This window comes from Podarcis muralis, chromosome 6, assembly GCF_964188315.1.
Source record: "Podarcis muralis chromosome 6, rPodMur119.hap1.1, whole genome shotgun sequence".
In the NCBI taxonomy this organism is placed as follows: Eukaryota; Metazoa; Chordata; class Lepidosauria; order Squamata; family Lacertidae; genus Podarcis; species Podarcis muralis.
This window is the reverse complement of record NC_135660.1, coordinates 90,940,645-91,084,823: the sequence shown is the minus strand read 5'-3', so window position 1 is coordinate 91,084,823 and position 144,179 is coordinate 90,940,645. Positions and strand designations below refer to the sequence as shown.

Genomic DNA, 144,179 nt, shown 5'->3' with positions numbered 1-144,179 from the left:
GGGATGAGCAGAGATCATGCTATCGGACAAGCAGAAATACTTAATCTGATGGAAGAATTGTATCAATGCGAACAGACAGTATAATCTTATTTGTTCTCTGAAACAGCAGAATATTTTCTCTCTCATTGCAGTAATTTCAAATGAAGGAAGGAAAACCAACCCATCCCATCCCCTGTCATAATTTATGGTTGTTTTTCCTGGATATTATTGGTTCACCTTAGCCATGTTTTCTACCAGTTTTCAGCCACTGAAATTCCTCGGGATATTTCTGCAAAAGCTGCTTCGCTAAAGGCTGCCCTATTCCAAAGCTAGGATCTTATTACAGCACCAGTAGTACAGCCAGAAACATTTACCACAGATATTCTAAACCTCAACGTGATTATGGTATCAATGGGAAAGTCACTGGGACTCAGATGGCTTTCAGACTTCCATACTTGGACAGCAAAGATAAATACTTCTCCAAAAATATCAAAAATATGTCCATGCTTATGAAATTGAATCTGCTTCTATCAAAGAAGGGTAATAATGACAATGTATGGAGTATAGTTAGCATGGCTCAAATGACATGTCTGGGAATAAGACAAACAATGAGCTACTCCTGCGTGTTTTTTTGTCCTGCCACTCCTGAGTTCTAGGTGGGGTGATCAGCATTCCTTTCTCTGATTGCTTTGTTGTTGTTTAGTCGTTTAGTCGTGTCCACCTCTTTGTGACCCCCTGGACCAGAACACACCAGGCACTCCTGTCTTCCACTTCCTCCCGCAGTTTAGTCAAACTCATGCTGGTATCTTTGAGAACACTGTCCAACCATCTCATCCTCTGTCGTCCCCTTCTCCTTGTGCCCTCCATCTTTCCCAACATCAGGGTCTTTTCCAGGGAGTCTTCTCTTCTCATGAGGTGGCCAAAGTCTTGGAGTCTCAGCTTCAGGATCTGTCCTTCCAGTGAGCACTCAGGGCTGATTTCCTTAAGAATGGACATGTTTGATCTTCTTGCAGTCCATGGGACTCTCAAGAGTCTCCTCCAGCACCATAATTCAAAAGCATCAATTCTTTGGCGATCAGACCATAAAGAAGACTCTGATTGCTTAGCAAAACTGATTAAGTGATTAAGTATCCTTAGGAACAGCAGCTTCTCGTTTCTGCCCTAAAACACACTGCCTACACATTTTGTTTTCTAACTTTCTTCATAGATGTCCAGTTGACTCGCCTTTTCAAAATAAAAGCTGAGAGTCCATTGCCCCCTGCTCGCTTGGGGACCAGTGTGTACCTCCATGAATGGCCTGACCATCAGAGGCATCAGATCTGAACTACATGTGGGCTCCTGGTCCAAATAAAGAATCTGTTTATGGAAGCACTTTGTGATGGCCTGGGAATCTGATTCAGAGGCTGAACCAGAGGAATCCCAGCCTGCACAGGAGTCCCCGCCTCCAGGGCTGGCTGAGCCAGGGCAGGGGCTTGAATCTGAAGGGCCTACACCTGTGCTGGATCCTCAGGAGCAGACACCAGCTGAATCCGCTCTGGCTCCAGAGATGATCGAGGACCCATTGCCTGCAGGTGCTCCTCTCCCAGCCCTGTCAGGGGAAGGTGAGGTTGCCTCTGGGTCCAGTAACCCTCCAGCCTCTCCTGAGCTGCAGAGGCTCAGGGCAGAGAGGCAGAGGGAATTAAGTTCTCTCAGGAGGAGTGCTCGCCTTAAGGCCAGGGGAGGCGAGTCACCTGTGGACCGGGGCCACCCTAGGCCTCAGAGGAGATAAAGGCCAGTCAGCCCAGTCCCAGGTTGTGGGAGCAACATCGTTGGTTACCTGTTCCTGCTGGCACCCTGTCCTGCTTTCTGCCAGAGTTCCTGACCACACCCGACTCCTTGCCTTGGACCCCACTTCAGCCTCGGAGTTCCCTCCACCTCTCTGCCCTGAGCCTCTGCAGCTCAGGAGAGGCTGGAGGGTTACTGGACCCAGAGGCAACCTCACCTTCCCCTGACAGGGCTGGGAGAGGAGCACCTGCAGGCAATGGGTCCTCGATCACCTCCGGAGCCAGAGCGGATTCAGCTGGTGTCTGCTCCTGAGGATCCAGCACAGGTGAGGGCCGCACGGTAACCCCCCCGGGACCAGCACACAGTTTCTACATGCAAACCTCCCTTGCTGAATCAGGGAGAATGTTGCTACAAAGGCAAAAACTGGTGGTTGAGATTCCTGCGTTGCAGATGGTTGGACTAGATGGCCCTCAATGAGCCAAAAAGGCCGTTTTGCAGCTGAAACTTGCTAGAACTCAGTTTTGGACCCTCTCAGTTGGGCACCATTGCCATTACAGTCATACCTCGGGTTGAAGTAGCTTTGGGATAAGTATTTTCAGGTTGCGCGCTGTGGCGACCTGGAAGTAACGGAGCGCGTTATTTCCGGGTTTCGCCGCTCGCACATGCGCAGATGGTCAAAATGACGTCACGCGCCTGCGCGGAAGCGGCGAATCGTGACCCGCGCACGCGCAGAAGTGGGGGCGCAGTTTGCATTCCCTCCTGGATGCGAATGAGGCTCCGGAACGGATCCCGTTCACATCCAGAGGTACCACTGTATAAGAGAACAACGGAGACGTTCATGATGAGTTCTGACTTCTTTTTCTAGAAATTTAACCCTGCTTCCAGCTCTACAATTCTATGATTCTATGAAATGTTTACCAAAACATTACATTTAAATTCCAGGCACATCTAAAGCCTAACATAAAGTTGACTGAAATTTAGACTTATGTCAACTGCCGCCTGTCAGAGAATTGCTTCCTTATCTCAGGGATTCATTATCTTAGGTAAAATTGCTTCCCTGTGCTCATTATGCAACACAAAATTCTTTTTGTGGTTAATAATGCTTTTGCTCTAGGAAAATAGACTTTGGCATTCTAGCAAGAAAAGAAAAGTCATCTTGATAATCAAGACTTCTCTCTAAGTAAGCGGCAGAGAATGAGCTAATTGCCTTGCCCATATGAAATGGCTAAGAAGATGCTTTCTTTAATCACTCCCAAGTTCTTTGTCTGTCCTGACTTAAGTTTAGGGAATGGATCACATTCTTCTAGATTTATCCATGAACGTCTGCAAGTCTGAAAATTATAAGAAGACAGGCAGAAAAGCTGGTGAAGGGTCAAAACAAACATTTGAAGATGTGTGTGTGTGTGTGTGTGTGTGTGTGTGTGTGTGTGTGTGTGTTTAGGACCTTTGAAGCCCTAAACGGCCTCAGCCCAGTATACCTGAAAGAGCACCTCCACCCCGTTCAGCTCCACCATCGTTCAGCTCTGAGGGCCTTCTGGCAGTTCCTTCACTGCGAGTAGCCAAGTTACAGGGAACCAGGCAGAGGGCCTTCTCGGTGGTGGCGCCTGCCCTGTGGAACACCCTCCCGTCAGGTGTCAAGGAAATAAACAACTATCTGACTTTTAGAAGACATCTGAAGGCAGCCCTGTCTAGGGAATTTTCTAATGTTTGGTGTTTTATTGTGTTTTTAATATTCTGTTGGGAGCCGCCGAGAGTGGCAAGGGAAACCCAGCCAGGTGGGCAGGGTTCAATTAATTACTGTATTTTTCGTCCCATAGGACGCTCCGTCCCATAGGACGCACCTAGTTTTTTGGGGGGGAAATAAAGGGGGGGAATTTTCCTTTATTCCCCCCCCCCCAAAAGCAGGTTGGGGAAACCGAACCAGGTCGAGGAACAGCGGGATGGCGGCGCTGCGCCTCCCTGCTGTCCCCCGAGCTTGTGGGGCTGGCCGATGTCTGCCCGGCGCGAGGGGCGCCCTGCTTCAGGGCACCCCGCCCGGGCGGCAGGCTGCTATCCGCAGCGTGGGAAGCCCTGCGGGGAACTCCTGCAGGGCTCCCCACGCTGCAGATGTCTGTCCGGCAGGCGGGGCGCGCTGCTTCAGGGCGCCCCGCCCGCCGGGCGACAGGCTGCTATCCGCAGCCTAGACAGCCCTGCGGGACCTCCCGCAGGGCTGCCTAGGCTGCGGATGTCTTCCTGAAGCCTGGAGAGCGAGAGGGGTCGGTGCGCACCGACCCCTCTCGCTCTCCAAGCTTCAGCGAAAGCCTGCATTCGCCCCATAGGACGCACCCAGATTTCCCCTTCATTTTTGGAGGGGAAAAAGTGCGTCCTATAGGGCGAAAAATACGGTAATTAATTAGTAGCAGTAGTAGTAAGAGCAGGCGTGGTGTGGCTGGTGTGCGTGCCGGGGGCGTAGTGCGCCGGCCATATGCAGGGGCATGGCGCCCAGCGCGGGGGGGGGGCAGCCGTGATGCCTCCTCACCAGGATCGTGGTCCCAGGGGCGGTGCGCTCTCCCCGCCCCCCTCTTCCTCCGCCATTAAGTATTGGGAGTGCTCCTTGCCCGCCTCTTACTAGTAAGATCTGACACCCGCACTCTCCTCTTTCGCTGTGATGTATCTGCTGCCATCATGTTTATTTTGGCCTTTAGTTTTCCTACTGTCTAAGATTCTCTTCCCACTGGGGTTGCAGAAAACGAACAGAATGTGCACTGTGGCAGAGAGGCGATGCACGGCACCGGCTGTTTTGATCCTTTTCCCCCCCCCAAATGCTTTTTATTGATTTTCACAAATGTAAATAAAACTTAAACTTTTACATTCAACATTTTGTGTCATCTTATTTACCCTGCGCAGTTTCGCACCCGGACTTCCTTCCTTCCCTGCTTTGGTTTTCCTCATTTACATCTTCTCTTACAGATTCTTGTTTACCCTCTATTCACATCACAGGATTTATGTTAGCCCTGCCACAGTTTTTAAACTTCTGCAGTTAATTGGTATGTACGCAACAAATTTACTCCACTCCTCTTCAAACTTTGTCACTTTTGGTCTTGAATTTTATAGGTCATTTTCGCCAATTCTATATACTCAAATAATTTTGTCTGCTACTCCGTTAAGGTTGGGATCTTCTGGGATTTCCACTTTTGGGCCACAAGAATCCTAGCAGCAGCCGTGGCATACAGAAATAGTTTACGATCTTCTTTTCTCACTTCATCTCCTATTATCCCTAATAAAAAAAGCCTCTGGTTTCTTTGGGGATGTGTATTTGGAAAGTTTTTTCAACTCGTTATATATCAAATCCCAAAGCTTTTTCATCTTTTCGCATGTCCACCACATGTGATAGAATTCGCCGCCCTTTAATTTGCACTTCCAGCAGGCTTTATTACTCAATCTGTACATTTCTGCCAATTTAACCAATTTTCCCTAAGTTTTCTTCCCTAAGTTTTGATTCTGATGCATTGAGAAGACTCCTGCTGTCCCCCAAATCTGAAGGCCAAAGGCCAGTGTCACTCCCCCCGCCCACCAACAGAAGATTTCAGCTGCCAATGTTCTTGGGGCCAAGAGACTGTGCACTTTGAGTAGGGCAAATGGCTTGAGTGGCAGCCTTTGCCTTATATTTAAGAGTATTTTTTTAAAAAAAAATTCAGTCCCTAAATAATGGCAAGTGAATCAAACGACTGTTTTAGGAAGAAGTATGTAGAACACCGCCACAAGGTACTGTTGAGGCTTGCAGCATTCAGAATACACAAGCCTTGTTTTGTGGGAAACAAGATATAAAAAATACAAGCCAAAACAAATCTGTCTGGGATGCCTACAGGTTATCTGCATTTTCCAGCAGGAATAAAACCTAATGAGTGCAATTATTTATTTCTTCTAATAATGAAGAATAATTTTGATGGTAGAGATACTTGTGTGTTAATCAAATCAAGGCAGCGGGATTTGGGAAGAAAGCCCTCCATTCCACAAGTTTCAGAATAATAGCGTGTGGTGCCAGTGCTGGAGCCATTCTTCTTCATTGTGGGCAAACTGAGCTGCAGGAAATCAAAACTGGCACATTTTGTTCTTATAAAGAGGCAGAAGTATAGCCTGGATTTGCTTGACTGTTTTTAAATGTATTTGAAAAATTTCCCTTCCAGGAATTGACTGTGTGTCAGTTTCTGAAGGCAGTTTCTGAAGAGCGAAGCTCTTTTCTTTCTCGACAATAAGCTACTTTCAATGCATGTTAAAAGGTTGTGAGACAAGCCAGGCCATGTGATGGAATTCAAAGTAAGGACTGATGTTTAAGAGCCTTGTATTCACCCAGGCCTGCAAGGCGTTATCGGGCTCCATTTTAAATAAGGCTGCTCCCACAAATACAGATCAAAAACCACATGTACGCACTGGTACAGAAGTTGCTTCAGTCTCAAAAAGAGCACAATATTGGGAAATATCAGTAGAAGGAAATACTATCAATGGGACATTCTGAAGAACTTGCGACAACTTTGTTTTGTTAGCTGAGGGGGTGCTACACAAAAAGAAATCGATATCTCAAACTGTTCTCTCTTGTTTGACCTTCTTCTCCCAACAAGTTTCCTTTTCTGTTCTTTATTAGCCAAGATCAAAACTGTGGGTGCTGAACAGAATCTATGTAGTTAGGGTTATTTTTTGTTGTGGTATCATTCCAAACCTGGAAGAATCTTTGGAAATCTTATAATGTGCTTGTCTGCCTGTCCGTTTTGTGTAAGCCGGTTCCTTCTCTGCTGTAATTTACTCTTTAATGCAGCGCTTCCCTATTCTCTGAGACAACAGTCCTGGAGTATTTAAATTCCAATTGAGTAGTCCTATAGTAGAGGGAGCCTGCGGTTAGAGCAACAAGGACAATAGGAGCCTTGGCTAGAGCACACCAGTTCAAGGCCCCCCAGGAAGAGAAGCAGCAAGCTTTTTTTCCTCTTTCTCATCTCCCTAGAAATGTAAATGAAGACGATGGAGGGAGGGAGCCAGGGAAAATGGATTGAGTTGTGCTAAACACCGAGACAAGGACTGGCTGCACAAAAGAACTCTTGAATAGCTGTGAAATTTGGATTTGAACCATCAGAAAGCTATTGGAATTCACACGGACGGGGCTGATTTGTCTTTTTTCAGAGGCTGACTGCTTATATATAAAATGGAATGGTTTTCCAGATCTTTATTGAAAAAGAAGGGAGACCGTGAGAGAAAGGCCTCAAAAGTTACAGACCCACCCTTCTCAGACAAGTGTTAGTTTGAGCATGAGAGGTGGGTTTATGCAAAAAGAACTGTAATTGGCCTCGCCCGCATTCCCCCACCAACACTGAAATTATATTGTTTACAGGTAGATGTTAGGACACCTCTATGTCCTTCCTTTGAATTAAAGGCAGTCAGCTGAAGGGTCTTTTGTCTTGTGACTTTCTGCAATGGAATGGTCTGCTTGGGAAACCCATTAGACACAAAAACCTCCCACCAGAGAATTATGACTTCTTATTTACAAGGAGTTTCCACTTGTCTACTCTTGCTGCTTTCGTAATGAATTTATTATTGTTCTGTTTTTGTTGTCGAACATCTTGAAATGTTGTTTTAATATCCCCTGCCAACTTAGACGTCATAATTAATTTCAGTGGATGTACGCTGCGTAAAAGTTAGCTGAAAGCAACTCATATATTTGAGATAGATTTTCTTGAGCAGTAGACATGAGACTTGTCAGTGTCTACTTCCAAATAGTATTTAGGTCACTTTAAAACGTTTGCTGAGCTGACATGTAACGGGCAGGATTAATCTGGCAGCTAGTGGGCATCTCAACTGCTCTCAACTGGAATGCTATTCTGCCAAACTGGGGGAGCCACACTGAAACCTTTGCTCCAAGTTTCTACAGAGAGGGCTTCTGCGATCTTTGCAGTTTGCAGGAGAAGCTCTCCCACATACCGCAGTGATTTACTGGAAATATAAGGGATAAGGCACAACCTGTGTCAGAAGGAAAATGAATTGATACTGGTTTATATTTATTAGTAACGTTATACTCATGTGACAATTTGGTTTGTATTTTTGTAATACTTGTCGTTTGAGTTGCCCGCAGTTGCGTGTTGAGACCCCGCAGCCACCCCCTCGTTGGAAACACAAGGACACGGATATTAGGTTTATGTTATTGGGCAAATTTTGGCCACAACTTTATTGAAATTACAGAATGTGAGCGGTATTGGCTTAAGCATTGATTGGACCTGACTATATCTGACTCCTGCCCATTGTGCAGGAAGTCCAGTAAGGGTAAGCCACCGGTAGGGGGAGCCCTGTCAATGCAAACCAACTCAAGCTCCCCCCCTGGTGTTCCCGTCGGGGTCGTGTCAAGGCCCTAGCCCCCCAGATGGGCTTCAGACTAGATCAACACCCCCGGATTCCTTTAACGGAATACCCTTAAGCAAGGAGGGGCAGGTGATGGCCACACCTCCCCTCCCCCACACAAGGTCAAACAATGCCTAACCGCAGCCCTAACAAAGTTGTGACAATTGCTACGAGGTAGGCGAAAACCAAGTGGCCAGTGCCAATTTGCCAAGTGGAAAAATTCCTACCAGACCAACCGAAGTCCATAGCAAGGCCATTGCCTAACCTGCAAAATAGGGAGGGAGGGAGGGTAATTGAGGAAGCGAGCCAAAGAGGAAGTCCTCCGGCTTGCTCCTCAGTTTAAACGGCCCCGGCCATGCCCCCCCCCCCCCCCGGCCAGTGGGTTGGCTGGCCGGACTCTGACGTGGCTGGGATCCCCCAGGCAATGGGGGACAGAGTCCCCCACCCCCGGTGGGGAGTGGGTGACCACGCGGTCCACCGCAACTCCTCCCCACTGGGAAGTGGAGCGGATTTGCTTTAGTTTTCCGTATGCTGCTTGGAGATGCTTTTCTATTTTAAGTGGAGTAGAAGTGTAAAGAAAGAAAATGACATAGGTGATCCGCCAACTGCAACGTTTTCACATTCAGCAATGCAAATTGCTTGGACTCTGCTGGTGTTTTTCTTCGTTTTCTTTTTGGTAGTACTAAAGCTTCACCCTCTCTTGGCTGCATCATGTGTCTGGTAGTTTGTTTTCAATTTCCAGAAAAAGATCTGCGGGGTGCCCGGTTTTCTCTTGCTTTTACATCATCCCTGTTTGTTTGAACTACATGAGCAAATAGTCTCACCAGAGTCTTACACTTCTGTTGATCTTAGTCTGGCTGATGACAAGGAGGTTAAAGACCCAGGTATATGTACTCTCTGCAGAGGAGGAGGAGGAGGAGGAAGAGGAGGAGGGATGTTGGCAGGAGTGCTCTCTGAAGCAAGCAAGCAAGTTCAAATAGAAAGGCACCTCAAAACGTTTGACGATGGCAAGCCTTACTTTTGCAAACATTCGTGCTTGCCTGAATTTTGCAGAAATGTCCTTCAAGATCCAACTCGTGCTTTCTAGTATCACCACCAAGGAGACAGAGGATCTTGCACAATTATTGAACAACTTTTGTATTTTTCTTTCCCCCCCCCCAATAATATTTATTATTTTTTCATACATAAAAATAATAAAAAAAAGAATTCACAATAGTGAAAGAAAAAGAAAAAAACGAAAAGAAAAAGAAAAAAAGAGTATAAAACATAAAATACATCAAATCACCACATAAAAACTAAAACTTAATTAATTAATTAAAATCGATCTTCATAAACATATTACTTGACTTCCTCTAGTCTCTCCCATCTGAATTTCTTAGTAATTATATATAGCAGTTTCCAATATCATTATTTCATAAAACCCTATCACAGTCATAATCATATTTCCTGACTTTTCTTATCGTGCATTTTCTTATTTATTTATTTAATCCCAGTTTAATCCCAGGCCTAATTGATTCTTTCAAGTGATTACATATCTTTAATATTACAATATTTATTCAAATAGTCTTTAAATTTCTTCCAGTCTTTTTGGTGTTCCTCTTCTTTCGGGTCACGGATTCTCCCGGTGAGATCAGCCAGCTCCATAAACTCCATCATCTTTATCTGCCATTCTTCTACCGTTGGTAGTTCTTGTGTTTTCCATAACTTTTGTATTTTTCCTAATAGGTAAAGGTAAAGGGACCCCTGACCATTAGGTCCAGTCGTGACCGACTCTGGGGATGCAGCGCTCATCTCACTTTATTGGCCGAGGGAGCCGGCGTACAGCTTCCGGGTCATGTGGCCAGCGTGACTAAGCCGCTTCTGGCGAACCAGAGCAGCACACGGAAACGCCGTTTACCTTCCCGCCAGAGTGGTACCTATTTATCTACTTGCACTTTGGCGTGCTTTCGAACTGCTAGGTTGGCAGGAGCAGGGACTAAGCAACAGGAGCTCACCCTGTCGCGGGGATTCGAACCGCCAACCTTCTGATTGGCAAGTCCTAGGCTCTGTGGTTTAACCCACAGCGCCACCCGCGTTGTATTTTTCTTAATACAATTTATTAAAAAGAAGAAAGAAAAAGTGAGGCAAAAGGCGAATGTGAATTATCTCTGGGGACAGGTGGGACGAATCATGTAGACCTGCTTTGGGCTGCGGTGAATCGCCTCTAATAATTTAGCCAGGGGAGCACCAATACTGTCATCAAGAACACTGTGTGTTGGGTAGAGTGCAAAACTGAGCCGCCTTCAAAACACTAAATATAGCTCCTTCCATAGGGTTTCCATAAATTGCATCTGTGGTCACGTAAGCAAAGCTTGACACAGTCTTCTGCTGACCACTGTGTTTACGGGGTGGGTTTTAGGTCATGGCTTTTGTACAGAATCCGAAGTCAAATCTTACCAACCACAGCTAAAATGCTGTAATTTGTGTAGAGACATAATGTGTTTCAGTCTCCTTAGCTGAACTAGAATCACAGATCCTTCTTTGTACTGGCAGTATTTGAAAATACACTGGAAAGTTCCTCAAACCCTCCCCTCCCCCTCTGTTCCTCCTTAATTTAACAGTGCTATTCTGCTACCTCTTCTACGCTGCATTACTTTCTTTTCTGGGGGTGGGGATTTACAGAGTCCATTAATAACTCATTAATCATAATAAACCTAAGATTATGTTTCTTGACTATTCGCCATTTTCTGCAGTCATTCCTCTAGGCCAGGGGTCTGCAACCCACGGCTCCGGAGCCACATGTGGCTCTTTTACACCTTTGCCGCAGCTCCGGGGCTGATACTAGCGAGGGGAGGAGGCGCATTGTGCGCCCCGACACTCCCCACTGTGGCAGGCGCTCTACTGGCTGTGACATCACATGGGGGCGGTGCGTGCGTTAGCCACGCACCGTCCCGACGTCACCTTCCCGCCCGCTGTCAGATCGCGGCTCCGGAGATATATTTGTTTTAAATGTCGCAATGGTTTTGCGGCTCCCAGTTGTTGTTTTTCCTTCGGAAACGGGTCCAAGTGGCTCTTTTTGTCTTAAAGGTTGCAGACCCCTGCACTAGGCTATGTATGACTCCCATTCCTAATGGTTCCCGGTCATCCTGGAAAAAAGTGACAAGTGAGGTTCTGTCCTAGACCTGTTGCATGTCGAGGTCCCCAAGACACCCCCAATAAAACACAGTTGACACAATATTTTAGCTTTAAGGTTTTGGGCATAATTTTGGCCACAACTTTATTGAAATTACAAGTGATGTGAGTGGTTGCTTAGGCATTGGTTGCGACTATCTGACCCCGCACGGGGACAGACTGACATTCACCCGCTTGTGAAGTCAGTAAAGGGAAAATATTTGGGGAGAGAGACGGGACTGGGAACCATGCCTCACCTCTCCCCAAATGCTCCCAGGGGCTCTTGCGTGGCCCTAGCCCCTTGAAAGGGGTTCAGACAAAAGCATGGCGAGACCCTGGGTTCCTTTAACGGAAAACCCTTGCAGCAGCAGCAGCACTTTTGGAGGGGCAGGCACAGCCAATCCATACCCCTCCACCAACCAATGCCTAACCGCAACCTTACAAGTTGTGACGATTTGCTACGCAGTAGGCAAAAACCAAAAAAGGGACACGGGTGGCTCTGTGGGTAAAAGCCTCAGCGCCTAGGGCTTGCCGATCGAAAGGTCGGCGGTTTGAATCCCTGCGGCGGGGTGCGCTCCCGCTGCTCGGTCCCAGCGCCTGCCAACCTAGCAGTTTGAAAGCACCCCCGGGTGCAAGTAGATAAATAGGGACCGCTTACCAGCGGGAAGGTAAACGGCGTTCCGTGTGCTGCGCTGGCTCGCCAGATGCAGCTTTGTCACGCTGGCCACGTGACCCGGAAGTGTCTCTGGACAGCGCTGGCCCCCGGCCTCTTAAGTGAGATGGGCGCACAACCCCAGAGTCTGTCAAGACTGGCCCATACGGGCAGGGGTACCTTTACCTACTTTACCTTTTAGGCAAAAACCAAATGGCACCAGGCAATCAGCCAAATGGACAAAATTCCTACCAGGCCCCTGCCCCAAAGCAGACGACCCCATGACAGGCATAGCAAGGTCAAGCGAGCAACCAGAAAATAGGGAGGGAGGGTGATCCAATGTGCACAGCAAAAAAAGGAAGCTCAACGCTGCGTGCAGGGTATTTAAAGGCTATGGCTGTCAATCACGAAATGGCAACATTTAAATCTCCCCAGCAACAGCAAATTCAATGAAATGGTGGCCAATTCTTTGCCTGCCCAGCAACAGTGAGTGTCTTGCTAGCCCCCACCACAACACGTGCTCTCCATGAAGGAGAACACGCTTTGTTGTCCAACGTCTTTATAAACGATATGGATGAAGGAATTGAGGGGATCCAACTGGCAGGTGACACCAAACTGGGAATGGTAGCAAATGCCACAGAAGACAGAATCAGGATTCAAGATGATCTTAGCAGATAGGAGAACTGGGCCCAAACTAGCAAAAATTCAATAGGGACAAATGTAAGGTTCTGCACTTAGGCAGGAAGAACCAGCGGCAGAAATATCAGATGGGGGGACACCTAGCTTACCAGCAGTACATGTGAAAAAGACCTAGGGATCTTAGTAGACCACAAGCTATTCTAGGCTGCATCAACAGAAGTCTAGTGTCCCGATCAAGAGAAGTCATAAAGGTAAAGGTAAAGGGACCTCTGACCATTAGGTCCAGTTGCAGACGACTCTGGGGTTGTGGCGCTCAACTCGCTTTACTGGCCGAGGGAGCCGGCGTACAGCTTCCGGGTCATGTGGCCAGCAAGACTAAGCCCCTTCTGGCAAACCAGAGCAGCACACAGAAATGCCGTTTACCTTCCCACCAAAGCGCTACCTATTTATCTACTTGCACTTTTGAGCATGCTTTTGAACTGCTAGGTTGGCAGGAGCAGGGACCGAGCAACGGGAGCTCACCCCGTCGCGGGGATTCGAACCACCAACCTTCCGATCGGCAAGCCCTAGGCTCTGTGGTTTAGACCACAGCGCCACCAGTGTCCCTTAAGGGAAGTCATAGTACTGCTCTATTCTGCCTTGGTCTGACCATGCCTGGAATACTGTGTTCCATTCTGGGCACCCCAACAGATTTCAGCCAACAATCCTGAAAAGCCATTGTATCCAAACATCCCAATGACACCAGTCTCTTGCAGAGGAGAGCAACCAAGATGATCAAGGGTCTGGAAAGCAAGCCGTATGAGGAATGGTTGAAGGAGCTGAATATGTTTAGCCTGGAAAAGAGGAGATATGATAGGTATCTCCAATTCCCTCGGCGGTTCAACGAACAGAGAGAGTGACTGCAAAGATATAAACCAAGGTCAGCACGCTGCTTTTCTGCTCTCTGTTGTTTTATTTGTTTGCTTAATGGCTTCAGGTTATCCCCCTGCAATGGAATGCTGACTTGCTCATTCCTCACTGTTTGCTTATGTAGCAGTTTCGCGGCTTCTGTTTTTGTTTCAAGGTTCAGTCTTTGCTCTACCAAGAAAACCGACTGACCTCACAGCTATGAAATGCAACTCTGGAATACTCCCTCTTTGCAGCCAGTAACAGGAGTCCTGGGCGGGGAGCAGTCAACAGCAGAGCTTCGTTTGCTGGCTACTCCCCACAAACTCACCTCTTCTAATCTCAACAGAACAAGAGCAGGCAGGCAAGGTGGAGACATTGACCGGAGAGGCGCAGCCAAACTGGTTTATCAAACAGCCGTCTACCTTTTGACATTGCTTCATTCTGTTTAGCTCCTGTCGAGGTGCAGCGATTCTGCCGTGGGACTGAGAAATCTCCAGGAGTGGAAACGGAATATTCTAGCTAACCGTTTTGTTCCCTGAACCATTTGTCTTTTATTTGCATTGGCTTTGATGCAAAGGAGGCGGTGGCGAACAGACTAGGCGGCTTCAAAATACAAGCTGATCGTTCGTGCAAAAGAAGCTTTTGCCAGAAAAAACAAATCAAAACATTAAACACACACAATTAATATATATATAATAGTGAGAGGGTTAGGCAAAGTCGCCCACACTTTGAAAGATAACGCTTAGGAAATAATGTACAGTGGTACCTTGGGTTAAGTACTTACCGTATTTTTCGCCCTATAGGACGCACCGTCCCATAAGGCGCACCTAGTTTTTTGGGGGGGAAATAAAGGAGGGAAATTTATTTTTCCCCCAGGCACGGGGCTGGGGTGGGGGAAGCCTGAGCTTCCCCCGACCCCAGCCCCCAGAACAGGCAACTCTCCGCAAGCCGTGGGAGTCCAGCACCGGGCTCCTGCGCCTTGTGGAGAGCTGCGCGAAGTCTGGGCGCGCTGAGCTCAGCGCGCCCAGGCTTCAGTGTGCAGGCAACTCTCCGCAAGCCGTGGGAGCCCGCGCGAAGCCTGGAGAGCGAGAGGGGTCGGTGCGCACCGACCCCTCTCACTCTCCAGGCTTCAGCGAAAGCCTGCATTCGCCCCATAGGACGCACACACATTTCCCCTTCATTTTTGGAGGGGGAAAAGTGCGTCCTATAGGGCGAAAAATACGGTAATTCATTCTGGAGGTCTGTTCTTAACCTGAAACTGTTCTTAACCTGAAGCACCACTTTAGCTAATGGGGCCTCCTGCTGCCGCTGTGCCGCCAGAGCACGATTTCTGTTCTCATCCTGAAACAAAGTTCTTAACCCAAGGTACTATTTCTGGGTTAGCAGAGGCTGTAACTTGAAGCATATGTAACCTGAAGCGTATGTAACCTGAGGTACCACTGTATTTTAAAAACATGAGCATCCAGAGCTGGAGCATGAGACTCTTAATTTCAGGGTGGTGGGTTTGAGTCCTACATCGGACAAAAAGAGGTTGGGATAGATGATCCTTGTGGTCCCTTTAAACTCTACAATTCTATCATTCTGTGGAAAGCTACTGAATTCTTTTTATCTTAAAGTACTGGGTAAATATTGTGCCCATTTATGGTATCCCCACTTTCTTTTGGCAAAATTATGCCCCAGGTTCGTGGTAGAGCAGCATAAATTCAAAGGGGACCTCAAGGTAGTAGTAATCTTGGAGGTCCCGGGCAACACAAAGAGGTACAGTGGTACCTCAGGTTAAGAACTTAATTCGTTCCGGAGGTCCGTTCTTAACCTGAAGCACCACTTTAGCTAATAGGGCCTCCCACTGCCGCCGCGTCGCTGCTGCACGATTTCTGTTCTCATACTGAAGCAAAGTTCTTAACCTGAGGTACTATTTCTGGGTCAGCGGAGTCTGTAACCTGAAGTGTCTGTAACCCGAGGTACCACTGTATATAAATTCTGCTGTCTCTTCTTCTACATTATGTTGCTCAGTGCTGTAGCCTCCTTCATGCAAAATAGACTTGTTTAGATCCAGTCAGCCATCTTGAATACTTCAGGACCCAAGAGGGAACAGTGTCCTGGAAACCATATTTATGCCCCATGTCGAGGCAATGCAAACTGAACTGGTGGTGACTGACCAGCAGTGAGACCTTGGGATTGTGTTGGAAAACTTGCTGAAGATGTTGGCCCAGTGTGCAGGAGCTGTGAAAACGGCAAATTCCATACTGGGGATTATTAGTAAAGGAATTGAAGACAGAGCTGCCAATATGCCAATGAGGTTATTCAATTCCATGGTGCAACAAAATAATAATAATAATTTGTTATTTATACCCTGCCCATCTGGCTGGGTTTCCCCAGCCACTCTGGGCAGCTTCCAATAAAGATTAAAAATACATTAAAACATCAGTCATTAAAAACTTCCCTAAACAAGGCTGCCTTCAGATGTTTTCTAATGTTTTAATTATGTTTTAATATATTTTAGAAGCCGCCCAGAATGGCTGGAGCAACCCAGTCAGATGGGTGGGTTGTTGTTGTTGTTGTTGAATAAAGGTAAAGGTAAAGGGACCCCTGACCATTAGGTCCAGTCGTGGCCGACTCTGGGGTTGCGGCGCTCATCTCGCTTTATTGGCCGAGGGAGCAGGCGTACAGCTTCCGGGTTATGCGGCCAGCATGACTAAGCCGCTTCTGGCAAACCAGAGCAGCGCACGGAAACGCTGTTTACCTTCCCGCTGGAGCGGTACCTATTTATCTACTTGCACTTTGACGTGATTTCGAACTGCTAGGTTGGCAGGAGCAGGGACCGAGCAACGGGAGCTCACTCCGTCGCGGGGAATCGAACCACCGACCTTCTGATCGGCAAGTCCTAGGCTCTGTGGTTGAACCCACAGCGCCATCCGCGTCCCTTATTGTTGTTGAATAGGATGTCCCTATTTTCATCAGAGAAATGTTGGAGGGTATCATAGAATCATAACCAACTGAGCTATCCAGGCTAGCAGGACAGTCGCTTTCTCCATGCCCTATATCATGGACACATTCCTATCATGTCACGTGTTACTTGAAACGAAAAAGTCCCTTACCTTATAGGGGTGATTATTCTGATGGCTGTTTCCTTAACTTTCCCCGGCTCTACAATATCCTTTTTAAGGTGGGGTGGCCATAACTGTAGACAGTATTTCAGTACCTTTCCGAGCACAGTTCAAAGTGTTGGTGCTGACCATTAAAGCCCTAAACGGCCTCGGTCCAGTATACCTGAAGGAGCGTCTCCACCCCCATCGTTCAGCACGGACACTGAGATCCAGCACCGAGGGCCTTCTGGCGGTTCCCTCATGGCGAGAAGTGAGGTTACAGGGAACCAGGCAGAGGGCCTTCTCGGTAGTGGCACCCGCCCTGTGGAACACCCTCCCTTCAGATGTGAAGGAAATAAGCAGCTATCTTCTCTTTAAAAGACATCTGAAGGCAGCCCTGTTTGGGGAAGTTTTTAATATTTAATGCTGTATTGTTTTTAACACTTGATTGGGAGCCGCCCAGAGTGGCTGGGGAAACTCAGCCAGATGGGTGGGGTATAAATAAATGATGATGATGATGATGATGAAACCCCGGTGTTTGTTCCCGCAGGGAGCAAGGATCACCACTAACTTTGGATAAATTCACTGAGGATAAGGCTTTCAGTGATTACAAGCTATGATCACTTTCCTCTGTCTCTACTGTTGGGGGCAGTATGTTTCTGAATACCATTTGCTGGAAACCTCACGAAGGGAGAGTGCTATTGCACTGACATAGGAGTGGAAATACTTGCTTTGTAGACCTTGAAATCTCATGCTGTAAATTTTTTTTTAAAAAAAACGTGGCAACCCTTTCCTATGAACTCTGAACCATGTGCTTCACCCTTCCCCTTCTTCGCAGCATTCATTATTTCATTATGGTTTTGGGTAGTTGTTGTTTTTGCAACTTTCCGTTAACGCTCATTGTTCTGCACACGTCAGATTTGTTCTGCCAAGGCCAGCCATTCAATCTGCAAAGTAAACTGGAGCAAAATTGACACCTGACACACACAGAAAAGGTAGTTATGCATACATGCGCATATGCTGAATTTATTGTACAAAGTGCATTTCTTTGTGAAGTTCTAATGCATTTATTTATATGAGGGGAATGTCTATCCAGCTATAGGGTAATAATCAGATTTTATCTCAGTCTGTACACAAACATATCTATCTGCCAACCTTTTAAACGTGTTAAAAACCATCATAAGTCTTTCATTTAGAAGAAACACCATTACAAGTCCCCCCCCCCCCAGTTTCCTGGTTCTTCTGTGATCCAAATCTTGCACCCATTTTCTCATATATGTATCCTTGATTCTGACCCAAATTTAACCAAAGGTCATGGAATCTTACTATTGCAGTTATGTCTTTATCTGTTCTGTTTCCTGACTTCTCCAGATTTTCATACCAGAGAGGAGGTCACAAAGGTAAAAGGTAAAGGACCTCTAGACGGTTAAGTCCGGTCAAAGGCGACTATGAGGTTGCACGCTCATCTCGCTTTCAGGCCAAAGGAGCCGGCGTTTGTCCACAGACAGTTTCCCGGGTCATGTGGCCAGCAGGACTAAACCGCTTCTGGCAGAACGGAACACCAGCAGGAGCTGGGACAGAGCAACGGGAGCTCACTCCATCGCAGGAATTTGAAGCGCCGACCTTCCGATCGGCAAGTACAAGAGGTTCAGTGATTTAGACCACAGCACCACCCGCATCCCTGTGGTGTTTGCCTCCTAGGTGGGTCATAAGGAAAGTGTTAAATGTGTGTGAAGATGATTGGCCAGTGGGGACTCAAGGGGAGGAGTTAGAATTAGAGTTGGAGTGTGTGGAAGTCAGTTGAGAGTTGGGAGTTGGAGAAGGAAGAGGAAGGATAGGTCTGTGGGTTGGTCGAGTTGTGTTGTGAGAGAGTGAGAGGAACTGTTAGGTGGAGTCAGATAGACAGTTGGGATAATCAGTTTGAAGTTGTTAGGAATGTTGGGTCAGTAAAGAAACTAAGATTAAGAAACCGCCAAGAAAAATTACCGTATTTTTTGCTCTATAAGACTCACTTTTTCCCTCCTAAAAAGTAAGGGGAAATGTGTGTGCGTCTTATGGAGCGAATGCAGGCTGCGCAGCTATCCCAGAAGCCAGAACAGAAAGAGGGATTGCTGTTTTCACTGCGCAGTGATCCCTCTTGCTGTTCTGGCTTCTGAGATTCAGAATATTTTTTTCCTTGTTTTCCTCCTCCAAAAACTAGGTGCGTCTTGTGGTCTGGTGCGTCTTATAGAGCAAAAACTACGGTAACTGAAACCATAAGCTTGTTCATGCCTATAAAATAAACTTGATTATTTGTTTATGTTAACAACTGTCTGGACTCCGTGTGTACGCGAGAGAAACGGGTTGGTTGCAGCGGGAAAGCAATCACAGTGGTGGCACAGGGATCAATAGACCGTCAAACGTCCGGGGACCCTGTGTGATCGCCACAGTCCCCAACTCTAATTTGAAAACATTGGAAGAAAGGAGTAGATATTCTCCCATTCCATGTTAGATAAGGAATTCGAAAGAGGGTGTTTTTTGGGTGTGGCATTGGCAGAACAAGAGAGGGGGTCCCTCACATGACCTGACTTAGGCAGAGCAGTGACCCGGCTGTTGAAGAGAGTTTGGATTTGGTGTGCTCTTACACCAGCTTGCTTTAAGCCAGTTTCTTGTGTATAGGACTGATCCTGTAATAATTATTAAATTCTCAAGAAGAAAATATGGCGGTCTTAAAAAGAGGTTTAAATAACACACATGCTAACGCATTGACATTCCTTAAGTTACACCAACATGGTGTCACGCAGTGAGAAATTTTGCATGTAAAATACATTTCGATTAGTATCTCACCCCATTTTCTTACTGCTAAGAACCTCAAAAGAAATGAATGGAGGTAAAAGAGCCCAAGTTTATGCGATTGGAGCAGCTTGGCAATTGCTTCTCCAAAATAGAATAAGGACGATTCTGTTTGAGATCCAGACCCTCCTCTGCAGCTGAGGAAGTCTGCACAGACAGAAATACACCTACTCCTGAATTCTCTGAATGCCCTCGTTTGCCTGAGCTCACATTGGTCAAAAATGAGGTACCGTATTTTTCGCTCTATAAGACGCACCAGACCACAAGACGCACCTAGTTTTTGAAGGAGGAAAACAAGAAAAAAAATATTCTGAATCTCAGAAGCCAGAACAGCAAGAGGGATCGCTGCACAGTGAAAGCAGCAATCCCTCTTGCTGTTCTGGCTTCTGGGATAGCTGCGCAGCCTGCATTCGCTCCATAAGACGCACACACATTTCCCCTTACTTTTTAGGAGGAAAAAAGTGAGTCTTACAGAGCAAAAAATACGGTATCTCATCCCAAAATTAAAACAAGCACACCATTTCAGTTCCTAGAAGAAACACTACCTGCAACACTATGCCCAGTGTGTTTAGGTGGGCACAATATGCTCAGTGGCGTAGCGTGGGGGGTGCAGGGGGGGCCGGGCGCAACATCTGGGGTTAGGGCAAATCCACAGGTTAGGGGGCGCAAATCCACGGGTTAGGGGGTGCAAATTACTTGCCTTGCCCCGGGTGCTGACAACCCACGCTACGCCACTGAATATGCTGGCACTATTTTTGTTACTGTTAATTTATACCCTGCCTTTTTCCCTGACAGATACTCAAAGGAGGGAACTAGTTTAAATTCTCCAGGGAGGGAGTTCTGAAGTTGTCTGGAAGCAGACACCACCAAAAAAGCCCTCTCTAACGTCCTCACCAAGGTGGCATGACCAAGAGAAGGGACTCACCCAAAGATCTCACCACCCAGGAAGGTTCATATGAAAGAAGGTGGCCTTTCAGATAGCTTGGACTTTAGCTGCATGGGGCTTTATCAGTCATAACCAGCGCTTTGAATTGCGCCTGGAAACAGACCGGTAGTGAATGACAACAATTTTGCTCTGAGACAGTGAGGTTTTAGAGCATGGATAGACAAACTAAGGCCCAGGGGCCAGATCCGGCCCAATCGCCTTCTCAATCCGGCCTGCAGACAGTCCGGGAATCAGCATGTTTTTACATGAGTAGTATGTGTCCTTTTAAGGGATGCGGGTGGTGCTGTGGGTTAAACCACAGAGCCTAGGACTTGCCGATCAGAAGGTCAGCGTTTCGAATCCCCGCGACGGGGTGATCTCCCGTTGCTCGGTCCCTGCTCCTGCTAACTTAGCAGTTCGAAAGACGTCAAGTGCAAGTAGATAAATAGGTACCGCTCCGGCGGGAAGGTAAACGGCGTTTCCGTGCGCTGCTCTGGTTCACCAGAAGCAGCTTATTCATGCTGGCCACATGACCCGGAAGCTGTAAGCCGGCTCCATCGGCCAATAAAGCGAGATGAGTGCCGCAACCCCAGAGTCGTCCATGACTGGACCTACTGGTCAGGGGTCCTTTTACCTTTACCTTATGTGTCCTTTTATTTAAAATGCATCTCTGGGTTATTTGTGGGGCATAGGAATTCGTTCTTTTCTTTTTTCCCAAAATATAGTCCGGCCCCCCACAAGGTCTGAAGGACAGTGGACCGGCCCCCTGCTGAAAAAGTGTGCTGACCCCTGTTTTAGAATCTGGGAGACTTCTTCCATTGCAGTGCTGGGCAGATTGTAGAGACAAGAGTTCCCTACTTTTTCCAAACCGTTAAAACCATCGCTCTTTAGCTCCTGTTGAACATTGTCGACTATTGTGGCTATTGCTCAACCCCTGAAGCACACGTGTGAGGATCTGTGCCTGCCTTTCCCTCTTCTGTTTATGAAACCTCGGGAGTAACACTGGCCATGGGCCATTTGGGAAGAAAAGAGCAGCCTGGCAAATCTATAGCTTCTTTAGGGAGCGCCAAGCAAATTTGGTGCAAACAATGAACCAATGACTGCATCCCGTTTGAAAAGTATAATCAAGGAGACAAACTCTGTGTCTGAGGGCAGGTTTTCAAACAAACCTAGTTTTGTCCGAGAGGAACATAACGTCAGTCTTCTGAATGGTCCTTCATCTGGGCAGGGCTGCCAGTTTCGCCTGCAGGTGCTAAGAGCCCACCCATACCGACTGTCCTAACCAGAAAATGATTTGATTTCCAGTGTTCCATATTTTGTTCCATGGGGTTTTTTCCTCTCTCCGAAGCATCGAGCTCTTGCAGATGTCAAAGCCTCCCTAAAAGGCTGAGTGTTTTTTTAGTTTGGTTTTTTTAATTTAAAAAAAAAACCCTGAGAAAATCCACAGGGGTGCCCAGCTAATTGATCGTGTTTTTGTAAAGCACCTAAGAGAATAATGACCGTGCTATTTGAAGAAGCTGCTTAAAAGCAAATTAAGACAGACAGAGCATCCCCTGTAAATGAACATTCAACTGTTTGCGGCATGGAGTGCCGGCGGGGGGGGGGGGGGGCGCGCGACGGCGGCGACAGGGGGAGTCCAACTTGTTCATCCATGCTTTCAGCCCACTTCAATCCAAAGAACAGAATGGGGAAAGTAAGCCTTGTTGAGTTTGTCCCAACATGTTGTTGTTGTTGTTTAGTCGTTTAGTCATGTCCGACTCTTTGTGACCCCCTGGACCAGAGCACGCCAGGCACTCCTGTCTTCCACTGCCTCCCGCAGTTTGGTCAAACTCATGCTGGTAGCTTCGAGAACACTGTCCAACCATCTCATCCTCTGTCGTCCCCTTCTCCTTGTGCCCAAGAAATTGCCCAAGAAAGATGTTAAATTATTTTTGTATGCCACAACTGCTGCTCGTATTTTGTTAGCTAAAAAGTGGAAAACCAACATCAGGGTCTTTTCCAGGGAGTCTTCTCTTCTCATGAGGTGGCCCAAGTACTGGAGTCTCAGCTTCACGATCTGTCCTTCCAGTGAGCACTCAGGGCTGATTTCCTTCAGAATGGATAGGTTATCTTCTTGCAGTCCATGGGACTCTCAATTGTCTCCTCCAGCACCATAATTCAAAAGCGTCAATTCTTCGGCAATCAGCCTTCTTTATGGTCCAGCTCTCACTTCCATATATCACTACTGGGAAAACCATAGCTTTAACTATACGGACCTTTGTTGGCAAGGTGATGTCTCTGCTTTTTAAGGTTTGTCATTGCTTTTCTCCCAAGAAGCAGGCGTCTTTTAATTTCGTGGCTGCTGTCACCATCTGCAGTAATCATATGAAGCTCAAAATTAGCCAATGAAAAAGGAAAAGAAATGGGGGGGCATTAAAAATTGCAGGCAGAGAAGAGAAGCGCCAAGGTTTTCCCAATCCCAACTGACCATTGTCGCCTTCCCTAAGGTTACAAAAACCGTTTTAACAAGCTTCAGAGGAGTAGCTATCCCCCCACCTCACCCCCCAAAACCCCGAAAGAGTCTTGTTGCACCTTAAGAACTAACACATTTTTTGGGTGGTAAAATCTCTAACAGGGTAATCCAGATGCTGAAATAATAATACTAATATTTTTTTATTTATACCCCGCCCTTCCAGGTTCAGAAAACCGGGGTCAGGGCGGTTTTAAAATTTTAAATTTAAAACACTTAATTGATGCAACAAAAACAGCATGAAATACAGTATAAAATGTGAATAACAATAAATTGAAAAATCAAAAATCAATTTAGGGGGGAAATCCATCCAATAAACATTAGATGATCACCAGGGCTAGTTGGCTAAATTAGTCCTATTTGGGCCAGCGAGGAGATCAGGGGAGAATTAGCTGTGGGATCAGGGGAGGGGGAGGGAAGGAAGGGGAATAAAAGATCAGGCTAAGTTCAAATTGAAAGCCAGGCGGAATAGCTCTGTCTTTCAGGCCCTGCGGAAGGAAGTTAAATCCTGCAGGGCCCTGGTCTCAAGAGACAGAGCGTTCCACCAGGTCGGAGCCACCACTGAGAAGGCCCTGGCTCTGGTGGAGGATAATCTGACTTCCTTAGGGCCCGACACTCTAAACTATGATTATTTATGGACCTTAAGGTCCTCTGCGGGGCAGACCAGGAGAGGCAGTAATATTGTATATTAAAAAATACAATTGGTTGCATCAATGCTGCAGATTCAGGGTACAGGCTCACGACACAAATTTGCATAAAATGTGCACATACTAATTTATATGGCAAATTAAGATGGTGGGTGGTTGGAGTCTCACCAGAACCCATACCCTCCAACATTTCTCTAATGAAAATTGGGACGTTTTGTTCCATAATATTAATAGTAGTAGTAGTAATAATAACAATAATTTTATTATTTTCACCCTGCCCATCTGACTGGGATGCCACAGACACTCTAGGTGGCTTCCAACATATACAAAAACATAATAAAATATGAAGCATAAAAAGCCTTCCCTACACAGGGCTACCTTCAGATGTCTTCTAAAAGTTGAATAGTTACTTATCTCCTTGACTTAGGGGTTGCATAACTCTATATTACTTTTTTAAAAAAATATATATATTGGTTTCACAGTATTATAAACAAACAAACACATAAGACAAACATAAATCATAGCCTTGTTGAAAATTACACTTATTAACTTTGTTAAGTGACTTCCTCGCTTCCCTTTGGTTGAATTTCATTGCATGTCCTTTTAACGGCTTTCCAAATCACATTTCTTATAAAATTTAACTTAGACATTAACATGCTTAAATCTTCACATTATGAAATTAAACATATTAATTCATCACTTAACATAAATAAAATCCTAAGCCAATTAAGTATCGGTAAGCTGTTTTCAGTTAATTTAACTTAACAAATTTAACTAGATCATCATTAAATTTAATCCGCTCTTCCTGATACTCCTCCTCCTTCTGGTCACGGACTCTTCCGGTTAGGTTGGCTAGCTCTGAAAAATCCATCATCTTCATCTGCCATTCTTCTCTCGTTGGTAATTCTTGGGTTTTCCACTTTTTAGCTAACAAAATACGAGCAGCAGTTGTGGCATACAAAAATAATTTAACATCTTTCTTGGGCAATTCCAAACCTGTTATTCCAAGAAGAAAGGCCTCTGGTTTCTTTATAAATGTATATTTCAACATTTTTTCCCAATTCATTATAAATCTTTTCCCAGAAGTCTTTCACCTTGGGACAGGTCCACCACATATGCATAACTCTATATTACAGGGCCTGTAAGACAGAGTTGTTCCACCTGGCCTTTGGCTTGGAATCAACTTGATCCCCTCCCTTTCTTTAGTTTTTCCTTTCTCCTTCTGTGATGGAACTCCTATTTGGGGACTTCCCTGGCTTTTTTCTGGCCCACGTAAGACCAGTCTGGATATTGGCCTTGGTGAAGATTTGACGTTTTCATCCCAAAAAAGTTTTTGATTTGAGTTTCTACTGAAATGAGACTGCATTTTAATCTTGTTTTTAAGTTGTATTTTAATCAATTGTTTTTATACCTGGTGTTAGTCGCCCTGAGCCTGCTCTTGGCTGGGAAGGGCGGGGTATAAATAATGTATTATTATTATACCTGCCAACATTTCTCCAATGAAAATAGGGACTTCTTAAGGAAAAGTGAGGGACGCGGGTGGCGCTGTGGGTTAAACCACAGAGCCTAGGACTTGCCGATCAGAAGGTCAGCAGTTCGAATCCCCGTGACGGGGTGAGCTCCCGTTGCTCAGTCCCTGCTCCTGCCAACCTAGCAATTTGAAAGCACATCAAAGTGCAAGTAGATAAATAGGTACCGCTCTGGCGGGAAGGTAAACGGCATTTCCGTGCGCTGCTCTGGTTCGCCAGAAGCGGCTTAGTCATGCTGGCCACATGACCCGGAAGCTGTACGCCAGCTCCATCGGCCTATAGAACGAGATGAGCACCGCAACCCCAGAGTCGGTCACGACTGGACCTAATGGTCCGGGGTCCCTTTACCTTTACCTTTAAGGGAAAGTGAGACATTTCAGGATCAAATCAGAAACTGGGATGGCTTCTGTAAATCTGGACCCGTTCCTGGAAAATAAGGACACTAAGAGGGTCTGCAGAACCTCACTTTGCAGTGCATCCAGCCGACCCACAAATAAAGAAGAAAAAATAAGTTTTTGAAAGGGGAAAGGAAGGGTAGGAAAGACCCAGGACTCGAACCTCCCCCCGCCCCCCGGTATTTGTCATTGAGAATGATGCTTGAACTATAAAACTGCTTTTGTTGAAGCTCTTGACTAGAGTATTTTCTGGGGCACTAGGCGTTCTTCAAGTGGGTGAGTAGGTCCTCTTGTTTGGAAAAGCATGCAGGAAGAGAGGCATGTCATGCAAAAGGATTCGCCCCTCACTTATTTATCATGCCGGTTTGGGAGGGTGCCTAGTCAGGCCCTCTCAGGGTTTAAGGAGATTTCACAACATCTGAAACGAAAATACAAGCCCAAGCAGGTACACAGAGCAACTGTTCCACTCTGAAAAGAAGCTACATGCAACTAATCTGCCTGCCAAGGCCATGGATTAGGATGATTCACTTTACCAGCAGGGTTCAGGGAGGGAGATATCCACCTCCACTAATAGAAGAAAAACCATATTTGCAATTCCAGAGATAATAAAAGCCGTGTGTGCAAAATGGGTGAAGGCATTAGTCTAGTCCTCAGTTTTAAAACAAAGACTAGGACCCCTCACTGGTCCATACCTGACTTGCATGGTTTGGGCTGCCTGAAATCACAGAATCATAGAATTGTGAAGTTGGAAAGGTCTCATGGAGTCGTCCAAGCCAACCTCCTGCAATGAAGGAATCACAGCTGAAGAATCCCTGACAGAAGGTCCGCCATCTTCTGAAAGAGTCCATTCCACCGTTGAGCTGTTTCTGTCAGAAAGTTTGTGATGGCCTGGGAATCTGATTCAGAGGCTGAACCGGAGGAATCCCAGCCTGCACAAGAGTCCCCGCCTCCAGAACCAGCTGAGCCAGGGCTGGGGCTTGAGCCTGAAGGGTCCTCACCTGTGCTGGATCCTCAGGTGCAGACACCAGCTGAGTCTGCTCTGGCCCTGAGGTGGTTGGGGACCCATTGCCTGCAGGTGCGCCTCTCCCAGCCCTGTCAGGGGAAGGTGAGGTTGACTCTGGGTCCAGTAGCCCTCCAGCCTCTCCTGAGCTGCAGAGGCTCAGGGCAGAGAGGTGGAGGGAACTGGGTTCTCTCAGGAGGAGTGCTCGCCTTAAGGCCAGGAGAGGCGGGTCACCTGTGGGCCGGGACCACCCCTGGCCTCAGAGAAGATAAAGGTCAGTCAGCCCAGTCCCAGGTTGCGGGAGCAACGTCGTTGGAAACCTGTTTCTGCCAGCACCCAGACCTGTTCTTCCGGAGTTCCTGACAACGCCCGGCTTCTTCCTTTGGACCCCGCTTCACCCTTGGTGGACAGTCTCCAGACCCTCGACCCAGGACCGGACTCTGACCACGCCTCTCGGTAACCCCCCCCCCGGGTCCAGCACAAAGTTCTTCCTAAGATTTAATAGGAATATCCTTGCTTATAATTTGAACCCATGGATTCAGGTCCATCCCTTTGGAGCAGCAGAAGCGAGCTTGCCACGTCTTCCATTTGACAGCCTTCAGATATTTGAAGATGGCTATCATATCCCATGGACTGCAAGAAGATCAAACCTATCCATTCTTAAGAAAATCAGCCCTGAGTGCTCACTGGAAGGACAGATCCTGAAGCTGAGGCTCCAATACTTTGGCCACCTTATGAGAAGAGAAGACTCCCTGGAAAAGACCCTGATGTTGGGAAAGATGGAGGGCACAAGGAGAAGGGGACGACAGAGGATGAGATGGTTGGATAATGTTCTCGAAGCTACCAGCATGAGTTTGACCAATCTGCGGGAGGCAGTGGAAGACAGGAGTGCCTGGCGTGCTCTGGTCCAGGGGGTCACGAAGAGTCAGACACAACTGAACAACTAAACAACAACAACAATCATATCACCTCTCAGTTTCCTCCTCTCCAGGCAGAACATACTCAGCTCCCTCGACTTCATAAGGTGGTTTCAAGACCTGTTTATCATCTTGGTTGCCCTCCTCTGCACATGTTCCAACTTGTCAACCTGCTTCCTAAACTTTGGTGTCCAGAACTGGACACAGGATTTCAAGTGTGGTCTGACCAAAACAGAACAGAGAGGGACTATTACTTCCCTTGATCTGTACATCTGGACACTATACTAAAATCAAGCATAAAGAACTGAAATATGCATAACTACGGAGGATAGTATTTCTGTCTTACCAGACATAACTCACTCTACGTGGGGCTGCCCTTGAGACTCACCCAGAAACTCCAGCGGGTGCAGAATGCCACGGCGAGACTCCTTACAGGGTCCTTGCCGTGGGATCACATTCACCCAGTGCTATACCAGCCTCACGGGCTCCCGGTAGAGTACAGGATCAGGTTTAAGGTGCTGGTTTTAACCTTTAAAGCCCTATATGGCCTAGGACCCTCGTACCTATGGGACCGCCTCTCCTGGTATGTCCCACAGAGGAAATTACGGTCTTCAAATAAAAACATCTTGGAGATCCCAGGCCACAGGGAGGTTAGGCTGGCCTCAACCAGAGCCAGGGCTTTTTCGGCTGTGGCCCCAATCTGGTGGAACACTCTGTCACAAGAGACTAGGGCCCTGCGGGACTTGACATCTTTCCGCAGGGCCTGCAAGACAGAGCTGTTCCTCCAGGCCTTGGGCACAGTCTAACCACCTCCTTCGGTAATCCTCACAGAACTCTAGCCCAATGGTTGCCATTGTGATTTTATGTAAACTGTGTTACTTTTATTGTTGTTAGCCGCTCTGAGACCGGCTTTGGCTGGGGAGGGCGGGATATAAATAAAAATTTATTATTATTATTATTATTATTATTATTATTATTATTATTATTAATTTGATTGTAAGAAATGGCTTAGGACAGTGGTTTTCAACCAGTGTGTCATGGCATCCTGGGGTGGCTTGAATTATCGTCAAGGGTGCTGCAGACAACACTGGCCTCTGTTCCTCTTTCTTTCTTTCTTTCTTTCTTTCCCTCCCTCCTCTGATGCCCTCTTGCGTCTCTGCCTCCCGAAGGCTTGCACAGCTGTTGGTTGCAGCAGCCCTGACCACAAGCTCCCCAGGCGAATGGTGCCTCTGGGGCTGGCCAGGGGGTGCTTCCCAGGCCCCTGGGGAGCAATGTGAGGAGACACCTCTCTTTGGGGCAGGGAGGGGCAGCTCAGAGACCAGGGGCGGCAGCAGCAACTGCCCAGAGGACTCCCAAGGAGAGGGGAGAGGAGAAGAGGCTGAGAGAACACTCCCCAAGGGAGGGTGTTTGAACAGGGGTGAGGGGCTGCCAGCTCTGCAGGCAAGGGGGGACCGAACTGGGCTCCTGAGCCCCACAGGGCTGCCGCAGAAAGAAGGGAGTTGATCAAGGGAGCTGTGGACTCAAAATCCTCTGGCTTAGGACGTCATCCCTTACAAGGAGGAGACAGGCAAGAAGAGTGCACTGCCCATTTTTTCTGCGCATGGATTAGGGAGATGTGCACATTCAGTTTAATAAAAGGGGAACTTTGCTCTGCTGCCACTGACATCGTGGATGATACTGACCAAAATCCAGGCATTTTACCCATGTACAGTGGTACCTCGGGTTAAGTACTTAATTCGTTCCGGAGGTCTGTACTTAACCTGAAACTGTTTTTAACCTGAAACACCACTTTAGCTAATGGGGCCACCTGCTGCCGCTGCGCTGCTGGAGCACGATTTCTGTTCTCATCCTGAAGCAAAGTTATTAACCTGAGGTAATATTTCTGGGTTGGTGGGACGCGGGTGGCGCTGTGGGTAAAAGCCTCAGCGCCTAGGACTTGCCGATTGAAAGGTCGGCGGTTCGGATCCCCGCGGCGGGGTGCGCTCCCGTCGTTCGGTCCCAGCACCTGCCAACCTAGCAGTTCGAAAGCACCCCCGGGTGCAAGTAGATAAATAGGGACCGCTTACTGGCGGGAAGGTAAACGGCGTTTCCGTGTGCTGCACTGGCTCGCCAGATGCAGCTTGTCACGCTGACCACGTGACCCGGAAGTGTCTCCGGACAGTGCTGGCCCCCGGCCTCTTGAGTGAGATGGGTGCACAACCCCAGAGTCTGTCAAGACTGGCCCATACGGGCAGGGGTACCTTTACCTTTACCTTTACCTTAATATTTCTGGGTCAGCAGAGTCTGTAACCTGAAGCATATGTAACCTGAAGCATATGTAACCCAAGGTACCACTGTAGTTCTTTTGTTCTTTTGCCTGCCTATGAAGCACACGTCTACATGCTTCTCAGTTTTTGAAAAAGCCAGTTGTCTAATTCCACTTCATTTATACTTGAAGAGGTGTGCATGATGTGTCCTTCTGCATTCTCAAGAACGGCAAGGTTTACCTCACCTGGGCCAGTTCACTCTGTAGCAGGAACCCCCCCACCCCAATCATTCTTTTTGTACAAACTTCACACACACACACACTCACACATTACATACGCCACATTTCTGTTATAAATTCATAGAAAATCAACCATACATCGGATTTGCACTGTTCCATTTTTATTTTACTCCATATGACAAGAACTATCAAAGGGGGGTGGCTTCGTCCTGGTCAGCCATAATTCCTTCACCGTCTCAGCACATCCACAGGAGCCCTGCCCAGATGATCCCAGACAGAAGACAATCAAGATCACAAAGAACTTGCATATGGGAGTGGATTCAGCATGTACTGAAACAAAGGACAATGATCAGATCTTCCCTCTGGGGGCAGGAAACTGCAAACTCCCCTTTGTCTCCTGGAAGTGACATGGGGAGGGGGGAAAGGAGGAACCAGCCAGGTGACAAGACACTCAGGTTACCACCACCAACTCCTCCCTCAACCCCTCCTTTCTGTAATGTATGCATGATGTTTCTGGGGGTGGGCTTGACCTAGAGGAGGGGAATTTCAAAAGTTTTTATAAGACCTTGCACACTATTTTTCTGGGTCTTTCCTCTCACCTGCAAGTGAGGGGAGCACCCTGTCGCGACAGTCTTTCTTCAATAAAGACCAAGCCTACAGGCTACTGATTTGCTTCAATTTACTCTGGTTGGTGTCTTTACTTTTTGTCCAAGGGAGCCCTCAGATTTTTCCGGTAACAACTCCAGCAGAGATCCCTTTGTAGGCTGGATTGCGCGTGCAAGCACCCGCAATTTCCAGCATCTACGTCCACGGAAGCGAGTCCCCGCGCTGTGCTGTGCCGGTTTAGCGCAATGCGCAAGTGGGCAACTCAGTTCTGGGGCGACTCGTGGGCCGCTTGTGGCCCATGGGCCTTAGGTTGCCGACCCCTGTTCAAGAACAACGAGTGAAGTGAGCACGGGTCCTCTTAGGCCTGGGTGCAAATGTGAAAAGGAAATCTCCTCAAATAATGCTCCAAATTGTTCATAAGTAGCTGTTTATGACTGCTATTACTTGTGAAGAGCATACTTGCGCTCAGTGCAGTCATTTGGAGCTACAGCTCCGTGAGCCTCCATGTTTCTGGCCTTAAGACAAGGTCAGCAATGGACTCTTTGTCTCCCAACTAATTACTGACTTGGCTTCCTTCTTGTTGACTAGGTGAGCCAGAGAAAGTGATGGAGGAGATGTGTGTTTGTCTTTATGCTGAAGCAACTAATTGATGTACTTACTCTGTTACTTAAGAAAGCTCTGCTTTAAGTGAGTTTATTAAGTGGAGTCAGTGTGTCTGACAGCAGACAGCCTCGGCAAAGAGGGTAAGGCAAGCCTCCAGTAAGGTAGGAAGGTAAAATCTCTGCTCAAACAAGGCTCCTCCAGTTAACAACGTACTGCTTGAAATATTAGATTCTGGAAACATTTGTGTCAAAGGCTGTGTACACATGACCAGCTTAAAACGCAGTTAGGTCGTTCCTTTTCTGACTTCATATTGAAGCTGGTTCTGGGGGAAGCACATCATTTTGGACTCACAGCTGTCCATGGAGGCGCAGGTCAATTCTGTATCCAGGGCAGCTGTCTACCAGCTCCACCTGGTACGCAGGCTGAGACCCTACCTGCCCACGGACTGTCTCGCCAGAGTGGTGCATGCTCTAGTTATCTCCCGCTTGGACTACTGCAATGCGCTCTACGTGGGGCTACCTTTGAAGGTGACTCGGAAACTACAACTAATCCAGAATGCGGCAGCTAGACTGGTGACTGGGGGCGGCCGCCAAGACCACATAACACCGGTCTTGAAAGACCTACATTGGCTCCCAGTACGTTTCCGAGCACAATTCAAAGTGTTGGTGCTGGCCATTAAAGCCCTAAACAGCCTCGGCCCAGTATACCTGAAGGAGCGTCTCCACTCCCATCGTTCTGCCTGGATGCTGAGGTCCAGCGCCGAGGGCCTTCTGGCAGTTCTCTCATTGCGAGAAGCAAAGCAAAGCTACAGAGAACCAGGCAGAGGGCCTTCTCGGTAGTGGTGCCTGCCCTGTGGAACACCCTCCCATCAGATCTCAAAGAGATAAACAACTACCTGACATTCAGAAGACATCTTAAGGCAGCCCTGTTCAGGGAAGTTTTTAATGTATGACATATTAGTGTATTTTTGGTCTTTGTGAAAGCCGCCCAGAGTGGCTGGGGAAACCCAGCCAGATGTGCGGGGTATAAATAACAAATAAATTATTATTATTATTATTATTATTATTATTATTATTATTATTATTATTATTATCATCATCATCATCATCATTATCAAAACACAGTCTTTCCTAAGAAATGACAGAATTGATACTGGATAGATATGGATTGCGGATTGTATCGTGTAGACAGCTTTGCAAACCAGCACTGGGAGCACACTGGGTGCAGAATAACTGGTAAAGGTAAAGGGACCCCTAACCGTTAAGTCCAGTCACGGACGACTCTGGGGTTGTGGCGCTGTATACGGTCTCAAACACATTTCAGAAAGGTTTGCCAAGAGAATTGCGTTCTTCTTTTGCCCCTTTGGCTGAGCTGTTATAATAATAATAATAATTTATTATTTATACCCCGCCCATCTGGCTGGGCTTCCCCAGCCACTCTGGGCAGCTTCCAACAAAATATTAAAATACTGTAATACATCAAACATTAAAAGCTTCCCTAAACAGGGCTGCCTTCAAATGTTTTCTAAAAGTCTGGCAGTTGTTGTTCTCTTTGACATCTGGTGGGAGGGCATTCCACAGGGAGGGCGCCACTACCGAAAAGGCCCTCTGCCTGGTTCCACATATTAGCTTGGCTAATAATAATAATAGTTTGTTGTACTAAATGTGTGCCTTTACACTTCAAATACCATCTAAGACACCCTTCGTTGTACTTTCTAAACTAAATATAGATTTTATAAGTTGGTGTTACCAGTCTGGTGCTGTTCAAGAGTGGTTGTATGATGACAGACTGAGAACTGTTTAAAAATAAACCAAGAAATCAAAATAAAAAACTAAAATAAAAAAGATCATCTTAGTCCTGCTTCTCCTCGTTGTTTCCATATTTTCCACATTTCGATTTTAATGCTTCATAATTCTTTATCCCTGGGTCCACGATTCTCATTCATGTCAAATATCATGTATTTTCTTTTTCTTTTTTAATAATATTTATTAAAGTTTCAAACAAAATTACAGTAATACAAAAAAAATAGAAAAAGAGAAAATAAAATACAAAAAACAGAAAAAATAGAATAACAATTAAAAGCAAATCAGTATTTCCATATCTTGTCTTTCATTCACTTATTTCCCAGACCTCCTCACACCTCCCTTTTTTGCATCCCAAATCATTTATTTAATTCAGCAAATCCTTTCCCTTTTTGTTCTTATCTTAATCCTTGATCTTAATATATTATTACTTGAAATTCCCATCTATTAACAATCCATTTTAACCTAAACCTTAATGACATTGCTGCTAAGACCACTTAACTTCATTCCAACATCATTCTAACATTCATTAATTTTGCAATATTTCTGTAGATAGTCTTTAAATTTCTTCCAATCTTCTTCCACCGACTCTTCTCCCTGGTCTCGGATTCTGCCGGTCATCTCCACCAATTCCATATAGTCCATCACCTTCATCTGCCATTCTTCCAGTGTGGGTAGATCTTGTGTCTTCCAATACTTTGCAATAAGTATTCTCGCTGCTGTTGTAGCATACATAAAGAAAGTTCTGTCCTTCTTTGGCACCAATTGGCCGACAATGCCCAGGAGAAAGGCCTCTGGTTTCTTCAGGAAGGTATATTTAAATACCTTTTTCATTTCATTATATATCATCTCCCAGAAAGCCTTAATCTTTGGGCACGTCTACCAAAGGTGAAAGAATGTCCCTTCAGTTTCTTTACATTTCCAACACTTATTGTCAGGCAGATGATAGATTTTTGCAAGCTTGACTGGTGTCATGTACCACCTGTATATCATTTTCATAATATTCTCTCTTAAGGCATTATATGCCGTGAACTTCATACCTGTGGTCCATAACTGTTCCCAGTCAGCCATCATAATGTTCAAATATCATGTATTTTCATCCATTGAATACAGCTTTGTTAATATATATTTTTTCCAACTGTCTTTTTATCACCTCAGCTTCCTCTTATCCCATTCCAATTCGGGATGTTGTCCAAATCTGTTATCTTTGATGGCAAAGCAGCTTTTATTTTAATCGAAGTATTATGATTGGATATATTAATTGGATGCTTTTTATTGGAAAATCAATAAAAAGGCTTAAAAAATAAATAAACCAAGAAATCAAATCGATTATTCTTTTATTTTACTGGCGCACAGAGGAGGCAAACTGGATACACCCATGTCCCTGGTTTCTGCACACCCAGTAAGCAACAGTGAATGGCTGGGAAATGGCTGCTTATGCGATTATGAAGGTGTTTGATGGTGATCAGGAGGACTGGGCCCAACATACAGAGAAACACTCCCAAGAAGTGCGCCATTTTCCTGGGTGTTTGTGGAAAAAAAGTCATATGGACTGATTAAAAGTTTGGTAGCGCCTGAAAAGCTGAGTGCCAAAGCCTTTGAGGACCTGATTGGTGTGGTTTTTTTGAAATGGTCACAACCTCTTGCCATCTAAGACTGCGCAGGGATTAAAGTCTAACAGTTTCTCACATTCTCCTAGGGTGCCTGTGGGCATTTTTGTGCATCCCCTGTCAGAGCATTGTGGAACTGGAGATACAAAGTCACACCGAGGTCTGCAGTATCAATGACAATGGTGCTTATTGGCAATTTTGCCGGGGACTATCGCAGAACATTTGCAGTTATTCTGTTGTTGTTTTTTTTATAATAATATTTATTAGTTTTCCAACAAATTGAACACAACACTACAAAAAAACCAAAAAAGAAAAAACATACAATAATACAATACAATAAAAAAACCACTAACATACAACTAACAAAACAAAACAAAAACCATTTAAAACACAGTCCAATTTCAATATTTTATCCTTCTTTCGCTAATTTCCACGACCTCCTCACACCTCCCTTTTTGTATTCCACTTCTATTTATTGTTTCAGCAATTCCTTTCCATCTTCCTCTATTTTCTATCCTATGATTGTCTTAACACATTTTAACCTTATTTTTCCCTTTAATGCTCTAGTAATCTATTTATACTTAATTCCTTATATAACATTTCTACTAAAGCCATATCACTTCATTCCAACATTTTTCTAACATTCATTAATTTTACAGTATTTCTGTAAATAGTCTTTAAACTTTTTCCAATCTTCCTCCACCGACTCTTCTCCCTGGTCTCCATTTGCAGTTATTCTGACCCCAAAACCTTACTCCTGTCAAAACCCCAGTCTTAGAACAATACGTTAAGAAGATCATGACACTTTCATTTGAGTGTTTATGTTATGTACTGAGTTGAATAGGATCCAAAATGCAGCAGTCTGATTGGTTCTAGAACAATGCAGCAGTATGATTGGTCCGCAGGAGCCACCCAATCCAGCTCCAGGTGGAAGTGAATCCACAACCTGATTGGCCTACAGGAGAATCCCGGAATTAGCCAATCACGAGCAGCCCATTGTGTAAATAAGGTATATAAAGCAGATATTGTGGGGGAACTTCCATTCCTCCTCACCACTATGAGCTGAGTAAAGAGCATGAACTCCGCTCTCGACTTCGAGTATATTTCAGTTTACTTACTAAAAGGGCTGGGAGGAGGGCATCTGTTTGTGGAGATGGGAAGATCCCTTTTGTTAAGATGGAGATATAGGGACAGGGCCGTCTTAAGCATAACCGGCACCGTGGTGCAAAGATCCCTCTGGCGCCCCCCCCCCTCCACAGAGTTGTCAACCTTCTTTTAGGGCTGGAGCAGGCGGGCAGCGGCTGGAGGGTGGCTCCTTCGGTGGGGAAGAGGTGGAGGCTGGACGTGGCGCCTCCCTGCTCAGCTAGCCGCTTCGTGCCAAGTGAGCGGGCCTACGCCAAGCGAGCAAGAGCACGTGCGCCACTCCCGCCGAGCGTCAGCTCGGTCCCCCCCCCCCGTATAATAATAATAATAATAATAATAATAATAATAATAATAATAATAATAATTTATTATTTATACCCCACCCATCTGGCTGGGCTTCCCCAACCACTCTGGGCGGCCTCCAAAAAAAATATTAAAATACTGCAATGCTTAAAACATTAAAAGCTTCCCTAAACAGGGCTGCCTTCAGATGTCTTCTAAAAGTCTGGTAGTTGTTGTTCTCTTTGACATCTGGTGGGAGGGCGTTCCACAGGAAGGGCGCCACTACCGAGAAGGCCCTCTGCCTGGTCCCCTGTAACTTCCCTTTTAATAATAATAATAATAAATTATTTATACCCCACCCTCCCCAGCCAAGACCGGGCTCAGGCCGGCTAACAACCAATAATAAAAACAAGTTGATTAAAATACAATTTAAAAGATTAAGATACAACATTAAAACATTAGGGTGCGATCTCTTCATAGGAGGAGAAAGGAAAAAGAAAGAGGGGGAGGGAATCAAACTGATTCTAAGCCAAAGGCCAGGTGGAACAACTGTGTCTTACAGGCCTTGCAGAAAGAGATCAGATCCCAACAGGGCCCTGGTCTCATGAGGCAGAGCTTTCCACCAGGCCGGGGCCAGTGTTAAGAAGGCCCTGGCTCTGGTTGAGGCTAATCTAACTTCCTTAGGGCCCGGGACCTCTAGGGTGTTGCTATATAAGGACCTTGAGGCTCTCCGTGGGGCATACCGGGAGAGGCGGTCCCGTAGGTACGAGGGTCCTAGGCCGTGAAGGGCTTTAAAGGACAAAACCAGCACCTTAAATCTGACCCTGTACTCCACCGGGAGCCAGTGCAGCTGGAAAAGCACTGGGTGAATATGCTCCCATGGCAGAGACCCCGTGAGGAGCCTCACTGCAGCATTCTGCATCCGCTAGAGTTTCTTTTTCTTTGCCGCCCCATAGAATTTGGTGCCTGCAGGCTAAAAGGGAAAAAACCAAGCCGACGCTCAGCGGACCTGGCGCACGCACCCTCGCTCTCTCAGCGCGCTCGTTCAGTGTTCCCGGACTCCCGCCTGGCGCCCTCCAGAACTTGACACCCTGGTGCCCCGCGTCACTAGCATCTATGGTTAAGACGGGCCTGTACAGTGGTACCTCGGGTTACATACGCTTCAGGTTACATACGCTTCAGGTTACAGACTCCGCTAACCCAGAAATAGTGCTTCAGGTTAAGAACTTTGCTTCAGGATGAGAACAGAAATCGTGCTCCGGTGGCGCAGCAGCAGTAGGAGGCCCCATTAGCTAAAGTGGTGCTTCAGGTTAAGAACAGTTTCAGGTTAAGTACAGACCTCCGGAACGAATTAAGTACTTAACCTGAGGTACCACTGTATAGGAATATAAGTAGAAGAGTAGAAATGCAAAGTTACTGCTACTGATCCATCCAGCCCAGTCCTCCCAAGTCTCGGCGGGAGGTCTTCCCCCATCACTTGCTATCATAGATCCTTCAATGAAGATGCCAGGATCTCATCAAGCAAAGCACCAGCTCCATTACTGAGCCACAGTCCCCTCCCACTGTCATGATCGGCATCTTGTTCCCTAGTAGAACCCTTGTTATACCTGCCATTTAATACTTAAAGCTACAGTTACAGATAGGGACGTGGGTGGTCTAAACCACAGAGCCTAGGGCTTGCCGATCAAACGGGGTGAGCTCCCGTTGCTCGGTCCCTGCTCCTGCCAACCTAGCAGTTCGAAAGCACGTCAAAGTGCAAGTAGATAAATAGGTACCGCTCTAGCGGGAAGGTAAACGGCGTTTCTGTGCGCTGCTCTGGTTCGCCAGAAGCGGCTTAGTCATGCTGGCCACATGACCAGCTATACGCTGGCTCCCTCGGCCAATAAAGCGAGATGAGCGCCGCAACCCCAGAGTCGGCCACGACTGGACCTAATGGTCAGGGGTCCCTTTACCTTTACCTTTTACAGTTACAGATATAGACATATTACTGAAGAGGGTCTACTGCTCTGTAATAGCTTCTTACCTAGTGCTTGTTGCCTCCTGCCAACCTAGCAGTTTGAAAGCACGTCAAAGTGCAAGTAGATAAATAGGTACCGCTCCGGTGGGAAGGTAAACAGTGTTTCCGTGCGCTGCTCTGGTTCCCTAGAAGCGGCTTAGTCATGGTGGCCACATGACCCGGAAGCTATACGCTGGCTCCCTCAGCCAATAAAGTGAGATGAGCGCCCAACCCCAGAGTCGGCCACGACTGGACCTAATGGTCAGGGGTCCCTTTACCTTTACCTTAGTGCTTGTTGCATTGTTGCTGTTAGAGAGTTCTACACGCCTGTGTGTTTGGTACCACTCCTACAGCTGGAAGCCTCGCCGTACCGTTATCAAGCAAAGCGTATTCATTAAATGTCTCTCAGAGGCTGAGAAACCCTCAGAGACTGAGAACTCCAACAAGAAAGAGTTGTCATTATGTTCTTTGGGTAGGGGGGTTAGAGAGTCCTGAACAAGACAACAAGTCATTCACATTTTCCTCTATCATAATAGCATCCTACAAATGTTTAGGTGGTGGCTGGAGGCATATAAGTTTTAATAAATGGCGGAATTGTACGCTCGCTTCTGCCGGTGCCAGAAAACTGCCTTCTGAGCATTAGGTGTGGTAAGTGAAATAAAAGGGTCTGTTGAAGGTGTATTGAAGGGCATGTAAGAAGCAGTGGCAAGGAGCTCAAAAGAAGCTTTGTGCATTTCTCGGCTGTGTCTCAGAACACTCTGAGCGCATGATTAGGAACACCATTTCCAAAGCGCAAGAGGCATTTTGGCTCAGCCTTAATATAGGCTTACTTCTCCAAAGCTCACGATTCAGATTATTTCCAGAAAGTGGCATGCTGCCTCCATAACAATGAGGGGAACATGTTTTAAACATGCATTTGTGGTAGGGAGCACCATGCGTGCAACAAAGCCCCATGGTCTGCAAATAAATATGCACATGAAAAGGCCTTTGCCATTAAAGTTGTTGTTGTTGTTTAGCCATTTAGTCATGTCCGACTCTTCGTGACCCCCTGGACCAGAGCACGCCAGGCACTCCTGTCTTCCACTGCCTCCCGCAGTTTGCTCAAACTCATGCTGGTAGCTTCGAGAACACTATCCAACCATCTCGTCCTCTGTTTTCCCCTTCTCCTTGTGCCCTCCATCTTTCCCAACATCAGGGTCTTTTCCAGAGAGTCTTCTCTTCTCATGAGGGGGCCAAAGTATTGGAGCCTCAGCTTCAGGATCTGTCCTCCCAGTGAGCACTCTGGGCTGATTTCCTTCAGAATGGGGAGGTCTGATCTTCTTGCAGTCCATGGGACTCTCAAGAGTCTCCTCCAGCACCATAATTCAAAAGCATCAATTCTTCGGCAATCAGCCTTCTTTATAGTCCAGCTTTCACTTCCATACATCACTACTGGGAAAACCATAGCTTTTACTATACGGACCTTTGTTGCCATTAATAACTACGAGTAATGCACTTTTATGCCCACAGTGCTTTAAATCTTATTTTCTGCTGCTTACTATTGAGCCACATAACATAGCTCAGTTTTTAGATGGGAGTCTTTATGAAAGAAGATACACAGAAGTGGTTAGGTGAATGAAATTAAAATGGTGATTGTGACACACGCATTTTCGACTAGCATTGAAAGGATTAATTGAAAGCTGGAAAGGGGGTATTAATCACTTTCCTCAACAGGGAGAGGTTGTTCAGCTCTCCTGGTGACCCAACAGAGCCTCATGGAACCCAGATATAAAGGTGCTGCTGTACTTGGCTCCTCAATCACAGAACCGATGCTCTGCATTCTGGAAGCAATTACATATGAAAGATGCTAGTCATTGCTTCTAGAGGAGATGGCGTTTCATTGAGAAAACAGGCGGAAGGCATTTTCTGTCCACGCTCCTTTGCAAATGTCAAAAATGTTTTCTTCTGTATCACCTAATTATCAGAGGGGTTGCAATAAACTAGGTGCATATTCTCATTTTATAGTGCACATGTCAGTTGGTGCAAGATTTTGGGGATTTAATTTCGACAGAAGTGATATTACTAGAGAAAATATGGTTTAGTGTCCCAAATTAATGTTACTGGGGTTTTTTACTGATACCAATGGAAGAAGAAGAAAAAGAAAAAGAAGAGGAGGAGGAGGAGTTTGGATCTGATATCCCGCTTTATCACTACCCGAAGGAGTCTCAAAGCAGCTAACATTCTCCTTTCCCTTCCTCCCCCACAACAAACACTCTGTGACGTGAGTGGGGCTGAGAGACTTCAGAGAAGTGTGACTGGCCCAAGGTCACCCAGCAGCTGCATGTGGAGGAGCGGAGACGCGAACCCGGTTCCCCAGATTACGAGACTACCGCTCTTAACCACTACACCACACTGGCTCTCTCTATGACATCACACAGAGCACTCTCTACCAATTGTATTTCTATGGTCTACGAATCTGCCTTTCAGCAACACCGCTCTGTGGACTTAACCCCTTGTCATGCTAACTAGCAAGACGATGCAATTGTTGGGTTTGGCTACTAATCTCCCACAGGAACAAGCCAAACTGGTAGTAATACAAAAAGAAATTATAAAGACTGCACTAAGGAAAAATCTTACAGCCTATTGCTTTATTAAACCAGGATCTCAAGATCTGGATGTCTGTATTGGCACAAAAGCTGATATTGGTAAATAGATTAACAACGGCCAGGCAGGAATTATTAAAAAAGAAACACCTGTAAACAGACATCAAATATATGGAAGTAATCAACATAATTCATTTAATTTACAGTTCAAAACAGGCATATGTTATAATGTTTATTGATGCTCAGAAAGCATTTGATAATTTCAAATAATAATAATAATAATAATAATAATAATAATAATAATAATAATAATAAATTTATTTATATCCCGCCCTCCCCAGCCAAGACCAGGCTCAGGGCGGCTAACACCAAATATAAAAACAATTGATTGAAATACAGCTTAAAAAACAAGATTAAAATACGTTAAAACATGAAAATGCAGCCTCATTTCAGTGGAAACGCAATCAAAAACTTTTTGGGAGATGAAAACGTCAAGAAAATGGGATTTCTCTCCCTCCCTCCCCCCTTAATTCTTGGTAGCCAATCTTACTTGCCTCCTATCCATCATCTGCTTCTCCGTGGCCCCTAGAGCTTCCTTTTTTATTCAGATTCGCACAAGGAGCACCAGGGCAGAGGTTGGGAGTGGTTGCGAGAGAAGCCTCTGAGAAAGGGCAGTGGGCAGTGGGCAGCCACCAGATGAGAAAAGGGAAGGAGGCAGACAGGTGGATGGGAACACCTATCACTGCTGCTCACCTGACAGAAGAAGAGACCCCTTGGGAAGGGGGAGGAGGGAGTCCAGCATGCACTGGAGAAACAAACCTGTGATACCACCCGCTTGGAGCTCTTAGCCAATGTGTGATGGCCTGGGAATCTGATTCAGAGGGTGAACCTGAGGAATCCCAGCCTGCACAGGAGCCGGGGCTGGGGCCTGAGCCTGAAGGGCCCTCACCTGTGCTGGATCCTCAGGTGCAGGCATCAGATGAGCCTGCTCTGGCTCTTGAGGTGATGGAGGACCCATTGCTTGCAGGTGCTCCTCTCCCAGCCCCGTCAGAGGAAGCTGAGGTTGCCTCTGGGTCCGGTAACCCTCCACCCTCTCCTGAGCTGCAGAGGCTCAGGGCAGAGAGGCGGAGGGGACTAAGTTCCCGCAGGAGGAGTGCTCGCCTCCAGGTCAAGAGAGGCGAGTCACCTGTGGACCAGGACCGCCCTATGCCTCAGGGCAGATAAAAGCCAGCCAGCCCCAGTCCCAGATTGCAGGAGCAACATTGTTGGTAGCCTGTTCCTGCCTGCACCCTGTCCTGCTCTTCTGCCAGAGTTCCTGACCACACCTGACTCCCTGCCTTGGACCCCACTTCAGCCTCGGACCGGACACTGACCATGCCACATGGTAACACCCCCTCCCCCGGACCAGCACACAATGAGCAAAAAAACAACTAGGCTTGGCAAGTGCAGACCCTGCAAATGATAAACAAAGAGGAACATGCACATAGCCTGCACAAGGGATGTCCTGGTTCATATCCACATGGGCTCTTTAAAAGGACTCACCCTGTACGTGTGGAGCTATCCCATATGGAGATAATCCCAGTGTCCTCTGTTGACTGAAAGCATTTCTAGCTAAAAGCTGCTCCAACGATTGAGGAAGTCAAAAAGAGAGAGTGTGGCAGCATGCCTTGTCATTTTGTTACCTGGACAGGTAATGTCACGCCCACCTCTAATCCAGGCCTCGGTCCAGTATATCTGAAGGAGCGTCTCCACCCCCATCATTCTACCCGGACACTGAGGTCCAGCGCTGAGGGCCTTCTGGCGGTTCCCTCACTGCGAGAAGCCAAGTTACAGGGAACCAGGCAGAGGGCCTTCTCGGTTGTGGCGCCCTCCCTGTGGAACGCCCTCCCATCAGATGTCAAAGAGATCAACTACTACCAGACTTTTAGAAGACATCTGAAGGCAGCCCTGTTTAGGGAAGCTTTTAATTTTTGATGTATTACAGTATTTTAATATTTTTCTGGAAGCCGCTCAGAGTGGCTGGGGAATCCCAGCCAGATGGGCGGGGTATAAATAATAAATTATGTTGTTGTTGTTGTTGTTGTTGTTGTTGTTTAGTTGTTTAGTCGTATCCGACTCTTCGTGACCCCATGGACCAGAGCACGCCAGGCACTTCTGTCTTTCACTGCCTCCCACAGTTTGGTCAAACTCATGCTGGTAGCTTCGAGAACACTGTCCAACCATCTTGTCCTCTGTCGTCCCCTTCTCCTTGTGCCCTCCATCTTTCCCAAAATCAGGGTCTTTTCCAGGGAGTCTTCTCTTCTCATGAGGTGGCCAAAGTATTGGAGCCTCAGCTTCACGATCTGTCCTTCCAGTGAGCCCTCAGGGCTGATTTCCTTCAGAATGGAGAGGTTTGGTCTTCTTGCATTCCATGGGACTCTCAAGAGTCTCCTCCAGCACCATAATTCAACAGGCATTATTATTATAGTCACATGCAAAGGAAGTATGCCCCAGCCCAGGAGGAACAAAGAAGTTTCGACTGGCTGGACCAAACATCTCCTTGCATGTCCACTCTAGGAAAACAAGGAATGTTGTACTTGACTGCTACTTATGTATCCCATCCCACATCCTACCTGCCCTATCTACTGAACCCCCTCCTACCCAACCCCAAGAACTGGCAGCAGTAGCAACACGTGCTAGGAATGAGGACACTGGGAGGAAAGGCAGTGGGACTGCAAGCGGCTGCTAGACAGTTTTCGGGGTTACATGTATGGAGAAGTTACGTAAGTCGACAAAGGCGCCTTGCTCTCTTTGATCACAAAATTCCAAATTAGGATATATGCTAGAGGTTACAAACTATGCGAGAGATTACGGCAATTATACACATTTGCTCCTTTGTATTTAAGCACTTCAGGCTAGAATACAAGTTTGGCTATTAAATTTCCACAACAGAAAGTTGACTCTGCCATCGGCACATTTACAGTGTTTACAGTTCATGGCTCTCCCATAAAATTCCAAAAGTGAATAGCCACTCTATAGACACTCTATAGAGATCTTGATAGCTTATTGACTGAGATCCAGTCTCTGTTGAAACCATGGTTGGCTTTTCTTGTATATGGGAAAGACTGGTGTGCCTCCAGATTCTCTCTAGACTGTGTCCTTGTATAAAGTTCCATTGTGTGGTGAGGCCCCGGGCCCCACGGTTCCCTTAGATCAGGGGTCTGCAACCTTTAAGACAAAAAGAGCCACTTGGACCCGTTTCCGAAGAAAAAACAACAACTGGGAGCCACAAAACCATTGCGACATTTAAAACAAATATATCTCCGGAGCCGCGATCTGACAGCGGGCTGGAAGGTGACGTCGGGACGGTGCGTGACTAATGCACGCACCGCCCCCATGCGACGTCACAGCCAGTACAGCGCCCGCCACAGTGAGGAGTGTCAGGGTGCACAATGCGCCTCCTCCCCTCGCTAGTATCCACCCCGGAGCCACGGCAAAGATGTAAAAGAGCCACATGCGGCTCCGGAGCCGCAGGTTGCAGACCCCTGCCTTAGATAATAAACACACTGACACAAATGAGAGCCAGTGTGGTGTAGTGGTTAAGAGCGGTAGTCTCGTAATCTGGGGAACCGGGTTCGCGTCTCCGCTCCTCCACATGCAGCTGCTGGGTGACCTTGGGCCAGTCACACTTCTCTGAAGTCTCTCAGCCCCACTCACCTCACAGAGTGTTTGTTGTGGGGGAGGAAGGGAAAGGAGAATGTTAGCCGCTTTGAGACTCCTTCGGGTAGTGATAAAGCGGGATATCAAATCCAAACTCTTCTTCTTCTCTTCTTTAGGTTAATGGGATAAAATAGGTCACAACTTTATTGGTTACAGATGTGAGCGGTCTGGCTTAGGCATTGGGTGAAACCGAACTATATCCTGACTCCTGACCGTCTGAGGGAGTCTCATAAGGGTAAACCACAGATAAGGGGAGTCCTGTGATATACAACAAATCGGGGCACCCCCAGGGTCCCTGATGGGGTCGTGCCATGGCCTTAGCCCATGCCCAGGCTTTGGACAGGAACCACGTCCCTCCCCAATGCCTTTAATGGGATACCCTTAATGAGGAGCGGCAGGTGGAGGAAACCATTTCCCTTCCCATAAACAAGGCTTAAAGGTAAAGGTAAAGGACCCCTGACAGTTAAGTCCAGTCGTGAACGACTCTGGGGTTGTGGTGCTCATCTCGCTTTATTGGCCAAGGGAGCCGGCATACAGCTTCTGGGTCATGTGGCCAGCATGACTAGGCCGCTTCTGGCGAACCAGAGCAGCCCACGGAAACGCCGTTTACCTTCCCACCAGAGCGGTACCTATTTATCTACTTGCACTTTGACGTGCTTTCGAACTGCTAGGTTGGCTTACCCAATGCCTAACCTTACAAAGTTGTGACGATTGCTACAAACCAAATGGCTGCTGCCGACGAGGAGGTGAAAGGAGGTCGCCCTCCCCTTTCCGCCATGCCACCATTTAAACCAGGGGTCAGTAACCTTTTTCAGCCATGGGCCGGTCGGTCCACTGCCCCTCAGACCTTGTGGGTGGCCAGACTATATTTTGAAAAAGAATCTGAACAAATTCCTAAGCCCCACAAATAACCCAGAGATGCATTTTAAATAAAAGCACACATTCTACTCATGTAAAAACATGCTGATTCCTGGACCATCCGCGGGCCGGATTGAGAAGGCAATTGGGCCGCATCCGACCCCCGGGCCTTAGGTTGCCTACCCCTGGTTTAAACGGCAGGTGGTCACGCCCCCCAGCCATCCTGATTGGTCAGCCGGGGTATGTGACACAGCGGGGAGTCCCAATGATGCAGGCGACAACCCTCTGCCCAGATGCCCTCCCGCAATGACACCCCCCAGGGAAAGGGAGAGGACTTATCAGAATGCTTTTACAGAACTAAGATTTAATGTCATGCCCTCTGCTTTTCTGGTGGACATTATAAGAAATTACCCTTAGAACAGCACCTTTGTGTTCCTTGGGAAACTCTTACAGAGAACATTGTCTGCTGTATTGCTCAGTATCCACTTTATATAAAGATCCCCATGGAAAATATTTGTTGCCATTTAGCTGCAGGAAGAAATTTGTCACACCTAATGGAGTTGCATGCTTTTTGCTGTCTGATAATAAAAACCGTTTTGTGCCCATGTGTTTATTTGCGCCGGCAGCCAGGAAATGAAGAACTAAATGCGTGTGGGTCAACTCTGAATGTTGTTTTGCTTTTTGCTTCTTTTGCTTCCTGTTTTGTTTTTGCTTATAGCTAAACAAACAAAATGATTGCCGGCCTACTCAGTTTCTCAAATCAACATTGGCTCCAAAGTGACTTTTAATTAAAATGCACACAAAGCACAATTCTGGAGCAGATCTACTGGGGAAAATGTGTGGCGGCGTCTGCTGGTAACTGGCGATCGATGGGCAAGCTACTTATTTTGCATAGTTAACGCCCATGAGAGACTCTGTTGAACACCATCTGATAAGATATAGATTGTCTGTTGAACCTTAGATCAGCTGCCTAAGATTATTCCATGATTCAAGCATTCTTCCTTCCGTGGGGAAAGGATTGCTAGTTTTATAGCAAGTAAGGCTTTTGGGGGGGCAAGGGGAAGGAATGAATAAAAGAGAGCACTTAAAATGGAGATGTTGAGAGCCACTTACACGTACCACAAAAAGAGCTTTCTCCTCCCCAGCTCTTTTGGCAGATTAAAAGAACACACATTTTCTAGCAGTTGCTTGGATATATTTTGTTCTAAGTATAGTTAAAGCATTAAGAATGTGAGATACAGTGGTACCTCAGGTTAAGAACTTAATTCGTTCTGGAGGTCCGTTCTTAACCTGAAACTGTTCTTAACCTGAGGTACCACTTTAGCTAATGGGGACTCCTGCTGCCACCGCACAATTTCTGTTCTCATCCTGAAGCAAAGTTCTTAACCTGAGGTACTATTTCAGGGTTAGCGGAGTCTGTAACCTGAAGCATATGTAACCTGAAGCGTATGTAACCTGAAGCGTATGTAACACGAGGTACGACTGTAATGGCTTTCTGGCTTCAGTTTTTTCCCCCCAGTGATTGAAGACTGTGCATTACTTTTTCTCCTGAACTAAAACAAACATTTGTTTATTTAAAATAGTTATGAGAATCTGTGAATATAGGGGTACCTCAGGTTAAGTACTTAATTTGTTCCGGAGGTCCGTACTTAACCTGAAACTGTTCTTAACCTGAAGCACCACTTTAGCTAATGGGGCCTCCTGCTGCTGCCGCGCTGCCAGAGCACGATTTCTGTTCTCATCCTGAAGCAAAGTTCTTAGCACTATTTCTGGGTTAGCGGAGTCTGTAACCTGAAGCGTATTTAACCCGAGGTACCACTGTAATCTATAATCACACAGATCACAGCCAGGTCAAAAATTTCATTCCTAAAATATTGCTAAAATAATGTCTTCATTAAACCCCAAAATATATACAGTTTAAGTGTCTGCTTCATCTCCACAAGGAGGTGTGTTCAACGATGCAGGAGCAACAGCACTGAATTCTCTCTCCTGAGGATGGAGATTTTATTTCTGTGGCAAGAGGCACTTCCGGGGGGGTCCAGGGGGGTGTACATGTGCCAGGCACCATACCAGCAGGGACCAAAGATCCTTAGGTTTCATTTTTTAAAAAATTAAGTCAACCTCTTAGTTATACACTAAGCAAAACATGCAGGCAAGGCTTAATGTTTTAAGAGATTTCGTGGGATAAACCAGATTGGCTGCTCCTGCCTTTTAGTGCTTTTAGCCAATAAGGAAAGTCAGATTTTATAATGACGAGTTTTGCGGCTCCCAGTTTTTTTTCCTTCGGAAACGGGTCCAAGTGGCTCTTTTTGTCTTAAAGGTTGCAGACCCCTGCCTTAACAGTACCAACACGTACTCAGGAGCCCTGCCCAGTTGGCATGGCAGCCTTGATGGTCCCAGACAGAAGGCCATCAAGGACACAACGGACTTTCATATGGGAGTGGATTCAACACGGACTGGAACAAAGGACAATGATCAGATCTTCCCTCTGGGGGCAGGAAACTGCCAACTTCCCTTTGTCCTCTGGAAATGACTCATGGGGAAGGGGAAAGGAGGAACCAGCCAGGTGACAAGATACTCAGGTTACTTCCACAACCCCTCCCTTTTGTGATGTGTCAATGATGTAGTCGCGATGTAGTTGTGATGTAGTTCTAGGGGTGTAGCTTGGGGGATTAGTAGCTAATAAAAGTTGGGGTCTTCTTTTGTTCAGGGCTTCCATTTTGCTTCTTGTGGGTGGGAGTCCTGTCACGGCAGTTTCCGATAAAGGCCAAGCCTACAGGCTGCTGTTTTCCTCCAAATTGTCCTGGTTGGTATCTTTGGTTTTTGCCCAAGGGAGCCCTCGAATTCCTCCATTAATAATAAATAATAAATAAATAATAAATTTTATTTATATCCCGCCCTCCCCAGCCGAAGCCGGGCTCAGGGGGGCTAACAACAATAAAATAATACAACATTCTAAAATCATTTCATTATAAAATTATTCAAATCAAATTGATGGCAACCATTGGGCTAGAGTTCTGTGAGGATTGCCAAAGGAGGGGGTCAGGCTGTGCCCTGGCCAAAGGCCTGGTGGAACAGCTCTGTCTTGCAGGCCCTGCGGAAAGATGTCAAGTCCCGCAGGGCCCTAGTCTCTTGTGACAAAGCGTTCTACCAGATCGGGGCCACAGCCGAAAAAGCCCTGGCTCTGGTTGAGGCCAGCCTAACCTCCCTGTGGCCTGGGACCTTCAAGATGTTTTTGTTTGAAGACCGTAAGTTCCTCTGTGGGACATACCAGGAGAGGCGGTCCCGTAGGTATGAGTGTCCTAGGCCATATAGGGCTTTAAAGGTTAAAACCAGCACCTTAAACCTGATCCTGTACTCCACCGGGAGCCAGTGGAGCTGGTATAGTACCAGGTGAATGTGATCCTGCAGCGAGGACCCCATAAGGAGTCTCGCCACGGCATTCTGCACCTGCTGGAGTTTCTGGGTCAGTCTCAAGGGCAGCCCCACGTAGAGCGAGTTACAATAATCCAGTCTGGAGGTGACCGTTGCGTGGATCACAGTGGCTAGGTCAGGGCGAGAGAGGTAAGGAGCCAACTGCTTAGCTTGGCGGAGATGAAAAACAGTGCCAACTATTATACATTTCTGTTTGGGTTTTTTAAAGAGGTATTCAGTTATGCCTCTGAGCATGTTGGGCCGGAGAGTTATCACCTGGCAAAATGTGCGTTCTGTTCTGCTTGAAGTTCTCTAGCTGTGTTTTTCAATGCTAAGAGACTGCCTGCTGCAATCTGCCATTCAGCATTCTTCATGGGCAAAACTGCCTTGGGAGCTGTCCCTCCTACTGTTGACAGACATTGGGCATTTCACCTCTGCAATCCAAAGAGCGCACATTCCTGTAATAAGAAAAGGGCCGTCCCCACCCACTCCCCACCCCCAAGTGATGTTTCAATTTGCAGTCAAGTTGGGAGATTAAATGGACTTTCGAGACAGGCAGCCACGTACAGCTTGTGCGGAGAGCCACTGTCAAGACATGCTCTTTCTTAAATCAATTTGTCATCGCTTGGAATGTTCAAAAATAATTTTTTTAATTCTTCTGACCTTAACTCTTGGAGGCACCAGTCTTTGAGCTGTTACACTGAGCCTAGGAGGCAAAAGAAGGGGGGAACTTTATGAGCTGGGTTTCAGGCACTCTTCTGAACTGACCCCTGCCCCACATTGAACTACACTTTACAAAGGAACATTTTCTGGTTAGGTTGTGTGAAACTTAATCTTAATCTTGCTTTCATAGTTGTCCTTTCTGCTGTTTTTGCAAATATCCACGATATACACTTTATGCGTCTTCTGTGTGCTTTTGTTTTGTTTTCTTTTGAAGAAAAGGCACGGGGGTTTTTTTTGAGCAGGAACTCAGGGGAACTGAGTTTCCTTACCTTTTGAAAATTTAATAATTTTGTTGCTGTTGGAAAAAATATACAAACAATGCCTGAGCCAAAAACCTACCTGTATCTGTAATCAATAAAGTTGTGCTCATTTCTTTTTTAATTTTTTTTAAATTCAAAATTATAACAAGACATATTGTCCAAAAACATATCATCCTTGTCCCCCCCCCCCCATTTTTCCTCCCTCCCTTCCCCAGCCACTCTGGGCGGCTTCCAAAAAAAATATTAAAATACTCTAATACATCAAACATTAAAAGCTTCCCTAAACAGGGCTGCTTTCAGATGTCTTCTAAAAGTCTGGTAGTTGTTGTTCTCTTTGTTTTTTTGGGGGGGGTTTTCAAATGCTATTTATTCAAAGTTTCATCAATACATAAAAAAAATCCCCAACCCTAACCCAAAAAGGAAAAAAAAAAGAAAAAATACAAATCTCCAATTACAATTTTTCATTTGCTTAATTCTTGAACCTCCTCACACCTCCCTTTTTGTATTCTAGTTTAGTTCGTTATTTCAGCAAATTCTTCCCATATTTCTCAATTTTAATTTAAATAATTAATCTTCACACTCTATCTTATTTATTAATCAACATAACCTTTCCCTCTTTTAATATAATCTGTTATTCAATTTACCTTACTCTCTTTAACCTTATCTTATCTTAAAAATCTTAAAGTTTCAAAATCACATCACATTCATGCATTTCTCCTTAAAATCATTTCTACTAAAGCCAATTTAGTTAGTTGTTGTTCTCTTTGACATCTGGTGGGAGGGAGTTCCACAGGGAGGGCGCCACTACCAAGAAGGCCCTCTGCCTGGTTCCCTGCAACTTGGCTTCTCGCAGTGAGGAAACTGCCAGAAGGCCCTCGGTGCTGGACCTCAGTGTCCAGGTAGAACGATGGGGGTAGAGATAGCCACTGTTTCATGATAACAGCCGTCCAGTGCAATTTGCACATCCCTAATTATATCAGAAAAATAAGCAGCCTATATAGGAAACGGTTTGTGTCTGCCGCTGATTTCAACAGCAATTTCATCATGGAAGTAGTATGCAAATATTGTAGCTCATTGTTCAGACAGATCTGTAACACAGGCCTCTCATACTAAGAGTGTTATTCTTCCTGCCACAGAATTCAGGTTGGTTTGTTGAAATAAAAACTAAACAGAATGACAGAAAGAGGTCTCTGTGACATTGCCTCACTTTGGCCACCCAGCAAGCAGCTCTGTGCTAAATAGTGATGAGACTGAGACACCACAACACATAAAGTCAGGGCCGTAGTCTGAAATATTATGTAAATGCTCTGAGCACACATCAGAAATGAAACTCTGCAACAATGTTCAACCTGTGCGTAGCCCGACTGGGAAACCCTGAACATACGAATATTTTAGTCAGAATAAAATATGAAATGATAACATCAGCAGGACATACCACAGGGGAAAAAAACATTGTTTAAAGTTTAACTAGTGTATGTCATAACGGGTTATTCAAGTCAAACAAGATCACTTTGAATCTTTCACGCTGGGCGAATTTTAAAGGGATAGGAGTCACAAGAAGAAGGCAACGAGAGAACAAAACACAAGGAAAAGGAAATGGTCAAGTTTTAACTCTTCCCTTCATTACATCTCAGAAAGCCAGGATTGAGTTAAGGTAAAGGTAGAGGGACCCCTGACCATTAGGTCCAGTCGTGGCTGACTCTGGGGTTGCGGCGCTCATCTCGCTTTATTGGCCGAGGAAGCCGGCTTACAGCTTCTGGGTCATGTAGCCAGCATGACTAAGCCGCTTCTGGCGAACCAGAGCAGCGCACGGAAACGCCGTTTACCTTCCCACCGGAGTGGTACCTATTTATCTACTTGCACTTTGACATGCTTTCGAACTGCTAGGTTGGCAGGAGCAGGGACCGAGCAACGGGAGCTCACCCCGTCACGGGGATTCGAACCGCCAACCTTCTGATCGGCAAGTCCTAGGCTCTGTGGTTTAACCCACAGCGCCACCCGCATCCCTTCCAGGATTGAGTTAGGAGCAGAATAAAAGGGCATGTTATCACTGCTGTTTCTCTGCTCCTCCACAACCACTGCTGAAAATCAAGGGGTGTTTCCACACTAGGTGTTGACTCTGGAATTGCCTGTCTGTCTGTCTGTCTGTCTGTCTGTCTGTCTGTCTGTCTGTTTTTCAATGAGACATCAGCATGTTAGGGTCCTCCCCTACTTACTTTTAAATTGTTGGGTTTTGATTGATTTATTTGGAATAGCTCATTTGGTAAGAGCGTGAGTCTCTCAATTTCAGGGTTGTGAGCCCACTTTGGATGAAAGATTCTTACCTTGAAGGGGGTTGGAGTAGATTATCTTCAGGGTCCCTTCCTAGGGGACATGGCTGGCTCAGTGGTTTCGACCACAGACCTCTTGGGCTTGCCGATCAGAAGGTTGGCGGTTCAAATCCCCGTGACGGGGTGAGCTCCCGTTGCTCTGTCCCAGCTCCTGCCAACCTAGCAGTTCGAAAGCATGCCAAAAAGTGCAAGTAGATAAATAGGCAGGAAGGTAAATGGCGTTTCCGTGCGCTCTGATTTCTGTCATGATGTTCCGTTGCTCCAGAAGCGGTTTAGTCATGCTGGCCACATGACTCGGAAAGCTTTCTGTGGACAAATGCCAGCTCCATCGGCCTGAAAGCGAGATGAGGGCCGCAACCCCATAGTCGCCTTTGACTGGACTTTACTGGTCCAGGGGTCTTTTACTGTGGTCCCTTCCAACTCTAGAATTCTGGGGTTCTGTGATATCTGTACTATGCTTTGGTTAATTGACACTGGTTATTTATAATTGATCCCTGTTGTGGCTTTTGAATGTTTAGATTTATTGCTGTTTACGTGATCTGTTAGGGACGCGGGTGGTGCTGTGGGTTAAACCACAGAGCCTAGGTCTTGCCGATCAGAAGGTCGGCAGTTCGAATCCCTGTGACAGGGTGAGCTCCCATTGCTCGGTCCCTGCTCCTGCCAACCTAGCAGTTCGAAAGCATGTCAAAGGGCAAGTAGATAAATAGGTACCGCTCCAGCGGGAAGGTAAACGGCGTTTCCGTGCACTGCTCTGGTTCACCAGAAGCAGCTTAGTCATGCTGGCCAGATGACCCGGAAGCTGTACGCCGGCTCCCTCAGACAGTAAAACGAGATGAGCGCCGCAACCCCAGAGTCGGCCACGACTGGACCTAATGGTCCGGGGTCCCTTTACCTTTTTACGTGATCTGTTGGGAACCACTTTGGGCCAAATCTTGTGAGGAAGAAACTTATGGTGGGTGTTCCTAAGGGAAAATGTGCCTGGTTTGCTCTGCCACTGACTGTTAAAAATGCTTCAAGCAGCCCATGCGGCTCTGGTCCAGCCCAGGCCCACAATCTCACGGCACTATTTTAGTGCGTCTCCAGTCCATCCATGACTGGAATATGTCCTTGAGCTATGATATGCCTTTTCCCTGCCTAGGTGGAGAGATGTGCATAGAAGCCTCTGACTTCTATATGACTGGCTTGTAGCCGACGTTGAGTCAAATCCATTTTGAAAGGTTCCCCAATCCTACAACGAGGAAAAACTTATTTGATCGCTGGCCGGTTCCTAGGAACGGGCCTGCCATGTCCCCTGTCCTTCAAATAAAAAGTGCATTGTCAAAGATTAAATGGCATCAGGAGGAAGTACTTAGCGCTAAGAAAATCGTGAGGTGCTTAATTGATAGCTCAGAAGGACATCCCCACCCCCCATGGAATGGTTTTAATAATTACATCTGCCTATTCTGGACTCTTCACCCAGGCAGAGATAATAGCACTTGTCCCTGAGAGGCCAGGCCCCAGCTGAGAAGGCGGGACACCCAGTAAAGGAGTTGTAATTTGTATTTTGTCAACAAAAGCTGTTTAATCCCCCAGAAAGGCATCCTTCACAGAGCAATCCTTTGTCCTCAAGCTAGCAGTGGGGGAAAGAGAAATTGGGGGGGGGGGGTTACTCACACAAAATTTATGGTTGAAAGAAAGGGTCATTTATAGCAAACACAAGATGCCTTTCGCATCTCATTTTCTCATCAAGTTTGCCTTTTGTAGTTAAACGAATGGTAACGATCTGAGGAGAGGTTGGCCGTGGCTGTTAAATCATCTGATGCCATCGAATTCCGGCCCCAAACTGATATTCATGTCTGAATAATATTTCGCTGCCATGAAATTTAGAGGCACAGGGATACTGAATACATCATTGGGATGTTCTGGGAGTACTTTGATTCTGCCCCTATAATCCTTGACAGAATGCAGAAGAAATAATGCAGAGGGGAAAATATTGTTGGAACAATTCTACTTTCTGTTTATTTGGAATTTAAAATGATGATTAGGCATCTTGGAAGTATTTGAACCGCACTTTCACAGTTGAAGCAATCTGCTCTAGAAGTCAGATAAAACTGGATAAAATTCAAAGACTTAAGCTTTGATTTTAAAACAGCAAATTATGTGTGAATACACACACACACACACAGAGAGAGAGAGAGAGAGAGAGAGAGAGAGAGGAGAGAGAGTGGTACCTTGGGTTAGACGCTTCAGGTTACAGACTCCACTAACTCAGAAATAGTACCTCGAGGTAAGAACTTCATACAGTACTTTTTAAATTAGTTTGCATCCAAACCATCTTTTGGCCAATATGCTCATGGGTCTTTTGACCTTTCTTATATCATGTGTATAAACCATGTGTCCATGTGGATTAAACTCTTGAGTACAGAAAGTCAGATTATCTGGCTACAGATATATAGGTAAAGGTAAAAGGTAAAAGACCAGTAAAGTCCAGTCAAAGGTGACTATGGGGTTATGGTACACATCTCACTTTCAGGCCAAGGGAGCCAGCGTTTGTCCACAGACAGCTTTCCAGGTCATGTGGCCAGCGTGACTAAACCGCTTCTGGCGCAACCATGACAGAAACCAGAGCACACGGAAACGCCATTTACCTTCCCGCCACAGTGGTACCTATCTATCTACTTGCACTAGTGTGCTTTCAAACTGCTAGGTTGGCAGGAGCTGGGACAGAGCAATGGGAGCTCACCCCATCGCGGGGATTTGAACCGCCGACCTTCCGATCGGCAAGCCCAAGAAGCTCAGTGGTTCAGACCACAAATATATAGCAAGGATGTTCTAGAATGCATTCTAAGTGAAAATTTACAGCTTTGTGCAACCAGTCTAGGCGCTTCCTGCAAGCCAACTCTGTTCTCCTACAACTGTGTATCTCTAGGTCCACGGCCACAGGGAGCAAGGACTCATGCTAAGCTTTTCATATATGATCATCTTTCCACACCACAACTGTTTGGAAGAATTTAGCAATGTGAATCAGATGCACAGGGCTTGCAATATTTGACAGGGGGTGGCACTTAAAGGCTCCTCCATTGTTTAACCAGTAGCTGTTCTGTTCCTCAGTATTAAACATACAGAGCAACTGCAATGTTCTTGACTATAAACATAGTTGGAGGTATACCTGAAAAACCAGAATACCAAGATAAAAACATTATCTCGAGGGAAGTGCTGTAACGTAACACCGCCTATGATGACTCAGTAAAAATGGCGCTGAACGTGTATAATTTGAATCTCCTTTCACTTTCATCAGCTTTGCTCCACACATTTCCTGTTGTGGGATTAAAGTTCTACACACATGCAGGATTGGTGCAGCTGTGAGATTAAGTTAAATCAGCATCAGATTCTTCAGTACGTATAACCATTTTAATTTAAAAGAGAGACAGAACACCCATTTCCCCCGCTTAATTCTTGAACACGCCAGAGGGTTTAACAGACTCATGAAAAGTTTCACTGGACTAAAAGCAATACTCCAAGATCAAATAAAGGTTGACCATATAACATCACAGAAATGTTTCGCTTTTACCACAACACGCCTATTCTAGAATCCCTGTCAAAGACCTATTTTTCATCTGTGTTGCATCACTGAAGTGACATCCAGGATTGCATGAGAATATCTCCTAATCAACCAATACAAGAGAAACAAACTCGTTTGTTATATTTACATCCTGACCTATTATATGGGCTCCGGGTGGCAAATTCAAATTCATTTTGAGACTTTAACTTTGGCTAACATCATGCTTGGTACAGCTGTAAGTCACCATTCCCCAGTGCGGGCCCATGCTGTGATGCTTGCAGGACTCTCCCTGCCATCTCTGTCTGTTGTTGTTTAGTCGTTTAGTCGTGTCCGACTCTTCGTGACCCCATGGACCAGAGCACGCCAGGCACTTCTGTCTTCCACTGCCTCCCGCAGTTTGGTCAAACTCATGTTCGTAGCTTCGAGAACACTGTCCAGCCATCTCATCCTCTGTCATCCCCTTCTCCTTGTGCCCTCCATCTTTCCCAACATCAGGGTCTTTTCCAGGGAGTCTTCTCTTCTCATGAGGTGACCAAAGTATTGGAGCCTCAGCTTCACGATCTGTCCTTACAGTGAGCACTCAGGGCTGATTTCCTTCAGAATGGAGAGGTTTGATCTTCTTGCAGTCCATGGGACTCTCAAGAGTCTCCTCCAGCACCACAATTCAAAAGCATCCATTCTTCGGTGATCAGCCTTCTTGATGGTCCAGCTCTCACTTCCATATATCACTACTGGGAAAACCATAGCTTTAACTGTATGGACCTTTGTTGGCAAGGTGATGTCTCTGCTTTCTATGCTCACCTAAGTAAAGGATTTTGGAGATGGAGGGAGGAGGAGAGTGAGGCTGAGAGGAGGAAGGAAGATGGAGCCAGGGAGCCTATTGACACAGGAATGGAGCAAAGGAAATGAAGAGAAAGGGGTCAAGACACAAGGCGGTGGAGAATCAGAGTAGAAGAGCTCAAGAGGGAGTGGCTGGGAGGAATAGCAGGAGAGGACCTGCTCCTCAGCAGTAGTGCAAAGGTGGAAGAGAAGAGGCAGAGAAACTCTCCTGCTAGCTTGCTCTGGTTGTTTTCTCTCTCAGGAAACTTGAGTCTTTCCACAAAGCTGACCTGCTCTGAGTGTCTACTCTGATTCTCCCCACAAAGCTCAGGTGGTTAAACCTCAGGCAAGAGCAGAAGAAAGAAATAAAAAGCAGTAAAAAGGAGGGGATGCCCAAATGTAATAGCAGGCCAAGACACATTTAATTTTGTTAACTCAGAGCTTCTCAACCTTTTTGAATCCACGGCTCCCTTGACCAACGACCTTCTTTCTGCGGCACCCCTGTGGGGCTCAGGAGCCCAGTTACGTCAACCCCTTGGCTGCAGAGCTGGCAGCCCCTCATCCCTTTTCAAATACCCTCCCTTGGGGAGTGTTTCCTCAGCCTCCTCTCCCTTCCCCTCTCCTTGGGGGTCCTCTGGGCAGCTGCTGCCGCCATCCCTGGTCTCTCACACTGCCCCACAGGGGCCGGGGAAGAGGATGCCCCCAGCCTTAGTGGCCCAACAGAGACTGGCCCAAATGTGAGGCCACCATCTTACTCTCCTTGGGAGGCAGCAGTGGGCATTGCCGGGCCTGCATGGCAGCGTCGGGCACTCAACTCCCAGACAGGCCTTGCGCACAGCAAGCACAAAGAAGGCCAGCATGGTGCCCACCTGCCTGGTCTCCCATCTGTCTGTCCATTCCCAACAGCAAGGGCTGGAGGACCGGCTGGCTGGGTTCCCTTGCCCGCTTGCTTGCACCAAGGCCACCTCAGCTTCTGACAACCAGCACCCCTGGCCAGCCCCAGAGGCACCATTCACCTGGGGAGCTTGTAGCCAGGGCTGCTGCAACAAACAGTCATGCAACAAACAAGTCATGGAAGCAGAGATGCAAGAGGGCATCAGAGGAGGGAGAGAAGGAAAGAGGGACAGAGGCCAGTGTTGCCCGCAGCACCCCGGCCGCTATTCAAGGCACCCCTGGGTGCCATGGCACACTGGTAGAAAACCACTGAGTTAGCTAACAAGGGGTGGGTTGATGACATGGTTTTTCCATTCCACCCATCTGACTCCAAAGGATATAATGCTGGGTGTTTTTAACACTTGGTTAAGGTGAACTTGAGGGATGTGGGTGGCGCTGTGGGTTAAAGCACAGAGCCTAGGACTTGCTGATCAGAAGGTCAGCGGTTCGAATCCCTGCAACGGGGTGAGCTCCCGTTGCTCAGTCCCTGCTCCTGCCAACCTAGCAGTTTGAAAGCACATCAAAGTGCAAGTAGATAAATAGGTACCGCTCTGGCGGGAAGGTAAACAGCGTTTCCGTGCGCTGCTCTGGTTCACCAGAAGCGGCTTCGTCATGCTGGCCACATGACCCGGAAGCTGTACGCCGGCTCCCTCAGCCAGTAAAGCAAGATGAGCGCCGCAACCCCAGAGTCGATCACGACTGGACCTAATGGTCAGGGGTCCCTTTACCTTTTTTTAAGGTGAACATATATTTCTGAATTCCAGTCTAGACATTGGCATCTCTTTTTCTTTTGATATGCTATCATAAATAGAAAGTATAATATAGTTTTACTACAGAAGACTTGGGATACGGTGTGTATGATATTTTTCAAGAGCAGGATGTTCTGGGTCCCATGTCGGGGAGATGTCTTCTTCTTCTTCTTCTTCTTCTTTGGCAATCACTTGTAGCCGAGTAAGATTGTCTTCCATAAACACGGTTTTTAAAGTGAGTCCATAAGTGACTGTGGAGGCCAATTCTGGATCCACATGTCCTTCCACAGTGGAGGACATAGGTTTCTGGGCGGGAGTTGATCACGGTGTGGATTTGCCAAGCGTGCCTTCCTCTTAGCACATTTCTCCCTTGCGTCCTGAGTTCGAGTGTCTTCAAAGCCCATGACACCTTTGGTAAAGGCTGTTCTCCAATTGGAGCGCTCGCAGGCCAGTGTTTCCCAATTGTTGCTGTTTATACTACATTTCTGGGATGCATGCTTTGCTTCACCCCATTGCTCCCTAGCTGGGCTTAGGATTACTCTGCCCATCTGGATCCAACCCAATATCACTAACTTTAAAGGGTCATTTTGATAATTACTTTGTTTTTCATCAAAAAGATTTTTCTTTCCCACCCACTCGCTCTTCACAAGGCAGAAGGAGCAGACACACTGTCTTAAAAACACAACAAAAGGGAAAACCCTCTTTCTATAGACTGCGGTGCAGAAATAGTTAACAAGGAATGTTCAAATGGATTCTGGCATCAAAGGCTGGGTTTGGTTTATCAGCTGAAGTCTACCGTAGGATCTAAAGTCTGTGATATATCAATGCTATGCAAACACGGAGCACTTTAGAGCTAGGGTAGAGAGGCACGTTTTCTAAAACAACTTAAAGTTCTTTTGTACAAATCCCCTTTGATGACATCTATGCATTTTGAAAATGCACCAAGACCACTTAAATAGACAACCATGTGAATTTCTTTTTTTTCCAACTTTCACTCTTTCAAAACAGACTTGTGTTTGTTCATAGTAAAATGGGCATTTGGAAGATTTCGTTTCGTTTTTAATCCTAGAAGAAATAATTTGCTTTGGGGAGTGCATCAACCTCCAGCGAAGACAATGAAGATGTCGGGCTGCCCTTGAGAAAAGGCTTGGTGCGTCTTGTCATGCTAGGACATGAAGCGCAAAATATCTCTATTACACCCCATAGAAACCCCAGAGGACACAGGGGTCGCCTTCCCATTAGGCAACAGAACCCGCCTTCGGTCCCTGGTGAGCTACAATAAGTTGATTATAAAATGCTTTTTTTGTTCTGCTAAGTAGCGCACAGCACAATGGCGCATGTCCATCTGGGCCTCTCGGCTAGGACCTTTGTGACAGATCTGCCGGCTCATTCTGCAAAGCTGCTGCGCTGGAGGGGCGGGCGAGGGCAGGCGGGTGTTGGAGCAGCCTACGTTAGGATCGTCTCTCTCCAGCCATTGTACTGTGGGTTATAAAGCTGTCACTGACTGCTGCCATGTTCCCCATCTTTCATAATAATAACAACAATAATAATAATAATAATAATAATAATAATAATAATAATAATAATAATAATAATAATAATTTATTATTTATACCCCGCCCATCTGGCTGAGTTTCCCCAGCCACTCTGGGCGGCTCCCAATCGAGTGTTAAAAACAGTACAGCATTAAATATTAAAAACTTCCCTAAACAGGGCTGCCTTCAGATGTCTTTTAAAGGTAAGGTAGCTGCTTATTTCCTTCACATCTGATGAGAGGGCGTTCTACAGGGTGGGTGCCACCACCAAGAAGGCCCTCTGACTGGTTCCCTGTAACCTCACTTCTGAGGAGTAGCTGGTATCTCGTGCTCATGATGACACAAAACATTTCTGAGCTGGGGCGGAATACTGATTCACAGGTGCCAGAGCTATTAAACAGGCCATCACGGGTATGAACACAAGATTACCTTTCTAAGGGCTTGCCCACACTTGTCCCATGCCTAGAAAGCACAGGTCTGAGAGGTTTCCCACCTGTCCCAACTGAATCAGAACAAGCATCTATCAATCCACAGAAAAACTGACTGACATTTGTTCTGATTCAGTGGTAAACAATGGGTTTTCTTGGCGGGTCAAGCAGTAGACTGGACAAGCCCTTTGATATAATATATCCAGCCTAACGGAACATTCCTCATATACAAACCTCTGGGATGAGTGGTCTTTATGAAGTGCCCAACTTTTGATTATTTTTAATAATAATAATAATAATAATTTTTGTTTATACCCCGCCCTTCCCGGTTTAAAAACCGGGCTCAGGGCGGCTAACAGCAAATATAAAACATTAATTAAAATGCAACTTAAAAACAGCATAAAACAGCATAGAATACAACATAAAATGCAGCATCAATATCAATAAAATTCTAAAATTCAGAGGTCATTTTTTGGGGGGGGAACCCAGTCAGTGGACATCGAATGATCACCAGGGCTAACTGGCCAAGTTGGTCCCACTAGGGCCAGCAAGGAGACCAGGGAAGAATTTAAATGTGGGGTCCCAGAAAAGGTTTCTTAATAGGAGAGGAAAGGGAAAAGGGAATAGAGGATCATGCTAATTCAAATTGAAGGTCAGACAGAATAGCTCTGGGTATGAACACACTTTCATTGTACACACTTTCCAGTTGCTTGGAATGGAGCATACAATATTCTGGCTCTCAAAATCAAATCACAATTTTTTTTCTGGTACAAAAGCCTATTTAAAAGAAAGGTAGAACTCCCATCTTTTTCGCCACTGGCGCTAATAAGAAGATAATACTTCCAGCACTTTGTAAGCCAGCATACGCAATTAATTACCCACTTACTTAAAAATATTGGGGCACCTGTGTGTGTGTGTTTAGTTATTTTCCTATGAATAAGTGCTAGCTCCTTCATGCTGAGAGTCACACTGGGCAGCAGCCGGCCGCCTTTCCTCGGATGGAAACAAACTGGTTTGCTTCAATAGGTTATTGTGGAGTAAATGCAAATATCTGCACTCACTGGAGCAAACAGGAGGCGGGGGATCAGCAGTGAGGAGTTGCTGGAGTGGTTGAGACCATCTGTCGCAATCCTGAGAAAAGAGAACTCCCATTTGCCGCGCATGCTAATGAGGACTGTGATTGGCTCTGCTGTCACCTCTGTAAAGTGGGATCACCCCAGCACAATTGAATTCAGGCCCCTGGATGCTTATCAAAGCACATGTTGTAGCCTCTGCTGTTGGAGTTGTAATTTCAGATGCTCCAAAATGAGTCTTGACCATACCTTCCCACCCACCCCCAACCCCCAGCCTTAATTAAGATGTGATTTGAGCTGTTTGCCAAAGCGCCTTGCTCTTTAATACACTCGAAATTACTCATTTGCAATCGAGGAGCTGCATTTATTTCTGTTCCCTCGGTGTTTATGCAGGAGGTGCCGGGTTTGAAAATATCCTTTTGGTCTGTTTTGGCTCTCACGGTGTCTTCATTCAGAGAGAAGTCTTGCCCTTAGAAGAACACATTTTGTTAAAATAAAATTATCTCATGGAAAGCTTGTTTCTTCTTCTGTTGTTTCAGCTACCGTATTTTTCGCTCCATAGGGCGCACCAGACCATAGGGTACACCTAGTTTTTAGGGGGGGAAATAAAGAAAAATGACCAATGACCAGACAAGTTGCCTGTAGTGTTTTCTTGTCTCGTTCCTTCAATTTGCATCGTCAGTTTTTCTAGTAAAGCAACATGCCCAACCATAAATGCCCATTCTTGTATTGATCCTCCCTCATTTGATTTCCAGTTATGTCTTATCGTTTGCTTGGTCGCCGCCAAGAGAAGTGGCAGAATGCCTTAGGAAGCGAGATCTGTGTTTTGCCCATAGCTAAAAGTGCCAGCGAGGGTCTTATCTAAATATGGTGACCTATCATTTTGCTACATACAGTGGTTGTTGTTGATTCTTCGGCGATCAGCCTTCTTTATGGTCCAGCTCTCACTTCCATACATCACTACTGGGAAAATCATAACTTTAACTATACGGAGCTTTGTTGGCAAGGTGATGTGTCTGCTTTTTAAGATGCTGTCTACGTTTGTCATTGCTTTTCTCCCAAGAAGCAGGTGTCTTTGGTTAAGAACTTAATTCGTTCCGGAGGTCCGTTCTTAACCTGAAACCGCTCTTAACCTGAGGTACCACTTTAGCTAATGGGGCCTCCCACTGCCGCCGCACGATTTCTGTTCTCATCCTGAGGTAAAGTTCTTAACCCGAGGTACTACTTCCGGGTTAGCGGAGTCTGTAACTTGAAGCGTTTGTAACCTGAAGTGTTTGTAACCCGAGGTACCATTGTACTAGAAACAATGCTAAATGCACGAGAGCAGCTGCCAGTAAAACCTGTGGCAGCAGCTCTAGAGGGTCACTTAACTCCAGTTGTACTCTGAGTTGTGGGTCTCCTGTAGGCAAATGAGCCAATAAACTCACAACGGCATGGTTTGTATGCTAAAGGAAAACTTGTTTACTGGCTTCAATGGAAGTAACGCTGGGGCGAGTTGTTTACAACTTTACTCTTCCCTAATAGCCTCATAATGCAACTCACTGTTGAAAGTTTGCTTGAAAGCTTGCTTGCATAAACACGCTCCAGTGAGTTATTATTTGCTTTTTAAACTTTTGTTCCCAATATAACATATTATTAAACGCCCCCTTTCATTCGAAAATGTTGTCTGGAACACAGGCATGTCTCCAAAAGGATAAGTACGATTCCCCACCACCCTCCTTCATTTGTTCAAGCCTTCAACTTTTGACCTGTACTGTACTTTGAAAGAGTAGTTACGACTGGGTGAATTTGTCTCCACTGAAGAAGAAGAAGAAAAGAGATCACCTGTTAATAGATCTGCTCTCTGTACGTGAAAGGTTTGTTGCATTTAATACCACCACCCAATTCTACACCAGCTGATGGCAGATTCAGGTAGGTAGCCGTGTTGGTCTGATGCAGTCGAAATAAATTTTTTAAAAAATTGTGCAGCAGCACTCCTGTTGCTCAGTCCCAGCTCCTGCCAACCTAGCAGTTCGAAAGCACGTCAAACTGCAAGTAGATCAATAGGTACCGCTCCGGCGGGAAGGTAAACGGCGTTTCCATGCACTGCTCTGGTTCGCCAGAAGTCATGCTGGCCACATGACCCGGAAGCTGTACGCCAGCTCCCTTGGCCAATAAAGCGAGATGAGCGCCGCAACCCCAGAGATGTCTGCGACTGGACCTAATGGTCAGGGGTCCCTTTACCTAAGATATCAATAGAAAATAATGTCTGTCATTGGCAGCTGACTATGCCAAACTCTAAGGGACGCGGGTGGCGCTATGGGTTAAACCACAGAGCCTAGGACTTACCAATCAGAAGTTCGGCGGTTCGAATCCCCGTGAAGGGGTGAGCTCCCGTTGCTCGGGCCTAGCTCCTGCCAACCTAGCAGTTCGAAAGCACGTCAAAGTGCAAGTAGATCAATAGGTACCACTCCAGCAGGAAGGTAAACGGTGTTTCCATGCGCTGCTCTGATTCCCCAGAAGCAGCTATGTCATGCTGGCCACATGACCCGGAAGCTGTATACCAGCTCCCTTGGCCAATAAAGCGAGATGAGCGCCGCAACCCCAGAGTCGGTCACGACTGGACCTAATGGTCAGGGGTCCCTTTACCTTTTAAGAAACAAGGCGCAGAGGTAGGAACAAAGGGGGGATGCTACGACTGCATGAAAAGCGATATAGTCATGTGTCCCCAAATGGAACCCTGAAACTTTTGGCCGCTAATCTATTCTGTGCAATGTGAATTTGTAGGGTTTCATCCAGCTCCCGCAACTAGTGAGGTTCCCATCATGTTGCTGTGTTACATCTGAGGTGAGGGGGGGAAACGGCAAGGTTTCTGCTGATGGAACTCGCAAGGCAACTCCAGAGCCTCTAGCAGGAAGCAGCGCAGTGCTCAAATTATGGGGGAAATGTAGGAGAGCCCTTAATGAAATCTACAAGTCCCCTTCCGTCTCCTTGTGGTGTCTGGTGTCACTGAGGCCATGTTGGTTTCTTGCATGCTACAGTTTCATGTGACAGCCTTACTGGGAAACTATGGATTAAGGTTTCCCTCCAATCCGGGATTGGAGCTAAAGGAGAGAGGCCATAAACTATGTTTTATAGGACTGAGATAATAACATCTGAACCAGACCAAATGTTTAAAGTACAGTTGACTCATTGCCTCTTTCTCTTCCCCGCCCGCACACACACTGCAAAGTTGTTAAAAGATAAGGGAAGGATGATGCAGTGAAATGTATTCTTAATACTGTGTATATTTCACTCTGGCACACTGTAAGAATAATTAGCATGTAAGTTAACCCCTTGGATACTAAGTAAGCACCAAAAACACTTTGAAGAATCGATGGAATGTTGGCTGGCATGGCACAGAAACATTCAGTCACAGTCAGTTTGCAATTACCTCAGGGAAAATTCAGAGCTGCACCTTTGAAAGCTTCTGCAGAGACTGTTTTAATCCACAATCACTTTGGACTGGCATGCTTTATCTTCTGAAAACACCTACAAGGCCCAATTCACCTCTGCCTAGCACTTAAAAAAAAATATTTGTCTTGCATCAGTGTAGGATGTTACCTCTGTAAATAAAGAATTCAGACTCGGTTTGTATTTAACCTCTCCCCCCCCCCCCAATATCCTATAAATAATTAGAGAAGGTCTCAAAGCATTTATTGCTAAAATGCTTCTTTCATTTGACAAAGGAACCTTTGAGTTTCCATGCTCCTATTCAGAGGCACTATTTAGATTTCCTTAACTGAGACCTATTCACCCACCCACCCCACTTCCAACCTAGAACTTGTTATTTCTGGATTCATTAAAGATAGTTATCATCAGATAATTTGAGAACAAAGAGTTTTTTGTGGTTATGGAGCTAGGTAGGAATTTAAGTGAGTCACACAGTTTTACAGCATGTGCCAATTAACTTTATATTATCTCTCTTTAGATAATGATTTATCCTCTTGGGATGTACTTTTTAACCCACAAATGGCTTCGAGAACAACATCTATACATGGCAGCCATAATCTGCACACAAGCTTAAGTAGGTTTCAGACAGGACGAACTACCAGAATGTTCCCTGAAGAAACCGGTGGGGGGGGGGAATAGTAAATTTGTGAGGGGAGTAAAAATAGAAAATGATTAATAAACTTGCAAAAAGCTCACATGTTTTTAAGAGTTGAGCAGTGTATGCTGAATGGACACTGGCAAAACACATGCCTTTGCAATCAGCTATCCCCTGGCTGCACGCTACTTCCTGGACAGAATTATTATTATTATTATTATTATTATTATTATTATTATTATTATTATTATTATTATTATATTTATTAAATATTTTTAATACTATTTTATTAATTTTTACAATAACAAAAAAATTAAAAATAAATAAATCACATAACAGCTCCCATACATGGCATTTCCAAAAATCCCTTGACTTCCCTCCACTCCCCTTCTTGGTTCTTTTGTTTTACATTTGTTCATTCACGTCCATAATAACTTCAATTCACAATTAATTTCCAGTTTTGTACATTATTCATCATATTGCAAGCGTTTTCCTATTTTTATTCAATATTTTCTTGTGTAACAAGCAAGCAAGCAAGCAAACAAAGGAAAGTACATATAGCGTCTCCACTTTCCGCTCCTAGTCTTTTCCACAATTTGTTTACAGTGTTTATGAGTCCCTGTTGCCATTTGCATTATGAGGTTGGGGGGAAAGGAAAGAGGGGGCGGGTATGTCAGCATCGCCCTTGAGCCAGTGCCACCAACTGGACTCATCCACTTCAGCCCCGACTGGGCCAGGCGAGCTGGGTAGCACTTCCAGAGACCACCTTCTGCACAGGAACAGGTCAAAGTGCTGTGGACTCACAGCTTAGAGTTGTGAGCACCGGATTCACTCCAACAAGAAGACAGTCGTCGCACAGCAAAGTATAGCAGAGAATAGCAGAGCATAAATGACTCGGAGAGCAGCTCTGTAGAATATCTTCTTTTATTCTATCTACAACTATTATACACAACTATGTACAGAGCTAAATGAGGTCTAAACGAAAATGCTGAACTGCACTGAGTGTCTGCAGCTGCTCTTAGCAGCAACCTTATCTATACACACGTTCTCTCTCTAACACTCAATCTCTCTCTCCGACACTTTGATGTGAGGCTGGAGCGGAATAAGTAGAGAGCAGAAACCACCCCTCCTCTCTGGAGAATCAGCAGAGAACATCAGCAGATTCTTGGATATGGGAGGGGTGAAATCACCTCAGGGTATTGATCTTTCTACTGCATAGTGTTTGTGCAGGGTTTTTGTCTCAGCATCACATGTGGGTTGGTAATTAGTTCATTTTTGTTGGCATTGCAAGAGCTTGGAAGGTCTAGAGCTTGCTTGGTTGTAGTGTGGTTTGTTTGTTTGTTTGTTTGTTTGTTTGTACGTGTGTGTGTGTGTGTGTGTGTGTGTGTGTGTGTGGAGCGGAGCTTGCTGAGTCAGATTAGTCAGATTAATTTGTATGCTGTGTGTTGATGGAGTGATACGTCATTTTCTTCTTGTGCTGTGTATGTGATAAAGGAGAACCACACCTGGGTAAAGGTGTCCTCCTTTGCTAGTTTAAGTTGTTGGTTAACTTTTCTAATGGGGCTGTTTCCCATATAGTCTGGTACCAAGTGCTCTATATTCACTCCTGACCAGTCTCCTTTGAAAGGAGTCCCCAAAGTCTCCTTTGAAAGGAGAATGTCAGCCGCTTTGAGACTCCTTCGGGTAGTGATAAAGCAGGATATCAAATCCAAACTCTTCTTCTTCTTCCTTACGATGTTTCTGGCTGCTGAGAGCAGGGGCGAAGGAACACATCGTAACCCTCGGGGCGGGCGTCGCTGCGTAGGGCGCATGTGCGGCATCGCTACGTACAACGCATGACCCGGAAAAAGTGTCTGCGGACAAACGCCGGCTCCCTCAGCCAGTAAAGCGAGATGTGCACCACAACCCCAGAGTCGTTCACAACTGGACTTAACTGTCAGGGGTCCTTTACCTTTTTTTAAAAAAATCCTGATCTTACCTAGTGATTTTTGCTTGCTTGGTTCTGGGAAACCAAGCAGAAAGTATTTTTCTGATGCTCCAAATTTTTCTAAGTCTGGGGAAGGGGGAGAGACAACTTGCACACTTGCCACAAGGAAGTTGACAGTGATGATTTGGGGAAAGAATTGAGTACAGGTAGCACCATCAGAGAAGGGACAAGGGTGGCACTGTGGGTTAAACCACAGAGCCTAGGACTTGCCAATCAGAAGGTAGGTGGTTCGAATTCCCGCGACGGGGTGAGCTCCCGTTGCTCGGTCCCTGCTCCTGCCAACCTAGCAGTTCGAAAGCACGTCAAAGTGCAAGTAGATAAATAGGTACCACTCCGGCGGGAAGGTAAACGGTGTTTCCGTGCGCTGCTCTGCTTCGCCAGAAGCGGCTTAGTCATGCTGGCCACATGACCCGGAAGCTGTACACCAGCTCCCTCAGCCAATAAAGCAAGATGAGCGCCGCAACCCCAGAATCAGTCACGACTGGACCTAATGGTCAGGGGTCCCTTTACCTTTACCTTTAACACCATCAGAAAGGTGTGAGGTAGCAGCTGGGCTGCAGTGGGGCTGGGCTGCCAAAAGGAATGCATTGCCCATGAGGTGTTGACACTGTAACCTAGGAATTTGGAACAATTTCCCAATCGCAGTGAGGCTCATTCTTCTAGTTGTCATCCTTCATTGATTTAGTCTGGACAATGGAACCTTAAATAATGGAATTTACTTTTGAGGGAAGACACACAGAATTACACTGTCCTTGAATTGTGAGTCACTCATCATTGGGGCAGAATCAGTGCCAGATTTACGTATAAGCTAAACAATCTATAGCTTAGGGCCCCACTCCCTTGGGTCCCCCCAAAAAAATTGAAAGAAAAAAACTGGGTGTACGTTTCCAAAATATAAGATAAAAAACAAATAAAATAAAACCTACATACAGCAACAGTGTTTTGTGTTGTGTAGGCTCCTATGATGTAAGTAATGGGCCCCGCCTGCTAGCCTGCTCCCTAAAATATCACTGGTTTGCTCATTTCTATATATAGGGTACCGTATAGCATATATTCAACACAAAAAACAGCAACAATTTTTTGTTGACAAAGGACAGCTGGACATATAAAGGGCCCCATTACCTTCAGTAGCTTAGGGCCTCACCATACCTTAATCCAGCCCTGGGCAGAATATAATTTTGTTGTGAATAATAATTGTATTTGCTTTTTAAATGATGCGTAAGTCTAATATAGCATAAAGGTAAGGTAAAGATAAAGGGACCCCTGACCATTAGGTCCAGTCGTGACCGACTCTGGGGTTGCGCCGCTCATCTCGCTTATTGACCGAGGGAGCCAGCGTTTGTCCGCAGACAGCTTCCGGGTCATGTGGCCAGCATGACTAAGCCGCTTCTGGCGAACGAGAGCAGACACGGAAACGTCGTTTACCTTCCCGCCGGAGCGATCCCTATTTATCTATTTGCACTTTGACGTGCTTTCGAACTGCTAGGTTGGCAGGAGCAGGGACTGAGCAACGGGAGCTCACCCTGTCACGGGGATTCGAACCACCGACCTTCTGATCAGCAAGTCCTAGGCTCTGTGGTTTAACCCACAGCGCCACCCGCGTCCCAGCATAAAGGTAAGCATGCCACAAATAACAGCTTCTCCATCTCAGCTTCTTTGTAACATTTCAGATCACATATAACGAAGTTGAAAGAAAGCATTTGCTGAAAAAGTTGTCATCATTCAGTAGCAAAGTTTCTACAAAGAGGTATAACCCACTGATTTCATGCAGCACGTTCAGCAATTCACAGCATTACAGACGGGCTCGAGTCTCTGCACAAAAACACTGTTAACTTGTGCAATTCTGCATTCAAGGTGCCGTTCTGAATCATTCACTTTTTGAGGCTTTTTGCCCCTGTGGGATAATCTGAGTCATCTACAACTCATTTTTTTCCCCCCTAATTAATTTCATTCCCAAATAAAATAAAGGTTGCCCCAGTTATATAATCATTCCTGAGAGAAATTGGCTTTTGCATAGCTAGCTTGTCACTGAAGTGGGATTCTCTGACAACACACCCCTGTTTCCAAAGAGCAGACATTTATTTTTAGCAGACCTCCTGCTGAAGCCTGAAAAGTGCGGTTCTGATGTTTTCCTTATTCTAAATTTAAAAAGTGTTGTGAGTTGTGGTGCGTGTGTCAGTCTGTATCATGCCCAAATCCATTCTAATTCTGGGGGTCCAGCAAGGGTTAAAAATCTAACGGCGGATTCCATTGCTGACAGGCAAGGCAAGGTCCTGGTCAGGCCCGTCTTACCCATAGAGGCTAGTGGTGTGGGGTGCCGGGGCGCCAAGTTCTGGAGGGCGCCAGGCAAGAGTCCGGGGAACACCGAACGAGTGCGCTGAGTGAGCAAAGGTGCTCCTGCCGAATTCCCCCCTTTTAGTCTGCAGGCGCCGAATTCTGCTCTCTCGGCGCATGCCCTCTCGCTGCCTGCCGTGGCCACCGTGGCACGAACCACCCAGCTGAGCCGAGAGGCGCCACATCCAGCCTCCGCTTCTTTCCCGGCGGAGGAGCCGTCCTCCAACCGCTGCCCGCCTCCTCCAGCCCTAAAAAAAGGGCGACAACTCTGGGAGGGGGGGCACCGGAGGGATCTTTGCACCACAGCGCCAGATATGCTTACGACCTGGCCACAGTGATCCATGCGACGGTCACCTCCAGGCTTGACTACAGAGTTTGGGTGTAATCTTCGATACCTCCCTCTCTATGGAGGCGCAGATTGCAGCTATAACAAAGGCGACATTTTTTCATCTCCGCCAAGCTAAGCAGTTGGCTCCTTATCTCTCTCGCCCTGACCTAGCCACTGTGATCCATGCGACAGTCACCTCCAGACTGGATTATTGTAACTTGCTCTACGTGGGGCTGCCCTTGAGACTGACCCAGAAACTCCAGCGGGTGCAGAATGCCACGGCGAAACTCCTTATGGGGTCTTCGCTGCGAGATCACATTCATCCGGTACTATACCAGCTGCACTGGCTCCCAGTGGAGTACAGGATCAGGTTTAAGGTGCTGGTTTTAACCTTTAAAGCCCTATACGGCCTAGGACCCTCGTACCTACGGGACCGCCTCTCCTGGTATGTCCCACAGAAGAACTTACGGTCTGCAAATAAAAACATCCTAAAGATCCCAGGCCACAGAGAGGTTAGGCTGGCCTCAACCAGAGCCAGGGCTTTCTCGGCCGCGGCTCCAATCTGGTGGAACGCTCTGTCACAAGAGACTAGGGCCCTGTGGGACCTGACATCTTTCCGCAGGGCCTGCAAGACAGAGCTGTTCCACCAGGCCTTTGGTCAGGGCGCAGCCTGACCCCCTCCTCTGGCAATCTGCACAGAATTTTGCTTAATGGTTGCCATTAATTTGATTTTAATTAATTTTTATAATGAAAGGTTTTTAGAATGTTGGATTATTTTGATTGTTGTTAGCCGCCCTGAGCCCCGCTTCGGCTGGGGAGGGCAGGGTATAAATAAAATTTATTATTATTATTATTATTATTATTATTATTATTATTATTATTAATTCGCTCTATTATTATTAATAATAATAATACGAGGGTCCTAGGCCGTGAAGGGCTTTAAAGGTCAAAAGCAGCACCTTAAATCTGACCCTGTACTCCACCGGGAGCCAGTGCAGCTTGAAAAGCACTGGGTGAATATGCTCCCATGGCAGAGACCTCGTGAGGAGCCTCGCTGCAGGATTCTGCACCCGCTGGAGTTTCTGGGACAGCTTCAAGGGCAGCACCGCGTAGAGCGAATTATAGTAGTCAAGCCTGGAGATGACCGTCGCATGGATCACTGTGGCCAGGTTGGGGCGGGAAAGGTAAGGGACCAACTGCTTGATGCGGCGAAGGTGGAAAAATGTCGCCTTGGCTGTTGGAAAGGGAGGCGTCAAGGATTACACCCAAACTCTTAACGGAAGGCAATGGCACTAATTGGGCCCCCGCAAGAGAAGGGAGTTGGTCCCTCATCCCCATGCCATCCCAACCCAGCCATAGGACCTCTGTCTTCGAAGGATTTAGTTTCAATCGGCTCCCACGAAACCATCCAGCCACAGCTTCCAAGCATCTGGTCAGTGTTGTAAGGGGCCGAGTCGGTGTGGCCATCCATCAGCAGATAGAGCTGAGTGTCATCAGCATATTGGTGACAGCCCAGCCCAAAGCTCAGGATAATCTGGGCAAGGGGGCGCATAAAGATGTTAAAAAGCATCGGGGAGAGAATTGCGCCCTGCGGCACTCCACACACCAAGGAGTGGCGCGACGACATTTCCCTCCCTAGTGCCACCCTCTGTCCCCGACCAGAGATAAAAGAGCACAGCCAGTTACGGACTATGCCCTGTATCCCCACGTCTGCGAGGCGGTGGTCCAGAAGATCATGATCGACCATGTCAAAGGCTGCTGACAAATCTAAAAGGATCAGCAGTCCTGACCCGCCTCGATCCAGCTGTCTACCGTCTCCATCCCAAAAGCAGTTCCAAAGCATGTCAAAGTGCAAGTAGATAAATAGGTACCGATCCAGCGGGAAGGTAAACGGCGTATCCATGCGCTGCTCTGGTTCGCCAGAAGCGGCTTAGTCATGCTGGCCATATGACCCGGAAGCTGTACGCCGGCTCCCTCGGCCAGTAAAGCGAGATGAGCACCGCAACCCCAGAGTCGGCCACGACTGGACCTAATAGTCAGGGGTCCCTTTACCTTTACCTGTGGCCACCACGGAAGGGAAAGCGTTTAGTCTCAGTGGGAAAGCTCAGGGGGCAGCTGCCCTGGTTCGTCGCCCAGCAGCGCCAAAAACCCGCACACGCCGTCTCTTGAGGCAAACGGGCGCCCACACCCACGGCCACCAAAGAAGGGAAAGCCCGAGGGGGGGGGCGGCTTCCCGCTGGCTGCCTTTCCCGCCCTGCTCTTCAGGTAGGCTGCCGCGGGCTCCTCCTCGCCGTCCAGCAGAAGGGCCGCCCCTCGAGGGCTTCGTGCGCCCTGGGCGCAAAAACGCGCCGCCCCCTCTCTGCCGCTGGGGGCCGCCGGCCAGCCCAGCCCAGCCGCCCAGCCCAGCCCTCTCAGTGAGGCGGGGCAGGCAGGCAGGCGGACTGGCTGTCTGGCAAGGCTGGCGAGCGAGCGAGGGAGCGAGCGGAGCGGAGCAGAGCCGCCCGCGCCTCTGCCCAGAAGCGCTCCAGCGGCGCCAAGGAGCAGGTAAGCGGCCGGCTCCTCCGCGCCATCCCCGGCGGGTACCACCAGCTTAACCGGAGGGCGGCGCCCCTCGCGGGACCCTAGAAGCGGCGTCGGGTTGCGGGGAGGGAAGCCCCAGGGGAGGCGGAGCGGCTGCTCCGGGCTGCTGTCGGGGCAAACCCGGCCGGGAAGGGGGAAACGGTGCGCAAAAATGGTTCTTCCGAGGCGCGCTCGACGCGCCTTCCGAGGTGGCGGGCGGTGCTGGGGCAGGGCTGGCTTTTCCCGAGAGGAAAAGGAGCTGCCCTCTCCGCTGAGGAGCCTCCGCGAGTGTCCCTCTCCTCCCGACTCCTTGCAGGGCACGGGGCCGCCACTTCGGGGACCCAGAGCAGGAGACCCCCGGCCAGCCCACGGAGCAGCATGCATCTGGAGGATGGCTGAGGCGGGCCGAGGAAGCGCTGCCACCACGACCCACGGCGGGCTGCCCCGAAGCGAGAGGAGAGGAATGATTGCTGCGTGGGGAGCCTGGTCTTGCTTTTTCCTGGTCGCCACTGTGCACAGCCTCCCTGCAGCCAGGATTCCTATTCCAGACCCCGAAGAAACGCCGACAAGAGCACCATTAGGTAAGGAAGCAGGAGGGCTTCTTCCCCCGGTTATGCTTTATTGCATTTCTAAGCATTTCACGGATGCATTCCAAAACGTAAGAATGTTTTTCTTTTCTTTCATCCACTTCCCATCCCGTTTTCTGTAGTTTCTTATTTCTGCGCCCCTATCTCCTCTCTCTTATAACATAACCCTAATTACAATGATCTCTCATTCCCTCTGTTGCTCATAGTTCAAATCCTGATCACGAGTCCATCATGCTATAATAGTCCGGAAAAAGGCTTCCATTCTTCAACAAAACAATCATCATTAGGTTCTCTCGTTTTTGCTGTTAGTTTTGCTGATTCCTCAGAGTCCATCATTTTACTTATCCATTCCTCTTCGGTGGGAATTCCTCCTTCCTCTCCTTTTTGCGCATAATGCTGCTGTCATTACATACATAAACAGCTTAATCGTCTTTTTTGGAACCACAGGACGGCATGAATATAGTTGACAAGGTTGGGGGTTTTTTATTGGTTGGTTTTTTGTATTCCATGGTATATAGGCTAAAAAGGTTATAAGCCTTTTTAAAATGGGAACACGCTTTGGATGTCTACCTGGCTGAAAGGGTCCCAGTGTCTGATCCCAGAAGACTTGGCTTCAGCTTGGCAACTTTTCCTTTCCAATGCCACCCCCCTGTGCGCAGTTTTACAGTGCCATAGGACTTTGTAGTTTTTGTTGCAAAAGAGAAACACAGCTACGCCTCTTAAGTTTGCTCTCTTGAGAAGTACGCAAGGATAGAATTGTTTCTGTTGCCTCCAGAACGGTCTGCTCTGCACGTTTGCAATACTTTCCCTGCATACTTGCAAACTGCTGCTGGATCCACCAGAAGTACTCCAACACCAAACTGTTACAGGTCAAGGGCAAAGTCTCCAATAAACAGAAGCACCTCAAATGGTTATTGTAGCATTAACCAAATGCTAGGGTGTATGCACTTAGATGCCTGTGGCTTCACAGAAAAGCGTAACTTGATTTCCATGCTGAAAATAGTGGGTGTTCGGCCCACACAAAATATCTTTGTGCTTTTGAAATTTGAAAATCTGGACTGGAAAGAAACAAGTCCTTCTTTCAAATCCTTTTTCCCAGTCTCACGTGCAATGAAATGTTCTGTGCCTTGTGGTGTTATATCTCCCAGCCAAATTCTGCGTTTAAGGGAATGGAGAAACAGGGTTGTTTGGGGGTCTTTGGGAAACTAGAAATTGAAACAAGAGAGACATGAACATTTGTGCTGAACATTTTAAATATCCAAATGACTCAATTTTAAATATCTAACTGACTCCGTTTATTTTAAGCGGGAAACTCATTGTACAATATCGCTTAAACTAAACATTTGGAGAGTTAATTGTTTCCCCCTTTGTTGGCAGACAGTAAAAGTCAGGGTATACATCTGTATACACCATGCACAAAAAGTTCTATCTGTGTCAGGTTTCCATTGTTTGGGAAAGAGATGAAACATGCTTAGCAAACAAATGAGGGTGGAATAAATGTGCTTCATGGCAGCTATTCACACCGGGACATTATTTCCCTTCTGTTTTCCTGGTACAGCTATAGATCACCCAGGGCAGTGCTATTTTTCAAAGAAGAGAGGTGCCGGAACTCACCATGAACACCTCCCTCTTTCTCTTAGAATGCCAATGGTGCCCACCTGAGAGGTGCCGAAATTGAGTTCCGGCTGGGGGGGGGGTGAGCCCTGACCCAGGGTCATGGTTTTATTTTCAAAAAAATTGACTAAAATGCTGGGTTCTCCATGTAGATTGCCTGGCTCATTTCCCCACAACTAAATTGGTTGAATAATGGAGCAGCCAATTTGACCCAAGTGGATAAGTTTTGTACTGTATATGGAACAAGCTGCATGCCTTGTAGAACAGTCCAGAAACTCACTAGGTATACAGTCAATTTGTTGATCCAGTGTTTGCTCCTTCTTTCCTAGTGGACTGCCCTTGTTCTGAGCTTTTAAACCAATTCCTTTGGAGTATGTAACCACGTTTTGTAAGGTTCAGAATGGGACCTCTGAACAAACAAGTTTAGGACTGAGCTCCTTCACTGTACAGTATTGTGCTGTACTGCTATTATGACTGCTGATGATGTAGCTACACTACCATTCTGAAGGAATAAGTACTTGAATGGTGTACATATTTTTAGAATGTTAAGATGGAAGGGCCCGGCAGAGATGTCTTAGAATGATGAAATCCCTAGATTGGGTCTACAAAATTGCTTTCTGGCAATAGTGGTAGAACTGCCCAGCTGTATAGACTCCGATGGCAGTCTTAGTCTTTAGGCAGTCTTAAGGGCCTTTTCATACATTACGCTGTGTGTGTGTGTGAGAGAGAGAGAGAGAGAGATTTTCATTCTAAAAGCATGCACTTAAAAATATAAATGCAACGAACATGTTATTGTACAAAAATAGCAGGATTGGCTTGGGCTTGTTGTCAGATATGCGCTCCCAAGAATGGCCCTACCTGAGTGTGACTGTCTTTTATTTCCCAGAACTGTATCTCGGACTAGGGGTCTAAGAGTGCAGTTTGCTGAGCGCAGAAGGTGGTATAATCCCAGTGGAATAAACGGCAACAAGTGGTTTCAGATTGTTAAGTAAAATGCACGTTGGTCCCAATGGTTCCCGATGCTTAGCAGCACGAGCAAAGTTGCACTAAGCTTTGTAGTGTGTCTGTTTGGGCAAGGAAGGATGGTTAGCATAGATAGATAGATAGGTAGGTAGGTAGGTAGGTAGGTAGGTAGGTAGATAGATAGATAGATAGATAGATAGATAGATAGATAGATGATAGATAGATGATAGATAGATAATAGAAAGATATAGATAGATAGATAGATAGATAGATAGATGATAGATAGATAGATAGATAGATAGATAGATAGATAGATAGATGATAGATAGATATAGTGATGTTTGATTGATCATTCCCTGTTTTTGAACAAACTATCAATATAAAATAGTCCGTAAGAAAAGGTTCTGTTGAATCACTTGTATATAGAAGACAGAAATTCAGAGCCAAGCAAAACACAGGTGTTTACTTTTGAATCTGTAAATTGCACAGTCACAAGCAAACACTTTCTCCTGGTCAAATGGGCCATGGGGGGGGTTACTGATTCATTACTGAGGCTTGTTGTTCAGCCGCTTTTTGCCTTTAACACAGCTCAAGACCTTATTTTCCATAAAGGGGCTTGGAAGCATTTTTCCCCAGTGATCTAATTCTCCACACGGGGCTGTGAAAGTTGTAACAGCTACTGCCTTGTGCTTCTGCTCAGCTACATAAAACACACATTGAAAGGAGGCATTCTGGAGGTATGTGTATGTTTGCTAATATGAATACTAGCTATTAGTGGAGGTGGTGCAAATTCTGACATCTCTACAGGGAGGTGTTCTGCTGTTAGCAGGAAGAAGGCAGATGGTAAGGTTGCTGCTGAATAGAAAAATACTGGGGGCCTCATTTGGGCTGCATTTCTCTTGTCTCCTTTTTCTCAGGACTGCTGCAAGAACAATGTCATTTTTTTTATGAATGAAAGTGGAGAGGCGAGGCAGAATTGACCATGTATGTCATTCACTCGCAATGGCAGAGATGATTAGGGAGGTCAGCGAACTTGTTTGCAGCCTTGAACATGTGGTCACTCTATTCAGCCGCCACAGAATAGGCGTTGGAATAGTAAAAAAAAAAAAGCGCTCCTGCAATTTGCATTCTTATTCAGATAAAGATATTACTTGGTACGATCGGTGAATGTCAAGTAGCGCTTACTGTGTTGTTAGACAGCAGACAGATAAAAATAGCAGCGGCACATTTTAAGGAGTTTGTGAGGTGCTCTGTCCCAATTGTCCTGTGGTTTCCACAACACCCATTTTAATTCTTTTCCACAGAAAAAAAATCCCATTGCCCCGTTACGAACAAAACTCCCCCTCCCCTTATCTTACCCATTAAGTGTTCTGGATCTAATGATATTCTTGAGACAGAATGTTTATTAGCTGGCAGATAAAAGTATCTGTAATATTCAAAGAGCAACAAATACATATTATTTTATTGCTATTAAACATTTATACCACCCTTCATCTGAGGCTCAGAGGGTGGTTCGGAGTATAAAATACATAACAAACTAACAAACAGAACAACAATCCCATACTTTTGGGGAGAAAACTATTTGAACCATACTGTTATTTTATTGAAATAGCTATACGCTGGTTTTCAGCCCATGGATTCTCTGAGCGGCTTACAGTAGTTTGAAAAAGCAACCCATTGACAGTTACAACGTCTTTATTTAAAAAACCAGAAGAGCACCCCAGAAAAGCTTCTTTTTAAAACGAAACAAAACACCAGGGTCATACCAGCATTAAAAGTGCAAACTTAAAAGCAAAATAACCCCTCTGTTAGGAATTAACTGGAGCAGATTTTGACATTAAAACAAGTGGGGGAAATAAGAATAAGAATAAGAATAATTTATTATTTATTCCCCAGCCACTCTGGGCAGCTTCCAACAAAACACTAAAATACAATAACCTATTAAACATTAAAAGCTTTTCTGAACAGGGCTGCCTTTAGATGTCTTCTAAAAGTTTGGTAGTTATTTTTCTCTTTGACATCTGGTGGGAAGGCATTCCACAGGGCGGGCGCCACTACCAAGAAGGCCCTTTGCCTGGTTCCCTGTAACTTGGCTTCTTGAAGTGAGGGAACCGCCAGAAGGCCCTCAGAGCTGGACCTCAGTGTCCGGGCAGAACGATGGAGGTGGAGACGCTCCTTCAGGTATACTGGACCGAGGCCATTTAGCAGAGTGCAGGTATCTTGTGTTTGGTCTTGATACATGCAAAGTGAAGAAGCGTAATTTGTGGGTAGGAAGACCTAGGAACCCGTTGGGTCACCTTTGAGCACATCAGAATTCCTGCTCAGTGCAGAGAGATTGCTCATTTTCCTTATAGGAATGGCTGAATTGGTCAAGGAGAAATTGATGCCTCTTCGTCAACAAGTTGGGACGGTACAGTATTCCCAACATAGTCACTGAGCTAGTCTGGACAATAAGCCAGGAGATCAGAAGCATTCATTTCCACTTTAGATTCAACACAGCTCGCTGTTTTGTCCGAACCCAACACAGTATGGTTATTATGAGCAGTAGCTTGCTTAATTAAAACAAGCCGGCATGAAACCATTGATTGTAAAATTGTCCTGTTTCAACAAACCGTAGTTACAATGAACCACAGTTATGGGTTCAGACAGAACGCTAATGGAAACTGAAGCTTGTGGAGGGAGAAGCTCCAAAGACCGAGGTTAGCTGAAGCTTGTTCCCATTGTGGTAAACCATGGTTTATTGTGATGTCTGAACTCGCCCACTGATTCCTCCGAGAAAGAAAGACTCCTATACCTTTTCTGCTGGGAAAGAAAAGTGCAGCAGCTCAAGCAACTAAGATGTTTCTTTCTTAGGAGAATTGCCTTTTTTTCTTTCGCTCTGTTCCTGTAGGAAATATACTTTGATTAAGTTGTACAGCTGGAAACAGAAGCATATCAGGCTGCCAAGTGCAGATGCAGTCATCCAAAAAGGGCTGCTGGGTACCTTTTATTCCTTTCAAATGGATATTGTGCAAGTGGGATGGGCCGGCCAACCTGTGATGCGTGGCCGTCATGCAGCAGAGTTTGAGCAGGGGCTGAATCCTGAGCTCCTGTTTGGTCTTACTGTGTTTTGTGGCCAAGTTTACATTGTCTGTTGCTGTTTTGATGTGGGTTTTCTGTAAAGAAAGAGGTTAAAACATGGATTTCTGTAGCGGAGTTGGGTTTTCGCAGGTTCTAATAAGAAGGGCTTGCTTTAAGTTGCTATAAATCACAAGCAAAATCACGTCGTTGACATCGTAATTGGAACCTGACACTTTCGTAACAAGCTGCTGTATGGCGTGAACAAGATTTGTAATCTTGCCGCGTTTAATTATTATTATTATTTTTGGAGCCGTTTTTGTTTTCTTAAAAAAACAACAATCATATCTAATTATATTTTTATCTGCTGACAGTCTATATCAGGCTTCCTCAAACTCAGCCCTCCAGATGTTTTTGGCCTATAACTCCCATGATCCCTAGCTAGCAGCACCCGTGGTCAGGGATGATGGGAATTGTAGTCCCAAAACATCTGCAGGGCCGAGTCTGAGGAAGACTGGTCTACATTGTATTCTGCTTGTAGCAGCATAGTTTCTTGACACTGATTGGCTGAGCTGCTATGATGGCATGGAACATTCCTGCTTGAGGAACAAGGTTATAGCAACAAAGGTTTCACAGCCTGGCTTCTGTTAAAAAGGATAGGCCTCAGCCTTTGGGGGATTGGCATCCCTTATATGGTGTGGTGTAAAGGCGTACAGGGGATGCAGGTGGCACTGTAGTCTAAACCACTGAGCCTAGGGCTTGCCGATCAGAAGGTCGGCGGTTCGAATCCCCGCGACGGGGTGAGCTCCCATTGCTCAGTCCCTGCTCCTGCCAACCTAGCAGTTCAAAAGCACGTCAAAGTGCAAGTAGATAAATAGGTACCACTCCGGCAGGAAGGTAAACGGCATTTCCGTGCGCTGCTCTGGTTTGCCAGAAGCGGCTTAGTCATGCTGGCCACATGACCCGGAAAAACTGTCTGCGGACAAACGCCAGCTCCCTCGGCCAGTAAAGCGAGATGAGTGTCGCAACCCCAGAGTTGTTTGCGACTGGACTTAACTGTCAAAGGCATACAAGGCAACAGCATTGCTGAACCTAAGGAGGTCTTGGCCTGGATGGGTGCTCACCTGGGAAGCCTTGGGAAATGCACCGTATTTTTTGCTCTACAAGACGCACCAGACCACAAGACGCACCTAGTTTTTGGAGGAGGAAAACAAGACAAAAAATATTCTGAATCTCAGAAGCCAGAACAGCAAGAGGGATCACTGCACAGTGAAAGCAGCAATCCCTCTTGCTGTTCTGGCTTCTGGGATAGCTGCACAGGCTGCATTGGCTCCATAAGACGCACACACATTTCCCCTTACTTTTTAGGAGGGAAAAAGTGAGTCTTATAGAGCAAAAAACACGGTAGCTTAATGAAATAGGACCCTTCCAATTCTACAATTCTATGATTTTATGGTTCTATTAAATGATACAGGCCTGTAGGCAGAAGATCTGGCCAGGGCAGGTGAGGGACTGGAAAGGTGGGGAGAAAGAGGATGCAGCAGGTATCAGAGAGCCCAGAGGCTAGGTGGAAAGGTTCACAGCAAGTAGCAGAGTGAGATCAAGGTGTGTAACCCAAGTGCAGATGGAAGCATCAGAAGTTTGAGGGGAAGACTTGGGGAGTGAGGGCCAGGGCACATAAAGGCTGTGCAGGGTTGCCAAGTCTAGACCCTGAGAGGGTTGCACAGAAGGCTGACTCTGGCATCATTATTTCATCAGCACATCTGTGGTGAAGATTATGCTAGGCACTGGATTTCACATACACATTTGAACAAACCAGCTCTTTGATTGTAAGCTTCCTGTATTATCGGATTGAAACTTAACTCGGTGTTGATAAAATTGTGTTGTTGTTTTTAAGATAGAGGGTGGGCAGAGCCTTAATTATTACTTTAATTTTTAGCTTCTTCTGTGTGAATGTATTGGCCTCATCCTTATTTTGGCGGACTCCCCCACCCTCCAGTTGCCTCCGCCATCAAAACAAGGGGAAACTTGTAAGATACATTACACTGAAGGTATTATGACTACAAGTGATTCTAACTTTTAGAATTGGTGCCTGAGTTTGCTTATTTTCCTCTTTCTTCCTCATCCCCATTTTTCTTTTCTGTGTTGTGTCTTTTAGATTCTAACCCACCCACAGGCAGATACCATCTTGTTTTTATTGATCTTGGGAAAACTACTCTTGGAACTTTTTGTGTGTTCAGACCCAAAGACCTCCCCCCTAAATAAATACACACTTGACTCAAATTTTAGTTTTGGTTTTTGGCAGAATTTAGACCACAACTTTATTGATTACAGAAAAAGTGAGAGGTTGCATAGGCTCTGGTTCAACTAGCTCTCTACACACTTGCAGGTAGCGCTGACCCAGAGCTCTATCATAGGTCAGATAAGGGTGAACACCTGAGGTAGGTGAAAAGCCCAGGACCAGACTCTGTTTGCTCCCCCAGATGCTCCCCTGGACTCAGGCATGGGCACAACCCTCTCTCAAGGGTTGAGAGGCCCTGGTTTCCTTTAACGGAATACCCTTCACATAGGGATACCGAGAGTGTTCCCCCATCCCTATCACCTGAACCAGAGCCTATCCGCAACCTTACAAGTTGTGACGATTTGCTATGCGGCAGGCGAAACCCAAATGGCAACAGCCAATCAGCCAAGCGGGGAAAATTCCTGCCTTGCCCCTGTCCCAAGGACAGATGACACACAACAGCATAGCAAGGTCAATCGCAAAATATCCTAAATGTAGGGAGAGATGGGCGGGTGTTCCGTTTGCACGAGCCAAAAGAGAATCTCTTGGTCACATGTAAGGGATTAAATAGGTTCCTCGAACCGTTTAGACTGCACCCCATTGACCAGATTACACCCAGCAGTGAGGAACCTACCAATCGGGCGTTGTGGCTATCCAAATAGACCCAACCCACAACCAGGAGGTCAGTCTCCAGGTCTCACCGCAACACGTGCCCTCTTTTAAGGAGGACACGATTCCGTGAAAAACAACAACAACCATGCCTTAAATAAATATAAATAAATAAATAAATTTAGTCTTGGAGCGTGGAAGGTGCTACATTTTTTAGTCTGCCTGCGTTGGCAAAGCCATCCAAAACAAGAGGTGTTTTCTGAATGTTATGAACAAGGCAAGGAGGTTCTTGGTTGCTATTGTAAGCTACCGAAGGCCCCTCTCGTTTTAGATGATATTCCAGAGATCCGCTTCCTTCTTCCCTTTGCCACACGCAAAGAGGGGAGCAGGATTGCAAGTGCTTCCAGGTTCGGCAAAAGTGATCAGGAGAATTCCTGCATGGCTAGGGTTCCTGATTGTTTGGAGGAATCCTAAGTTTATTTCTGGTTGAATGCATGGCTGCCACCTCCCCTCTGCACATTCAGTCTCTGTGTGGTAAGAATGAATTTAAAAAGGGCCCATCTCGTTTTGCTTCTGCTCTCTTGCCTTCAGTTCATGGCGGGAAGGTAAACGACGTTTCTGTGCGTTGCTCTGGTTCACCAGAAGCGGCTTAGTCATGACCTGTACGCCAGCTCCCTCCACCAATAAAGCGAGATGAGCGCCGCAACCCCAGAGTCGGCCACGACTGGACCTAATAGTCAGGGGTCCCTTTACCTTTACCTTTAAAGAATACCAGCGTCATCTGCTTGTGAGATTTCTCCTTGAGGAAGAGTAGTAGGCCAAGACCTTTGACATGTTGCGTCACTTTTAACAGCCGTACTGCTATTGTAAAGGTAAAGGTACCCCTGCCCGTACGGGCCAGTCTGTAGGGTTGTGCGCCCATCTCACTCAAGAGGCCGGGGGCCAGCACTGTCCGCAGACACTTCCGGGTCACGTGGCCAGCGTGACAAGCTGCATCTGGCGAGCCAGCGCAGCACACGGAAACGCCGTTTACCTTCCCGCTAGTGAGCGGTACCTATTTATCTACTTGCACTTCGTGCTTTCGAACTGCTAGGTTGGCAGGCGCTGGGACCGAGCGACAGGAGCGCACCCCGCCGCGGGGATTCGAACCGCCGACCTTTCGATCGGCAAGTCCTAGGCGCTGAGGCTTTAACCCACAGCGCTACCCGCGTCCCCCACTGCTATTGTACCCATCTGTGAATGAATACACCTAGCGCTTTTAAAAATATAATGTTGTTTGAGTTGTGCTTTATTTCCCCCCTTTGTGTATGACACACCCTCCTGTTTGTGATGCTATGGAGACTGTCGGGTGGGTGAGACAAGGGAACCTTTATACAGCGAATTTGATATTCATTACCCTCATAACCTTTGTCTTTAGTTAGCAGGAAGGCTTTGCGATATCAAAAGCAAACAAGGAGCCTGAGATACGAGAAGAGCAAAGCCTTAGGTAAACTTGGTAGTTAAATGTGAAAAGTAATCCGATTAAACTTACCCTGTCGTTCTTCTTTGGGGCGGGTAGAGAACACACCACGTCTTGCTGTGTTGTGTAATGCGCCCCCTCCAGAATCAAGAGGAAAAGCCTGTTTAGTTCTTCCTTCTTGTCTTGAAACTGTGCTGGTACTTGGAAGAACATCATTTGCATCGATATGAAAAATGAGGGCGTGCATATTTTACTGAGATATATTCCTAGGAGGTCTGATGCCATTCTCATCCAATTCCAAATGAAGTTCCTAGTGGTCCACTTCTGGGTTTGGGGTGGGGAATGGAGGAATGTTTCCACACTGTTTGAGCTGACATCTCAGGAACAGTGGATCTGCTGGGTCAGCGCTCAGGAGTCGGCTGATGTGGAGCTGCAGATTGGCTAGCTGAGGAGGGCTCTCATATTAAGATTGCCCATGAGTAGGTCCACAGGTAGGAATATCTCCACTCCATCTCTGTGATGCCGTTTGGTGGCCAGCAAAAAAGTGGGTGCTTGAGAACGCTACTCCTGTTCTTCATGGCACCCTTCTGGCTTCTTCAAAGTTCTTCTCAGTTTCTCTAGTCTTTCGCTCCCCGCCCCTTCAGTTCCACCAGTTTTACGTTCACAGTACAGTGGTACCTCAGGTTACAGACGCTTCAGGTTACAGACTCCGCTAACCCAGAAATAGTGCTTCAGGTTAAGAACTTTGCTTCAGGATGAGAACAGAAATATTTCTCCGGCAGCGCAGCAGCAGCAGGAGGCCCCATTAGCTAAAGTGGTGCTTCAGGTTAAGAACAGTTTCAGGTTAAGTACGGACCTCCGGAACAAATTAAGTACTTAACCCAAGGTACCACTGTACAGTCATACCTTGGAAGTTGAACAGAATCCATTCCAGAAGTCCGTTCAGCTTCCAAAACATTCGGAAACCAAAGCGTGGTCTCTGTTGGCTGCAGGAAGCTCCTGAAGCCATGGAAGCCCCCCAAAATAGTTCACAAACCGGAACGGTCATTTCCGGGATTGCGGCGTTTGGGAGCCAAAACGTTCGAGAACTAAGAAAACCAAGGTACGACTGTACTTTAGAAATCTTTCTTTAAAATCACCAATGCTTTGCTGAGGTGTATAAACTACTTGGGAAAGGTTCTAGGCCAGCAGTGGGCAGCCTCTGGCCAGCAGGTCCCATTAGACCTGGCAGGATTCCAGATTTGACCCGCAAGGCTTTCTCCCCCAAACTCCACCCTGTTACCTTTTCACTTCCTGCATTCCAAGTGTGGGGCGGGTGAAGACTCGGCTACAAAACGAGTGACTCGCTGTCACTCAACCTCCTTACATAGATCTTATACATAAGTACTCAGAACCAGGTCTCACGAGTAGATCTGAAAACCAGTAGCTCACACTTGTGATTTGAAACTGAGCCCTTCCGAGTCAGCCAGTCTGCAACCAACTGAAGGTTTGTAATACAGTGGTACCTCGGGTTACATACACTTCAGGTTACATACGCTTCAGGTTACACACTCTGCTAACCCAGAAATAGTGCTTCAGGTTAAGAACTTTGCTTCAGGATAAGAACAGAAATCGGGCTCCCATTAGCTAAAGTGGTGCTTCAGGTTAAGAACAGTTTCAGGTTAAGAACAGACCTCCGGAACGAATTAAGTACTTAACCCGAGGTACCACTGTGCAGTACATGAGTGGGAGCAGTGAATATTCTCCTCTTTGCGAACATATCTTTGGAGAGCAGCAGCAGCAGAACATTCCAGGAGGATATGTGATAATCCTCTAGGTAAAGAAAGATCCCCATTGTATGAACTCCCACATTATTGGATCTTCAATAAGATGCCTTCCTCTAGAGAGAGAGGACTGGCTTTCCTCCCTGCCTTTAAAAGATGAACTGGTGGTTGTCTCCAGTGGGTGACAAGGTTGGGCATTTATCTGGGCCCCAAGGTCTTCAAGAAGAACACCACCAGTCGTGCTCCACACAGCACCTGAGAACATCAGAGGCAGTGTGTGATAAGGGTTTAATTTCCATTCCCCATCCCCTCTGGGTGAAGGGAGACCAGAGAACTCACAGGATTTGGATACTGGATTAAGTTGTGACTGGGGCTGATGGGAGTTGTGGTCTGAAACATCTGGACAGCATCTGGTTGGAGATGTTTGCTGGTTGGAGAGGACTGTTATTATTATGATTATTTTACTATCAGGCTGCCTGTCACTATGCTTTTTACTATGTTTTTATCATTGATTTTTTGGAATGTGTTTCTAATGTACATCGCCCTGAGATCTTTTGGTAAAGGGCAGTATATAAATTTGAAACAACAACAGCATGATTTTAGGGTTTTTTACTAGAAATGGGCAGCTGTATGAATGATGCACACCAGCACCCTTCCTTAGCCATATCACTGCACATCTAAACATTCTGCAAAACAGAGAAACAAAACTAGAAAAAAGATAGCCAATTAAAAATAATAATCCCATTTTGACACTGATGAAAAGCTTCCAGTCTCGTTATATTGAAAGCAACTGTATTCTGCCTCCAGCTTCAGTGAATGCCTGAAATAAATGTTCTAAAAAGTTGGGGGGCGGGGGCTGTTGCAGCACAAGATCAGCGAATGTATAGAAAGTACAAATAGTGATCTGATCCTATACTTCTTTCCTGGAGATTCAGGTAATGGGTGGTAGTGTGGGACTGTTTTAGCTTGCAGAAAGCGCTGGGGGAGAGAATTACAAAGCAGGGAAAACAGGGTTGGTTTTTTCCATAGAAGGAGAGGTCTGCCCCCTCCCCCTCATCCAGATATTTGGGCTTATATTCATGCAATCCAGGTGGTCTCAGTTTAACTTCCAGGGCAAGACATTCTAAGCTTGGTGGTTAGTTATTTTCTGAAGTAAGGAAGGGGGCAACTGACAAATGTTAGTATAAGCCCCCGACAGAGTGCCTGGAGTTCCGCTTTGAGCCATGTTCTCTGAACCGTTTAGACCACTGGAGGAAACCTGGAGGAATGAGTACAATGCCCCTGGGTTCCCTTCCTAAGATCAACAAGTTCCTAGGAAGCGTGCCACGGGCTGGCTCTCCATAAACAGATTTCTGTTCGATCTCCTTTTGAATACCAAGTAGTGTTGAAAATGTGAAGCCTCTCAAACATACCATTTGCCTCCTTTTCAAAGCTTTACTCCTAGTCCTGCTGCGTTCAGAACGCAATTTCCAGTTGGCATCAGAAACCATGGATTTCATTTGAGGCGGCAACAGCTGGCAGTAGCTAGTACTGTAACTGGTTACCCTTTGGAAAAATCCACAGCCCCAAGTGTGTTAAACAACTAAGACAAACTTTGTCCTTGCATTTTAAATTTTCATAGTATATTTCCTCACAAAATATTGGGGGGGGGGGAGAAGTTTGGTCGTTTGCTCTTCTCTCGCTCTTAACTTAAATGTAGATGACACATGATAGAGTTGCCGTACGTCTGGAATTTCCCGGATATATCCGGAATACTGCAGCCGCAAGCAGTGTCCGGGTGGAGACTGGCAAAATGCCTGGGGAAATCGCCGGCAGTGTTGTTTTTGCCGGTTTCCCTCAGAAATAGCTTTGAAATGTCAAATTTCTTTACAATTTTGTACCCAAAAAAAAGCTCAAAAACTTTGGGCCAAAATAAGAAAAACGCAACAACTTTGCCCCCTCCAAAAAAACCAAAAAACCAGCTCCACAAATTTTCTGTCCAGATTTTCACCTTTTTGAAATATGACAGCGCTACACCAACCATCTATTTTTCTGCTTTTGGACTACTAGAGTGATGGGAAATTGTTGTGATTTACATGGTTTATGGAGCCTCATTTTTCTTCTGGGGAGAAAGGGGTTCTACAGTGTGTTGTCCACTGTCTTATTAGCCATTCCTTCACGTTAGGCATTTTGTTCTGCCAATGTTACACAGGATTAGTATTTAGTACTGCAGCTTGCAGACGGAACAATACAATGGTGATAGTGTTGCCATTCCACTTCAGGAGGTCTAGGCTGAGTCTCTTCGTTGGCAATCTCCATGCTTGAAGGAAATAAGACAGTACTGCCATAACTTGGAGTTTGAAAATACTGTCTCAATTTGCATAGTAATAAAAGGTTGTGACAATCTGATGAATGTAGTTAGCACTCTGTGCCTCAGCTAACATACAAAGCAGAAGTCTTGGTACACGCTGTACTTTCAGACAAGAAAACTTCTGCGGGAAACAAGCAAAGCTATTAGGATGGAGGTAAAAGTTGTTGTGAGTCCTTCCCCTCCCCCTCCCCCCCTTTTGTCTTTGCCTCAAGCAAAGTTTGTTTTTAAGCAGACTGTCCAACTGTGAGTTTTATTTCTGAGCCTCATATGTCTTGAAAAAACACCAATTTAAATGTTTTCAATATTTCTGGCAAATGATTACTAGCGTGGCATTGTTGCCGTTGGCAGATTTGCACTTTAATCTTGCAAAGTGCAAGGGAGTTGAGAGGGAAACAAAAAATTGGGAAGACCCTGTAGCTAGTTTGCGTACTTGGATCTCAAGAGAATTAGAATGGAGCTTTGCTGTTCTCCCACAGTCCCTGTAATAGTTAGTGCGCTCCTAGATCACAGCCTTGTACATCTTGATGGATGGACGGGGTTTAGTTTCATTGAAGGGGAAAGCAGTGAGGGAAAGGGAAAGGAGGACTGGAGAATTGTGTCCCTTCCAGTACAGTGAACAAATAGCACAATTCATCATCATCAATCTTTATTACTGTCCAGAGACCCAACAAATCATTACAAAGCAATACACAATTCATACAGCCTACCTCCAGGTTAAACAAGCATATTGTTCAGAATATAGGGATCATTTGTTCTTGCAACCACCAATAAAAACTTTGCCACTGCTAATGTTCTAGCATTTGTCCGGTCTTCCAATAGGAACCTGACATAGTGAGCCTCTGATTCTCCTGGGAAAGGTACCAGCAAGGGTAGTATCAGTTCAGCCCTGGCTTGCTCATATTTTGCACAGTGCAACAAAATATGTCTAATGGAATCAATGTCTTGAGCACATGAGCAAAGTCTGTCCTGGTAGGGAACTCCTCTCAACCTGCCATCCAACACTGCAGAAGGAAAGACGTTTAGTCTGGCTTTGGTGAAAAGCCTTTGATAGTTCGGTACTGTCAGGTTTTTAATGTAAGATGTTAACTTAAAGACATGCCCATATTGTACTCCTACTGCCAGCGGACTACAGACTGCGTGTGATCGAGATCGCAAGTCACTGCGTGCATTATCCCATAATCTTTGCTTTAACATCTTTTGGGTGCCTTCATAACCCAGGTAATACAGTGGGGGGGGGGGGTGACAGACCAATAGAGGTGGCTTGATAGCACAATTAAAATGAAGCGTTTGAATGGTGGGGAGGAGGCTGCAGAGTTGTCTTTGCTAATTTGTCCTGAGCCAGCCCGGTAGAAATAGCCATTTTGCACAGAGATGCCCTACGAATGCCCAAGTGGGAAAATCTCAATAAAAAGGCTTTTGGTATTAGTCCTTTTCTGGTGATACAGCAGAGTGTGGGTTGAGATAAAGGTGGGTCGGCATATGGTGGCTTTTGTTGTTGTTGTTTAGTCGTTTAGTCGTGTCCGACTCTTCATGACCCCATGGACCAGAGCACGCCAGGCACCTCTGTCCTCCACTACCTCCCGCAGTTTGGTCAAACTCATGCTGGTAACCTCGAAAACACTATCCAACCATCTCGTCCTCTGTCGCCCCCTTCTCCTTGTGCCCTCCATCTTTCCCAGCATCAGTGTCTTCTCCAGGGAGTCTTCTCTTCTCATGAGGTGGCCAAAGTACCGGAGCCTCAGCTTCACGATCTGTCCTTCCAGTGAGCACTCAGGGCTGATTTCCTTAAGAATGGATGTGTTTGATCTTCTTGCAGTCCATGGGACTCTCAAGAGTCTCCTCCAGCAATATGGTGGCTACAGCCACCATATTGGTTGCATTTGCGGAGGGAGCAGCCAAGGCAGTATCTTAGCATTGTTAGAAAAAGCAATGTTGCTAAAGTTAAATATGTGTACCTGTCTTTATGGAGAGCATTGGCAGAAACAGGGACCATAGTGTTGGACTCTTCCATTGAACAATTTATTTTTTTTAGGTTTTAGCTTGTTTTGCTGTTAAACCTTACATCTTGTTACAGAGATGTTATTTCACAAGTGAACTATATTTCAGTGGCATGGGAAATGGTCAAACTTTATTGAATAATACGATTTGTGAAGTATTGTCTGCCAATCCAAAAGGACAGGGTTTTTGAGGATGAGAGGAAGTGATGTGTGAAAAAAGTCGTGATTAAAGGTGTGTTGGATTAGGGGTAGCAGGCTATTACCCTGAATTAGTAATGATTGGTAGTTAACAAGAGTTGGATTCTGCCGTCTCTTGGCTATGGGGCCGGCCCACCCATGAGGTGATGGGAGGTGACTGCCTCAGGTGGCAGAATCCACGGAATCAGCAGATACCGATGCAGATCTTCATTCAGGGCTGGCCCACCCAAGAGACAAGATGAGGCAGCCGATGAGGATCCACAGAAGGAGCAAATCCTGTTTCAGATCTTTATTTCCTACTTCTTCATGATTTAGATCTTCACTCACCCTTCCTTCCCTGGCAGAAGAAGGTGGCACCATTTTGTGGTTTGTCTCAGGGGCCAAGATGTTTTGAGCCGGCCCTCTTGGCCACACACATTGGCTCAGTTCGGTTATTCTGGTTTCACAGTGAATTCAGTGAGGAAGGCTGCAGCACTCAGTAACCGAACAGGGTTAAAAACAGACAAGAAAGGTGAACATTATATTAACATGTTATAATATTTGCTGATGAATTTCAGCCATCATGGGAAAGTGCTCAGTATTGAAAAGTAATAAATCGGTTGAAAACAGAATTGTATTATTATTATTATTATTATTATTATTATTATTATTATTATATTTTTAAAAATCCCAACATAATAAACCATGAATAGCTACAGCATTTCCCAGTCCTAAAATCTAGTACATTGCAAGTTTTTCTGAGATTAGGCAGCAGAAAGGCAACTGTGATCCAGACATGAACTGAAGTCAACTTGATGGGAATAGTATCAGGAAGTCTAAAGGAAGAAGACAAGACATTATATTTATCCGCAACAATAGCCGCAAGGCTATTGATTGTGAAAAATTGGAAAAGTGGTATTATACTGACAAAAAATAGAGTGGCTTGCCAAATTATTGGAGTACTACAATATATCCAAAACAATGGGAGAAACTGGAAGGATCTCAAAAGAGAAGATAGACAGGGACTGGAAGGTGTTTAAAGGATACTTGCAAAACCATATTGAAAAATCAGAACTCCTATTAGAATAAACAAGTTCCGTTTTAAATACTGAAATACTAAATAAGATGGATAACAATGTGTAATAGAAAAAGAAGCATGAAATTAGGTTAAAGGTGTGTGAAAGAAAGTAATAGAAGTGGAAAGAAATTGCAATTGAGTAGATTGGAAGTCTAACACAAAGGTGGGGTGAGGGGTGGTGGATGGTGATGGGTAAAGGAATTATCTGTGGGATTGAGTGTAGGTATGTTTGAACATTTTTAAGGATTGTATGAAATGTATGTTTGTATGCTTGTATATTCGCAATATGTGTGTATTAATGCTGAACTATTTTAACAATAAAAACTTTTTTAAAAAGAAGTCAACTTGATGCTATCTGTTTACAAAACAAAAATTGTCATATGCAGATGGATTTCTTCTGCACCACTCTCTCTTTTAGGTTGTGAATAGACTTTACGTTGATAATTCAAGGGTTATGTTCTGGGTCTTTGTGTTCCAATAACTTCCAGCACACTCTTATAACGCATGCTCGTCTTCACCAAAAGATTAGAACGTGGAACTCTGATTGCTTTGTTAAGAATAAAGTTTTCTCTCTTTGTTTATACAAAAATAACCAGTGCCTCGCTTGACATTGGAAAGCAAATGTCTTCACTCAGTATTACAAATGTTGGCCAACAGCACAACTATCCTCTAGATCAGGCATCCCCAAACTCGGCCCTCCAGATGTTTTGGGACTGCAACTCCCATCACCCCTGACCACTGGTCCTGTTAGCTAGGAATGGTGGGAGCTGTAGTCCCAAAACATCTGGAGTGCCGAGTTTGGTGCCTGCTCTAGATGTACTAAGTCCTTTTGTGACGATACAGCGATGTACGGCAACTGCGCAGCTAACCAAATTGTTCGCATTAACACTGCATATGAACTCTTGCAGGGCATTTGTCGTATGGGCATCTCACTGTGCAGTTTCTCGGGTGAAAAGCCAATGCTGGGTAGAAAAGAGAGATGTGGTGGTGGGGAGATGGGTATACTACAACAAATCCAGAATGCGGCAGCTAGACTAGTGACTGGGAGCGGCCACTGAGACCACATAACACCGCTCTTCAAAGACCTACATTGGCTCCCAGTACGTTTCTGAGCACAATTCAAACCGTTGGTGCTGACCTTTAAAGTTCTGAACGGCCTCGGCCAAGTATACCTGAAGGAGCATCTCCACTCCCATCATTCAGCCTGAGGTCCAGCTTCAAGGTCCTTCTGGCAGTTCCCTCACTGCGAGAAGTGAAGGAACCAGTCAGAGGGCCTTCTCGGTAGTGTCGCCCGCCCTGTGGAACTCCCTCCCACCAGATGTCAAAGACATAAGCAATTATCTGACGTGTAGAAGACATCTGAAGGCAGCCCTGTTTAGAGAAGTTTTGAATGACTGATGTTTTAATGTATTTTTAATCTTTTGTTGGAAGCCGCCCAGAGTGGCTGGGGAAACCCAGCCAGATGGGCAGGGTATAAATAAATTATTATTATTATTATTATTATTATTATTATTATTATTATTATTATTATAGTGGTAACTTGGTTTAAGAACAGTCTGCTTTAAGAATGATTTGGTTTACAAACTCCGCAAAACCAGAAATAGTGTCTCGGTTTGAGAACTTTACCTTGGTCTAAGAATGGAATCCGAACGGTGGAAGGCCACCAGCGGCAGGAGGCCTCATTAGGGAAAGCGTGCCTCAGTTTAAGAACGGTTTTGGTTTAAGAACGGTCTTCTGGAACGGATTAGGTTCCTAAACCGAGGCACCACTGTATACTAATCCGCATCCTAGCCACTGTTCCAGGTTTGGAAAAGGTTGGCTTCAGCAAAGGAATAGAGGGACACGGGTGGCGCTGTGGGTTAAACCACAGAGCCTAGGACTTGCCGATCAGAAGGTCGGCGGTTCGAATCCCCGCAACGGGGTGAGCTCCTGTTGCTTGGTCCCAGCTCCTGCCAACCTAGCAGTTTGAAAGCACGTCAAAGTGCAAGTAGATAAATAGGTGCCACTCCGGCGGGAAGGTAAACGGCGTTTCTGTGCCCTGCTCTGGTTCACCAGAAGCGGCTTAGTCATGCTGGCCACATGACCCGGAAGCTGTACGCCGGCTCCCTCGGCCAGTAAAGCGAGATGAGCGCCACTACCCCAGAGTCGGCCACGACTGGACCTAATGGTCAGAGGTCCCTTTACCTTTACTAAAGGAATACGCATCAGTTAGTCTTCTAACAAGTGAGGAGCGAAGCATGCAAGCAGAGCATCTCAGGTTCTTCACTCCAGATAACTCACACAATCAAGCCAAGCCTTATATCGAATTCTAAATCTTTACTTTTCAAATAAGGACCAAGGTTTTTATTCTTTGCACAAGATTGCGCCACCTGTTGCTCTCCATTAGTTAAGAACTCTCTGGGCCTAGTATTGTTTGCATGGTTTGGGGGAAATAGTGGTGGCTTTACAAGGCATTGTGAGCCTTCAGCCTTCATCTTATTAGGAGGTGTCACATTTTTGCTGTTCTTAAAGCACCAGAGAAACATGCGAAATGTTTTCCTTTTAGTTTGTTTGAAGGAATACCCAAAAATTTGCATTTGTTTACTACATTGAAAGCTATTTGGGAGTGATTGTGGTAAGCCCGGAAAGTTGTAAGTGGAAAGCTGCTGCAGAAGTAGCAACGTATACATTATAACCAATCTCTGTAATTAAATCAATAAAATCAGTTCTGTTGCATGGTTAGCTGAGTAGAACCTCTATGTTCAACATACGTCTGAATAACGAATTCTGAAGATATAACGCTTACCTGCATTTTGAGTTTCCAAGTTGATGACCGTTATTACTCTGATTCATTGAGGAAATTGTTTGTGCTATAATTTCTGTTTGTGCTATATTTTCCAGGAAACATTTTTATAATTTGCTAATGTAGTCTGCCATGTTCTGAAGTACAGTGGTACCTTGGGTTAAGTACTTAATTCGTTCCGGAGGTCCGTTCTTAACCTGAAACTGTTCTTAACCTGAAGCACCACTTTAGCTAATGGGGCCTCCTGCTGCCGCTGCACCGCCGGAGCACGATTTCTGTTCTCATCCTGAAGCAAAGTTCTTAACCCAAGGTACGATTTCTGGATTAGCGGGGTCTGTAACCTGAAGCATATGTAACCCGAGGTACCACTGTACAAATTTTGACATTCCAAATATATCCAATAAACCTTTTTTCCTTCATACATAAATTCCTCCTTTTATCCACCACTTTGCATATAATTGTGTTTGCACATCACTTTAAATCATGGGTAGGCAAACTAAGGCCCAGGGGCTGGATCCGGCCCAGTCGCCTTCTAAATCCGGCCCACGGACGGTCCGGGAATCAGCATGTTTTTACATGAGTAGAATGTCTCCATTTATTTAAAATGCATCTCTGGGTTATTTGTGGGGCATAGGAATTTGTTCATTATTTTATTTTTTTTCAAAATATAGACCCCACAAGGTCTGAGGGACAGTGGACTCGCCCCCTGCTGAAAAAGTTTGCTGACCCCTGCCCTAAATTATGGCTTAGTTAATGTTATGCACAATAGCAGCTGGCGCAGAGGCGGCGGTAGTTATCTGACCTCCCGCCACTGGTGTTTCTGCAACTTACTGGGTGATGTGACTGGGATTTTGGTACAGTGCAAACACACCAGCAGGGTGAGCTGGATTTGTGCTGCTGGTATATTTGCACTACACTGACTTCCCCATCACATTCCCCCTCCCCACCTCTGTAAGGTGCAGCAGTTACCTGTGAGCCAGTGTGGTGTAGTGGTTAAGAGCGGTAGATTCGTAATCTGGGGAACCGGGTTCGCGTCTCCGCTCCTCCAAGGGTGACCTTGGGCTAGTCACACTTCTCTGAAGTCTCTCAGCCCCACTCACCTCACAGAGTGTTTGTTGTGGGGGAGGAAGGGAAAGGAGATTGTTAGCCGCTTTGAGACTCCTTCGGGTTGTGATAAAGCGGGATATCAAATATCCAAACTCTTCTCTCTTCTTCTTCCAATGAGAGAGGGTCAGGTCAGAGCCTCTACCTCTCCATGCTGCAAGGATGAATCACAGAAAGCTTTGGGCTCATACATTGCCCTTTCCTCATTTGGCATGGCTGCAGGGAGGAGTTCAGAAACATTCTCGTCCATATTTAGACCGGCTGCAGCTTGTCATGTCATCTAGACCTGTTTAGTCTTAACTATGGTTTGGGGAAACCAGCCAACTTCAAACCATAATGTATGGAATTGAGTCACTTTCACTAACCATAGTTAAAATTAGCCACAGTTTAGGGTTCAGATGTCATACTAATCTCTAGTTAATTTAAAACAGGTGGAGCTTCTGATCTCTGCCTTACAACTATGCCAGCGACGGAAAGGGAGAAAGTGCACTTTCCCTTGGAACGAAATGACTGCATGCAAAACAGGCCTGTAATTCTCTTTAGCAGAATGCGCCTTTGCTAATCTCATGGACACAAGTTAGCATGAAGCTCTGCACCTTTCTAAGTAAGGAAGAAATTGGTCCTGGATTTCAAGATTTTTGACATTAAAAAAGAAGTTTTAGTGGTTGGGGGAAATCAGCCAATACATGCATTGGAACTGATGGTTTTAACTAGCTGTGTTGGAAAGCGAATTTCGCTCTGAAAGTAGGACGGTTGTAGCTGGAATGACAATTAATGCCGTGTGGGCAAAATCCCTGCTGGAAGCCGGTATCTGAATAGAACAAGAACTCTGGCTCTTTCTACCGGTCCTTCCCTCCTCTTTCGTGATTTGGCCCTATGTTGGCTGTTGAGTGTGGTGGCTTCCATTTTTAATTAGCCAGCTGGGCAAAATTTAGTTCATTGTGCCCCTTCAGTTAATTATCGTGAAGCTGTTCTCTCCCCCTCCCCCCGTTATAGAGCAGCCTGGGATTTGGCAATGCGGGGTCCAGCATTTTGCTTTTGAGGTATTATTGGGTGCCAGCTGTCTGCCTTAACTGAAGATTTGATCTAAGAGAAATTTTATCTAAAAAGGGGCAGGGAAGTCCGGAGGAACAGAGAACGTATACCTTGCTTCTAGGAAATTGTGAATGCTTGTTATAACATGATCCTATGAATGTTTAATCTGATTTGGGTCCCGCGTTGTTCAATAGGATTTTTTGGAAGTAGCTGTGTATTGGATTGGAGCCCTACCCTTCAAATAAATTATCTTTTATGGAAATTATCTTGTTCAGGAAACACATGGATTACAGAATGGGAAACTTGATTGAAATCAGTCAATCCCAACTAGAGCTCACTTAGTGCAGACACAGACAGCGAATTGTCCTCTACCCTGACCATATCTACTCATGGGAAGGAGGGGTAGAAGAGGACAACTGTAGCTATTCTGACTGAGACCATGGTTTCATCTAGCCTAAGATGGTCTCCTCTGGCTGGTAACAGTTCTCCAGGTTTCAGGCCTTTCCCAGCCCTGCAACCTGAGAGCTTTTCAGCTGGAGATGCCACGAGTGCATATGCTCTACCATTGAGACATGGACTCTAATTTAATGGAACAAATGAAAAACCAAAGCTAGTTCCCAAGCCAGTGAACATCACCTCTGTTATGTACTGAAGTTCTCACCCTGGGCCAGCAGAGGGATACTGTAGATAGTTATGCAAATGAAGGATTGAAAGTGACGTTCAGTGATTCGATAGTTTGTATGCAAATGAAGGATTGAAAGTGACGTTCAGTGATTGGCTAGTTACAGAAAATGGTTACTGTTGCATTCTAGTGGAGCTCTATATAAGCAGGCTGACTGAGCTCCTCAGTTCAGTTCAGTTCCAGCTTACAAATAAAGAGCTGCTTTGGAAGAATCGCTGTGTTGTCTGATATGTTAGCCCACAACTTAACAACCTCTTACATGAAAGCTTCATTCTGGCATTGTGATTCTATCTTGTAGAAAGCATGTCCAAGGCGGTGCCTGTTTCTTGCAATCTATAAGTTTCCTCAAAGGTTTCCTCGAGCTATTCCAGAACACCAACCCTATATTAGAAGCTTTCCTGGCCACCAGAAAAGAAAGGGGAGTGAGGGGTTTTTGCCTGCAACCAAATGCTTGTCACAGCAGCGGTAGACTGAGACAGAAAGTGGGTCAGGCACAGATTGTGTGACTACCAGAGCCAGCAGTTATAATTTACACAATTGTTGTGTGTGTGTGTGTGTTGAGTGGGAGTTGAACTTTCCAGGAAACTTTCTTTTCTTTAGCTGCTTCCTTCCCTAAATTCCCAACAGGAGGGAGTTGGAGCAGGTCTCATCAGAAGCAAGTTTTGAAGAAAGTTGTTGTTGTTGTTTAGTCGTGTCCCAGTCTTCGTGACCCCCTGGACCAGAGCACGCCAGGCACGCCTGTCTTCCACTGCCTCCCGCATCTTGGTCAAACTCATGTTCGTAGCTTTGAGAACACTGTCCAACCAACTCGTCCTCTGTCGTCCCCTTCTCCTCGTGCCCTCAATCTTTCCCAGAGTCAGGGTCTTTTCTAGGGAGTCTTCTCTTCCCATGAAGAACGTAGAGTTGCCATATTCCCAAAGGTGAAAATCTGGACAAAGTTGTTGAGCCTTTCTTTCTTTCTTTCTTTCTTTCTTTCTTTCTTTCTTTCTTTCTTTCTTGTCAAAGTTATTGAGCTACAACAATTTTAAAAGAATTTTTAAATTAAAAAAAAAATACCCCACTTGCCATACGACCGGTTTTCACCGATTCAGAGAAAATCTGTCTGGATGCCATTTGAGAGCTTGTTTCCCATCTGTGTCCTGGATAATCCGGACGCATGGCAGCCCTGAAGAAAGCTCATTTCACAGCCACGCAGCAAGGGAACAGTCTTTCATTGCCTTTGGTTCAGCGATTGTCTGTGTATAAACAGAGTGGTACTGGGTCTCAAGCTTGCTTGGGAGCTAGGCAACCTATCACAAAGTGCTCTTCAGTTCTACAGTTTCCTAAAAATGAGAAGAAAAGCAGTCTCTGCGTGCCTAGAGGCATCAACATATTTAATTGACATATTCCACAAATCAGCTCCGGAATGGAAAAGATTCTTGGCAGAGAAGGCAAGAAATATATGCAGGAAAACGAGAGGGTGCGAGATGCAGATGAAATAGGAAATCTTCTTGGCGGAAGGAAGCACATAGAAGAAACACTGGTGCCTGTGAAAGGGTGGAGAAGCAGGAGATAAAGGAGAGGTGGCTGGTGGTGGCAGGAGCCAGAGGGCAGATGAGTTAGTAGATGAAGGTATGGGAAGGAGAGGAGAGATGGGTGACTCAGGACCAGAGGAGAGGAAGCTTGTGACTCGTGAAAAGCAAGGGCGAACAAACAAGAGAGAGAGACTCTCCTACAGGTCTAAACCACTGAACCTCTTGGGCTTGCTGATCAGAAGGTCGGTGGTTCGAATCCCTGCAAAGGGGTAAGCTCGCGTTGCTCTGTCCCAGCTCCTGCCAATCTAGCAGTTCAAAAACACACCAGTGCAAGTAGATAAATAGGTACCACTGCAGCAGGAAGGTAAATGGTGTTTCCATGCTCTCTGGTTTCCATCACGGTGTTCCGTTGCGCCAGAAGTGATTTAATCCTGCTGGCCACATGACCCAGAAAGTGGTCTGTGGCCTGAAAGCAAGATGAGCGCCACAAACCCATAGTTGCCTTTGACTGGACTTAACCGTCCAGGTGTTCTTTACCTTTAGCTTTTTACCTAGAATATGGTTATGATCATGTTTAGATATTCTGAGTAAACTAGAATTGTATGGCATCTTTTCCATTTTCTTTCCTTGCAGATTATTTAAGGACCGATACAACATTCCTTGAAGAACTGGTGGTTGGCAGCGGCGAGAACATCGAACTCCTGTGTAACTCTCCAGTCTCTTCTATGTCTGTCTTCTGGTATAAAGATGGCATTGGGATTTCACCTACTAACCGAACTCATCTTGTCCAGAAGTTGTTAAGGATTATCAATGTATCTTACGATGACTCTGGCCTGTACAGCTGTAAGCCAAGGCACTCCACTGAAATGCTCAGGAACTTCACAGTACGAGTGACAGGTGAGTTCAGTGAAGTCCCTCCCCCCCGCCCCCCGTTTTCTCTCTGCTTTTCTGCAGATCACCTGGATCCATGCTTACATCCCCAAATCAAAAGTGCATTTTAAAGAGTTTTGCATCTGGTTCTAATCTGATCTGAAAATCAAATTGCTTTGACCAATATTGTTTGACCAATGTTGTTTCCTTCGCATTATCCAACGAAGTTTGTGATACTGTTCAGTCTGCCTAGGTTGCAGCTTCCTGACTTGAAAAGTGTTAGGTTAACAAAGAAGCTAAAGACTGCTAACTCAGGTTCTGGAATGCTCTCTGTGGAATAACAGGAGGACCCCAGGTGTTTGGACATGGATGTGAATGATTTTTCCACTATTGTAGTTTGTCTACCTTTGGTCTCACCTGTGGCCCCTAAAAGCTGTGCATGCAACAGCAGCCACTTCTTGGGAACAGCTTTGAATGGCCAGCTAAACTGGGCAAGGGTAGCCCGTGGGTCTCAAACCCTTGGACTTCTGCATGTGAAGACAGGTTCTGGCGGATTGAGCAGACAAGGCCAGTTTCTACACCTGCTGTAGAGGGGCAGACTGGGCTTGTCAACCAGAGAAGGTAGCCCATCTAGGAGAAGGAAAGCTCTGGTCCAAACCGCCACTGCCTTGTGGGATATTTTTGGGAGAAGAAGAAGGATAAGGAGTCAACCCTACACCAATAAGGAGTGGGGTCCCTAAGACTGTTGGATGGTGCCTTGTACGCCTCCTTCCAGCAACAGTAAGGCCAAGAGGGGTGTCTTGTTGTCGGGGCAGCCCAGGACCTCCATAAAAATTTGAGCTCCTGGGAGGTTCCTTGGGTGCTGCTAACACAGCAGCTTGACCTCATCCCTGGAGACGCACTCCATTGTCTTTTGGCTGTCTCTCTCTTGGTTGTGGGCAGACTGGTCCAGGGGAGGGGGGAGAATAATGATGGGCTGGAACCCATGGCACTTGCTCAAGAATCCAGAGTGGTGGGCAACCCCCAGAGGAGATGTGAGAAGGGAACGTCGTTGCTGAGTATTCTTGCCTTATAGAGGGTGCATCTCTTTACCAACTTCCATTTTCGTTTTGATCTTTTCGTGATACGCGTTCAAGTTCACAGGCCCAATGTATAACGACCAGGAAAGGGAAGAAATTTGATTCAGTTTGCATTTAAAGCTATCAAATCTATACTTTCTGAAGAGAACACTGCCCAACCATCAGCGTCAGTCTTCAAGGGAGCGAATGGAAAGGCCGTTCAGTTGACACGACTTGCAACATCACCAGTTAAATTGGGATGTTGCCCTGTGCAATTGCCTCTGCTTCTGAGCTAGCTGTGGATAATTCTTCTTCTTCTTCTTCTTCTTCTTCTTCTTCTTCTTCTTCTTCTTCTTCTTCTTACTTATTATTATTTATACCCCGCCCATCTGGCTGAGTTTCCCCAGCCACTCTGGGCGGCTCCCAATCAAGTGTTAAAAACAATACAGCATTAAATATTAAAAACTTCCCTGAACAGGGCTGCCTTCAGATGTCTTTTAAAGATAGGATAGCTGCTTATTTCCTTCACATCTGAAGGGAGGGTGTTCCACAGGGTGGGCACCACTACTGAGAAGGCCCTCTGTCTCCTTACTTCACGCAATGAGGGAACCACCAGAAAGCCCTCAGTGCTGGATCTCAGTGCTAAACGATGGGGGTGGAGATGCTCCTTCAGGTATATAGAGCCGAGGCCATTTAGAGCTTTAAAGGTCAGCACCAACACTTTGAATTGTGCTCGGAAACATACTGGGAGCCAATGCAGGTCTTTCAGGACTGGTGGTATGTGGTCCCGGCGGCCGCTCCCAGTCACCAGTCTAGCTGCCGCATTCTGGATTAATTGCAGTTTCCGGGTCACCTTCAAAGGTAGCCCCACATAGAGCGCATTGCAGTAGTCCAAGCAGGAGATAACTAGGGCATGCACCACTCTGGCGAGATAGTCCGCGGGCAGGTAGGGTCTCAGCCCTCTGCATCAGATGTGGTGTTGTATTCTTGTGCGAAAGCGCCTAGGCAGGGCCAGCCAAAGGGTGGGAGTCAACATGCCATCCGACAGGTCTTGTGGCTTCTCGTGGCAACACATCCCCATCGCCCTAAAACATGATCGCAGCAGAGTGAGTGCTTCTCAGATAATGAATGACCCAAGGATGAAAGTGAAAAATACAGCATGAAACTGGTCCAACCGAAAAAATGATAGTTGCCTTTGATAAACAGCAGCAAAGAATGGGCATGCCATGCATAGCTCGAATGTAGGGTGTTGCTTTAGTTGCACCAGTGCAAAAACTGGGGGCTTCGACTGTGACTCGGTAAGCACAGTTTTTGAAAGGGAAGTTCCTTTGACTTCCAAATGGGTATGTTTCAGATTGAAATGGTAAGTAAGTAAGTAAGTAAGTAAGTAAGTAAATTTTTATTTATACCCCACCCTCCCCGGCCAAGACTGGGCTCAGGGCGGCTAACATCAAATATCTAATACATTAAAACACAATCAAACAATTGATTAAAATACAGCTTAAAAATTAGAATCAGGATAAAATTAAATGATTGCCCACGAATTACAACCATAGGGGTCGGGAACCTCAAGTATTCATCCATGTTGGTCCCACAGGAGCCGATAAAAGGGCCAAAGAGTTAACTTACAGCGTCCCATAGAGGGGGGTCAAACTGGGCCCGGACCAAAAGCCAGGCAGAAGAACTCCGTCTTGCACGCCCTGCAGAAGGATGTCAAGTCCCGCAGGGCCCTGGTTTCCTGCGATAACCTGTTAACGCTTAATTAAAACCAGCTCAGTGGAAGCATATTCTCTTGGTACAGGGGCAGTTTTACACTCCTGGCAAATAGAAGGGGAAGAAATGGAGGCAGTGAGAGATTTTACTTTCTTGGGCTCCATGATCACTGCAGATGGTGACAGCAGCCACAAAATTAAAAGACGCCTGCTTCTTGGGAGAAAAGCAATGACAAACCTAGACAGCATCTTAAAAAGCAGAGACATCACCTTGCCGACAAAGGTCCGTATAGTTAAAGCTATGGTTTTCCCAGTAGTGATGTATGGAAGTGAGAGCTGGACCATAAAGAAGGCTGATCGCTGAAGAATTGATGCTTTTGAATTATGGTGCTGGAGGAGACTCTTGAGAGTCCCATGGACTGCAAGAAGATCAAACCTATCCATTCTTAAGGAAATCAGCCCTGAGTGCTCACTGGAACGACAGATCCTGAAGCTGAGACTCCAATACTTTGGCCACCTCATGAGAACAGAAGACTCCTTGGAAATGACCCTGATGTTGGGAAAGATTGAGGGCACAAGGAGAAAGGGACGACAGAGGGCGAGATGGTTGGACAGTGTTCTCGAAGCTACAAACATAAGTTTGACTAAACTGGGGGAGGCTGTGGAAGACAGAAGTGCCTGGCGTGCTCTGGTCCATGGGGTCATGAAGAGTCGGACAGGACTAAACGACTAAACAACAACAGTGGAAGCATATTCTCTTGGTACAGGGGCAGTTTTACATTATGCAGTGTAAATGAAAGAGTACTGGGGGAAAAACAATATATTGCTGCATGTTATATATCTTTATTGCCACACCCTCACCTGGAATGTTGCATTCAGGTTGTGGTTTCCAAAGAAATTTTGAATTTCAAGAACTTCCAAAGAACAGAAGAGAACATTCACAGCAACGTGGAAGAGCAAAAAGGACCTAGAGATATTTTCATGTTACGACAACAGACTGTAAATATAGAGTCCGCGTAGCTGCACAGGGGCAATAAACATGATCTTGCTTGGTTTTTTTTCCATTAGCAGTGCCTGGCTCTTGGCAGTGGGGAATTCTAATACGAACATGATTTTGCCAAGCTGATTTCCTCAGCAAAACCACTTTTATACTGGGCATCGACAAACCGCCGACTTAAAACGAGCTTGTGAGCCTTTCAAAACTGTGAAAACGGAAATGATTAGAATGTGCCAATTGGTTTACAAAACCTCAAATTGGTTTACAAAATATAGATGGTAAAATCAAGAAAAATTCACAACCCCACTTTAAGGCATACAAAAGTTAAAATACTAAAACAGATTAAAATTACCTCAACTTTCTAAGCAGCTGGGTAGGCTTGTCTATACAAGTACAGTGGTGCCCCGCAAGATGAATGCCTCGCAAGACGAAAAACCCGCTAGACGAAAGGGTTTTCCGTTTTTCGATGCGCTTCGCAAGACGATTTTCCCTATGGGCTTGCTTCGCAAGACGTTTCCGTCTTGTGAGTCTTGCGATTTTGTTAACTTTTCCCCCTCTTTTTCTAAGCCGCTAAGCCGCTAATAGCCTTTTAGCCGCTAAGCCGCTAATCCTTTAATAGCCCCTAAGCCGCTAAACCACTAATAGCGCTAATCCGCTAATAGGGTTGCTTCGCAAGACGAAAAAACCGCTAGACGAAGAGACTCGCGGAACGGATTATTTTCGTCTTGTGAGGCACCACTGTATGTCTTAAACAGGTACTGAAAAGAGTACAGTGAAGGCACATGCTTGATCTCAATAGGCAGGCAGTTCCAAAGTTGTAGGTGCTGCCACACTAAATGAGAGAGTTCTTATGAAAGGGTACCTGTGTGTTGCCCCTGTTTATTTTGGATGAGAGTTGACGTGAAAGAGATTTTTTTATAAATATCAAAGACGATACGTTTTCATTCTTTTTATTTGAGTTTTTAAAAGCAGACTACAAAAACCTCAGTCAATAGGTTCCCTTGTAGTTATGTTACGTGTAGCAGCCACCCAAGCGATCTGCGTAAAACGCCATCCTTTCAGTTGTTCCATTTTTCTCCTCATGTGGGAGCTTGTCATTTCACCAGATTTCTTCAGGGACAATTTCTTTGGGCACATCTTTGCTCAAACTGTTATATTGGTTTTCTGACCATCCTCATTTTGTAGAAAAGTGCAAACAAACGGGGACATTGGTTTTTTTGTGTGATGGAATTGAGATTTTGGTTGGTTCTCATTAGCGCCTTTTAACAGAAGTGGCTAAGTAGAGTGGAACAACCATCCCAACTTTCCAGCAATTGCATCACTATTACTTACTAGGGAGGTGAAGAGGTCTGTTTTAGCTGATCGCAGACTAAATGTAAGCAGCGGTTGATTTGACTCCTGAAAAAGCAATTGCAGTCTTAGGCTGCATAAACAGAAGCTGTGTCCAGAAAGCAAGAAATAATAATTCCACTGTCCTTTACTGGTCTTGCTGTCTTTTAAGTACAGTGGTACCTTGGTTTATTAACTTAGTCCGTTCTGGAAGTCCGTTCTTAAACCAAAGCTGTTCTTAAACCAAGGAGCGCTTTCCCTTATGAGGCCTCCTGCCGCCAGTGCCCTTCCACCGTTCGGATTCCATTCTTAGACTGAGGTAAAGTTCACAAACCGGGACACTACTTCTGGTTTTGCGGAGTTTGTAAACCGAATAGTTCGTAAACAGGGCTGTTCTTAAACCGAGGTACCACTGTACTGCCTCTAGTTCAGAACGCCCTACTTTAAGAAGGACATTGATAGAACTGAACCACCTGTGGTTTTTAATCCCCTTTGTTCTGAAGATCATTATTGATATTCTGGACTTAGCCGGACTGTATCCCTGTGTTTGTGGATGAGTGGATTTTTGTGTTAGTAAGTTCAGAAGTAAAAGTTGAGTTCAGATGATCACAGCTTTATTGGGATAACGTTGGGATGTGCCAATTAATACGTTTTGATAATGGAAAACCGTTGCAGGAATGAATTGAGAATTTTGCCTCCACAAAATGTAATTTCCACCCCCCCACTTGCTTCTCTTTCAAGATTCTCCATCGTCAGGTGATGATGAAGAGGAAGATGAAGATGAAGATGACTCTGAAGACGGAGGTAAATATCTGGGGTTTGGGACACATGCAAAGTAATTCTCAAGAATGCTTATACTAGCTAAACTATTGGCATCAATGGGGCTTGGAGCTGTTGGAATCATTTGTGCAAATGGGGGGGAAGATTGGCACGTAGGCCCCAGTGATTTCAACCTTTGTTTTACAATATCTAGTACTGAGTCAAAACCTTTCAGCGTTTCAATGTTTTTACTGTTACCTTTTTGAGTGGTTATGCTACTGCACCAAAGACCTCAATTTCTCAGTTGTTTTCTAAGGGCAGCAATCCATTCTTCACTAGAGATATTTTTTAAAAAGAGTTTCAGAATTAATCAGGAAGCCCTTTCTTAAAAGAATGGGTGTGTAAACTCTTCTTCTGTTTCTGTGTCTCATAGTGCCTTCCCCATTGCTGTCCTTGAATAGCAACTGAATTGCGGGGGGGGGGGGGATATCCATACAGCATATTGTGTTCGCTTCCACCACTGCCTTAATTTGGAGTCAATATGCGATATTTGTAACAGTGCCAAGGAAGAGTGCTGCTTACTTAAAGAAAATCATGGAAAATACCTGGGAAGGACAGTGGTATTTCAAAACCACTGCCTTCAAAGGTAGCAGAACCCTTTAAAATTGAAATCCCTAATGATTTTTAAAAGTCTCTTTGTTTTTTCCTATGTATGGACTAGGGTTATTTGGGACAATGGGATGAAGTGCTTTGCAAGTGTCACACATATCTATGCACTGAATTGGTGCACTGATTATTAACGTGACTTTGCTGACCTCTGTGCCGACTGCTAGGGATGCGGGTGGCGCTGTGGGTTAAACCACGGGGTGAGCTCCCGATGCTTGATCCCTGCTCCTGCCAACCTAGCAGTTCGAAAGCACATCAAAGTGCAAGTAGATAAATAGGTACCACTCCAGCGGGAAGGTAAATGGTGTTTCCAGGTGCTGCTCTGGTTTGCCAGAAGCGGCTTAGTCATGCTGGCCACATGACCCGGAAGGTGTACGCCGGCTCCCTTGGCCAATAAAGCGAGATGAGCGCCACAACCCCAGAGTCGGCCACGACTGGACCTAATGGTCAGGGGTCCCTTTACCTTTACCCATGCTGACTGCTGCCAATCAGTCCATGTGCACTGGCCTCCCGTACACCTTCTTGCAAACAGACGAGGCACTTCTTTTGAGGTGCTTCCTGTGACGGCGTTCTGATCACTGGAGGTCCTCTTCTGAAGCACCTTGGGAAGAAATTTCTTTAGCGCTTCTTGTCTCTTTTTTCTGAGATCTTTCTGTTGCGTGTTGAGACCCCGACGCCACCCCCTCGTTGATGAATAAGACGCAAGGACACGGATATTAGGTTAATGGTTATTGGGCAAATTTAGGCCACAACTTTATTGGTTACAGAATGTGAGCGGTATTGGCTTAGGCATTGGAGTTGACCTGACTATAGCTGACTCCTGCCCGTCACGCAGGGAGTCCAGTAAGGGTCAACCACCGGTACGGGGAGCCCCGTCGATGCAAACCAACTCAAACTCCCCCTGGGTTCCTGACAGGGTCGTGTCATGGCCCTAGCCCCGCCCCAGGCTTCGGACAAGATCCACACCCCCGGATTCCTTTAACGGAATACACTTCAGCTTGGAGAGGCTGGTGATGGCCACACCTTCCCTCCCCCATCATAAGGTCAACCAATGCCTAACCGCCACACCTTACAAAGTTGTAGCGATTGCTACGAGGTAGGCAAAAACCAAATGGCCCATGCCAGGTTGCCAAGTGGAAAAATTCCTACCAAAACTAATCCAGAATGCAGCAGCTAGACTGGTGACAGGGGGCGGCCGCCGAGACCACATAACACTGGTCTTGAAAGACCTACATTGGCTCCCAGTATGTTTCCGAGCACAATTCAAAGTGTTGGTGTTGACCTTTAAATCCCTAAACGGCCTCGGCCCAGTATACCTGAAGGAGCGTCTCCACTCCCATCGTTCTGCCCGGACGCTGAGGTCCAGCGCTGAGGGCCTTCTGGCGGTTCCCTCATTGTGAGAAGCAAAGCTACAGGGAACCAGGCAGAGGGCCTTCTCAGTAGTGGCGCCCGCCCTGTGGAACACCCTCCCATCAGATGTCAAAGAGTTAAACAACTACCTGACATTCAGAAGACATCTTAAGGCTGCCCTGTTCAGGGAAGTTTTTAATGTATGACATATTAGTGTATTTTTAGTCTTGTGGAAGCCGCCCAGAGTGGCTGGGGAAACCCAGCCAGATGGGCGGGGTACAAATAATAAATTATTATTATTATTATTATTATTATTATTACTACTACTACTACTACTACTACTACTACTACCAGGCCCCTCAACAGCGACCAACCGAGGTCCATAGCAAGGCCAATGTTGAAACCTGAAAATAAGGGAGGGCAGGTGGGAGATCGAGGAGGCGAGCCAAGAGGAAGCTCTCCAGCTCATGTTCCGTTTAAATGGGGCCCAGCCATGCCCCCCAGCCAGCGGATTGGCTGGCTGGAAATGACGTGGCCGGGAACGCCCCCGGAGGGGAGTGGGTAGCCACGTGGTCCACCGCAACTCCTCCCCACTGGGAAGTGGAGTGGATTTGCCCACCTTTCTTGACTTGCTGAGCTCAGAATTTTACTGAGGAGAGAGCTTTCTCATTCGTATAGCCTGAGGACCTTAATCTGATGCTAACTTGGCATGGCATTTGTGCTTCATTTCACTGAGGTTACTTTGGAGCCGCTTCAGTTCTTTCAAGAATTGGGTCTCATCAGCAAGCTTATCCAAGGCTCAAATGACAACTACAGTGGTGCCTCACAATACGAAATTAATTTGTTCTGCGAGTTTTTTCGTCTTGCAAATTTTTCGTCTTGCGAAGCACCTCTTCAAGCAATGCACCCTGGGTATTAACGGTTTTCAGAAAAAGGAAACAAACTTGCAAGACGTTTTCGTCTTGCGAAGCAAGCCCATAGGGAAATTCATCTTGCGAAGCAACTCAAAAAACGAAAAACTCTTTCGTCTTGCAAGTTTTTCGTCTTGCGAGGTACCACTGTACCTTGCTCTTTCCAAACCTATGAAAACAACAATGATTTTAAATTTACGGATTATTTGAAAAGTATCTGCAATGACCAGACGACGTTTGTAGGTTTGCAAGAGGCTCTGTGAGGACTAATATTAGAAATATTGCAAAAATGAAGAAGGAGATGAGTTGTGTTAAAAATGTAAAGGCAATATTAAGTTAGGAAATGCGTAAGAAGTGATTAAGACGGATGATTGTCAAAGGTGCTGATGGAAGTCTAATAAGAGGGTATTTGTGATGAATTGTGTGGTATGTTTTATAATTTTATATTTTAAAACTAATATATATATATATATATATATATATATATGCAGGTTTTGGTGTCCTCGGGTGTCTTCCCGTGTAAAAGTTGGGGTGTCTAGGCGACGTTTCGACGAGGTCTCACTCGTCATCTTCAGGCTGGTGCTTTCGGCTTCTTGTTACTGGAACAGAGCAGGATCTCAGTGTTTGAGTTCCTATAAATACTGTTGAGGGGTGTGGTGTATAGCCTCCAATGTTCTGGGCCGAGAGGAAGTTCCCAGGCTAGTGTGCCTTTTCTTCTTTTGTTCCTTAGTTGCTTGAGGGATATCTTGAGTGATTTCTTGAGTGATATCCTGAGTACCACTTAGGTGGGTCATTAGGTGTGGATTAGTTGCTAAAGCCTTTGTGTCTTGACCTCTTGAACTTTGTGAAGAGTTTTTCTGAGAAGATGGCTGTAGTTGTGCTCTGGCTTGGCTTCGTGTATAGGGGCGAGCTGTGGTTTTGTGGCCTGTGCCAGCCAGATCTGTGTAGGGATTGCAGGGGGGTGCAGCATCCGGAGGTGCCATCATGGTTTGGCTACTGGATGGTGTCTGTAATTTATCTGTGGAGAGGGTCTGGGTTTGGGTCTGGTGTGGTTGATTGGTGATGGCGTTCTGTGTGCCTCTGGATCTGGTGTCAGTTTTTGTGGGGAGGGCTAATTTCCAGATGTCTGGCAAGCGGGATGTGTCGTCACGCTTGTTCATGTTGTGAGGGTGTTTCTCTATCTCGATGGCTTCCATGATTATTCTCTTGTGGTGATGTTCCATGTTAGAGAGCAATTTGGAATCTGCAAAATTAATTTCGTGTCCTGTTTCTTTCATGTGTTGGAAAAGAGAGGAAGTTTTTTCTTCTTTTTTGACGGCATTCTTGTGTTCTGCGATACGTGCATTTATTCGTCTATTTGTTTGTCCAATGTACGTGGCTGGGCAGACTTTGCAGGGTATTTCATAGACCCCTTGAAATAGACACATGAAAGAAACAGGACACGAAATTAATTTTGCGGATTCCAAATTGCTCTCTAACATGGAACATCACCACAAGAGAATAATCATGGAAGCCATCGAGATAGAGAAACACCCTCACAACATGAACAAGCGTGACGACACATCCCGCTTGCCAGACATCTGGAAATTAGCCCTCCCCACAAAAACTGACACCAGATCCAGAGGCACACAGAACGCCATCACCAATCAACCACACCAGACCCAAACCCAGACCCTCTCCACAGATAAATTACAGACACCATCCAGTAGCCAAACCATGATGGCACCTCCGGATGCTGCACCCCCCTGCAATCCCTACACAGATCTGGCTGGCACAGGCCACAAAACCACAGCTCGCCCCTATACACGAAGCCAAGCCAGAGCACAACTACAGCCATCTTCTCAGAAAAACTCTTCACAAAGTTCAAGAGGTCAAGACACAAAGGCTTTAGCAACTAATCCACACCTAATGACCCACCTAAGTGGTACTCAGGATATCACTCAAGAAATCACTCAAGATATCCCTCAAGCAACTAAGGAACAAAAGAAGAAAAGGCACACTAGCCTGGGAACTTCCTCTCGGCCCAGAACATTGGAGGCTATACACCACACCCCTCAACAGTATTTATAGGAACTCAAACACTGAGATCCTGCTCTGTTCCAGTAACAAGAAGCCGAAAGCACCAGCCTGAAGATGACGAGTGAGACCTCGTCGAAACGTCGCCTAGACACCCCAACTTTTACACGGGAAGACACCCGAGGACACCAAAACCTGCATACCTATACCCGTGAAAATCTACGAAAGCATATATATATATATATATATATATATATATATATATATATATATGAAAACAACAATGATTTTGCTGAAACTAAATCTAGCTGTAGCCATTTGGCTGCTGTTCCACATAATAGATCGCATCACAGGCTCGCCAACGGACATGGTGTGTCTCTTCAGTCGCTCTGCTTTCTGTCTACAGTTGCTCCTTACTGGACCCGTCTCGAGATAATGGATCGGAAGCTTCTGGCTGTTCCTGCTGCAAACACTGTTCGCTTTCGCTGCCCGGCTGCTGGGAATCCCTCTCCTTCTATACACTGGCTGAAAAATGGCAAAGAATTCAAAGGAGAGCACCGTATTGGGGGCATCAAAGTAAGACGTCAGTGGTCTAAATATCGATTTGGTCCATTTGTTAACCTCCAGCTTTGAAAACCTCTTGGAATTGTCGCACCTGAAGTTTTGCTCACTGAACAATTTTGAAAGGGCACTTGGATATGGGATCCACCACTTTCACATCATAGATCATTTCCTTTCCAGTCTGTACTTCTTTATAGCCAAACTGATTTGCAGATTCTCTCCTTGGGTATAATTTTTAGAATGCAAAATGTGACGTGGATACTGTCATAAACTGAATATATTGGTGAGACAGTTGAAGCATATGAACAACATTGTAGGTATTCAACGTTGTATTTGGATGAATTATTAGATTCAGGTTGTTCTTGAATCATTCAGCCTGGACACTGAGATCCAGCTCCAAGGGTCTTCTGGCAGTTCCCTCACTGCGAGAAGTGAGGTTACAGGGAACCAGGCAGAGGGCCTTCTCGGTAGTGGCACCCGCCCTGTGGAACGCCCTCCCATCAGATGTCGAGGAAATAAACAACTATCCAACTTTTAGAAGACATCTGAAGGCAGCCCTGTTTAGGGGAGTTTTTAATGTTTGATGTTTTATTGTACTTTTAATATTCTGTTGGAGCTGCTCAAAGTGGCTGGAGAAACCCAGTCAGATGGGTGGGGTATAAATAAATATTATTATTATTATTATTATTATTATTATTATTATTATTATTATTATTATGTTCCCCAACCCCTAGCTGCAGCCCGTTTACAAATTTCGCGAGAATTTTCCTATGTTGCTGAATCTAGTGTATGCACAAAAAATACCAGGAAGCACGTCTGCCACTTCGAGAAAACAAAGTAATACTGTTAGCTTTAAACTAGCACATTTGCCGTGATTAACATCCTGAGGAATTAAATGAATACTCATTCCTCAAAAGTTTTTTTTGGTTCATGTGAATAATTCCCAATCTCATTTATCAGGCCCTATAAAAGGGACGCGGGTGGCGCTGTGGGTAAAACCTCAGCGCCTAGGACTTGCCAATCGCATGGGCGGCGGTTCGAATCCCCGCGGCGGGGTGAGCTCCCGTCTTTCGGTCCCAGTTCCTGCCCACCTAGCAGTTCGAAAGCACCCTTAAGTGCAAGTAGATAAATAGGTACCGCTTTATAGCGGGAAGGTAAACGGCGTTTCCGTGAGCTGCTCTGGTGCCGGTTCGCTGGAGCAGCTTCGTCATGCTGGCCACGTGACCTGGAAGTGTCTGCGGACAGCGCTGGCTCCCGGCCTCTAGAGTGAGATGAGCACACAACCCTAGAGTCTGTCAAGACTGGCCCGTACGGGCAGGGGTACCTTTACCTTTACCTATAAAAGGAGAGTGGGGTTTTTTTTGGGGGGGGGGGTTCAAGAGTTGTTTTGGCTATGATCAAATACTTCTTCCTGGCCATTCTGATATAGGAAATTGCTGAAGTTTTGTTTGAGATTAATTCTCACATTAACCGGCTGCAGACTACATATTTAACACCATAGGAATGGGTTTCCATCAGGATATTAAACTTTTGATAGAAAGTGGGATCAGAGCTGAGATTGACTCGGATTCCTTGTTGCTTTAGTACTTTTAGCAACCAGGTTCCAAATCTGATTTCCTTTTGCCATACAGTGGTACCTCAGGTTACATACCCTTCAGGTTACACACTCCGCTAACCCAGAAATAGTGCTTCAGGTTAAGAACTTTGCTTCAGGATAAGAACAGAAATCGGGCTCCAGCGGCACGGCAGCAGCAGGAGGCCCCATTAGCTAAAGTGGTGCTTCAGGTTAAGAACAGTTTCAGGTTAAGAACAGACCTCCGGAACGAATTAAGTACTTAACCTGAGGTACCACTGTATTTCACTTCACTCTCTTCCGAGATAGATCCTGCAAAGGAGGCTGATTTGTGGTTATTCTTCGTTTCCCCCTCTGCAGTTGCGACATCAGCAGTGGAGCCTTGTCATGGAAAGTGTGGTTCCATCAGATCGAGGCAACTACACCTGTGTAGTGCGGAATAAATATGGCATCATTTGGCATACCTACCAGCTTGATGTCCTTGGTAAGTTTTCTTTCTGCCTGTTTGCACCAGATGGACAGAGTTACTCAGGTGGCTTGGGGCTGGGGGTGGACGTGATGTAGTTCCTTCCCCCTGGGCTTTCCACTTACTGGCCTAGTAGTCACGAGTCTGCACAACTGCAGCCTCCGGAATTCAAGGGCAGCCTCACATACAGTGAATTGTTGTTGTTTAGTCGTGTCCGACTCTTCTTGACCACATGGACCAGAGCACGCCAGGCACTCCTGTCCTCCACTGCCTCCCACAGTTTGGTCAAACTCATGCTGGTAGCTTCGAGAACACTGTCCAACCATCTCGTCCTCTGTCGTCCCCTTCTCCTTGTGCCCTCCATCTTTCCCAACATCAGGGTCTTTTCCAGGGAGTCTTCTCTTCTCATGAGGTGGCCAAAGTATTGGAGCCTCAGCTTCAGGATCTGTCCTTCCAGTGAGCACTCAGGGCTGATTTCCTTCAGAATGGATAGGTTTGATCTTCTTGCAGTCCATGGGACTCTCAAGAGTCTCCTCCAGCACCATAATTCAAAAGCATCAATTATTCGGTGATCAGCCTTCTTTATGGTCCAGCTCTCACTTCCATACTGGGAAAGCCATAGCTTTAACTATACGGACCTTTGTTGACAAGGTGATGTCTCTGCCTTTTAAGATGCTATCTAGGTTTGTCATTGCTTTTTTCCCAAGAAACAGGCGTCTTTTAATTTCGTGGCTGCTGTCACCATCTGCAGTGATCATGGAGCCCAAGAAAGTAAAATCTCTCACTGCCTCCATTTCTTCCCCTTCTATTTGCCAGGAGGTGATGGGCCCAGTGGCCCTGATCTTCATTTTTTTGATGTTGAGCTTCAGACCATATTTTGCGCTCTCCTCTTTCACCCTCATTAACAGGTTCTTTAATTCCTTAAGAGGTTCTTTAATTCCATACAGTGCATTACAGACGTCCAAATGGACTGGTGCTTGCATACGGCTTATGTTTGCAACATACTCTGACTGCAGAATTTGGATTCCCTTGGGACTGACTTTGTTGATGCTGCCTCCGCAGAGCCCTGTCTTTTGTTGTTTCTCTCTTTCTGGCTGTTAGGTTATAGCTATATGTGGCCAAGAGAACTGGGCCTGGAGTCAACATGCAGCAAATGTCAGGGCCCGTGGTGCTCAGAGGAACCATTGGGGGTTAAGCCACCACCCCCTTCTTAACTTTTTTCTTTTAGCCCGGGATTCATCAGAGAAGTGTAAAACGAAGTGACTACAATCCCTTCTCTCAGTGCTTCTCTATCAAATGTTGGGCTCAGTGCCATCACCTGTCTCTGGCTCCCAAGGATGCTGGCCCTGAAGATAATTATTTTGCCTTGAGAAAAGCCTCCAACTGCCCAGTATTATTTTAATTTACCTTCCTTGTGTGATTCCGCTGAGCATATACCTGTCTTTCTTATGGTCTGAGCTTAGACCAAGACTGTATGCTGCCATGCTGATGTAAAAAGGTAAAGGTAAAGGACCCCTGACAGTTAAGTCCAGTCATGAACGACTCTGGGGTTGCGGCGTTCATCTCGCTTTACAGGATGAGTGAGCTGGCGTTTGTCCGCAGACAGTTTTTCTGGGTCATGTGGCCAGCATGACTAAGCCGCTTCTGGCGAAACCAGAGCAGCGCACGGAAATGCCGTTTACCCTCCCACCGGAGCGGTATCTATTTATCTATTAATAAATATTTAGCTATTTATTTATTAATAAACAATAATATTTATTTATTTATTTATTTATTTATTTTAATAAATATTTAGCAATTTATGTAAAGGTAAAGAGACCCCTGACCATTAGGTCCAGTCATGACCGACTCTGGGGTTGTGGCGCTCATCTCGCTTTATTGGCCGAGGGAGCCGGCGTACAGCTTCCGGGTCATGTGGCCAGCATGACTAAGTCGCTTCTGGCGAACCAGAGCAGCGCACGGAAACGCCGTTTACCTTCCCACCGGAGCGGTACCTATTTATCTACTTGCACTATTTATCTACTTGCACCTAGGCTCTGTGGTTTAACCCACAGCTCCACCGCTGAAGCTTAATCTGAGATTCTGCACTGTATAGAATAACAAGTCAAAGCACCAACATCATTTTGCCATAAATCGGTTGCCCTGCAGTTGTTTACAGCGAATCCTTCCTCTGACTGAATTCACACAGCAGCATTCAAAGGCTTTCAAAAAAAAAACCGTTTTCCAAAAGAGCGCTCTCTATATATCAGGTTCCCGATGAACGACTGGAAAAGAGCCAGCTCATTCCTCCTTTCTTTTCTTCTGCAGAAAGATCACCCCACCGTCCTATTCTCCAGGCAGGATTGCCTGCTAACCAGACTGTGGTGATAGGGAGTGATGTTAAATTCCTGTGCAAAGTGTACAGCGATGCCCAGCCTCACATCCAGTGGCTGAAACACGTGGAGGTCAATGGAAGCAAATATGGACCAGATGGGACTCCATATGTCACTGTCCTAAAGGTTGGTACATAGCTAAACATCCCCTCTATGGCCATTGCATGCTAGAGCTTGACCTATACTCTTGAGGCACTGCCTCAAAGCAGCGAATACTTCTGGAACCTCTTGATTTGGGCATTATTGACGCTAAAGGCACATACCTTAAAAACAGGCAGAAAGCCATGTATCACTCTCATTTCCACCCAGGTTTGCAGGTACATTTGGGGTGAAATCTTCTGCAAAATCCAAAATATGGTAGGGCTACTACCAGACTTGTGACAAGTATAGCATAATGGTTAAGAGACTGCAGCTGAAATCCTAATCCCATTTACCTAGAAGTAGGCTGCAATGGATTTAATAGAACTTTCTGAGGAGATATGGTTAGGACTGCATCAGTCAGGAAATCTCTGGTTGAGTCTCGCTCCTGCCATGATCTCGTTAGGTGGTCTTGGGCAAGCCTCAACTCCCAGCATTGACTGTCATGCAACAGAGAAGTTTATACAGTGGTGCCTCGCAAGACGAAATTAATTCGTTCCGCGAGTTTTGTCGCCTTGAGATTTTTTTCGTCTTGCGAAGCACGGTGTCGGGAAAGTTTTGGAAAAGCTTCAAAAATCACCAACGTCTTCAAAAACCTCAAAAAAGGCTACCACACCGCGTGCTATGAGTTGCTCCTCGAAGTCAAGTCGCAACTGTATTAATGGTGTTAAGAAAAAGGAAACAAGCTTGCAAGACGTTTCCGTCTTGCGAAGCAAGCCCATAGGGAAAATCGTCTTGTGAAGCAGCTCAAAAAACAAAAAACCCTTTCGTCTAGCGAGTTTTTTGTCTTGCGAGGCATTCGTCTTGCGAGGTACCACTGTACTAACTTGCCTTACAGGGTCATTGTAAGGCAAGTATTGCAGCTGGATAACACACGTTGAAAACTTGAATCGTAGAACCATAGAATTGTATGTTTGGGAGGGACACCAGCAACCATCTAGTCCAAACCCCTGCAATGGTAGGAATCACTTGAAAACACCGTAGAAATGAAAAAGAGGAATAAGTATTCTTACTTTAAAAGACCATTATTAGCTAACAGGATTTCAGATTTAGCATCTGATCCAGCAAACAAGATTCTCACCCTATTTCCTCTCCTACATGATTAACTCCTTTGCCAAATAATATACAGGGAAAGTGCATTACGGTGCTTGTCATATTAGGGACGTGGTATGTTTGTATGGAGAGGTGATGGGATGTAAAAGCACCACTCTATTTCAACATAAAAGATAGGGAGAAATAACAGAATTCATAATCGGCTGTTAAAGTTGTATATACTTTGGTCCAGTTGAAGTTTGCAAGCTGTTCTTCAGAAACAGCCCCTCACAGTGCACATCATGGGAATCCAATCTAGCTGTGACTATGGCATGGATGATGGAAGCCAGGTCTGTAGGACAGAGTGCAGCTGCCATACCAGCCAAAACAACCACCTGCCTTTTAATGTCAAGTGGAACCCCGCAAGTTGGAAATTTACTTTTTAAGGGGGAGTGCAAATCCATCCAAAACCTGATTCCAGATTGAAATCCCCAGCTTTGATGTCTATGGCAGATCCATTCCTTGATCCAGTCCAGGATTCCAGAATTATGTGGACTGAGCATAGACTTGTGGACCTACAGAGAGGAACACAAGTCCCTATGTAACTGGGAGCTAGGAAAGTGCTCTAAACTAAACTTCTTCATCTAGCAAGCATCACTGATGGGGCACTTCTGGTGGTTCCCCACAACCGTTGGCCATTACTAGCCTGCAGTGAGGCAGGGCCTGCCCTGCCAGCAGAGGCTCGGGAGGAATCATTACTGCCATCTTTCAAATAATCTTCCGAAAACTGTGCTGTTTATGCAGGCCTTTACAACACGATTCCCCCTCCAGTATTTACTGATGTTTTTATTGAGGCAGACTTAACCATGATCTTATATATGGCCTTGATATAGTTCTATGAAAGTGCAAACTATTACCGTATTTTTCACTCTATAAGACACACTTTTCCCCTCCTAAAAAGTAAGGGGAAATGTATGTGCGTCTTATGGAGCGAATGCAGGCTGCTCAGCTATCCCAGAAGCCAGAACAGCAAGAGGGATCGCTGTGCAGCGCTCCCTCTCGCTGTTCTAGCTTCTGGGTTAGCCGCGCTCTGTCCTTCCCCCACCTCCCGGAAAAGGCCACAAGAGCCGCGCTCCCTTTAAAGAGCCGCGCGGAGCATGTGTGCGGCTCTTGGGGGCTTTTCCCCCAAGGAGGGAGAAAGGCAGCCCGTCAGTGACAGGCTGCCCTTCTCCCTCCTCGTGGGAAAAGCCTGCAAGCGCCGCACACACGCTCCACGCGGCTCGTGAAAGGGAGTGCTGAGCAGAGCCTGGGATACATACAGGCTCTGTTCAGCACTCCCTTCAAAGAATATTTTTTTCTTGCATTCCCCCTCTAAAAACTAGGTGCGTCTTATGGTCAGGTGCATCTTATGGAGCGAAAAATACGGTAATACTTCAGCAGATAAATGATAAAAGGCGAGATAATATGGATCCTTAAAACATCCCATAGGGAAGGATCCACGGGGTGGGGCGGCAGTCTGCCAACTGATCCTGAGATCCCTCTTTAAAAATGATGGGGAAACTGTGCTCCCCAAACTATGCATGAGGACCAGATGCAGCTTTTATAGCTGGCCATAGCTCCATCTGCTTGTGTCTGTGAGCTTGCATTTGGCTTTCTCAGCTCTTCATGTCCAGCTCCAGCAAAACTACATTTCTGACATACCTTCGAGGCATCCAAGCAAGTACTGTTCTCTTGGAAGATCATGAAGATCTCATGATCTTTACGCAAGCCGAACATCAGGACCTTGGCAGATCACTCAGCGGTCAGGGTGCAAGTGAAGCAGGCAAATCGAACTATTCCCCAGGCCCACAGTGAATCCCAGGCGCTTGCTGAGTTTTCACCCCTGCCTAAACCACAATCACGGCCACGGTCTTCTAGCACAGCCTTAACCAACCTGGCAACCTCTCTAAATATTTTGGACTACAACTCCCATAAGCCCCAGCCACCACAGAGCTGAATTAAGTCTGTTGGGAGTCCATCTTGAGGGCCTCCAGGTTCGTGAAGTCTGGCCAAAGATGATTCCTTTTCATTCTTCGCTTTAGTCTGTGTGACACAAACCGTGTCTTGGCTAGATTTGGCCAGCCAAGAATATTTGCAAATAACGAGCAAATCATCATGAAGATGATCCTTCAGGGAGGGGTCGCCAACATTGCTGTTGCTGACATGAGAGCTAGAGACTCATCAGTACAGTGGTACCTCAGGTTGCATACGCTTCAGGTTACAGACTCCGCTAACCCAGAAATAGTGCTTCCGGTTAAGAACTTTGCTTCAGGATGAGAACAGAAATCACACAGCGGCGGTGCGGCGGCAGCAGCGGGAGGCCCCATTAGCTAAAGTGGTGCTTCAGGTTAAGAACAGTTTCAGGTTAAGAACAGACCTCCGGAAGGAATTAAGTACTTAACCCGAGGTACCACTGTATTGGCTATCCCTGTTTTAACCACTATAACCCTGGTCCCCTAGGTGAACGTGAAAGGAAATCTCCGTTAGTAGCTGCAACACTTACTGGCTTGTCAGGTGCAAATAAACTCTGAGAACTGCGGCAAATTGAAGGGAGCTCATTTTTAAAAACCTTCAGCCAAAGAAAAATTTCAAATGAGCAGCTCCACAGGCTGTCTAAAAAAAGAAAGAAAGGAACTCCTGTTTGGGGGGGGGGGGAACAGGACGCGGAATTTGGCTCCCTAGCAAAATCAGAGAGTCCCTTTTGGTCAAGTAATGTGTACATTTTTAAGAAACAAGAAGCAGAAATTCAGTCCTGTCTGTCTAATGTGTGATGCAGAGGTATTGTTTGGTTTACTGAAGTTGAGGTTTCTGTCTATTCTGCAGTCTCTGATCAGTGCAAACGCTGAAGCCGATGCTTACCTAAATTTGTCTAAAGTGACAGAACAAGATGAAGGCGAATATCTATGTAGAGCCAACAATTTCGTAGGCAGAGCCGAAAAATCATTTTGGCTCCACATTGACAAATCAAAACCAGGTAAACCCTCGACTCTGTCCCAAAGGCTTAGCAACTGCAAGAATGAGCTGTAACGCTTGAAGGTGCTAGTCGTTTTAAAAATTAATATTTTGTAGTCTTTCCTGTGTATGTCATGATGTCGCTACTTATATATTAAGATAATAAAATGCTTTTTTAAAAACGAATCAGTTGCAAAGGAAAAATTCCCACATTGATGACTGTCTGACTTTGCTCACTACATCCTTATCGCTTCGAGTTGCATGTTAACGACCTGAACTCTCATAACCTTATTATAATTTATAGATAGGCTTTACTGATTTCATTGTTCGTTGAACTCTAAAAATCTCCTGCACATCAAATTCAGGTATTGGGAAGAGGAAGAGAAAACTTCCCTGCAGTTAAAACAATGTACAGGCCAGTCACTGAAAGATCTCTGACGGAAACTGAGAAAGAGATAGAGCGTTCCTTCTCTAGCTTGCATCAGGAATCTTTCAGTAATTTGGCATGTAAGTGTGATGAAAATCACCAGAAGTGGGGGACGAGTTACAAGTCGCTGGTTTCAGATTTGATGTTTGGGTGGGTTGGGGGGAAATCCTGATCAATTTTACATTTTTAAAAGTTAAGCTCTCTTTCCCCCATGCTTAACTCATTATTCACATTAACTGCATTTTATCCTTGCTCCTTGCCCTTACTTACTCTCTTTCCCTGTCTCCCTGCCCAGCCGTACTAACCAAAAGACAGTCATATATATGTGGAGGAAATTTTTTCATTCTTACGCTTTTGCTTGCATGCATTATTAGTGGGACAGAGTAAGAGCCTGGTGAAGGGAACCCCTTGCTTTTTAAACAACTGGTTGTGGTAGGACAAGCTACTGGCCTCTCAAATATTGTAAATCTGCTTTTCAAATTTGCCTGAGCATCCGTATTGCCTTCTCTGGGATTTGGCTTTGGAATCCTGTGGGTTTCCCCCTCCCCCCTTCCTTCTTTATCTTGTATATTTTTTTTCTCCCTCTGTAGACAGCAGGTGTTAACAAAACAGATAAGGAGCTAGAAATTCTGTACTTACGCAATGTTACTTTTGAGGACGCTGGGGCATATACTTGTCTTGCTGGGAATTCTATTGGGTTTACACACCATACTGCTTGGCTGACGGTATTACCAGGTACTTCGGCTCTGTCACTTTTTCCCTTTCCTTCCCTAAGGGCCTCGGCGCCCACTTCCGAAATGCCAAATTCTCGAGCGGTAGATGAGTGTTACTCTTATAGCCAGCTTGCGTTGAAGCACACTTCACCTTTTCGGCGATATGTAACTTGTTAACCAAGTTGGCAGTCAATGCTTCAAATTCTCACTCCAGAATGAAGTTGCGTCTCAGTGGGCAGGTGCGATGCTCATGGCTCCGTCTCAAAACGGCCGTCATCTGTTGAGATGTGATGCACAATTTTGCCTCCATAGTACCACCAGTTTGTTTCAGACTATGTGCCGCTCAAGCATTTGACATTTCTGTATCTTGACTTTATGAATTGGGTGGCTTTTAATATCGTTGAATCTGATTAAAAGTGCTTCTTTGGCTAGATTGGGTCCGTATTTAGTTTTGGAGAACACCAAGGCCTTCTATGTCATAAATCCTACACAGTACGGCCTATAGCATTGACAGCTAATTTCCCATAATGTTCTTGGTGGAGGCTAACTGTTGCTGAACAAGATCTCTCATGCTTCCACTCCACAATCACCAGTCTTTCTAACACCTGTAGGCTTCTGTTGGGTGGGAATGTTGAAGCTCTATTACGAATGAATGCCACATCATGACAACAATTGAGAACATGTGCTCTGCAAATTCATTTTCATTAAATACCTTTATCTGTGCTAGCTCCATAGAGTTTATTGGGTACCATTTCACCCCAGGAGCTGTATATGATTTCTCCAGTAGAGATTTGGCAGGCACAAACAGATCTTTTGAAGACCTTTCTATGTAGATAGGCCTGTGTAACTCTAAATTATTATTTTTAATCAACCAGTCATTTCAATTTATTTATTTTTTTACTATTTTAATGGTGTTTTAAGTTATATTGCTGTACACCGCCGTATTGTATTGTATGAATTGGCATTGTATGAATACTTTTATTATTAAATAATGCTTCATGTCTCTTACCTTGAAAAGCATTTTCTACAAAAACCTATCAGAAACTTTTTATAGACGATTTTATTAAATTCTGTAGATAGTGGTGATGATTACCTCTGAATCCGGCTCAGTATTCTACCCATTTTATTACTGAGTAATGAAACCGGATCCACGACAGCATTCCCCCAACCTGGTTTCCTCCAGATGTTTGGGACTACATTTCCCATCAGCCCCTGGTAGCACAGCCACACATTAACTCAGTCCCACATGTGGCAGAGCAGTAGAGTGCTTTTCAATGTCCCACAATCCTTTATTTTTGCTTAAACAGACTTGGATAGTCCAATGATCCGGAGCACATGGGAGTTTTAAGTGTATCAATAATAGAAGTTTTGTTTGTGTATTAAAAGAGAGGGAGTTGTGGAGAGGGTAGATGCTTTCAATGTGCACTCTGCATATAACAGGCTGAGTTACATATCTTACGGGCCACGTACAAAAACCAGGTACTCCATGGGGTATACTTTCATTAACAAATGGTGTTAAACAAAGAACAAGGCTAAATGAAAATTGTCTTACACGATCAGCCTATGCTTGGTGTTTAAGTCCTAGAAACTCTATAGATTTCCAAGCAAGACTGAAGAAACCGGAGTTTGTTTGAAAAAACAGCCAACCAGCCAACTTTAAGCCCTTCTGTTTTACTTATGTATTATTGCAACTGAACTAATGCACGACTTGCAGTGCCTTTAGGAAACCCAAACTATCTATTCAAGATTCTTCAGGCATACAATATGGCTAACTAAAACACATTTCCCCCCATGATGATGATTATTATTAATCTATGGCGGGGGACAGAACAAATTGCTGCAAAACTGAGACAGAAATTAAATTGGTTGATCTGTTCACCCCATTAACAACATGACAAACCTTTGTGGCACTTAGATTCAGAACATTACTTTAAGCACAAAAACATATTTGATTTGGCCACACTTACCTAGTTCCGCTCAATTGTTTTGTGGCAACTGATTGGAATAATAATAATAATAATAATAATAATAATAATAATAATAATAATATTTATTTATATCCCACCCTCCCCAGCTGAAGCCAGGCTCAGAGCGGCTAACAACAGTAAAATGATAAAACATTCTAAAATAATTTCATTATAAAATTAATTCCAATCAAATTAATGGCAACCATTGGGCTAGAGTTCTGTGAGGATTACCAAAGGAGGGGGTCAGACTGTGCCTTGGCCAAAGGCCTGGTGGAACATCTCTGTCTTGCAGGCTCTGCGGAAAGATGTCAAGTCCCGCAGGGCCCTAGTCTCTTGTGACAAAGCGTTCTACCAGATCGGAGCTACAGCTGAAAAAGCCCTGGCTCTGGTTGAGGCCAGCCTAACCTCTCTGTGGCCTGGGAGCTCCAAGATGTTTCTGTTTGAAGACCGTAAGTTCCTCTGTGGGACATACCAGGAGAGGCGGTCCCGTAGGTACGAGGGTCCTAGGCCGTATAGGGCTTTGAAGGACAACTCTTTATCTTTTGGGATGTCACAGGCATTCTGTAGAATATTAGGTGTTTGCACGTGGCCTCTAAGATACCCACTGTACCACACAAGGCGTTGCGCTGGAGAACATACACTTTGCTGGGTGTTTGGGGTGTGTGGTCCAGATTTGCTAGGTATTGTCTGAATTGAATTGCCTGTCTCCCATTCAGATTCCTAACATATCTCTATTACTCTGCAGCAGAAAAGCGAGTTGCCGTGGACGATTCCAGTTCCCTTTATGCAGGCATCCTCAGCTATGGGACTGGCTTTGTTCTTTTCATCTTGGTGGCCGTGGTGGTGGTTATCTATAGAATTAAAAGGCCCTCCAAAAAACCGATTAACACCACTACTGTTCAGAAAGTCTCCAAGTTCCCACTCAAGAGACAGGTAACAGAAAGTAGATACAAGGTTCCTATTCCTTCCTTATTATCTTTCCTTCCCCTTCGCAATCTTCTGTCTAGATCAGAAACTTGCCCTGGTGATTTATGTCTCTGGAAGCTCTAAGTGAGATCTTTGAACGCTGTTAGCAGGAAATGGTTTCACCCACCTATTTTATCTTTGTTTTCATTATTTAAAAACAAAACAAGCGTGTAAAATATGGCCTGAAAATCTGGTGGTGACTTAAAATGTTCTGGTTTATAGATCCCGGTTTTCTTTATCTGGTTCTGCTAAGGTCTGACATTTATATAGTGTGTTAAACAGACCTGCTGGCTGAGAAAAAGGCGTAGACCTTTCATGTTGGCATAGTTCTGTGCTAGCAAGAGAAACTGGAGGCACAGGGAAGGTCAAGGCTCACCTGGTGTGGGAGATGGCAGATCTTGAAGGGGGAAATTTTCCATTTGCTAGACGTTTGTTTCACCTTTGTTTGAGCTTCAGTCATTGCTGCATTAGCTGAGTCAAAAGTGGTGACTTCTCTAACAATGAAGTCTTGGGAAAGTGTGGAGTCTCACTCTTGGGCTATGTGTTTTTCTTATACACTGGAAATGTTTTCTCAGGTGGGGAGATCTTTAATGGGAAGCAATAGAATCGCCACTGGCAGAGGTAGATGGCTTGAGGAGCAGACCTAGGTTCTGGCAGGCTGATAATGTCCAAGAGTTAGCAGATTCACTCCAGTTAGATGAGACAGATTATATTGCGTGTCTGCATGTCGCAGCTATTTCCCCTGTCAGCTAAACACCGTTGCAGAATTTGGGAGCTGTGCTGACAAATAATAATAATAATAATAATTTATTATTTGTACCCCGCCCATCTGGCTGGGTTTCCCCAGCCACTCTAGGCGGCTTCCATAGAAACCAAAAATACACTAAAATATCACACATTAAAAACTTCCCTGAACAGGGCTGCCTTAAGATGTCTTCTGAATGTCAGTTAGTTGCTTATTGCTTTGACATCTGGTGGGAGGGTGTTCCACAGGACGGGCGTCACTACCGAGAAGGCCCTCTGCCTGGTTCCCTGTAGCTTTGCTTCTCACAATGAGGGAACCGCCAGAAGGCCCTCGGCGCTGGACCTCAGCATCCAGGCAGAATGATGGGGGTGGAGACGCTCCTTCAGGTCTACTGGGCCGAGGCCATTTAGGGCTTTAAAGGTCAACACCAACACTTTGAATTGTGCTCGGAAACGTACTGGGAGCCAATGTAGGTCTTTCAAGACCGGTGTTATGTGGTCTCGGCGGCCGCCCTCAGTCACCAGTCTAGTTGCCACATTCTGGATTAGTTGTAGTTTCCAAGTCACCTTCAAAGGTAGCCCCAAGTAGAGTGCATTGCAGTAGTCCAAGCGGGAGATAACTAGAGCATGCACCACTCTGGCGAGACAGTCCGCGGGCAGGTAAGGTCTCAGCCTGCGTACCAGGTGGAGTTGGTAGACAGCTGCCCTGGATACAGAATTGACCTGTGCCTCCATGGACAGCTGTGAGTCCAAAATGACTCCCAGGCTACGCACCTGGTCCTTCAGGGGCACAGTTACCCTATTCAGGACCAGGGAGTCCTCCACACCTGCCCACCCCCTGTCCCCAAAAAACAGTACTTCTGTCTTGTCAGGATTCAACTTCAATCCATTAGCCGCCACCCATCCTCCAAAGTATGAGCTTGACATTTGCATATTAAGAGAGGAAGAACCATGTGTCCATATTGCAGATTATTGAATGAAGCAAAGACTCTTCAGCTAATGCCCTTTTGCTATTCTCTTTCTATGACCTTATATGCTAGCTAATAGAAGCTGTTGGCAATAACACCTCCTTTGCTGTATTCAAGCAGGTATCTTTGGAGTCCAACTCCTCCATGAATTCCAATACTCCTCTAGTCAGGATCACCCGCCTTTCCTCCAGTGATGGACCAATCCTGGCAAACGTCTCAGAGCTTGAGCTGCCTGCTGACCCTAAGTGGGAACTGGCAAGATCTCGGTGAGTAAAATGCAGTTTTGAGCTGGTTGACTCTTATTTAGGTCTTTAATATACCACCTTTCATACAGCATCCCGAGTTACATGCTGACGTCTTTGCTTGTGTGTTTTGCTTCAGCCTGACTCTAGGAAAGCCATTGGGCGAAGGCTGCTTTGGTCAAGTGGTAATGGCAGAAGCAATGGGGATCGATAAAGAGAAACCGAACAAGCCTATCACTGTCGCTGTCAAGATGCTGAAAGGTACTGAGAACAGAGAATGGCAAGAACTAGTCTCCCACGTGCCTCTGCTCTCCATATTTTCCCTGATTTTCAGCCCTCCCCTGGGTTCCTCTGCATTGGTTTCTCCCAGGTTTCCTGCCCATAGCTGTCAACCGTCCCTTATTTGGCAGGAAAGTCCCTTATCCCAGTGCCGTGTTCTGCTGCTGTCCCTTATTGATGATGTCCCTTAAATTTCCCGGGTTTCAAAGGAAGCAGCTCCTCTCCCTCCCTCCCTGCCAGCCAGGGAGGAGGGAGGCTCCAACTGTGTTGCTTGGCTGCGTTGCTCACCCAATAAGGAGTCTAAGAATGACTGGGGGTGGAGCTTGCATGCCTTGTGCCGATCAAATTGGCCGCGTTGCCTGGGGACTCGCCTTTGCTCAGCGCTTCCCAGCGGAGAGGTGACGGTGGTTTTCCTTGCTGCATCCCCTTTGCTGGGTTGCTGCGCTGTGGGAGCCACCGCTTGAGGCTTTGTTTGGCTGCTGGCTGGGCTTTCTGCCTTTGGCTCGGAGGGGCTCAGAAGTTGAACATACCTGTGTTAGGAAAATCCCTTATTTTGGCTGCTGATCCCTTATTTTCAAATCTGTAAGTTGACAGCTATGTTTCCCGCCTGCTGTGCCATCTCTCAGACTTCGCTTAGCTTATCCACCCCCTTGCCAAGCTGTCCTAGCTCTTTATAACCTTATGTCAGGCCACAGGCTACACCCTCTAGTTCTTCTGTGACACTTCCTCTAGTTTCACCTCACAAATGGTCTTAAAAGAAAAGAAGCCCCAATGGCTGCTTCTTGCCCCACTTGTTTATGTCTGCATTTATTTTCAAGCTGCTGAAAGGGAGGAAATAAGATAGAGAGGAAATAGTATGCGGTGTATGCGGTGCAGGAATAATTTAATTCAAATTGGTGGCTTTCCTCATCCTTCAACCAGAAGTCTTACAGTGGTGCCTCGCAAGACGGAATTAATTCGTTCCGCGAGTTTTTTCGTCTTGTGATTTTTTCGTCTTGCGAAGCACGGTTTCGGAAAAGTTTTGGAAAAGCTTCAAAAATCACCAAAGTCTTTAAAAACCTCAAAAAAGGCTACCACACCGCGTTCTGTGAGTTGCTCCTCGAAGTCAAGTTGCAACTGTATTAACGGTGTTAAGAAAAAGGAAACAAACTTGCAAGACATTTCCGTCTTGCGAAGCAAGCCCATAGGGGAAATCGTCTTGCGAAGCAACTCAAAAAACCAAAAAACCTTTCGTCTTGCGAGTTTTCCGTCTTGCGAGGCATTCGTCTTGCGAGGTACCACTGTATATTATTTCTGTTGTGACAGTTTTGAATCATTGTCAGTGTTTAAGCAGAAGAGCAGCTCTACTTGACTGTGTTCGTCCAGCTCCTTCTCCTGCTTAAGCATGTCACTGAAGAGTCAGGTTAAATTTGGCATAATAATAATAATAATTTTATTTAATTATTGGAAGGCCTTACTAGGCACCTGAGCCCACTGTATGGTGTAATCCAGAGTTCCCCAAACTTGGGACTCCATCTGTTTTTGAACTACAATCCCCATCATCCCTAGCTGGCAGGACCACATCTGGAAGCATCCTTTATTGCACCAAGTTGGTGTACCTGGCTTGGATGAGAGGCACCTCATGGGGACACAGGTTACTGGTCATATGTGCAGCCAGTTCCAGTGCAAAGCAGCAAACGAAGGACTTGGGGTGTTCTTGAAGTATATGCGCCAAAGTCTGAGTAGACATGGGCTGTATGGCACTGAGTGAATTCCATCCATGGCACATAATAAAACTCTGCTTTTCCCGATTGCTTCTTTTCCCTTTCCTGTATAGATGACGCCACGGACAAAGATCTTTCTGACTTAGTCTCAGAAATGGAAATGATGAAGATGATTGGGAAGCACAAGAACATCATTAATCTCTTGGGGGCCTGCACACAGGATGGTATGTTCCCAGAGCTCATGGTTGTGGCGGTTGATGAAGGTGGTCATATAATTGAATATTATTGATACTACTGCCTGGTCTGTTTTCAGTGTTTACAATTTGCATGCATCTATAGCTCTCCCTCATGCCTCTTTGCTGCAATCTCTGTGAGAAGCCGAAAGTCTTCCATTCTGGAAGAGACGTGCCAGATTGTTGTTGTTGTTGTTTAGTGGTTTAGTCGTGTCCGACTCTTCATGACCCCATGGACCAGAGCACGCCAGGCACTCCTGTCTTCCACTGCCTCCCACAGTTTGGTCAAACTCATGCTGGTAGCTTCGAGAATACTGTCCAACCATCTCATCCTCTGTCGCCCCCTTCTCCTTGTGCCCTCCATCTTTCCCAACATCAGGGTCTTTTCCAGGGAGTCTTCTCTTCTCATGAGGTGGCCAAAGTATTGGAGCCTCAACTTCACGATCTGTCCTTCCAGTGAGCACTCAGGGCTGATTTCCTTCAGAATGGATAGGTTTGATCTTCTTGCAGTCCATGGGACTCTCAAGAGTCTCCTCCAGCACCATAATTCAAAAGCATCAATTCTTTGGCGATCAGCCTTCTTTATGGTCCAGCTCTCACTTCCATACATCACTACTGGGAAAACCATAGCTTTAACTATACGGACCTTTGTTGGCAAGGTGATGTCTCTGCTTTTTAAGATGCTGTCTAGGTTTGTCATTGCTTTTCTCCCAAGAAGCAGGTGTCTTTTAATTTCCTGCCTGCTGTCACCATCTGCAGTGATCATGGAGCCCAAGAAAGTAAAATCTCTCACTGCCTCCATTTCTTCCCCTTCTATTTGCCAGGAGGTGATGGGCCCAGTGGCCATGATCTTCGGGGGGGTTTTGATGTTGAGCTTCAGACCATATTTTGCGCTCTCCTCTTTCACCCTCATTAAAAGGTTCTTTAATTCCTCCTCACTTTCTGCCATCAAGTGTCATCTACCACAGTCTAAATAGGCTTCTGTTTAGTGGCTTAAATGAGTTTCATGGATGCTTTGAGTCCTCTGCTATAGACCAGGAGCAGGGGGCTTTTTCTGGCTGGCAGGCCAGATTGTTACCTCCCCATCCCTTGGTGGACTAAATTTGGTAGGTGGGCAGGACCTAGCAAACTATACAGAGCTGCTGGTATATTTGAAAGGCCCCCAGAGCTTCCACCCACCTCCACACTGTCACCCTCTACTTTGGCACCGTTGTTGCTGGGTTTTGTGTGTGTTTCATCTGATGGTGGTGGAGCACTCTTCTTCTGAAGAAGTGCCTACCTTCTGGACTCAGAGGGGGAGGAACAAGCCAGGAGACATACAGAAATATCTTCTTGCCACTCATCAGAATGGTAGCTTGTCAGTAGGAAAGAGTTCGTTTTGGATAAAAATATATTGTTTTTACTCCAGGTCCTCTCTATGTGCTGGTGGAATATGCATCAAAGGGGAACTTGCGAGAATACCTTAGAGCCCGCCGGCCACCTGGCATGGATTACTCTTTCGATACCTGCAAGCTGCCAGAGGAACAGTTAACATTTAAAGACTTAGTCTCCTGTGCCTACCAGGTGGCACGAGGGATGGAGTACCTGGCATCTCAGAAAGTAAGTAGCATGCAGCTTTATAAGAAACTAGGGGTTGTCCCCCTGTTTGCCAACTCCACCCAGCCCTCCATCTCCCTAGACCTTGTGGGAGGAAAACCCCCCAACACAAATCCCTTAGACCAGGTACAAGGAATAATAATAATAATAATAATAATAAATAATTTATTCCCCAGCCATTCTGGGCAGCTTCCAACAAAATACTAAAATACAATAGCCCGTCAAACATTAAAAGCTTCCCTAAACAGGGCTGCCTTCAGATATCTTCTAGAAGTCTGGTAGTTGTTTTTCTCTTTGACATCTGGTGGGAGGGCGTTCCACAGGGAGGGCGCCACTACTGAGAAGGCCCTCTGCCTGGTTCCCTGTAACTTGGCTTATTGCAGCAAGGGAACCGCCAGAAGGCCCTCGGCGCTGGACCTCAGTGTCTGGGCAGAACGATGGGGGTGGAGATCCTCCTTCAGGTATACTGGGCTGGGGCCATTTAGAGCTTAAAGGTCAGCACCAACACTTTGAATTGTGCTTGGAAATGTACTGGGAGCCAAAGTACATCTTTCAAGACCGGTGTTATGTGGTCTTGGTGGCTGCCCCCAGTTGCCAGTCTAGCTGCCGCATTCTGGATTAGTTGTAGTTTCCAGGTCACCTTCAAAGGTAGCCCCACATAGAGCGCATTGCAGTAGTCCAAGCGAGAGATAACTAGAGCATGCACCGCGTTGGCAAGACAGTCCGCAGGCAGGTAGGGTCTCAGCCTGCGGTGGAGCTGGTAGACAGCCGCCCTGGACACAGAATTAACCTGCGCCTCCATGGACAACTGTGAGTCCAAAATTACTCCCATGCTGCGCACCTGGTCCTTCAGGGGCACAGTTACTCCAATCAGGACCAGGGAATCCCCCACACCCACCCGCCCCCTGTCTCCCAAAAACAGTACTTCAGTCATGTCAGGATTCAACCTCAATCTTTTAGCCGCCATCCATCCTCCAACCGCCTCCAGACACTTACACAAGACCTTCACCACCTTCGCTGGTTCAGATTTGAAAGAGAGGTAGAGCTGGGTATCATCTGCACACTGACGAACACCCAGCCCAAACCCCCTGATTATCTCTCCCAGCATGTAGATGTTGAAAAGCATGGGGGAGAGGGCAGAACCCTGAGGCACCCCACAAGTGAGAGCCCAGGGGTCTGAACACTCATCCCCCAACACCACTTTCTGAACACGGCCCAGGAACCTTTTTGGCTCTCTCTTCATAGGTCAACATTAACAGATGGGTGGGGCAATCCACATGTCAATAATGTGGTGTTATTGTGACCTCACATGATTGGTGGGTTGCCCTGCCCACCTGTCAAAATCCCAGCATCAGAGGTTGAAAGGGGGAGGGCAGGAAGACTTTGCAAAGCCCACCCCTCGCTGATACTTGCAACCTTTTGCAATTCCCCTCAACTCTCTCATGGTTGAAGGTGCAAAAGAAAAGAGCAAGGAAGATCACCAACCTCAGCTACCAACCTCCTAACAACAAACAGGGTTGCTACAAAGCAGTTCATTCTGCCTTGAACTTAGAATTTAGATGATGCAGCGGCTCATAAACAATACATGCTCGTTATTTCATTTTGTAAACATCTTAATTAATGCACGTTTCTTGGGTCCCCCCCCTCCCCCCATTCTTTTTCAGTGTATCCATAGGGACTTGGCAGCTAGAAATGTTTTGGTCACGGAAGACAATGTGATGAAGATAGCTGACTTTGGCCTTGCCAGAGATGTTCACAACATTGATTATTACAAGAAGACAACCAATGTGAGTGAAAAGCTCTCAAACATGAAGCTATTGTGGTTACTTAAAGAGCTGGACATCTTGTGGGCATTAAATAGCTTTGCATTGCATTCTTTTTTAGCGATTCAAGTGAAAGTGGGTTTTACTTGAATGTTCACTGTTTTCTGTTTTGTAAGTCAATAACTCAGCTGGCTTCTGAGAGAGAGATTAATACAACTTGTTACACACATTCTGGACACCTTTCAGTTTCAAGTCCGCAAACAAAACCCAATCTAATTTTGTTCAGTATTTTGAACAGGATAGGCTAGAAATAACACATTTATTCTTCAACTAAAAACTATCCCAACTTTCAGAAAAACATTTCTGACAAAAGCTGAGAATTAATATATATATATACCACAAGCAGAAAAGGGATCTAACAAAGGAATTATTCAAAAGTCAAACTTCTTCAGCCATGTGATTTATTCATTTTAACAGAGAAGTAGTCGCAGTCTCGGCTGCATCTGGCAATAGGTATAGCTGTACTCGGCAAATACTCAGTGCTTTTTTTTCTGGGCGTACTCAAGGTTGCGCAGACTGGTAGCTTTTTTTCAAATGTTAAAAGTGTGGCACAATTGGAATGAATTTCAGGAACCAAAATGCTTTTTTCAGTGAATGAGATTATAGTTAATTGTTGTAGCTTGTCTTCACTTACCCCACCCTGCTCACAGTTGTGAAGAATATTCCTACACTATGAATGGTCCGTGTCACCATTAAGAAAAAGAGGTAGGAACAGGCCAATATATATGTGGACTGTCCCTGGACCAAGTGACTTTTCTTCAAGTTCTTGAAGTTCTTAACCTAGCTCAAGGTAGTCATCTGAAATAGCCGGACGTTTAACTGAGAATTAATCACAGTCAGACCATCATTTGAAAAATAAGACTTACCCCAAAATGGCAACTAGGCATTCTGTTCTGGAGACTGTAACCTTGGTCTAAGGACCCATTTAGCGTCTAGCTTATATATCTGCGTTCCTAACACTGCGCTGTACTCAAATACAGTTGTATCTTAGAAGCCAAACGCCTTGGTTCCTGAACAAATCGGCTCCCGAACGATCGAAACCCGGAAGAGTGTTCCAGTTTTTGAATGATTTTCGGAAGCTGAATGTCCGGTGCAGCTTCCGATTGGCTGCAGGACATTCCTGCAGCCAATCAGAAGCTGCGTTTTGGTTTTCAAAGGGTTCTGGGAGTCAAACGGATTCCCGGAACGCATTCTGTTTGAAAACCAAGGTACCTCTGTACCATCTCATACTGTGTTGTGTTTGTGGCTGCGAAGCCTTTGTCTCTACACTGCCTGTGTCAGGGAGGAGGGAAAGAGTGTGGTCAGAGGGTTAGGAGAGAAGGACAGCAGAGACAGCATAGTGGGCAAAGCCTTCTCCCATGACCCCTTGAGGTGAGGGATGTCATATGACTTCAGGGCACTAAACACCTTGCACTGAAGGATGCAATTAGTATGAAGAGAAAGTAAATGTGGACTGTGGGGGTCAAATAGCTTGATCAGTTCACCCATGTTCATTATTTGTTTGGCCTGGTCACTAAGGAAAATGTTTCAGACTGGATTATAGTTGAATGTTCAGTTGGTGCCAGAATGGCTGGGTGAAATTGCTGATGGATCTTTCCTTTTCATCTCCCGAAATTACAGGGTCGACTGCCTGTGAAATGGATGGCTCCAGAAGCATTGTTTGACCGTGTGTATACGCACCAGAGTGATGTGTAAGCACTGCCCGCGGTTTTAAACAGCGAAAGCAAAAAAAAAAGCGAAACACAAAGTCATGGGAACAATTGTAACGCCAAGCTGAGACGGGATCTTGTCAATATGTGCATGAATAATTTTGAATTCACCGATGTAGTGGAAAACTTAACAAAGAGTAATAGACAGGCTGTCAGCTACCTGATTAAATGCTCATCTTAATTTCAGACTAGGTGTCTGGGATTTCTATTGAGCTGCCTCAACAGAGATCTGCAAGTGCCTAGTAAAAAAATAAAATGGCTCAGGCAATTAGTCATTCTATTGATGACTTGTTAGCTGTGCATGGCTGCCCAGAAACAAAACGGAAGCCCCCGCCTCCATCTCCTTTCCCCAAAGTCTCATTGAATTCTAAAACCTTTGGTTCCCAGATGGTCCTTCGGAGTGCTGCTATGGGAGATCTTCACTTTGGGAGGCTCCCCCTATCCAGGAATTCCAGTTGAGGAACTCTTCAAGCTTCTAAAGGAAGGCCATCGCATGGACAAGCCAGCAAACTGCACCCATGATTTGTAAGTTGTCTGGAAAGAACTTCCATTTTTGTAAGACGTGTTTCTGAGTCTGAGCAGAAGGGGTTGTCTTTAATTCAACTGCTTCAGTCCCACATTCTCTCTCTTTGTGTGTGTATCTCTTGGTGTCACCTCTACCAAACGCTGTTCATCAATCCCTGTTATGAAGGGCCTTCCTCTTGCTTTCCTTACCTCTCTCGCCCTGACCTAGCCACTGTGATCCACGCGACGGTCACCTCCAGACTGGATTATTGTAACCCGCTCTACGTGGGGCTGCCCTTGAGACTGACCCAGAAACTCCAGCGGGTGCAGAATGCTGCAGCGAGACTCCTTACAAGGTCTTCGCTGCGAGATCACATTCACCCGGTGCTATACCAGCTGCACTGGCTCCCGGTGGAGTACAGGATCAGGTTTAAGGTGCTGGTTTTAACCTTTAAAGCCCTATACGGCTTAGGACCCTCGTACCTACGGGACCGCCTCTCCTGGTATGCCCCACAGAGAAACTTACGGTCTTCAAATAAAAACATCTTGAAGGTCCCAGGCCACAGAGAAGTTAGGCTGGCCTCAACGAGAGCCAGGGCCTTTTCGGCTGTGGCTCCGATCTGGTGGAACGCTCTGTCACAAGAGACCAGGGCCCTGCGGGACTTGACATCTTTCCGCAGGGCCTGCAAGACAGAGCTGTTCCACCAGGCCCCTCCTTCGGCAATCTTCGCTGAGCTCTGGCCCAATGGCTGCCAGTGGCTTGAATTAATTAATTTTAGAATGAATTATTTTAGAGTGTTGTTTATGCTGTACTTTTGTACTGTTTTATTGTTGTTAGCCGCCCTGAGCCCGGCTAAGGCTGGGGAGGGTGGGATATAAATAAAATTTATTATTATTATTATTATTCATGTGTGCACACACACACAGTAAAGGTTTCTTGATGTTTTGATAGCCACGTAAGGCTATTGCTATGCCATGATTGAGAGTTGGGCTAGACTCAAAAGTAGGGTGAAGTCAGCCAACCAACCATAGAAACTGCAGCTGATGCCTTCAATAAAATACTATAAGGCAGACTTACTCGCAACTGCCGTTTCTATAGTTGGCTGGTTTGTCTTGACTCCACTTTGGGTCCAGCCCAACTCTCAGTCATGGCATAGTGAGCATCACAAACCTATTTTCCACCAGGCTTAGTTGGATTTTGAATGCACATGGAATGATTGTGAGCCGTGAGAACAAACCAAAGCACACAATAGAAATGAAAAAAGTGGGGAGGGAGGAGGAAAGAAAACATTGGTGCAGCTACTCCTTCTCCAATCAGTGGAAGGGACCAGGCTGGTCTGCTTCCTGACAGGATGATATTCCCAGGGGAAAGGCAGGCAGCCTCTCAGGGGCTCTTGGACTCTGGCCTCGGTTTGTCTCCCTTCAGCTTCACAGTGATGAGTAGCAATGAGTGATTGAAACTCTTTTATTTCCTTTCATTTTAAGCCGACCGCTCTTTGGTGAATCATTAGAAAGTCTGGCCGTGTGTGTGCACATGCATGCATAAAAACAAGGAACCGTTCCAGTCCTTTTGTCCGTTTTATATCTCTCGCTGCTGTTTCGTAGGGTAGCGTTTGGCTCAAGCTTGGGTTTCACGGCCTTCCGTTTCTTTTTGAGTGTAAGATTTTGGAATCCCATCTGCAGCAAGCACAACCCCAGCCACTGGCGAATGCCCTTGTACTTCCTAAACATTTGCCCTATATTCTCCCTTTCCTCAGGTACATGATTATGAGGGAGTGCTGGCATGCTGTGCCTTCCCAGCGGCCAACCTTTAAGCAACTAGTTGAAGACCTGGATAGAGTCCTGATAGTGACCTCAACTGATGTGAGTATTGCCTTACTTTCTGGCACGCTGGGACTAATTTGCACCTGCCTCTCAAAGTTTAGATGCTTTATTCAAACATGTGTGAGTCTTACAGTGCTCTAGACCGTGTGAAGGGAGTAAATATGTTAGCAGTCAGCCCCACAGATAATACATTTTTCTTTCTTTCACTTTTAAGTTTCATTATAACTCGGAGAGGATATGTTTGCATTGCCATTACACAACATTGAAACGTCACAAATTAAATACAGTTGTGTGTGTTTTAATAATATTTATTAATTTTTCCATTTTAACATTCCAATCAAAACACATCATACATTCCGAATTATACAAATTATTCAGTAATTAAACAATCCAAATATTATGCCAAATTATAAATTTTTCAGGGAGACTTCACCATGCTCTGAGGTCGGAGGGGACCTGATCATCTCATATGCTTCTCATATTCATTTCCAATGGTTCCCATAAGTCAATACAAACATAGAAGGGACGCGGGTGGCGCTGTGGGTTAAACCACAGAGCCTAGGACTTGCTAATCAGAAGGTTGGCGGTTCGAATCCCTGTGACGGGGTGAGCTCCCGTTGCTCGGTCCCTGCTCCTGCCAGCCTAGCAGTTTGAAAGCACGTCAAAGTGCAAGTAGATAAACCGGTACCGCTCCGGCGGGAAGGTAAACGGCATTTCCGTGCGCTGCTCTGGTACGCGTGTGGCATCGTGGGAAATGAGGTCAGCAATGCAACCACTACCGGTGCTTGGAATCATAGCAGCCCTCACCACAGATCTTCATGGGCAGAGACCAGGGTATTTTGCAACCAAGACGTGGAACTCCCAGTTCTAACCTAAGGCATGAGGTAGCGCTACGAAAGAGTCACCGATTTCTCCCTCTCTTATTAACCGTGCCATTGTTCTTCTTGCAGGAGTACATTGACCTGTCAGTGCCTTTTGAGCAATATTCGCCTACGGACCAGGATACCCAGAGTGCCTGCTCTTCAGGAGACGACTCTGTATTTGCACACGACCTTCTCTCCGATGAACCCTGTCTTCCCAAACAGCAAGGAAACGGCATCGTCAGGACATGATGGCAGACACCCACAAGGAAGAGACTCGTGAATGTACGTTTTGGGGGAAGTCCGGGAGAAAAACCTGAGGGAGGATTTCATGACTCTGCTCCGTGGCACAGAAGATTTGTCTTGCCGCGAAGCCGTACAAATTCCCCCCGTTTTGTTATTTGAAAAAAGGAACCAGCGCCAGCACTGCTTGGTCTGAAGGAACGAATTTTGTGCAGGTTAGCAGCATCCAGGCAGACAATGCCTTATCTAGAGGGTGCCAAACCCGCAGCCTCCAATCAGATTTCCACTGTGATTTTCCTGTGCCTGCAGTACCAGGGTGGGAAGTGGGGGTTTTTTGCCCATCTTTTAAAGAGAAAAGCATGTAAAGAATGTAGGAATTCCTTTTCAGAATGCAATCATCACATTAATCTTTTGGGTGGAGCTCGGAAGCCCCATTGCCTGCAGGGATTCATACATTTATGTATATATCTTTGGGAATATATAGATATATATTCACCATCCGCTTTGGAGGAATTTGAAAGCCATTCTGAAGAGTTCGTCACTCTTAAAAAGTATTAGTCCACTTAAAAAGTTGCCTTGGATTGGCCACGGTGAAGAATTAGCTGTCTCTTGCACTAGATTCAGGAACAGATTAAAATAATATATGCAGACAGGAAAGAACTTGACTGGAGGTGTTGCAAGGTGTAATTTAAAAAAACAACAACGGGGGGGTGTCACTTTTTGTGTATGATTGCATTGTGGTGAACTTGTTCTATATTTTTCCAGCGGGTTGCTTATATATTGTAAGCAGTGTTGGACCCAAATCTTGCTACGTGCTCTATTTATTTTCCGACTTTCCAGTGTGTTTAGAAATTCTACAATGGGGCGTCAAATTTCTCGCAACGAATTCCCACAACCTTTTCCCCCAAAGGTTCTTTTCCTCTACCAGCAGATACTTGGAGAACGTAATTACGGGTACCTGTAAACAAAGCTCCTTTTAACGTATCACAAAAAGTTCCTATTCGCTCGCGTTGTTTTTATGTGTGTGTGTGGAAACTATTAATGCAGCCGCTAGCCAGGCGGAAAAAGAACTTCTCCAAGTCTCAAACCTTTCTATCTAGAACATACTGATTTAAGAGGGTGGTTGTTTTTTTATCTCGCCTGCTTTCTTGTGTTTAAAAAAAATATATTTTAACATCATGTATATTTGTAAAATTATTTATAGATATTAACATATTCTGTTCCTCGGTTTAAATTGTTTAGTGTTAATGTATACATTAATTTTTTCACAAAATCTGAGGTTTTAACTTATTGAAAGTATGGAAAGATAAATTAATCAATATTTTTTCTTCTGAGTTTGTGGGAAATATTAAAAGAATGTATAGTTGTACAGTCGTATAACAAATCACTGTTAATACTAGATTTTTCTTTTCAAATAAAACAAACAAGTTTTCCCTAGGTTGCAGTAAGTATATATGCATTCTGTAATACATTAGTGTTAAATCCAAACAGATGGCAGCAGAGATTTTTTTTACTTCTGTGTAAGAACTAAGAAATCTTTCATCGCTTTTACCACTGTGCATTAAGGGAGGGGGTGGGAGCGAGTGCATTTTTTATATTTTTTGAATGAAGGTGTTCTTTGTGGTGGACTTGATGACAGGTATGCAGCGAAGCTGAAAGTTGACAGCAAATGATGTGTGTGTTTGAGGGTTCCCTCCCCGCCCCCCTCTTACCAGTCCCATTTATATTTTCCTGCTGGAGAAATGGGGATAAAATAATATTTAAATTATAAGTAGGGAAAGTTTGATTGTAGTCTTTGAGCCTAACATTTCGTTTGGAAGGGTGGGGTGGAATGGCAATAGCGCCCTGTGTTGTACATTGAAAAACTATGTGTGCTAGACGATTCTGTCAAAGCACTTTCGATAACCAGGAGACATGCAAAATGGAATAAGACCAATAGAATTGTAAATGCTAGGACCTTTTAACTCTTCCCACCACAGAGAAAGATGTCTATAGTGATCCTGAGATGTTTCCTCCATCTCCAGATCGTAAATTTCACTGAAGTAACAAGTTAGTCCCCATTCCAGTTTGGTACTCATTCTATAATAAGGATTTTATCAAAATAGTTAATTTATAGTGAAGTTTCAAAGAGTGTTTTTTTAAATAAATATATATATATATATAGATTTATATAGATAACTACTTTTTGCAATAAAGAATTATTGTATTTTCCTACAGTGTATGCTAGTTTTGTACATTCCAAGAATCTGAAGAGTCGCTGTTCAATCCAGAACAATGTACAAATGTGTGCCTGAGTTCATTTAGATATTATAAATATATAAGCGTTATATATAAATATATATAATTTATTGAGTTTTTACAAAGATGTATTGTTGTAAACTTGCCCAGTCTTTTAACATTCAGCTCTTATGCAATTTTATAGCCAGGATTTTAAAAGCTTAAACTTTTTCTTTAAATCTTTTTTTATGATTGCTATTATTCCTGCTGATTTCACAAGCTATACGTTTACACGATTTGATATTTTGAGGAAAAGCTTCTTTATCTCCTAGTTTCTGTATTATTATTATGTTTGCTTGGCAGCTGCGGCTGTTAAAAGATGTGAAACAAACCAACACCGCTTTGCCTTTCTTTGCCTGGCCTCAAAATAAAAAAGGAAAGTTGAATGTAATTTCGCCTCTCATTTCATTTCTCAGTCTCTAAAGAGTCTTTTCAAGAGCAAACCTTCGCTTTCGCATAGTATTTCATGTATCCAGTGGCGTAGGAAGGTCAGGTGGTACCCAGTGGGGAAAATTTCTTGTCACCCCCCCCCCACATTGAAATTGTTAAAAGAAGGGAAAATAAGATACTTACAATTGCAAGTGTTGTTTTCTGGTTTATTTACTTAACATTGTGAGCATAAGCACTTAAAATCTTTTTTTCACGATGGGAATTTCTTATGAATGATTTTTCCCCCTTAATTTCGCCATTTTGCAGCCTGCTGTTGATGTGGGCTACAGGCAGCTGAGGTGCTGTGTGAGTAGAATCATAGAATCATAGAGTTGGAAGAGACCACAAGGGCCATCGAGTCCAACCCCCTGCCAAGCAGGAAACACCATCAGAGCACTCCTGACAAATGGTTTTCAAGCCTCTGCTTAAAGACCTCCAAAGAAGGAGACTCCACCACACTCCTTGGCAGCAAATTCCACTGTCGAACAGCTCTTACTGTCAGGAAGTTCTTCCTAATGTTTAGGTGGAATCTTCTTTCTTGTAGTTTGGATCCATTGCTCCGTGTCCACTTCTCTGGAGCAGCAGAAAACAACCTTTCTCCCTCCTCTATGTGACATCCTCATGGCTATCATATCACCCCTTAACCTCCTCTTCTCCAGGCTAAACATGCCCAGCTCCCTTAGTACAACTGCAAAAAACAAGCACCAGTGTGGATATGCCCCCACTCTTAAAAGAGCTGACCTAGAATACAAGAGGAGCCAGTGGCGGAGGAAGGGGGGGTGCGGGCCGCCCCGAGTGCCATCATTGAGGGGGGGGTAACAAAATGACAAAAATATGAGGGTTCTTGTTGTTTTTAATGGGCTCACAAAACTTTGGAGTTCAGTCAACAAACGTTACAAAACGCGGCTGGCACAGGGCCATAGCTGTCAACTTACAGATTTGAAAATAAGGGACCAGCAGCCTCAAAAATAAGGGATCAGCAGCCAAAATAAGGGATTTTGCTTAGCTTATACAGAAATCCCGCACTGATGGAGCCATGCTGCTTTTACTGCGACTGACTGTGTTTTGCAGGGGGTTGGACTAGATGATCCTAAGGGTCTACAACTCCCACCAAAGAAGAGTGGAAGACAAAACTGATGAACGACGTCCAGATGGCAAAGCTTACAGGCAGAATTAGAAACCAGGAAGAGGACCTCTTTAATAAAGAATGGGGAAAGTTTATAATTTAGTTGAAAAGCTATTGTCAAGAGTTACATACATTGGTAGGGTTGACAGAAAACTTGTAGTAAAAATTGGAACGATGGATGGACAAATGATTTATAAAAATAGAGTTATGAAAGGGATTCAGAGGGGGAAATCACTACATTAAGATGCTGCACTGGTTGGAGGGTATGCTAAGCAGCACGTCGGGGCTGCCGTCGTCCTGGCGCGAGGAGTTCCATCGGCCCTTCCCCACACGAGAGGGAGAGAGACTCTTGCCCACGCCGCCCGCAAGCCCGGCATGAGGCGGTTGTGGCGCCACCGCGGCCCTGAAGCGCCGCCCTTCTGTGTCCCTCCCCATCCCCTCCTCTTCCTCCTCCCTCAGGCCGCCTCCTCATCCTCCGCTGCCGCCTCCAGCTTCCCCTAGCAGCGCAGCAGAAATCTCGCAAGAGAGGGGCTGCCTGCCCGCCCGCCGCCACCCATCTCCTCACAATGCGTCCCTGAGGGGGGAAAGGAAGAGACGGAGATGCGGCAGCTTGTGCGCGCTCTCTCTCGAGGTGGAGGACCCCGAGCCGGGCGAGCATGAAACCCGGGAAATTTAAGGGACATCATCAATAAGGGACAGCAGAGGGACACGGCCCTGGGATAAGGGAGTTTCCCGCCAAATAAGGGACGGTTGACAGCTATGCACTGGGCGCCACACTGCAGGGGCCGACACTTACCGCGGGGCCTGCAGCGTGCCTGAGCCACGTGTCTCTCCTGGGAGTGACATGGTGGCTTGGGGGCCTGCATGCTCTGTGCTGCCTGAAATGGCAGTGTGGGACTTGCGCCTGTCCTCTGCCTGTCCCTCCGCCACCCTACAGCTGAGGGGAGGTGGCGGAGAGGCTCCACGCAGCATGCCGCACCCCCATGGGCAGCTTGCAGGGCACACATTCCGCACTCGGCACCCGAGCGGCTAACTACGCCGCTGAGAAGAGCCCTGCTGAATCCCACCTAGAACAGAATCCTGTTCTCACAGTGGCCAGCTAGATGCCTATTATAGGAAACCCTCAAAACAACAACAAACCTCTGGTTACGTGAAGCATATTCTATAAACACACAAGACGTAACCGGCTGTATACTATTCATATATATATACTATTCATTATATTGAATTGTAGATTTCAGCAGAAGTCGCTCATAAAGTTCAATGGGAAAAAGTAGAAGACCCAGTGGATCAGTTCATTCTCTAATCAGTTTATGCATAAGGTCCATATATGTGAAAGTGTCTATTCCACCTGTCTGTTCATAGAGCCCAATAATCCACACGAAAGGTTGTTGCAGTTCCACAGAATCCTTTCACAGAGTCTTAAGACAATATTTCCGGAATATTAGCCTTGTTTCACCATCTTGGGCTTCATCAGTAGTACAAAATCCAGGTAATGCAAATAAATAAAATACTGTAATCTCACACATTTTTACAGCAAAAATTATATAAAAACTGTCAACAACTGTACATACCATATATGATAACACAGGACAGTGGATCTTATAGCATAGTAGTAGATGCTGTAAGCAGAAACTTTTACAGAGTGGCTTTATATGGAGAAGCACAATATTGATGCCTTGAGGAAACCCTCAAGCATATACTTTCCAATACATGGGTAGGCAAACTAAGGCCCGGGGGCTGGATCCGGCCCAATCGCCTTCTAAATCCAGCCCGCGGACAGTCCAGGAATCAGTGTGTTTATACATGAGTAGAATGTGTCCTTTTATTTAAAATGCATCTCTGGGTTATTTGTGGGGCATAGGAATTCGTACATATATACTTTTTAAAATATAGTCCGGCCCCCCAGAAGGTCTGAGGGATAATGGACCGGCCCCCTGCTGAAAGTTTGCTGACCCCTGTTCCAATACATCTTTACCCACCAGCAAGATCTTGCACCTTTGCTAGTGCGATGTACAAACCTTTGAAAGGCACAATATAATTGCATCATATATATATATATAATTAAACATACTTTTACATCTTATTCATTTTTTTTTACTTCCATCAATCCTGTCTGAAAATTTCCCAATCTAATTTCTTACGATATTATTGCATCTTGCCCTCTCCCCACCCCAGTTGTGCGGCAACTGAAATGTCTATGGGTGTTTCCAGCTGGGGGTGCTTCCTCCCAGCTTCCCCACATGCCCCCCCCTCGCACCCGCTACGCCACCCAGAGCCTCTCAGCGGCCTGGCCTCCCCGCCCCCTGCGTGTCACTGGCACTCTTTGCGTAGGCGGCGCTCCCCGCCGGCAGCCCCCTTTATGGGCTCTCCCCTGGCGCCAGCCGAGCCCAGAGCAGGAGCGCGAGGAGAGGCAGGCATGCAGTGCGCCACAGCCCCGCCTCCTTTCGCCCCGCCTCCTTTTCCCTCCTCCTCCTCCTGCAATAGCAGCAGCGCCACCACCAGCGTCTCCTTCAGTCGCTCTGAGGCAGCTGCCCAGGCAGGAGTGGCGCGGTGCAGCATCCCTTACCTTGGAATTTTTTTATATATTTATTTTAAAAACACATATTTTTGCCACTTTGTCACCCCCTCAGTGATGACACCCGGGGCAGCCCGCACCCCCCTTCCTACGCCTCTGCCTTCAGGTGTCTTCTAAAAGTCAGTTGTTTATTTCCTTGACACCTGATGGGAGGGCGTTCCACAGGGCGGGTGCCACCACCGAGAAGGCCCTCTGCCTGGTTCCCTGTAAGCTCACTTCTTGCAATGAGGGAACCACCAGAAGGCCCTCAGAGGTGGACCTCAGTGTCCAGGCTGGACGATGGGGGTGGAGATGCTCCTTCAGGTATACTGGGCCGTTCAAGGGGCAGTGCTGGATTAAACCCTGTGGAGGCCCCTTGGCGGTCAAAATCTGGGTGGGAGGCAGGCCTTGTGCATACGCTGGAATAAAATTGAACTCAGAAAGCTTGATTGTCGTTTTCTTTCAAGATCAGTATTATTTTGATCCATGGTTGTGGGACCCCTAAAGAGTGTGGGGCCCATAGAGCAGTGCCTACTCTGCCTATTTGGTAATCCAGCCCGGCCCCTTTGACTGCAGGAGAGAGAAGAAACGGAAGTTGAGGGACGCCTCCTGATGCGCTGCAGCTGTTCCCCACAATGAAGTGGAAGGCTCAACATTTGTCAGGCACTTTTGGACGCTCAGCAGCCCTGTGTGGTTACAACAACCCTGTAAAGTAGGCCAGTGCTATGCGCTCCCCAAATTGCAGCTGAATCCCTCGCAGATTGGCATCCCACCTCTGCTTAAAAGCCTCCAAGAAGGAGAGTCCACCACCGTCCCAGAGAGTCTTACCATCAGAAAGCTCTTCCTAATGTTTAGTCCGAATCTCCTCACTTGCCCTCCCCTCTGGAGCAGCAGAAAACAAGCTTGCTCCCTCTTGCAGCCCTCAGATATTGGAAGATGGCTCTCCTCTCTCCTCTCAGTCTCCTCTTCTCCAGGCTAAAGATACCCAGCTGCCTCAACCGTTCCTCATGAGGCTTGGTTTCCAACTGCCTCAACTGTTCCTCATCAGGCTTGGTTTCCAACTGCCTCAACCATTCCTCATGAGGCTTGGTTTCCAACTGCCTCAACCGTTCCTCATCAGGCTTGGTTTCCAACTGCCTCAACCATTCCTCATCAGGCTTGGTTTCCAACTGCCTCAACCGTTCCTCATCAGGCTTGGTTTCCAACTGCCTCAACCATTCCTCATCAGGCTTGGTTTCCAGACCCTTCATCATCCTGGTCGCCCTCCTCTGCTTACCTTCCAGCTGCTCAATATCCTTCTTCAACTAACCTGTACTGACTAGCAACAACTCTCTGGGGTTTTGGATGGGGGGGGACATTCCCAGCCCCCCCCAAGATGCCACCCAGGACAGAAGACCTGCATGCAAAGCAGATGGTCCAATCCTGCGCTATGGAGACCTCTGGCCTGCCTTGAAGGATGAGGGGATGGTCTCCCTTTGGAAATGGGGCTGCAGGCGGAACAGCAGGGGCCTCCGAGTTCTGACAGGAGGGGCCAGGGCCAGGTGGGGGGTTGCCACGGTGACAAGGACCTGCCCTCCTTTGTGACATCACTTGCTTCTCCCTTAAAAGCCACTGACTTGCAGGAGGCCATTGTGGGTTAGTAGTGAGGCGAGTTGAGTAGTAGAGAGAGGTGGTGGTGGTGGTTGGAGATGATAAGGAGAGGTGTTCATTGGATTGTTCTTTGATTTATTACTTTTATTTGATTCATTTGATTTGATTTATTTTTATTTTATTATTTTATTTTACCTTTGGGTTTTTTATACAGTGGTACCTCGGATTACATACGCTTCAGGTTACATACGCTTCAGGTTACAGACTCCGCTAACCCAGAAATAGTGCTTCAGGTTAAGAACTTTGCTTCAGGATGAGAACAGAAATCGTGCTCCGGGGGCGCGGGGGTAGCAGGAGGCCCCAATAGCTAAAGTGGTGCTTCAGGTTAAGTACAGTTTCAGGTTAAGTACGGACCTCCGGAACAAATTAAGTACTTAACCCAAGGTACCACTGTATTCAATTTTTTTATTTTACATTTTTATTTTGTGTGCATTTGTGCACATTTTGAATATATTTTGTATATATTTTGTGCATAGAGAAGTAGTTAGCGGTAAGTGTAGGATTAGGGCAGGGGTTAGGCTTAGGCTTAGGGCGGGGTTGGGGTCAGAGTTAGGCTTGGGTGGGTATATAGATAGCTAGTTTAAAGAGGAGGGTGGGAATTTTCCGTGAACAAAATGTGCAGACTGTAAGTAGCATTCCTCTGCTTTCTCTTGGTCTCCTGGGGGGGGGTGAGTCCTGGGGTCTTCTGCACAGCCTTAGCTCTCTGGAAATCAACCCGGCCAGTCTTCTCCAGAGAGCTCAGCTCCTCCACACTCTCTCCCTGCCTTCCCCTCTTCTCTCCCCTCTCATCATTTACATTTACTAGGACACTCCTCCTAGCCCATTATCCTCCCAGGAGCTCAAAGTGGCCTCCATGGTTCTCCCAGCCACCAATTGTTGTCTTAACAGCAGCACTGCAAAGTAGGCTAGGCTGGCCCAAGGTCCACCAGGGAGCTTCATGGCTGAGTGGGGATTCGAACCCTGCTCTCCTAGTCCAGCCCTCCAACCACTACACCTCTGCCTGGCTCCATTTTGCATCTCTCCAGCTGCCCTACAACCTCGGCCTTCTCCCCTTCTTGGGGGTCTCTCTGGCTCCAAGGAAGACTCCACCTCCTTCCTCATGTTCTGCTCCTCTTCTGGGACACCTTGAGGCTTTGAGGACCCTCCTAGGGGTCAGGGTTGTCCTAAGAAGACGAGGCAGAGCAGCCCTTTAACAGCTGGCAATGCTTCTCTTTCCTCTGGGCTGGAGCTCTTGAACCCAGAGCACTTGGGGCCTCCTTCCTCTCTCTGCCAGCCCTTCGTGCTCTGGGCTGCCTCTTTCCAGCTCCTTCAGGTCACTGAACTGCAGAGAAATGGAAGGAAATGGGCCAGACGCCCCTCCTCACACACAAACACCCCCCAAGAATTGGGGCTGCTGGCTTCTCAGTCGCTCTCTCTGCTCGTCTCTTCTAGGTTCAGGTGCTTAAGACACCTGATAATAATAATAATAA

The 144,179-nt window shown here is 45.9% G+C and overlaps 1 protein-coding gene across 5 annotated transcripts; it reads left to right on the top strand.

Moving 5' to 3' along the window:
* The first annotated feature begins 71,862 nt into the window (after positions 1-71,862).
* FGFR3 (fibroblast growth factor receptor 3) lies at positions 71,863-137,339 on the top strand. 5 transcript variants are annotated; one of them, XM_028728854.2, is made up of 18 exons: positions 71,863-72,002; positions 72,334-72,598; positions 97,703-97,966; positions 103,777-103,839; positions 109,144-109,313; positions 111,232-111,355; positions 113,645-113,835; positions 118,888-119,032; positions 121,723-121,910; positions 123,776-123,921; positions 124,037-124,158; positions 125,993-126,103; positions 127,521-127,711; positions 129,373-129,495; positions 131,152-131,222; positions 131,628-131,765; positions 133,502-133,607; positions 134,519-137,339. In XM_028728854.2, exons 2-18 carry the CDS (start codon positions 72,409-72,411, stop codon positions 134,678-134,680), a joined length of 2,505 nt encoding a protein of 834 aa, XP_028584687.2. In that variant the 5' UTR covers positions 71,863-72,002; positions 72,334-72,408; the 3' UTR covers positions 134,681-137,339. The 5 variants fall into 5 exon arrangements, with proteins under 5 accessions (XP_028584687.2, XP_028584685.2, XP_077786843.1 ...); XM_028728852.2 differs by having other exon boundaries at positions 123,773-123,921; XM_077930717.1 differs by lacking the exon at positions 118,888-119,032 and adding an exon at positions 117,742-117,892 and having other exon boundaries at positions 121,726-121,910; positions 123,773-123,921.
* Positions 137,340-144,179: the final 6,840 nt, after the last annotated feature.

Excerpts from the sequence above, each read along its gene's own strand:
- FGFR3 (XM_028728849.2), top strand. The coding sequence starts at position 72,409 with ATGGCTGAGGCGGGCCGAGGAAGCGCTGCCACCACGACCCACGGCGGG. Across the intron at positions 126,104-127,520 it reads GGGGGCCTGCACACAGGATG|GTCCTCTCTATGTGCTGGTG; the intron begins GTATGTTCCCAG and ends TTTTTACTCCAG. Across the intron at positions 131,766-133,501 it reads GCAAACTGCACCCATGATTT|GTACATGATTATGAGGGAGT; the intron begins GTAAGTTGTCTG and ends CCCTTTCCTCAG.